This window comes from Podarcis bocagei, assembly GCF_964188305.1.
Source record: "Podarcis bocagei genome assembly, chromosome: 10".
Taxonomy (NCBI): Eukaryota; Metazoa; Chordata; class Lepidosauria; order Squamata; family Lacertidae; genus Podarcis; species Podarcis bocagei.
The window spans coordinates 31,262,458-31,406,636 of record NC_138135.1 but is presented as its reverse complement, the minus strand read 5'-3'; the positions used below and the strand labels follow the sequence as shown (position 1 = coordinate 31,406,636).

Sequence of the window (144,179 nt, the reverse complement as noted above, 5' to 3'; positions counted from 1 at the left end):
GGATTCCAGATTTAAATGTTAATACATCTCCTTACTAAGCAGAGGTGAGGTTATTCAGCTTTGATGCCTGATGTTATCCAGAGCTCACCAATCTCTAATTGGCCCAGAGCTTCAGTGCGGTGGATATTTTAGCTTGTTACCGAAGTGGGACTTCAGAGGTTTAAAAAATTGACAGAACCAGTAACACACACTCTCTCTCCAGCTCTCTTCCTTCCTCTCCCTTGCTACTTGATGCCTGCTTGAGACATATGCCTTAACTGTGATTGTTCCAGTTTTATGTCAGCTTAGAAGCCACCTGGCTGGAACTCAAACACGAATGTTCAGAAACTGAGTAACGAAAGAATGTCTGTTTTCACAATTTACTGCTTATGTATTACAATATTCTTCAACGTTTCCAAAGGTTGCTCTGCAACCCCCACTATTCCCACCCTGCTTAGCCAATGATCAGGGGGGATGGGAGTTATAGTTCAACCCCATCTGGCAACCCAAGAACACTGATGTAGCATTATCAGTATGCATGGCACCTTGTGAAGTTCCCAAAGACAGGTCCTTGACTCAAGGAGTTTGAAAGAAAAATAGCAATTTAGCCTGGCATATTTTCCTGCAGTGTTTTGAATTCCAGCATGTAGTTAAACTGTGGAACTCACTCCCACAGGAGGCAGTGACTGCCACCAGTTTGGGTGGCTTAAAAAAAAGATTTGTACAAGTCCATGAGGATAATGCTGCCAATGGCTAGTAGTCATGATGGCTATGCTCTGTCTCCACCTTTGGAGGCAGTGATGTTTCTGAATATTGGTTGCTGGAAACCCCAGGAGGGGAGCGGGCTCTCGTGCTCAGATCCTGCTTGCTGGCTTCTGACAGGCATCTGGTTGGCCACTGAGAGGACAGGGTGCTGGACTAGATGGGCCATTGGCCTGATCCAGCAGCCTCTTCTGATTTTCTGATGGGGGATAGCCAACAACACGTCCGAGAAACATCAGCAGAATCTGGGCTACTTGTTGAGGAACAAGGTCTCAGGCCATGGCTTTTATTTAGTCTTTCTCATTGCCACTACACCAGGCTGTTTAACAACAACAACAACAACAACAACAACAACAACAACAACAACAACAACAACAACAACAACATTTTATTTATATCCTGCCCTCCCCAGCCAAAGCCGGGCTCAGAGCGGCTAACAACAATAAAAGTAATACAGTTACATACAATCACAATCAATTAATTGAAATGCATTCTAAAATCAGTTCATTCTAAAATCAATTCAAAATCAAATTAATGGCAACCATTGGGCTAGAGTTCTATGAGGAATACCAAAGGAGGGGGTCAGACTGTGCCTTGTCCAAAGGCCTGGTTGAGCAGCTCTGTCTTGCAGGCCCTGCGGAAAGATGTCAAGTCCCGCAGGGCCCTAGTCTCTTGTGACAGAGCGTTCCACCAGATCAGGGCCACGGCCGAAAAAGCCCTGGCTCTGGTTGAGGCCAGCCTAACCTCCCTGTGGCTTGGGATCTCCAAGAAGTTTTTATTTGAAGACCATAAGGTCCTCCTTGCGACATACCAGGAGAGGCGGTCCCGTAGGTACGAGGGTCCTAGGCCGTATAGGGCTTTAAAGGGTAAAACCAGCACCTTAAACCTGATCTTGTAGACCACCGGGAGCCAGTGCAGCTGGGATAGCACCGGGTGAATGTGATCCCGCAGTGAGGACCCCGTAAGGAGTCTTGCCGCTGCATTCTGCACCCGCTGAAGCAGGCTGCATGAGAAACATTCCTTCCACCATCATCTCCCCGCAAGACTGGACGTCAGACAAATTGAAGGATGGCATCCAGAATCAGGGCAACTCTCTGCCCTGATAAAATATCCCTAGCACTGGGCATTCCCTGCTGGTGCTGAAGCCAGCACTCTGACAACCTATTAAGTTCCTTTCAGAAGGGCATTGACTCAGGAGCACACGCAATTCTCCATCTCACTCCAGAAGCAGGAGTGACTGACAGCTCCTCTGATTGAAAGTGCGTCAAAGGCTGCTCAGCAACGGAGAGCAGGGAGCCACAGCACAGGAGCCAGGAGGGCTATCTGCCAACGGCTCCAGCTGAGATTCCACGAGAGGCTCAGTGGTGGTTATCTGATTGTGGGCAGCCCAGTCCCTTAGAAGGCTTCCCCACAGGAAACTGCGTGCTGAAGGGATGGACAGACAGTTTGCCTTTTCCATTTGGGCTGTCTAGTGAACGAGTACACATGTTATCTTTCTCTGTGATAGTCTTATCAAGGAGTGATTGAAAGCAAGGTGAACCTAACACATCAGGGTGATGGTCTCTGGCATGAGGGCTGATGCAATTAGAGAGTTTTCCTAAGGGCTCAGTTAGATTCCAATAAGATCTGGGCAGCTCATTCTGTCAGCCCTGCTGCAGATCCATGACAAGCTGGATAATGCACACAAGCCTATGTGCCTACACACACCTCCAAAATGCAAACATACATCCTATGCACAGATTATTCTTATTTCTTGCATTTGCAACCTGGCTGCCATTTGTTATGGAACCCAGAGTGGCCTATATATAACTCCCAGACAGTCTCCCATCCAAGCACTGACTGGACCTATAACAGTATATCTGTAAATAAAGCAAATATTACAAAAAGACTGTATAGGTCTGCAGTACTTTCTTCTCCAAAGCAAACCAAGCCTGGGTTAACCCTGCCCCTGGAACTTTTTGTGGATGAGGAACTGGAAAACACATGACACAAGTGGGGTGTTCATTGAGAATGCATCTTTTAAAGAGAGCACTCAAGCCATTTTATGTAATGTATACTGAATTTGTATGATTTGATGTTTCTAAGATTTGCTTTTAAATTGCTGTGCATGTGTATATTTCTGTTAAATATTAGATTTCCTGGCATCTTTTATGGCGTACCACTGCAGAAGCTTTGGCGAGGAGGTGATTTATAAATCGTTACAGTTGCAAAATAAGCAAAACGTTCACTAGGTAAGTTTTTCCAATCACTGCATCACCATACTAATAAAAGCTTTGTCTTCTGGTTTTCCGCTTCTTGCCTAGGTGATATAAAGGCACAGAGTGCCTTGTCAGAGAAAATGTTGGCAACTCTACCCTGTTCCTTCCAACGTACAAAGGGAAAATGGCTTGCCTAATAAATGAGCTATGTAATGATAGATGCTTTAAAAAAATTCAATTAATCAAAGTGATGTGATCTAAATTTATATTAAGCTGACTTTGGTTTAATTAAATTCTAATTACTTCTAAATTAACTCAAATTTGAATGCATTGGCTTTAAACTAATTCAAATAAACAGAATTTGAATCAATCTGCATTCATAGTTCAAACTGAACAGTGGCTGTAACTTGTATCTTACCTGCATTTTTTTATTTATTTGACTCCAAAAGCACCTATCAGCTACTTTAACCCACGTTTGGCCGCACAGATCCATTTTCTTCTAGACCTCATTGCCCCTCCTGGTTCAGGTGGAAGTTTTCATTCTGACCCGCTGCAGGTAGTGTGGGGACCCTGGCAGAGGAAAGGGTGTATCTGTCAATTAGGGGACTGTTTGCACAAAAAATGCATTAATTCATGAAAGTGGCGTATAAAATACATTCTATTGTAAGAAATGGCTTGTAAAAATGTGTATATCAAACATAATTATATATACACACAAAAGTGCATTAAAATTCATGCTGATGAATTTTCACAAGACCTTTCAAAGAAATGACAAAGCGACACAGAAATTTGGAAGACCAAACTTAAGAGTGGAAAAGCGAGAAATTGAAATGAAAATTGACAGATTTAGCAATCTCTACTTACGATCTATACAACTCTCCCCCCCCCCTTTTCCAGCATGCTCCAGTGGTGATTAGAAGGAGGGCTGAGAAGAAATGAGAAGCCTCTGCTCCTCCACCTCTTGCTTTCCTGAGTTTTCTGGACTGCTGTTCTTTTCTCTCCATCTGAACCTTCAACTTGCTTAGTTTGGTCTTGATGAATGGACCCTCGCTGGTAAAACTGAAATTATGTGATGTACCCTTCAACCTCCGGAAGAAAAGGAGAGATAGGATTTTGTTTCTTCAAGGCTGTCTGGCTCTCTCACACACACCACCTCCTGTCATCAGCTAATAGAATGAGTACCAGCTGCTTTTCTCAGATATCCTCTCAGGAAAGCTTGCTGGGCCTAGACAGCTCTTCTATGTACCTCCAAGAAGACAGGTTTTTTTTTGCCAGGCGTTTCTTCTCATCACAGTGGCAGGAGAAGCAGGACCTGGTGGAATTTTCCATCCCATTCAGGGTCTGAAGCCTCTCTGGAAACATTTTCTGTTGTATCCCTTTCTATAATCACTGCTATGTGGTGACTCTGGGTACTTCTGAATGTCCTTTTTACTGTGCATTCATGATTACTTGTGCTCAGACGTTATCGGGACAGTTGCATGTATAATTTGCACCTGCAAAAGTTTTAGGGCAGAGATGCTACTTCATTTCCCACAGTTACATGTCCTGCAACTTCCTGCTGAAATCCCCCCCCCTTTTTTGGCCATTTTTTGGCCACAAATGTTCCAGGAGGTGGCTATTTTTTCATGTCCCGCTTTTGTTGTTGTGCTATAGTACAAGAATCCCACGGCCAGTATGAAACCCTACATCTCTCCAGACTTTAGCTTGTTCCTCTCAGAAGCTTGGGCTTGTCTTCCCAGAGGACACAGCATTGCTTTCAGTAAGTAATGGAAAAGCCTGTTTTTGCACGACAGCCATCACATTGATGCCAAAGGTCAGAAACAAGAGTGGAAATCTGTAATTCTCATGGACCTTGTTGAAGTGTAAGCAACACAGATCCCTCCACTGGTCCATCTAGCTCAGGACTGTCTCCATTGACTGGCAACAACTCTTCAGGGTTTCAGACAGGAGACATTCCCACCTGGAGATGCCAAGGGTTGAAGCTGGGACCTTTCGTACACAAAGTGTTATATACTGAAGTTCTCACCCTGGGCCAGCAGGGGTATACTGTAGATAGTTTTCACTCAGGTCCACATATGCAAATAGGGGATTAAAAGTGACGTTCAGTGATTGGATAATTACAGAAAATGGTTACAGTTGCGTTGTAGTGGAGCTCTATATAAGCAGGCTGGCTGAACCCTTCAGTTCAGTTCTGTTCTGGCCTGTGAATAAACAAGAGCTGTTTGAAGAATCGCTGTGCTGTCTGATATATTCACCCACAACTTAACACAAATCACAGGCTCCTTCCATTGATCTATGGCCCTAACTATATCCACCATGGGGCTGATGATCAAACATCTTAGCTGTCAACTCTATATGCTCTGCACACCATAGTGCAGTTACCCACAAAGCATACAATGTCCTCTGTTTTCTCCCAAATGGGAACTATTTAGAGAAGATTGCAAAGGCCCCATCTTTCCTCCATGGACCAGGCACATTAAAAAGAAGCAATGTGCCACAGATGCTTTTCTCTTTCACAGATGGGGAATGCTCCTCTGGCATCAGAAAGTGCATCAAGATTCCTAAAGTGACACCGTTGAGCTTTCTGTAGAAGAGGACTGACTATTCCCTACATACCCAAACCAGACCAGCCGGTCCACAGGTGATGTTTTGAATGGAACAGTGGTGCCATCCAGTGGCTCGTTTGACTAAAGATTGACTAGAGAGGACAGGTAGGAGAGCTGCACCCTCAAGGTCTCCTGATGATATTTCAAAGGGCTCCCTGGTTGCGACAGAGACAGTGAAGAGTTTTGTGGCACCATAAAGACAAACAGATTTATTGTGGCATCAGGATAGGAGCAGTGGATTCCAGACAGATGCAGTGGGCACCAGTCCACAAAGACACATGCCACAATAAATCTTAGTTATTGCGTTGCCACAGGGCGCTTTATTATATTTAGCCACACACTGATCTGAGGGAGCAACAGCAGTTTTTGAATGATGTGCTGCACTAAATTGCCCGAGAAGTGAGCAATCTGCAGGCCATTCCCAAACAGCAGTCAGGAGAAGAAGACTATGCCATCAGATATCTCTTTCCCCACCAAATGATTAGAAGTACATAAAGTCCTCTGTAAAACGGGGAGCTGGAAATGTTAGGTGTCTTCAGCTAAGAATGGCACACAAGCAAAGCGAGGGTGAAATCCAGTTCACATAGGCAGGAAACCCAGCCAGATGGGTGGAGTAGAAATAATAAGTTGTTGTTGTTGTTTTACTTCTGCAACAGGGCTTCTCCTTCTCCCCATCAGCCCCCAATCTGCTCCCGAGGGTTCCCCAACCCTCTGGAGCAGATTTTGGGGCTTACAGGGGGCCTGGGAAGGGGAAGTCTCATTGCTAATTCTCCTTGTGCACTTAGCTATACTATCAAATCTTATGAACTGAGGCCAAAAAGGATTAAACGAATTCAAGGAACAACAATGATATCCCAGGCATCCAAACAAATGCCGAGTGTGATTTACAAGATCTAGGAATGAACAGCACGGAACTGATCACTTTGTGTTACCATATGTTTTGTAGTTGTTGGAAATGGGACATTGGGCTTAGGGTAAATTATTTGTATAAGCAGTAGGACTTCTGCTTTGCACAGTACAGAAGGTTTCATGAGCCAGCAAATCCGTGCATGGATATGGTCTCAAGATGGTCACATTTCTCTTCCCCTACCTTGGTTCCCCAACCTCAAATATATCACTGCTTAAAGTTTTCACAGTAATGCTTTTTGGCACTGAGAAGAGTCCTCCACCTCTCTCTTTCTCCCGTAAAACAACCATACTGTGAACTCTATTGCTCTGCCTCTTCTGTGTATGGCTATGCTGGAAAATATATAGGTTTCAATGGAGCAGTTCAAAAAGGATGAATCTGGATTTGGGCTGTGCATCAGCTGTGCTGTCTCAGAATCCCCGATGACCAACTGCAGGCAGACGGTGACTTGGTACCAGATGCACCAAGTGAGACTGGTAAATGAGTTTCCATAAAACTTGATTACCACACCAGGGTCTAATTGTACTAAATGAAGCTAAGTGGACACTGTTTATTTTAAAGCAGGCAAGAGTCCCACTGACTACTGTGCCTGATTTCAGGTCTCTGGTGAATGTATGAAAGGAAAAGAAATAAACTAGGTAAAGAGAAAGAATGAAAACCGAGCAGCTCACCTGCAGAGGTCTCCTAGGGCGCTGTGAGTTTAAGCTGAACTGAGACATTTTGCACTGCCGATAAGAAAAAGGGACCGCCTGCACCTTCACCTCCTAGCTCCATCACTGAGATGATTCTCAGGAGTATTGTTGGTCATCCTCCATCACAACATAAGAAGAGTCCTGGTGGGTCAGGCCAATGGGCCATCTGGTCCAGAATCCTGTTCTCACAGTGGCCAACCAGAGGCTTGTGGGAAGCCAGCAAGCAGGACCTGAGCCAAGAACATTCTCCCTTCCTGGGCTTTCCAGCAACTGGCATTCAGAAGCATCACTGCCTCCAATGGTGGAGACAGAACATAGCCATCATGGCAAGTAGCCATTGATTTGGTGAGGCTCATTTGACATCAACACAAAACATGGAATGCTCTTCCAACAGAGATTCAGCAGATGTGGTTTTTTTAATATTAACCTTTAAACATCTGCTGTAAACTTTTCCTATGCTGCCAGGTTTATGCAGATGAAGAAGACAACAGTTGGCTAATGCCCTGTGATTCGACATCATTACACGGTTTTGATTATGTGCATATCCACTTTGATTTTTTTTAATGAAATTGCAGCATACGGTGGTACGTCGGGTTAAGAACTTAATTTGTTCTGGAGGTCTGTTCTTAACCTGAAACTATTCTTAACCTGAGGGACCACTTTAGCTAATGGGGCCTCCTGCTGCCACCGCATGATTTCTGTTCTCATCCTGAAGCAAAGTTCTTAACCCGGGGTACTATTTCTGGGTTAGCGGAGTCTGTAATCCGAAGCGTCTGTAACCCGAGGTACCACTATACATACTTTTTTAAAAAGTTAGGCTAGCATAGAGCTTCTGTGCCTGCTTTCAGTGCCAGGGCTTATCCCCAGAATATATTAAATGAGTGCATGTGAGCATGTGCTGAGTGCCTTTCTCTCTCAACACTGAGCAGTAATAACATGGACTGTGGAGCTAAAGGGAGACACCCACTGGCCTCTGCTGCTGGCCCAGAGAATTAGGACCACCAGAGAGTTAGGACCACCAGAAGTTAGAACTTTCCAGGAAGAGCATAATGGCAAGGGGGAGACTAACCTGGCTGTGCCCAGAAGAGGAGCTTTGCTGGATCAGATCAATGGCTCATCTAGTCCAGCATCCTGTTCTCACAGTGGCCAACCAGATGTCTGTGGCAAACCCTCAAGTACAACCTGAGCACAAAAGCACTCTTCCCTCCTGCAGGAATGGCATAACCCTCCCATTTTTCTCCGATGAAAATAGGGACGTCCCATTCCATAATGATGATTTTACTATTTATACCCCACACATCTTATTGGGTTGCCCCAGCCACTCTGAGCAGCTTCCAACACACACACACACACACACACACACACACACACTGAAACAAACATTAAACATTTTTAAAAACTTCCCTGTACAGGATTCCCTTCAGACAGCTCCATACCCTCCAGCATTTCTCCAATGAAAATAGAGACATCCTAAGGAAAAGTGGGGCATTCTGGGATCAAACTGGAAACTGGGACAGCTACTCTAAATCAGGCACGTCCCTGGAAAATAGGGACACTTGGAGGGTTTGGAATGGGGCACTGCACTGCCCCCAGGGCAGTTATAAAGATAGAGGACAAGGTGTGTGACACACAGTTCTCTTTTCCAATGGGTCTGGTTAGGAACTCAGGAGGAAAAGCTGAGGGACACCACTGCCTTCCAACATATACTGCATTTATGCATATACTCTGCCCAATGGTATGGCCAGCTCTGATCAGAAGGTTGTCCAGAAAGGAATGCTGAAAAAGGTCCGTCCGCCCTGCAGCACATTGATCTTCAACTGGTGGATCAGGACCCATTACTGGGTCTCAGACTGACCTAAGATGGGCAGCAGTCTCACCATGCAAGTATAGGATAACAAAAGAAGAAGTGCATCTATAAGGGCTTGTCTGGAGTAAATGTGGGCCGAAGATCAGGAGACTGCAACTTTAGCAAACCAGCTGCTACACCGTACTGATACTCAGTAGTACACTGGCAACTGCCATAAGTCCTGCTCTCAAGAGGACTTCTGCCCTCAGCGCTCTCGTTTTTAGAAAAGAGGCACCCATTCTTCATATCTCTCAAATCATGACACAGCATTTCTTAGCCCTGCGCTCACTTGTTTTATTCCTCTGACAAGCGCTACACAAACAGTGGTGTCTGCAGCGCCTGCAAAGTGCCATTCTTCTGCTTAGCAACACACAAAGTCACAATCCTTCAGTGTGAAATCTTTCCAAGGGCCAGTTTGAAAAACATCAATATATAACGGGGAGGGTGGTGGTGGCTGACAAAGCCTGTTTATTTTTTATTTTTATCTATTTAGAGCATTCACACTTTGCTCTTCAGCTGAAAATGCTCCTTGAGTGGCTCACATGTGGTTAATGAAAACAAGTCAGTCCCTGCCCACAGGCTTACAATCTAAAAGACATGGCATGAAAGGAAAGAGGAATGGGGAGGGCAGAGGGGGAAGCAGAGCCAGGCACTGATTCTTAAAGTTCTCATCATGACCAAGTGGAATGGAAGCAGCTGAGGAAGTAGAGGAGTCAGGTGGAGCTGGTCTCTCAATAGAGCTGATGGAGTGAGCCCTATCTGCCTCCCATCTCTCCCAAATTGTAGGCGGCGGGAATGGCGACACTTAAGGAATTTGTGCTTGGGGCATAGGTCTTCTTCAGTGAAACAGACACCACAATGGAAAATGACGAGAGCAACTTGACTTTCCTCTCAGGTGAGAACTCCACATTTGTATCCAAAACTAGACAATAAACCTGCCCCTTGATCTCAGGAACTGCTATGCAAAATTTGAGTAAGATATCCTTATGTAGATTTGAGTAGATTTCCTTATGTAATCCTTTGCCCTGTGTGGATTCCAGCACCCACCGTTCTACCTCACAGGGTTGTTGTAAGGATTACTGATATAAGGTAGATGATCCTTCATACAAACATTTTTCATATTTATGTCAAATAGGGATGGGGAAGAAGTTTGTGTACCTACCTAATTTGCACTCCCTGAGACAATGTGTGAATCAGAATACAGCTACCCTACGAAATTAATTCTTCTCCATATTTTATGATGCAATTTAAACAAAACCAAATAATGAGTAACACAATGCATATATTAAGGGAAAGTGTGCATTAAAATGCACATAAATTAGTGAAAATAACATAAAGAAATGTATTAAATTTGGGGCAATGTACCATAAAATGTTGCTTAATTTTGATGAAAAGTGAGGATGCTTTAAAATAATAATTCTCAAACTATGCAGAAAATGTGGCAAACTGAATTTAAGACTGGGAAACTGAGAAACTGAAACTGATAGAGTCATATGCCAGATTAGGTGCTTTAGAGGACTGTCAGCTCACTGCAAAGGACACTTTATAATTCCTTGTGATGCTATAGTACTGTATATAAGGCATTTAATTGCTTCATTCTGGCCTATTTTGTGCTTCCACTTCTGATGTGCCTTTCCTCTCCTTCTCTTTCATTTTCCTCCTCCCTCCCTCGGTGGCCTCCTTGTCCCATTGTGACGCAGGCACAGGCACATGATGCCTTTTTGTGGCGGATTCGTGATTGTTCTCCTTGGTGTTTAATGTCAAATACCTGAGGCTATGGGAAAGCGCACACCTTCTCCACTGCTCATGCCCCGATTGCAAAGAGATGTGCAGAGGCGGGAGGAGATCTATATGCACAGCACTCGTTTCCATTTCGCAGGCGAGGAACCATCAAGGAATCACCCACCTCTAGCAGTTGGGTGAGGAGGCAGTCCTCTAACAATCTTGGAGCAAAAGCAGAACTGGTCTCAGGTGATATCCTATATATATTAGGAAATAATCCATTATGAATTGGGGGGGGGGGACACACACGTTTAAAAGTACTTTTCATAAAACAATAAGCCAGAGTCCTTTTTGTCGGGGATCATTCAGACGGAAATTCTCAGGTGTCAAAAAAGGTTATTCATGTATGCCACTACGGCGGCCCGTGTTTTGTTAGCCCCCAAATGGAAAACGAGCAAGGTCCCAACTAAAGAACAATGGCAACTTAAACTGATGGAATATGAGCAGCTTGCAGATCTAACTTATAGAATAAGAAAACAATAAGAACATTCATTTAAGGAAGATTGGAAAATGTTTGTTGAATGTATGAGGGGAAATTGTGTACACTTGAAAACGGTGGCAGCATTAAGATAAATTCAACAGTATAAATAAGTTTTGATGGATGTAATAATGGAATACTGAATGGTTTAGTTTGTATAAAATATGCAGGGATTTATGCTATGCAAAATGAACCATGGAAAGAGAAGAAGGGAAGTCATTGTTTAAGATTGTTTATATGTACATTCTAAATGGTAAAACAGAAAATTTAACTATATATATATATATATATATGAGAAATGCAGATGCTCTACCACTGAGCCACAGCCTTTCCCTGAGCTTTTACTCTTCCTGGAATTAAGGGCTCTCTCTCCCACAGTTGTGTAGTGATGGAGCCCTCCTCTTCTTAGCATCACATATACTTTCTACCCCTTTGCTGTAATTCCAGTTCTGTTCCCATTTCCTCCTCCTAGAAGGTCCCAGTGAACCTTTGCTTTGGTCTCATAACCTGCTGCTCACCCACACAAATAAATTTTAAACCCAGGCCTAGGCCCATTAACCTGTATTGAGTCATTCACAATGGGATGACTTTGAGCCAGTTACCAACACCCAGCCTAACACAGCTGAAAGCCATCACTGGCAATCTTTATTGGGGAGGGCCATAGCTCAGTGGTAGAGCACACGCTTTGAATGCACATTCAATCCCTGGCATCTCTAGGTAGGGTTGGGACTTCTGGCTGAAACCTGGAGAGCTGCTGCCAGTCCGTGCAGGCAGGAGTGAGCTAGATAGGTTAATAATCTGACACAGCACAAGGCAGCCGCCTATGTTTTGGCTTCAGCTAGCATCACTACCTTGACATATCTTCCAACATACTGCAAGTGAAAATATGTGCTTATGTGCTTTTTTAAAAGCATACTTTTAAGATCTGGTTACACAAACTAAAAATGAGCAACATCTACATGATACACCCACAACCAAACAATAAATGCTATAATAAAGGAAAGAATAGGTGTGCTTAAGTATCGTCCTGGTATTCGTTGTACTGCAGCATTATGGATAAAATACATGGTTCAATAAATTTGTTTGCCTGCTCTCTCTATATTAATTTTCAGCAGTAAGTTAATTTGCATAAAGTTGCATTATTCAAGATTCCTTCACACCGATTAGACATCAGTGGGAGAACTCTTTTTCATCCAATTTGCTGCTCTGCACATTTTAGCAGCCGCAAGTAGGCTTACAACAACTTCAAGCAGGATGTCATTAATCAAGCCCTTAAGATAACATAATGACACTAGTTGGGGATTTTGTGGTATTAAACAGCCAGTCATTTCATTAATCAATTTCAGAATTTCTGGCCAAAAAGTTTGCAAAATATTGGACAGTGCCAAAAAATTAGCAAAAGGTCTCCCCACATCACCTGTCACAATCATGTACTGACTGATAGCTCTGGCTTAACTTACGGGGAGTTAAGTACCATTGATGTGGAGTTTCTTTTTTCTCCCCCCCCCCTTTAACATCCTTATTTGAAGGATCACTTGCCTAAACTCCAACGCAAACGTTTCACATTAACCAACGACTTCACTGTGCCTGCTGTATTCTGCAAAAGCCTCTCCTGCGTTGATTAATCAAAAGGAAATAATACATCCTCCTTCATTTTAAGAGATACACTAGAAGGAAGATAATTGTCTTATAACAGCTTATCAGCAGTCCAGAGTGAACCTCCCCTGTTGCAATTTGCAATATAGCAGGCTGAGAAAAGTACCTTGAAACGCAAACTAATGTGTATGCTTTATTGAAGCTAGTGGGTTAGAATTAGGCAGTGCTTTTTTCAGGGGGAGGGGGACGCAGGGATATGAATACCCCTAAACATTTTGTACTTTTGTCCATTTACTGTATTTGTTTTCCCCGATTTGAACTATAAAATGGTGATTTTCTTGAGTCAAAATGAGAATACCCCTAATTTTTTTTTTTAGAAAAAAAGCACTGGAATTAGGTAGTAAGTAAACATGTGGTTAAGGGACGTGGGTGGCGCTGTGGGTTAAACCACAGAGCCTAGGACTTGCCAATCAGAAGGTTGGCGGTTTGAATCCCCGCAACGGGGTGAGCTCCCGTTGCTCAGTCCCAACTCCTGCCAACCTAGCAGTTCGAAAGTATGTCAAAGTGCAAGTCGATAAATAGGTACCGCTCCGGCGGGAAGGTAAACAGTGTTTCCGTGCGCTGCTCTGGTTCGCCAGAAGCACCAGAAGCGGCCAATAAAGCGAGATGAGTGCCACAACCCCAGAGTCGGTCACGACTGGACCTAATGGCCAGGGGTCCCTTTACCTTTACCTTTAAACATGTGGTTAAGATCAGGGGGGGGGGAGAGAAGATTAGGCTATAGGTCTAGGGTGGGAAACCCAAGGACCCCCAAATACTGTTGAACTACAACTCCCATCTTCCCTGCCCATTGATCCTGCTGGCTGATGATAATGGGAGTCAGAATCCAGCATCATCCGAAGGGTCACAGGTTCCCAATCTCTGGAATACATGGCTGTGTATGTATACTAGAGATAAGATGCATCATTCTGCTGCCCCTACTCATAGATTTACAGTGTATGTCCCTACTCAGAAGTAAATCCCATTGAATCCAATAGAATTCAGTGGGGCCTACTTCTTGTGCATAGACATGTGTTGCAGCATTTCTCAACTTGATGCCCTGCATATGTTTTCGATTCCCCATCATCCCCAGCCAGCATTGCCAACGGTCAGGGACGATGGGAGTTGTAGTCCACCAAGGATACCAGGTTGAGGAAGGCAGGTGTATAGGACTGTGCTGTTATTTCTAGAGATCAAAATCATGAAGCGGCAGTGTAATGGAAAGGCCGTTGTGATATTGAGGAGTTACTATTGTGTCCTGTTATTAATTTATTCAGTGACTATTTCTCCCATTCATTCCTTGTTATAAGGTTGTTTCAAGAAGGAGAAGGAGAAGGAGGAGAAGAAGAAGAGAGTTTGGATTTTATATCCTGCTTTATCACTACCCTAAGGAGTCTCAAAGTGGCTAACATTCTCCTTTCCCTTCCTGCCCCACAACAAACACTCTGTGAGGTGAGTGAGGCTGAGAGACTTCAGAGAAGTGTGACTGGCCCAAGGTCACCCAGCAGCTGCATGTGGAGGAGTGGAGACGCGAACCTGGTTCACCAGATTACGAGACTACTGCTCTTAACCACTACACCACACTGGCTATCAAGAAGCTTTCCCAGCAGCTTCAGAAACTGCTTAGCAACTGCTTGAAGTAAGGAGCGGTTTCAAGGCCAGCCACCAGCTGTGTTCTCTGGACCAGTGGCCATTTGCCTTATGCTTGGCAGATTGTCAAGGCCAGCAGGTCCACCTGCATTATCTGATGTATCTGACAAGTCCCAATTATGGGAGCACTTGTGAGTGCCTGGGAAAGATCTCAAAGTTACCACCTCCTAGTCACCAGACAACTCTTAGCAGAACTTCAGGGTCAGCCACCTGATGGAAGAGCCTGGTATCTAGTCACACATAGTTTTGGGGAGAACGTATGCTTATATTGTTAGGAAAACATTCTTTAAGAAACAGATAAAAGGTCCTGGGAGCTTTAAAGAGGGTTCCAGAATTTTCTTTAGTGTGTAGGAGTGGCACTCTAGGCTTGATGGGTGTCAGCTGCAGGTGCAAATAAAGGGAGGAAGTTGCAGGCTGCAATTTCCGCACAAGGAAAGCACATACACACATGTGCTGTCAGCACGCATGCCGACAGCAAGTTTGGAAGTAAGACAATGTGTGCTGCTGATACTGTGAGTTTTGCTGTGTCAGGATTGTCAATTACTGGACTGAGATTATACCGTGCTGGGGAGAGAAAGAAGGAATGTAGACTATGTTGTAAATAGCTTGTGTAAATAATAGTAACAGAAATGCTTGTGCAACCAGTCAAGGAATAAAGACGCTCTTGACTGTGAATTTGAGTTTGACTCCTGGTCTTGTCTCTGCCTCCGGGGAAAACTCTGCTACAAACAATAAGAAGTGGTTTTACCAAGGTGCCACCACACAAGCAGAAAGCGCAGCAGAAGTGTGTGGGTGGTAACCTCTAATATATATAATGCCTTACGGTATATAAGAGGTGGGCAAACTTTGCTCAGTGAACCTCAGCATAAACTGAGGAAGATGCTATGTGCCAGACAACACAGGATCTTGCCTGCTCCCATTCTGTGGTGTTCCTGGTGATGGAAGGGGCATATCCCTGGGGAACCTCTCCATAGACAAAGACTGCAATGTGTGCTGTGGTTTGCCCTAGAAGTTCATCTGCTGCTGCTGGGGGTTCCCAGTGACTGAAAGGATGTAAGATGACAGCCTGCACTCTTTTTCTTTGCCCTTTGTTCCTTGTTCTCTCATTCAGCCTGTAAATAAAATCTTCTTAATAAGGAGCAAACCTGGTGTGCTTTTACCATGTCTAAATAGAAAATGAACCTATCTATCATCTGTCTATCTATCATCTATCTATCTATCTATCTATCTATCTATCTATCATCTATCTATCTATCATCTATCTATCTATCTATCTATCTATCATCTATCTATCTATCTATCTATCATCTATCTATCTATCATCTATCATCTATCTATCATCTCTCTATCTCTATATGCCACTCATATGACTAGGTTGCTATTAATAGTAATAACATCGTTAATTTGAGACATTTAAAAAAATCTTCTTAAAAAGCAAAATAGGCACAGTGATTCATGTGAGGCAATAGGTATTAAAAACAGTGACTATCTCTGACAAATAAGGACTAATAAATGAGCAATGGGGAAGCTGTGGTCCTACAGATGTCATTGGGCTCCAACTCCTACCACCCTTGACAATTAGCCTTGCTGGTTGGCACAGATGACAGCTGGAGGTCTTGGGGTGTGGGCACAGGTTCCCCACCCTTGTAATAGAGTACGTGTCCTGGCCTAGTGTCCTGGACTGACTGGGTGCAGAGGAGTGGTGGGAGGCACCAACTGGGGAACCCTCAAGGGAAGACATTTCAGAGCCAGGGGACTGGTGGTGGGACAATGGTGAGTGGTCAGAGGGAGAAGAAGGAGCACACTGGGAGGAGGAGGAGGTGTCAGAAGCTGAAAAGGCAACAGGGTTAGTGATCAGGAAGGGGCTGGGCAGAGAGCAGTCCAGAACCAGAGGCAGAAGCGGAAGCAGAAGAGGAGGGGTCCAGGAAGCAGAGATGAGGCAGGCTGCTGAAAAATCCAGGGTGTCTCCTCCTCCTGCTGTGACCAGCTCTCCTCTCCGCTGGTCTCCCCAAACATGAAGAGGAAAAAGGAGGAAGAAGCAAAGACAGGCAAGGCAGAGAAGTTTCAGGTTGCTTGGGAAGGACCTGGGGGAGGAGGAGACTTAGGGAGCTGTGGGAAGGGGGGACTTTCAGTCCTCACAACTGCCTCATTGGGGCAAGACTTACTGGAAAGAGTTGCTGTGCTCACTAGGCCTGAGCTGTTTTGTTTCTCTGAACAGAGAGTTCGCTTCAGTGGCACCTTGTGAGTTATTGCTGACCTGGCGCTGACTCTCGCCTTGACACCTAGCCTTCAGCTCCTTCAAGACTAAGAAATTCTGGGTAAACTCAGGGAATCTTACACAGCTATGTTGTATATGACAAGCAGCAGCCTTTTGGAAAGGAGCACTCATTTATTTGCAAAGGATCCCAGAAGGAAAGTCTGTGTACCAAGTATAATCGGGGACAGGTCCCAGGGTAAGGTGCAGACAACAGCTGTTGCTAAGATGTCCTGGGATGGATCACCTGAGAAACAGCTGGTTTCTCATTCCCTTTCTCATTTCCCTTCATTTTCCTCCCCGCTGCCCTTTTCTGTCTCCCTGTGCACATGAATCCCAGAACATCATCTTCCTCCTCTAAATGAAGCAGATGTCCCTGCTGGGAGAGGACTTTTTTTTTTTGAGAAGGTCTCACATAATCAGATTCCTCACCTCCCAGGCTGCTTCTATTCTGGTTGTGGAGCAGCTGTAGCTGTCGCAGAGGCACAAGCCTGGCCAGGCAAGAGATGCTGAGCCAGTATTGGGTATTCTGGTCGCAGCAGCGTGCAAAATCCCATTATGGTTTTACTACGGTGAGTTTAAATATACTGAACCCTTCGTTGCTCCAGCTGCCCCTGCCAGCCGCCTCTGTAATTCACCCCAACAGGTTTTCAATCTCTAAGCAATTCTGTGGTCTGGCTGCAAAAGTGAGTGAGGGGGTAGCAGGGAGGGAGGGGTAGCCGGCAGGCAGCCTCCGAGTGGTGCAGGAAGAGAACAGTGAGGCCCTTTTGCCTGCAGTAAAGATGTATGAGCCCATCTTCAACACAGGCAGGCCTTGATGGCTGCAGATGGAGCCCTTGGATACACAGCTCTGCTAGAAACACCGAGAGAAAGTGATGGATGAGCAGTCCAGCAGAGGAACACAACCAAATTCTTCCCAGAGCATGAAGCTGGAGTGTGTGACCTCCCTGGGAGGTTGGGGGAGGGGAGGTTATTGTTTTCGTTTTGCTATTTCTCCTCTGTAAACCACCCTGTGACCTTTGGTGGAAGGGCAGTACAGTCGTACCCCGGAAGTCGAACAGAATCCGTTCCGGAAGTCCGTTTGACTTCCAAAATGTTTGGAAACCAAGGCATGGTTTCCAGTTGGCTGCAGGAAGGTCCTGCAGCCAATTAGAAGCCGTGGAACCCATGTCAGACATTCGGGTTCCAAAGAACGTTTGCAAACTGGAACACTCACTTCTGAGTGTTTGGGAGCCAAAACGTTTGACTTGCAAGGCGTTCAACTTCCGAGGTACGACTGTATATAAATGTAATTAATCACCATCATTATAATCATCTATGGCTATACAAATGGACTGAGAGACTGAGGCCCTCTTAAGCAGATTTTGAGGTCAAGATCTACTCTATAAACCCATTTCTATCTCAGTTTAGCAGTGTCATGTTTTATTTAGAAGTCTTTAACTGTTTTTTTAAAGAGTTTAAACTGTTTAAACTGTTTCATTCATTATTTTATTTATTTCACAAAATTTGTACACGGCCTTTTCTCTCTCTCTTTTTTTTTTTTTGAAAAAAAGCCTCAAAGCAGTTTTAAGAAGTTTTAATTGTATTCTGTCATGGGTGTGGGATATGTGTGGATGTTGTCTGGGAGGAAGAAAGATCTGTTTTTCTCAGACAAAGTGTTACTCAAGAGGTATCAGAAGAAAATGTTTCGAAGATGATGAATGACTATTATAGATTGATAAAAGCGGATTTACTCTACTCAACTATTTTGAGGACAGGTAATGTATAAAAGCCATAACAGAAATTGGTAATTAAGCAGGTGATGTGTAGGGAGAAAAGGTGAATGTACTTTGAAATGATAGTTGGAAAAGTTATTTTATCGGTAGCAGCAAAGGAGGGAGGAAAATAGAGGGGACATATGGAGGCAGGAGTCAGCTCTTAAATTTGTATTAAATTTGTATTAATTTGTTGACAATTTGTTAAAAATTATGGAAAATCAATAAAAATAATTGGCAGGAAAATGATAATTGGCAGGGATATAAATCTAACAATAAAACGATTTCTTCTCTGAGGAAATTTGGGGCATTGTAGTTTGGTAAGGGTACTGTGTGTTGTATCCAGCTAATTGTTACTCAGAGAAGACCCACTGAAATTAACAGGCTAAAATTAGACATGACTGTTATTTCAAGTGGGTTCTGCTCTGCGTAGGTCTAGAATTGGATACAATCCATCTTCTGAAATCCTCCACAACTCACGTGACCCGTGTGAGATTGTGGACCCAGAAAAATGCTTTTCTGGGGCTAGATCTCAGTCAGAAAGGCATCCAAAATAGCCACCATACGCTTGTGGGGGTAATGGGATGTCCCGGTTTTTCTGAGGCAGTTGATAGGTATGAGTAAATGAAATTATGGTTGTCTATAGGGGTGTGAATGACTTCATAAGCTCCTCTTTGTGGGGCCTTGGAATACCTTCTGAATAATATATTTGTGAATCGTGGGTGAATGTTTAAACTCCCTCATGCACCCTGATCTTGACTGATGACTCAGATAAAAATCAGATCAGTTCAGGATGTATTAAATACATGGATGTGTTTAGCGCATGTCAAGATTGCCCCTGGTTTCTGTGCCTTCCAGATTCCTTGCCTGACCTTGAGCAAGTAACTTAGCTTCCTGGGCACACACAACACAGATTCCATCCTATTGAAATCAATAGGTCTTTTGTACTAACACCCCCCCCCAGTGCCTGCTAGCCTCAGCAAAATTTTACATAGTGCCTTATATCCAAGAATGCGAAAGTGATTGGAATTCATAAATGCAACCTCACAACACCGTATTTTCCTCCTGGTTTGACGCATGGAGAAAAATGAAGCATAGATGAGCAGGAAGATTTAGTTGCAGCTTGCATATGAGGCCTGAGGCCACCTGAGGGATAGAACCTAATCATAACTGAAGGGCTTGTTTGCTTCTTAACTATTAACTTCCTCCCTAACAAAGAAAGCCCTAGATATAAACAGAGAGGTTGTTTAGAAATTCAGGAAATATGGCTATAGGTAGGCAGTTGCTTTTTCCTACAAGCTGGGAAGCAAAAATGTGGGAGAAACGGGAAGAGGGATCGATGAGATTTATCATGATGGCTGCTGGTTTTTGGAGAAGGGAGAAGCTCAAGGATAAAACACAGGCTTTTTCTACAGAAGGTGCCAGTTTCAATCTCCAGCATCCAGGGAGAGCTAGGAAAGAATCCTGTTTGAAATCGTGGAAATCTGCTGCCAGTCAGTGTAAGAAACAATATTGTTAGGCTATATTAACATTTATTTCTATGATTCCCCCCAAAAGGCCCAAAAGGCAGCTCATGAAAGGGTACACACAAATACAAAATACATGCAAATACAAAAAGCACTTACAAAAATGTAAGACAATGAAACATTAATATTTCAAGAAAAACTAAAAATCACATACATTCATGTTCCAGGCAAAAGGAAAAGTGCTTTCCCCGGGGGGGGGGGGGGAAATCCCAGAGAGAACTGCAGCAGATCCTTAGGGGGCAGCGCCTTCTTAGAAAGGTCCCAGGCAGCATGTTGGGACAGGACAGGTGGAAAAACTTGCCCCTTGGCAGTTCGACTAGATTAATGCTAAGGAAGATGCCCAGTGGTCTGACTGTGCATAAGGCAGAGCTTTCTGTGCACCTACTTATTTTGATTATGTGACCATCACATGATACTTGAAAAGAGATTAACATGTGGAATATGGGCGAGACCTCCTTGGTTTCGGTATTGCCTTTGTAGAACTCAGGAAAGAGGAGGATGGGGACAATACTAGAATTCGTTGGCCCCGCCTCTCGTTGACTTTGTCTCCACCTACCATTCACCTCCTTGCTTTCTGCCCCATCAGTCCTGATTGGCGCTGGTTGGGGATGCTGTAGGTCTGGATTTCCTGGAAGCCTCAATTTCAAGTGATACAGAGTGGGCAGGAGAATCACACAACCCCAGGAGTGGGATTGGATGTCCCCCCGACCCCACTGTAGTTCCCCCTTTTGACACCTAAAAAGCACATATGACTCTATGGTAATTGGGGCTTCACATAGGCAGTAAACTATCTTCCTCCTTCTTCCAAAGCAACATCTCACATCCATCTTTGGATACATGCTTCTTCAAGTTCTCTCCATCGTTCTCAGTTGTTTGCATGCACATAAACCCTGCTGTTAGTTCATCCACCCATCACATAGGTGGCCATCCCTTTGGTCTTTTAAAATTGTAGGGTCTCGCCTACCAATCCTAAATTTAGTTGCCTTGTTGTCATGCAAGTAATTCCTGTCCTAATCAGATAGTTAGGCTTATACTGCAAATGTCAGATTATGATGGGCTGTTTGGGGGACCGCTGGCAGAGTGGGAAGAGAGCTGTGGGAGAGCGAGAACGGTGAGAGACAGTGGCTAAGGTTTCATGAAGAAAAGACTCAACTTTCCCATTGTTGGCTGGTGGCTGAAAGCCAGTGGTTGTGGATCTGTCTTAATTTGACTTGAAACTGTGAGATGGAGCTCATAAAAATAACATATCCCACAGCAACAGAGCTGTGCTTTGGCAAGCTGCAGCCCAAATTAAGTCAGCAAGTTCTGACAATCATCATCTTACTCTGACCAGATTTTGACATTCACATGGATGCGCACATTACCCAAACCAACGCACTCAAATTGCAAGAAGGGAGATTCCAACTCAACTTTAGGGATAACTTTCTGAAGTAAGAGCTGTTCCTCAGAAGATGGTGGGACTCTCCTTCACTGGAGATTTTTCAACAGATGGCCAACTGTCAGAGATAAAAAAAGTTTTGTGATTCCTGCATCATAGGGGCTTGGACCAGATGAGTCTTGAGGACCCTTCTAACACTAAAGTTAACACTATGATATATAGGAGAGGGAAATATTAGCACTTCAGCCTTGTATATCAGTCCACATAAGTTACTAGCCTGCAAAGCATTTTTAAAAAAATATTATTTATTTGCCATCTGTCAGTTGCAGGGCAGAGAACTCCATTCTTCTGCAGCAGCCTGCTACCTTTCTATACTGGGTGTGGTGCAGGGACTGCAAGGCATCCCATGTGCTCAACTGCAAGCAGCTTCTTCTTGCCTGTGGCAATCAGGCTAGTGCTTAAATACAAGGCCGAGTTATTATTTGTATAAGCGTTTGGAATTTGCAAGATGATTTGGAGCATTTTGAACCCACAGGACCCCCCCCCCCAAAAAAAAGTGGCTTACAAAGACAAGGAGTAAGACAGCCTTTGGCCTCAGGCTTACAATCTAAAAGACATGACACAACAGGGAAAAGAGATGGAGAGGGGAAAGGAAGAAAAACAAGCCCAGGTACCAGTTCTAACCATTTTAGGTCTTATAATGACCAGCTGAGATAAAACCAGTTCTGGCAGCCTGACAGTTGAAGAAAAGGTGAAGGAAACTGGATTCTCAGCAGAGGTGATGAAATTGCCCTGCTTCCCTTCTTGATAGTCCTTTATCTTTGCAAACAGCCTGTTCTCAGTTTACAGAATGAGGACTAAGAAAGAGGGCAAGGGCAAGCATGCGCAGAAGGTCATCAGTGGCAGAGATGAGACTCAGCTCTAGGGCTCCCCCATCTATTGTGCTATTCTGACTACTAGGGATAACGTTTGTAGGGCTACCCGACATGAGCTCCCACTGGCACTGATAAGTCTTTGCCTCCCACCCCATCACAGAAAGGAGGCAGCCCTGTTCACAACCTGAAGAAACAGGGTGGCAAAGTCGAGAGGCATTTTGACCAACCCCTGGTCATGCCTCAGTATTGATGTCCCATACAACCACTTGGCTACCTTTGATGGAAAAAAATGTGGGCAGGCAAACAAATATTACCTACACCATTCTGTGCAGGCTCCTATGAATGCCTTCTGGAAAAGGGGTTGATCCTATCAGCTCCCGCTGGCTACAAAAAAGGACGGCTCTGAGCAGGGCTGCTTGGGGCTGGCAGCAAGGTAATGCTGCAGGGCTAGAGCAAAGCAAACAAGCCCATGAAATATGCAGAACAGATCAGATTTCTCACTCTTCCAACAACAGACTTCACAGCTGACAAGACAGACTGGATTCGCCTGTTTATTAGACCAGATGCGGGGAAGGGAGTGAATCGGGAAATGTGCTGGGCATGCACCTTCTCCGAAAGAACTTTGTAGGATATTTAACAGGGGGTCATGGCAATGGCTTATTGCTTTAGAACTATCGAGAAATATAGAAATATATTAGTAGGATCAAAGCAGTTCCAAGCCATGGTGGCTGTGCTAGGCTTGCAATCTCTCTCTCTCTCTCTCTCTCTCTCTCTCTCTCTCTCTCTCTCTCTGTGTGTGTGTGTGTGTGTGTGTGTCTGACGACATGATCCATTGGAGGCAGATGATTAATGCGGAGGCCCTTGCATTCCCCATTGAGTTCAGTGTTCCAAATGCTGCAGAACCGAGCACTCAAAGAATAGACCTGGGGGTGGTCCCCCTCTCCTGCTCTGCCAGGCTTCTGAGGAAAAGGAGCCCCGCCGACACCAGACAAATCACTATAATCTTTGCTTCCCATTCCTTCCACTTGGGGAAAGCTATGTTTCTCTCCTATTTAAGTAATAGCCATCTGTTGGGAAAGCTTCCAGCTTGGATAAAGACGACAGGTAAGCTGCAGGTGCCAAGGTGTTTTGACTCAGATTTAGCAGCGCGCTTTGGGGTGGGAGAGGGAAGTGGGTGATTTCTCCCCCCACCTTTAAGTACCTCCCTTGAGCTCTGCTGCCATGACAAAAAGATGGAACCCTTAGCACCTTAACCACATGACCAGCACTGACAAGCGACAAGGTTGCAGCTGGCACTGACTGCCAGGTTTTTGCACAAGCACTATAAGAAAACGATGCAGCAGAAAGCTGGGTGCCTTTGGCAGGTGCTGTGGCTCAGTGAGTAAGCACCCATTTTCTATGGTGAAGATTCTTAGCTGAATCCCTGGCATCTCCACTTAAAAGGACACAGGACCACAGGGATGGGGCTCACCCCTCTCAAAAAAATCCTCTTTTTTTGGGGGGGGGAGACTGCCTTGGCCCCAAGGAGTTGGCACGCCTGGTTCTGCTTCAGGCATCAAAATGTCTTGTTAGATAAAGGCAACATTTCTTTTGCTACCTCAAAACCCAATTCATTTTCTCATTCCCCACATGACCCTGGGGAAAGGCACGAGGAAACTTCCTCATTCACCCTTGTAATCTGTTCTTTCAAGAACGCTGATTCTCCCTGGACAAATCTTCCACCAATTATTTGGTGGTGGCGAGCAAGTGGGCAGGGAGATGGGCATGTTTAGGGAGCCAGCCGCTGACCGAAAAAGCCCGGCGAGATGCAGAGGGAGGTTTGAACGCTGACTCCAGGCCGTCAAGAACCGGGCTGCATCTGACAACGCTTGGTAACAGCAATAAATATTCATATCGCTGATTAGACATAATTGGCACCGAAATCAGCCCTCCTTTGCCCGGCTCAAGCATCCTGTGTGAGTGGCATGAGCAGCGGGGAAATGTCAGTCATCAGGTTTTCTTTGTCGAGGAGGCAGCCCAAGCTGTGTCTGGCCATGGACAGTGGCGCCATTGGGGCAGGACTTTGGAGCACAAGTCCACACTCCCCCTGGGCAGAATGAGCAGGAGGACCTTCCCTCCACTTTGCTCACTTGCCACAGTCGGAAGCAAGTGGAATGATGCACGTTTCTGTTCCCACCCATTTCTGACAAGAAAGTCCAGATTCTAATTTTAGACTCCACATGCAGGCAAAACATTTGCTTTCCAAGTACAGTATGTGCTTGCAGGACAGCTTCTGTGCCTGCTCTGCTCTGGGGCAGATTGCAGCTTGGTCAAAATGGGATATATCTCAGATGATTTGCAATGTACTCATAGGGCTCTGCCTGTCAATATTTTCACACCCTCTCTATGCTCAGATGCTGCATTGAATTGGTGGGATGAAAGTCAGGTGAGAAGCACAGCCCTACCACATCACCTGCGGCCTGGGCTGGCCACTCTACCCTGCTGTCTCAGTCCTGTCCCCTCACCTTGAGGTTTGGTTAATGTCCCTGGAGAACAAGCTCCTCTTTTTCACTGTCCTTGAAACATCAGCAGACACTTGTGGCATGAAGAGGAGTGTCATTGCCCTTCCCAGGCAAGGAAGACACACATCTAATAGTTAACTCTTCACTGGCAAGAGAAACACTTACAGCAGCTTCCATCGTGCACAATTGCTTCTAGCCTCTAGGCAGCTGTTCATGGGTCTTGGCCCTATGGAGCAGTTGCAGCAACAGAGAGGCTCCTCTCCTCTTCCAGCTTATATACCCTCCATCCTGAGACTTCTCCTGCAGGGAAGTTGTCACTGCTCTGCTCTTTTCAACTCCTTCCTGGTTCTAGGAGAGAGTGGGACAGAGGAAGGGGGAGAATCTACTGACCCATCCCTCGCCTGACCCATCCCTCCTTCCTCTGCCTTGGACCGCCCTGGCTCCTCCTTCATCCCTGCCTTCTGTCTTGCGGGTGGTGTGACACCCCACAAATCACTGGTCCCTCTCTTGGGTCATTGCGTATCAAGACCCCGCAACCACCCTGTTCCCTAAGGTGCAAATAACTAGACAACATGTGGCAAGAGAGTGTGGGGCCAAGTGCCACTTGGCCAGTTGGCACCGCGCCCAGGGGAACGCTCTTTGATGTTGGCCAATTTGGTGGCATGGGGAAGATCTGGTGGCACTCTTGGCCAATTTGGTGGCACGGGGAAGATCTGGCCTGCAATAGGCCAGTTCACAGAGAAGGCCCAGGGCCTGCCTACAAAACTGCCCACCTGAGGAGTGAATGGACCTTCCCTGGTCCCCTGCCTCCACCACATACTCGTCAAGGAGGAGTTCAAGGAGCTGCAGTAGTAGAGATGCACAGATTTGGGGGGGGGGGGTCTGTCCCCATGCACGGTCTCTTCCCTTTACTCCTGTGTGGGACAGGCCCCATTCATCATCATCAAATGGGGGAGGATATATTGGAAATGACACATGCAAGATTAGACTGTGGCACATCGCTGTCACAGTTGCTTAGAGCGGGGCTGCGGTTGTGCTCATTAGACTCAGGCCAAGTGGGAGCACAAGGCTGGGGCCACAGCAATGGTGACACAGCCCAAAAAGGATGGATTTTTTATCAATCTGTCCAAAAGCATTTGCTAAATGGAAGCCTGGCTGAGGAAGGCTGATTCCCATGCTCAACTGCGGAGAGGAGAAGAGGGGCGAGGGGGTGGTCTATGGACTTTCCAAGTAACCATGTCTGAGCCCACCATGGACATCTCCTGGAAAGGCTGGGTAGGATGTGTGACCACAGGGATGTGTACAACCTGTGTACACTCATATCATAATTCACATGCAGCATTCTGTGAGTGCACAGCCTGAGTACAGAATAGCTGAACTGCACAAATGAACCCTTGCACATGTGTATAGATAGCTTGCACCTATGTTCAGTGGGAGCATGGGAGCAACCCTCCTGTTTTGTCAGGCATCCATGGGCTGTCTCTGCAAATCACAGAATTATCGAATTGTACTGTTTGAAGGAACCCCTAGGGTCATTTAGCCAACCCCTTGCATTGCAGGAATCTCAGCTGATTGCTGATGCTGTACCAGGCACAACCCACAGGCAGCAACTAGTAGAACTGACTGCCTAGTCTGAGAGGATGCCAAAGCTGCCCTCCCTTCTCTGGGCTTCCACAAACTGGCCAGCCCTGCAGGGATACCCTGTCCAGGCTTCCCTTTCCCCAAAACATCGAGATCAAAAAAGCCACTCCCACTCCCAACTCTATCCCTGCCCTGAGAGGGTGGGACTGATGTGGGCTCAACCCACTCAGGGGAGTCAGTATGCCTCTGAGCACCAGAGGGGAGAGAAACAGAGCAGGAAGTGGGGGGTTCTGGCCTCCACCACCACCCCCCGCCCCAGGTACACAAAGATTCAATTTTACATCGACAGCCTGAGCTAGAGTTGAGCTGAAATGTCTCTGAATATATTTTTCTGAGATTTCTGGCAGGAAGACAGATCAGGAGCATGGATGTTTCAGGGATCTGTGGTCTGAAGGAAAGCCAGTCCACCATCTCCTGGAAAGATGCATTCAGGCTAGGTCTCAGCCTTTTCATGGTGTTTCCTTTTTTTAAAAAAAATTTTTTTATTGTGTTTCTTTCCATAGGTTAACAGATTAGTTTACATAGCAACATGCAGGAAACATTTTTTTATATGTATATAAAGAAGAGTAAGAAAAGAAAAGAAAAACAGAAGTCAAACATCAACAATTCACTTTCTTTTGGACCTCCTCACATCCTCTCGACATTGCATTCATTATTCTAGCCAGTTCAGCAATTTGTTATCTTGTTTCAAATCTTATTATACCTTTGAGTTTATTATGTTACCAACTTCAGAAGTTTGTAATTTAGTTTCCATACTTTTAATAAACATAATATTTTGTTTCTAATTTGTCTCATTTTTCCGTCATTATTTACTTTATCATTTACTTAAATAAATTGCAGAAGCATAACGTTTCTTAGTCGTGCAAAATCTTAACATTCAAACAACTTATAGTGTTTTTGCAAATAGTCCTTAAATTTTTTCCAGTCCTCCTCCATTGTTTCTTCGCTCAGATCTCGGATTCTGCCAGTCATTTCTGCCAACTCCATGTAGTCCATCAGCTGCGTCTGCCAGTCCTCCAGTGTGGGTAAATCTGGTGTTTTCCAGAACTTTGCCATAAGGATCCTTGCTGCTGTGGTTGCATACATAAACAAAGTTCTATCCTTCTTTAACACCTTCCGGTCCACCATGCCCAGGAGAAAGGCCTCTGGTTTCTTAGAAAAGGTATATTTGAATACCTTTTTCAGCTCATTATGTATCATTTCCCAGAAGGCCTTTACTTTCGGGCAGGTCCACCAGAGGTGAAAGAATGTCCCTTCTGCCTCCTTACATTTCCAGCACTTATTATCAGAAAGATGATATATTTTAGCCAACTTGACTGGGGTCATGTACCACCGGTATACCATTTTCATAATGTTCTCTTTCAAGGCACTACATGCCGTGAATTTCATACCGGTGTTCCATAACCTTTCCCAGTCCTCAGACATAATGTTGTGTCCTACATCCTGTGCCCATTTTATCATAGCAGATTTAACTGTCTCATCCTGTGTGTTCCATTGAAGCAGCAAGTCATACATCCTCGAAAGTACCTTAGTCTTTGGTTCTAATAACTCCGTCTCCAGTTTCGATTTCTCCAACTGAAAACCCACTTTTTTATCCATTTTAAATACCTCTTGAATTTGAGCATAATGTAACCAATCTCGCACCTTACCTTTTAGTTTATCCTGGCTTTGGAGCTTCCAATTATCTCCAACTCTTTCAATCAATTCCCAATATTTTGGCCAATAGGCCTCCATATTGGGCCTTTTTTTAGAAATCTTGGCTTCCACTGGTGATAACCACCTCGGGGTCTTACTTTCTAGTAAGTCCTTGTACTTCATCCAGACGGCAAAAATTGATTTTCTGACAATATGGTTTTTAAACAGTTTGTGAACCTTCGCCTTGTCATACCACAAGTATGCATGCCAACCATACACATTATCAAACCCTTCCAGATCTAGGACATTGGTGTTTTCCAACAGAAACCAATCCTTCAGCCAGCAGAAGGCTGCAGCTTCGTAGTACAACCTTAAATCCGGCAGGGCAAACCCCCCTCTTTCTTTTGAGTCAGTTAGTATTTTAAATTTTATTCGGGGCTTTTTGCCCTGCCAGACAAACTTAGAGATGTCCTTCTGCCATTTTCCAAAACACTCCATTCTGTCCACGACCTGAAGGGTTTGAAATAAAAATAACATTTTTGGCAAAACACACATCTTTATAGCTGCGATTCGGCCTGACAAGGTAAGTTTCAATCTTGACCAAATATCCAAGTCTTTTTTAATTTCCAACCAACATTTTTCATAATTATCTTTGAAAAGGTTTAAGTTTTTAGTGGACAAGGATACCCCCAGGTATTTCACTTTTTTAACCACACTTAACTCTGTCTCTTTCTGGTACCCCTCTATCTCTGTAGGTGTCAGATTTTTGACCAAAACCTTAGTTTTTTGTTTGTTTAGCTTAAATCCCGCCACCCGACTGAACTCCAAGATAAGTTCCAAAACTCTTTTTGTGCTAGATTCTGGCTCCTGTACTGTCAAGACTAAGTCGTCTGCGAAAGCTTTCAGTTTGTATTGTTTCGCTCCGACCACTATACCTTGCACCAACTGGTCCTCCCTAATCATATTCAGCAATACCTCCAGAACCGAGATAAATAACAGAGGGGATAGAGGGCACCCCTGTCGTGTCCCTTTTTCAATTTGGAGTTCCTCCGATACCACATTGTTCACTATCAGCTTAGCTTTTTGCTCTGAATAAATTGCTTCTAGTCCATTTTCAAACCCCCGTCCCACTCCCATCCCTTTCAAGTTTTTCTTCATAAACATCCAAGAAATGTTGTCAAATGCTTTCTCCGCATCAATGAAGATTAAAGCTGCCCTTGTGTTTCTAATTCGCAACAGCTCCAATATATCAATAATGTTCCTAGTATTGTCCGACATATGTCTACCAGGGAGAAAGCCTGCTTGGTCCTTGTGAATTACTTCATTTAATACTTTTTTAAGTCTATTCGCTAAAATGTCTGCAAATATTTTGTAATCCACATTCAGGAGTGAGATGGGACGGTAATTCTTAAGCTGGGTCTTTTCCCTTTCTGATTTGGGTATCAATGTGATGAATGCTTCTTTCCACGTTTCCGGTGCCCTCTTCCCCTCCACAATCTGATTGCAAACCTCCAACAACGGTTGTATCAAGAAGTCTTTCAAAGTCTTATAATATTTGGAGGTGAGTCCATCCGGGCCTGGAGATTTGCCAAGTTGCATATTTTGAATGGCATCTTCAATTTCCTGTTGAGTTATTTTGCTGTTGAGAATTGATCTTTTATCTTGACTTATTTTAGGTAGTCCATTTGTCCTCAAAAATTGGTCTATTTCCGATTCTTTCTGAGGCCCCTGTGCATAAAGCTCTTTGAAATATCTGTGGAAGCACTTTCTTATTTCTTCTGGTTTCTGAACTATTTTACCTTGAATCTCCAAGTTTGTAACCGTATTTAACTTCTGTCTTTTTTTCAACTGCCAAGCTAACAACTTTCCACATTTGTTTGCTGATTCAAACGATCTCTGCTTCATTTGTTTAATTTTCCATTCAATCTCTTGATTAATCAATTTCGAATATTGTGCTTGATGGAATTTGATCTCTCTTAACACCTCTTTTGACTTTGGTTTGGTTCTCAGCTTTTTCTCTCCTTCACTTATTTTCTCTAGAATTTTTTCCTTTTTCCCATTCCAAAATTTTCTCTTTATTGTATTCTGTTGTATCAGAAACCCTCTCATTACAGCTTTACTTGCATCCCAGATTATTCTTTTCTCCACCGTAGTGTTCAAATTTATTTCAAAATAGTCCTTAAGCATTTTTTGGGCCTTCTTAACAATCTCTTGATCTCTTAACAAGGTGTCATTCATCCTCCATCTGAAGGATCCAGTTGGGATAAGTCTCAATTCCATTTTCAAGGCGTTATGGTCGGAGCAGGTTTTTGGGCAGATTTCCACTTTTCTTGTTTTAGGTGCCAGCCCTCTAGATATCCAAATTTGGTCAATTCGTGTCCATGACAGATGGGCCTCGGAAAAGAAGGTTCCTTCTTTGACCAAGGGGTTCTTTGTCCTCCAAATGTCAATCAAGTCCATATTGTCTGTCATTTCAAAAAACGTTTTAGGAAGTCTGCCGTCTGTTGTTAGGTTTTGATTTTGGGATTTGTCCATATTTGTGGAAACCACCCCATTCATATCTCCCATCACGATGATATTAGAATAGTCCAGAAAATCCAGCATTGTCTCATGCAGCTTCTTGTAGAATTCTGATTTTCCATCATTTGGCGCATAGATTCCTAATATCAAGATCTTCTCCCCTTGTGTTTGAATTTCAATTGCAAGAATTCTTCCATGGTCATCCTTAAATAAAAATTTTGGTGACAGGTTCTCCTTTGCATATATTACAACGCCTCTTTTTTTGACTTTGTCTGATGAGATAAATTCTTGGCCTAGTCTTTTGTTAATTAATACTTTCCTGTGGAGCCTAGTCACATGTGTTTCTTGGAGGCATATTACGTCCAGTTGTTCTTTTTTTAGGATATGAAATATCCTTCTTCTTTTTTCCGGAGAATTCCCGCCATTTATATTCCAACTAAGTAGCTGCAGAGACATCCTGTTCTGATTTAAGTGTTCTTAAGATGAGGTGCCTTCCTTTTGCTCAGGTCCCGAGGGTACAGGTGTTAACCCGCCACCAGGCGGTATTGTTGGTAAAGATGGAAGCCAATCTGTTCCTTTTTGAAGATCTTCTCCGTGGTCGTGAAGGAACTTTTGGTTGTCTTCAGGTGTTCTAATTTTAACCTTCCTTTCTTTGTAAGTAAAAGATAGTCCTTGTGGAAACTCCCACCTATAGGGAATTGCGTTTTGTCTCAGCAATTTTGCTAATTCTGTGTAGTTGGCTCTGAGATCCAACAGCTGTCTTGGGATATCTCTGTAGATTTCCACCCTTTTGTCTTGTATTTCAATTGCTTTTTTGAAGTGAAGGCCTAGGATCTTGTCTCTCTCTTCCTTTGATCTTAGAATTATCAAACAGTCCCTGGATCTGTCTTTCCTTACCAATCTTCCCAGTCTATATGCAGAGACAATCTTGAAGTCTGTGTCTTCCGTTATACCCCAGAACTTTGAAAATTCTTGTGTCAAATATCCAATCAGATCTCCTTGCTCAAGTTCTGGGATGCCTCTCAATTTGATGTTACTCTCGCGGTTTTTCAGTTCCACCATTGACAGATAGATTTGTTGTTCACCCACCTGTTTATGCAGAGGCTTGACTTCTCCTTTTATTTCTTCAACTTCTTTTTGTAAAGCTCCCACTTTCTGAATTGCTTCTCCAGCTAATTCCCTGTTTTCCGCTGTAGCTCCTTGCAAGTTCTCTATTGCTTGGGTGTGCTGGGAGACTTGTTCAGTCAATTTTTGAATCGAGGAGGTCGCTTTATCTATTTTCAAAGACTGGTCGTCCACTTTCTGGTTTAAACTTGATAGTTGCTCCAATATTTGTTTTAATAATGTATCTGACCCACCTGCTGCCATATCTTCTTCAGTGGACTTCTCGGTTATTTCCCCTTCCCTCTGAGACACCAGTACAGCTGGAACCGACGATCGGCGTCCTTGGGTCAGTGTTGTTTGTACAAATTGTGTTGGTTTTCTTTCTTTTTCTTTTTCCTTAGCCTCTTTAGATTCCTTAGCTTTAGATGCTCTTGTTCTCCCTGCACCACTCATCACACATCTGTCAATGTTCAAGGTCAGATTGTCTGTTGTTCCATGGGAGAGACAAATTCAGAAGTAAACAACCAGAGAAGTGGAATTCAAAACAAAAGTCAGTTCCCAGGATTTTATAATCCGAAAGCCCTGTAGGGGGAGTGCCACCAAGTTTCAAAGACAAAGAAGGAAGTAATCCGCCATTAAAGTTCCTTATTTCAAATCAGTAAATCCAATAGTCCATCAGTCCCTTCAGAAACTCAAAGTTTCCCAAAGCACCTTTTATAGTTCAACAAAGTTTCACAAATGGTGCTTGCAACGGTATCCCATCCAAATCTCTCCTGCTCAAATGTAACAATTAAGCTCCAGCAAAATTTTTGCAACTGTTTCCGCAGTTTGACACAGTCTCCCTCTCTGGCAGCCCGACGATCTGGCTCCTTAAAGATACAGCCCGAAGAAGAAAAGAAACAGGAGGAAAGTCCCTGTTTACTACTTCTTTTAGTCAATGTCCATTTCCACCTTCAATTTAAAAGAACGAACAGGTCTAAAAGCACGAAAAGTTAAAGCTTCCCACAGTCCCGTTTCAAGCGCTTTCCGCTTTTTAAAACTTTGCTTTGATCTTGTCAGCAATGATCTTGTCAGCAATACTCTGGTTTCTCTTCAGATCGTATAAATCTTTCGCCTTTTCATGGTGTTTCCACACCTAATGCCCGCCTCTCCCTCCTGTTTGATGCTCTGCTCCTTGACAGCTATGGAAAGCTCTGGGTTATCCAGTCCAACCTGTGGATATCTGTACCAAACACCCAACTCATCCAACACCCAGGTCCCTCTGAATATGATTAATTTGGTTTGCAGCTTGCCCAAATCTGGTGGACAGTCCTAGTATGGACAAAAGCGCCTGGGACTTTGGAGTTCACAGAAATTGAGGTGGGGCCATCGCATCCCGTGGCTATCTTCATTTGAACATTTTGCGGATGTCTGCACAAGGCCATCTGCAGTTGTGGCAAACTTGCTAAGATCACTGTTTGCTAGATCTCATGAAAGGCAGCTTAACTCCCCTGCAAGGGAAACGAAGTTACATCGGCCAAACTAGGTGCATCAGCACTGAGATTTTACAGGCAGGACATGAGCAATTTCTCTAGGAGCTCAAGTATCACAAGGTTTGTTAATTAATTGCTAGTTGGCCCCTGCACCACAAGAAGAGATGCCAAAATTAGAACAGTGAAAGAATAAAATGTAAACCTATTTCACAGCCTTAATGCAAAGCACTGCAGCAGTAAACATCTTTAATATTTTTTTGCCTTCAGCAAGCATTTAGGTATCTAATCTGAATGAATGCGAAACATTAAAATGATCTGCCTCGGTTTGCCTGGATTTACTTTTCATTATAGTTCAAGTGGCAAGCACAGGTGGGGAAAAGAGCAAGGGCAATGTGTGGGGGTTACATTTTCTTCTCCTGAATTTATAGAGAGCAGGATTTTTTTCTAAAATCAGGGCTCTGTGCTGTTGTCTCACAGGAATGTAGAAAGCTGCTTTACACTGAGTTAGAGTCTATCTAGCTCAGCACTGTCCACACTGACTGGCAGCAACCCTCCAGGATTTCAGACAGTGGATCTTTCCCAGACCTCCCTGGAGAGGTCAGAGGTCCCTTGGGGTCCCTTCCACTCCACAACTCCATGATTCCTGCATGCAAAACAGATGCTCCACCACTGATCTACATACATTTCGCTTGCATGCATTCTGCAGAGCCCAACAAGTGATGATGTGGAATTTAATTTCCTTGGCATTTGTTTTTTGAACACAGGTTTCTAGCCCTCATGGTTGTGAATTATTTCTGAAACCGTGCATGTAGGCTCAGCAACGAAAGAGGATCTGAAATGGGACTTTCAATAATTAGGACCTCTGTATGTGTGTGTTTCCTCCTGCCTCTCACCATGCCTACCCAACTCAGGCCTCCTTCTGCCATTCTGGTCCTTAGCGAAATGATAAACAAGAGCCAAGTAGATCACTTTGGTTTTCAGCTGGTGGGTCACATGCTAGTTTGTGGTTGCAACACATGGAATAGGAGTTAACCCATAGTTAGCTGGCGACAGCTAGTTTGGATTAGCACAAAACCTGGCTTGAAACTGCATTTGGAATCAGGATCCACAATTCTGCAATTGGGATGCAGAGTTACATCTGGAGCCCAAGGCTGCTGACTTTCTCTCTACTTCCCCTTCCCTGCTGCCCGCCAAACCCCACAACAGCCCCATTTCTTCATAATATGTTTTCTGCATCCTGTCCTGCACGTCTTTCTAAACTCAACTGAACAAAATCCTTGGCTGGCCTCCCAGTTTCAATCTCCTCCGCTGGCAAATGATTTCTTGAAGCCCTTTAAAATGTATTATCTTTCAAAAGAGGAGCTGATAAACAGAGGTGGGAGGGGGAAGGTGCAGGCGGGACAAAGCGGGAGCCTGACATATCCCTCTGCTTTATGCCCATTGCCTCCTGGCTTTTTATGAAGATATATCGACCTTTATTATGAAAATAAATTACCAGCTGCACTCAGAAGTCCTTGATGCAGGGGGTGGGTGGCGGAGAGAGAGCCCCAAATGACAGCCTTCGTTTTCTGTCTCCAAGCATGCTTGCGTTCCCAAGCAGGGACGGAAACACGCTAGCTGGCCAGCAATCCATCAAATTTACTATCCGACAGGGGATTCGTATATATATTCGTATATGTGCAGACGGGAAGGTGTACACAGGCGGTGAGGCAGTGGGAATGAATGGGCTGCTACAAGTCTCAACGCAGGGAACCAATAGTGATGTCTGATGGGGAAAATGTTAACTGCAGTGTGTGTGTGAGAGAGAGAAAGAGCGGGGAGGGAACAGGTCCCTATTGGCTTCATAGGACCTATTCTTGATGCCATGGAACCAGGGAGGGGAAAATCTCACCTTTTCATTTTCTCTCCATTTCTTATTATTCCAATATTCAGTTTTCTACATTTCTTCATTGTGTGTGTGTTGGAATCCTCATGAAAACCATCAGCATTCTAGTGCAAATGTCTCCATATACACCCATTTTTCCCTGTATGGCGTTTTGCCTCATATGCACATTTTTGAAAGCAAATTCCCTGATACAATGTATTTGTGTAATAATTCCATACAGAATGGTCACCTCACTTCAAGAGGGATGTTATAGAGCTGTAAAAGGTTCTGAAAAAGGCAAACAGCATGATGAAGGGGCTGGAGCAACTCCCCTATGAGAAAAGGTTCCTACATTTGGAGTTTTTCAGTTAGGAAACAGGGTGAGTTTGGGGGTGGGGCATAATAGAGGCATATAGAATTATGCAGTGCTATTTTTCTAGAACATCTCCAATGAACGCCTCCCTCGTTCTCTTAGACTGGCAATGGTGCCCACCCGAGAGATGCCAGAACTGAGTTGGAAAAAAGCCCTGGAATTATGCCTGGTGTGGAGAAAATGGAAAGGCCTCTCTTGTTATGGTGGAACTTGGGACCACCATTCAGGGCGGAAAAAAAAGTACTTTTTTACATAGTGCATAAGTAACTATGGAGTTCATTCCCTCAAGATGTTACTGTCACCAGCTTGGATGGCTTTAAAAGGGGATTAGAAAAATTTGTGGATGATAGGACCACTATTTGTGGATGATAGGACTACTATCCAGCTACTAATCATGATGGATATATTCTGCACCCACCGTTGGAGGCAGTATTCTCCTGGATGCCGGTGGCTTGGAATCACAAATGGAGAGAGTGCTGTTGTGCTCAGGTCCAGCTTTTGGCCATTCTGAGAACAGGATGCTAGACTAGACAGGACTTTGGCTTGATCTAGCAGGACATGGGTGGCTCTGTGGTTTAACCCTAGGACTTGCTGGTCAGAAGGTCAGTGGTTCAAATCCCCATGACAGGGTGAGCTCCCGTTGCTCGGTCCCTGCTCTTGCCAACCTAGCAGTTCGAAAGCACGTCAAAGTTCAAGTAGATAAGTAGGTACCACTCCAGCGGGAAGGTAAACAGTGTTTCCGTGCGCTGCTCTGGTTTGCCAGAAGCGGCTTAGTCATGCTGGCCACATGACCTGGAAGCTGTCCGCCGGCTTCCTCGGCCAATAAAGTGAGATGAGCGCCGCAACCCCAGAGTCGTCTGCAACTGGACCTAATGGTCAGGGGTCCCTTTACCTTTACCTTTTAGCAGGACTTTGGCTTGATCTAGCAGGGGTTTTCAAACTCCGGGAGGCAGTGGAAGGCAGGAGTGCCTGGCGTGCTCTGGTCCATTGGGTCACAAAAGGTTGGACATGACTAAATGACTAAACAACAACAAAGCGGGGCATTTCTTATGCTCTTAAAGGGGTGCCACCTAGAGGGGCCGGGCTGCCCAATGTTTTCAAAGATGGCCCACCCATTCCAAATCCAGTGGTGATCCTCAAAAGGATGCACCCCAGCATGTCCCTTGGAAGGCGCTCTCCCCCAGGGAAATGCCAGCACAAAGCATCTTCATCCTGGCACATCTCTTTCATGAAGGTAAGGTGGCTGGGAGTCAAAGTGACGGGCCGCGTCAGCCTGGCCAGGTTGAGAGGGTGGTGCATATGTGATGTCATACATGCACAATGCCCCTTCCCCATATCGGGGGCAATTTGGCACATCTGTGTTCTTACGGTGGAGAAGGACTAAACTGACTGATATGCTGCTTGATGTGCTGTCATTAAATGCATAGGGATGCTCTGGGCTTGTTGCCATTTGGGTGGGTCTGTCTCATTTTCAAAATTAAGCCTTGCTCAGGGAGGACAACAAAAAAACAACAGGAACCGGATTTCATATTGGCTGGAATGAACTCTGGAGGTGGCTTCTTCTGGGCAAGAGCAAAGAAATGAAACAAACCCCCTACAACTCTCTGGGCCCTAAGAATAGATTATCTTTTTGCCGTCTCTAGCAAATACCTTGAGCAAATAGTGCGCCCAAACTCTCCAAAGCGCTTCTGATTCAGAGCCAACCAAAGCGACTGGCAAATTCAACCTTCAATATACATTCTGCAGGTTCATTTCCAGCGGAGTAAAATGCTCTTTCCCCTCCCTCCTGCTAATGCCGCATCTGAAACCCACTGGGATTTCTATTGGGGTGGAGGGCTTCATTCTCTCGATGGGTTGGAGTTGGGGGGGGGGAGACCCATGGCACGCAGAAGCCAGCAAAATCAATCAATAAGATCCTCGGCGCATTGGCGTCATTAGAGGAAAGAAAGACCTGCGCAATGCCGTCATTAGAGGAAAACCTCTGTGTTCTTCTCCCAGGTCTGCACGTGCCTTGACTCTAAGATACAGTCTCTCTCTCGCTCTGCCTATTGGAATTAATTCAACTGCCCTGTTGCATTGGCAAAAGAAAAAGAGGAGGGGAAAGTAGATGAACTGGCGCGCAGCCTTCGCGCTGCAGATTTCCTTGTGGACAGAGCCCCCTTCAGGAGAAGAGGTGAGAAATGAGAGCGGAGATTGCAGATGGAAAGGACAAGGAAGGTAAACAAGGAAGGCCAGTGAATGGAAAAGGGCACTGGATGCCAACAGGGGAAAGAGCCAAGGAGAGGGAGGGAGAGGGGATGGAGAGAGGTCAGGGTAGCCTCTGTGCCTTGCACTCTGCAGTTGACGCAGTGGCTTGCCCCCCTGGCTACTGCTGCATCATGGACCTTATCCTCACCAGGACTGTATGCTGCTCCCCACTTCTGCAAGAAAACCACATCAAAATTCTGCACCCAGGGGAATTAAATGCCATGTTACAATGCCCCCCCACACCCCGATTTCTCCACCAATTATAAACTATGGAAATGGAATAGCTTTGCACAATTTCTTAACTTGGCTCTCCATTCTGCAGAGAAGAACGAGGCAGGCCAGGGCAGCTTATTCCAGCAACTGTTTGGCATGACCTTCTGAACCTCTTGCAAGCCGGTGGTTGCAATCCTAAGAGCTAGGAACTTGCTCTTTTTTCAAAACGAAAGGAGGACTTATCAGGATACCGGGGTCCGAGTCCTCTATCACGTGGTGCTGTGGAAGTGCACCAGGTGGTGGTGGATTCAGAGCTGAGTGCTCCGATCATTCATTTGTACTTTTGTTTTGGAAAAAGAAAGCGGCTCAAGTCTAACAGTCCTTCCACTGCACAGCTTTGCAATAGCCTTCTGAGATCTGGGAAGTAACATTCCAGTTTTGCAGAGGGCTAAGAGTCCAACTAGACACAGGGCTCATCCTCACTTTTGTCTGTCCTGTGATTCCTAGGCACGGGTTCAAGAGGTTTTTCCTCTTGTCCCACTGCTTTCCCCAAGAAAACCTGCAATTCACTGCTGAATTGGAACAAACACCAGTCAGGTTACCTGTGGATTGATGCTTGTTCTGATTCAGCAGCAAATTGTGGGTTTTCCCGGAGAAAGAAGAGAGCGAGAAGGAAAACCTATCAGACCCTAGAAATCATGGGACAAACAGAAGAACTCGCAGGACAAAGGGAAGTGTGGATGGACAAAGTTCTTGTGTGGCTTAAAAAAAAACCAACAACTAGCTGACCCCAAGCAAGATTAAGACCATGGTTTGGTGGTGTGCTTTAACCATTTGCCCCTGCTGAGGTCTCAGTCATAACCAACCTTCCCCCACACCTGTTATTTGCAACTTGCTCAATGTCTTCCAGTAGCGGAGGTGGGGTTTGAAATGAAAAGCTAAACTAAATGCACTGGGGGACATTGTCTGCATCTTTCAGTGGCATCAAAGTATTTCAGAACCAGGTAGGTGGTGACCTAGAAAGCTGCTGTAACAGCTCTCTGGGTTTTCAGATACAGGGCTTTTCCACTCTTTCCGGGAGATGCCAGAAATTGAACTCAGGACCTTCTGCATGCAAAGCATGTGTCCTACCACTCAGCTACAGCTCCTTTCCCAGTAGACATGACTTATGTAGCTGGGATTCATTACTCTGTATCTGGGCAAGTTGCTTGTTCACTGTGCAACTTTTCTTATGAGATTGCAGCCAATTGGATGCCATTTTGAATCAAAGACGGCGGACTGAGCCTCTTCAAAACTGCACTGATTTGAACCATTGGCTTCAAAACTGCGCCGATGTTTTGGTTTCTTCGAATTCCCCAGCTAGAAGGCTGCGTGTATCAAAAGGGAAAAAGGAAAGAAGACTACAAATACACAGCACTCCTACTGCTTCTGTTTGGCGTTGATAACACAAAACAAAAACGGAGCAGAAGAGGCTGCAATGTTTTTTCACATTTTTATTTATAAAGAAAAGTTGTCATTTCTCCATCTGTTTAACCCTGTGTGTGTGTGTAGAAAACTGCACCCTTACTCGGTGTATGTGTACATGTGTAAGTACATCTGGCATATATATTTTTACATTTGCTTGAATTTTATTTATTTATTGCCACTCTGTGGCAATTCATTATTACTTCTATTTATAATTTACATAGCACTTTCAGTGCACAAAGTGCTCTACACAGTACTATTTCATAAGAATCCAGGGCAGCAGGTGCCCTTATACCCATTTTACAGATGAGAATCTGAGGGTGAATGAGAGCAATTTGTCTGCTCCTCCTGTTATGGGTGAGGCAGAACTTGAATGCATGCCTCCCAGACCAAAGCCCCAATGTCTCAATCGATCAGCCCAGTAGCTCTCCCAAAAGGCCAATATAAAATGACAAGACACGTACAACCCACCCCTATGCTGGGGCAGGCAGCTAGAACACAGGAACCACCAACTCCCTACTTGACCTTTTAGAGCCAGATTCTGCCTGGGTGGTTCTGATTCTGCCTGGGCGGTTCTGTCCTGAAAAGACAAAGTTCAAAAGAACCATACGGCAAGCTCAGTAGACTGAAAACATAGATGGACTTACTCTGGACAAGCAACACCACCCCATTGTATTGCCTCTCACCAGATGAATTTTATCCTTCATCTTATTATTCCAAATGAGTGTTTTCATTACATACTGCAGAACTCAATTACCCGGAAGGCCATGGAATGACAAGTGAGACAGGAATCCACGTCCACAAGACTTTCCTGATATATAAGTGGCAGCTGTGCTGGTTAGTTTAAGAAAAGGTTGCTCCTTTCCATGATTCTCCTCGACCCAGATCATTGAGCAATGAATATCAGCATCCAATCCCTGCTCAATGCGATGCAAGGACCTGCTATCTGTTCAGGCAAATGAGCTACAGTCTCAAGTCATGTTAGATTTTTACTCCAGGAGTGAGAAAACGAGACCCTCCATCAGCCTGTCAGTCATTTTCCTTCCTTGGACAGGAAGCTGGAGGTGTTTTTGAGTTCCTTTGCAGGAAGGACTTCATGGAAGCCAATTTTTTTTTCTTGAGGTTGAAACATTAGCAAGATGGAGGCTGGGGAGCTCATTTCTTGCTGGCGATCTTTTTCTTACGAGCAGCGACCAGATCATAGAAGGGGTCTTGTGTGATGCTGGTTCTGGAATAAAAAAGAGGGGGTGGAAATGGGAGATATTCAAGGCTCGGCCGCCAGCAAAATGTTGATCACCTTCACAGGAACCAGGAGGACATTATTAATTTATTTAGAAAATAATATGTAGCACTTAATATTTTTTAGAAAGGGGGGGAGATCCTCTAAGCAGCTTATAAGATATTGCAAATACACAGTTAAAAATCGTGAATACATCATAAAAACCTTTCAGTCAAGAACAATGCTATTGGCAGGACAATAAACAGGACAAGGCTCCTAGGCATCTGCTATGGGGAAATAGTCAAATGAGGCCATGAGAAATTCATAAGAAGGTAAGAAGATGTCTCATATCAAGTCAGACCACTGGTCCATCTAGCTCAGTATTGTCTACACTGACTGGCAGCAGCTCTCCAGGGCTTCAGGCAGGGAACATTCCTAGCTCTGCCTGGAGATGCTGGGGATTGAACCTGGAGCCTTCTATGTGTGAAGCTGATGTTCTGCCTATGAACTATGGCCCAGCCCCTGTCTTCCATGTTCAGAGTGGGGGTGATATGCCACTGGGAATGCACAAGATGGAAGGGCAGATGCCTTCATGCCCTGCTTAGGGGCTTCCTAGAGGCATCTGGTTAGCCACTGTAGGAAGCAGGATGCTGTTCATAGGAGAATCAAAGCCACCTGGTGATCAGCACAAAACTTTAAGGGACAAAGTAGAAGGAAAGGCAGGATGTTGTGGCTGATAGAATGGAGCAAAAGGCTCACTCCTTCCCAGGGCTAGCAAAGATATCAGTACTGAAAGTGGGCTACATGGTTTTTAACCAATGTACCTATGCTGCATTGGCCTTTAAAACCCCAAAAGGTATGGTACCAGGTTAATTCAGTATGTGTCTATGTGTCTACACCTGACTGGTCTTGCCACCTTTTATAACTAAAAACTGGCAGTCTCGTTATTTTGTTTTAGAAAGATCCTGAACCAAACTGTGAATGAGGTGGATCATAGATGCGTGTTCCTCGCTTGGTGACTGCAGCACCGAAAGATGAATCAGCATCATAGATCAAATGGCACAGACGGACCATTTGCATCAGTTCAAAACACTGTGCTTTGCAGTGGAGACAGTCCACACATTCTGCCATGAATTACTTATGAGCTAATGGGAGATTAGAAATCAAATGAGGCCATGTAGGTGCACAGATCTGTGAGGGTTCGTGGGTGCACCACCCGTCAGGACCACACTGGGCTCTCGATTGTCGCACTGGTGGGAAACTATGGCGTGCCTTATCCCTGAGTATTTCTCCCCTCCAATTTCCCCTCCTGTGCCCACTGTTCTCATAGCACCACCATGCTGCCACATCACCCTGACAGCCTTCCTTCTCACCGTATTGCGTCAATCCATAGGTCACGCTCCTCCGCCGAGGGTGCAGAGATCTTGTAAGACTGGTGTTTGCCTTCAACCACCTTCCCGTCTCCGTCCATCTTGCAGGCTTTGATTTTCTGCCCCTTGCTGTTTGTATTAAAGAGCTCAAAGCAATTCTAAGGACAGAAAATGGAAGGGAATCAAGAGACTGGAAATCAACAAAGCTACAAGATCCAGCATGCGGCAAGCCTCTGTTTCTGCTGTGCTTTAGGTCAAAGCTGCAAAGGCACCCCCCTTCAGATTTTCACATATACAATAATGCTGAAATTCTATGTGATCCCGTGGCAACGACACTGCGCTGTGAAGGACTTGGGATTTATTTCCTTTTTCTGAGAAGAACTGGCTGCTTGACCTTGGGGAAACACTTCGCATTGCATTCCTCAACTGTGTACTTAGACTGAAATTTATCTAGAGAAGGATGGCTTTGCAACAGAGAATGCCATTTTATTTACTCGGTTTATTGACTTGCGGGATTTGAACTTTGCCAATTCTGGCGTGAGCTGACCCGATCCATGTCCCCTGGGCAAATTTGTGGATCGGAACATAGCCATTCATCTGATCTTGCACATCTCCATATCAAAATTTATTTTTTCAAGGCACGTTGGAGAGAAAATACATACAGAAATGCATATATTCACATGCATATTCTAATGCATACTGTATGTGGGGCTGCCATTGGGTCTGGTTAGGATGCCCTAGCTGGTGCAGAATGAGGCATCTTGACTGCTGATGGGGCATCTTGTTGAAAATGTATGACGCCATTAATAAAGCACCTTCACTGGCTGTGCATCTACTACCAAACCAGGTCAAAGGTCTGTGTATTAATTTACAAAGCCAAGAACAACTTAGGTTCATGGTACTTTAGGAACTGCCTGAACCCTTATATTCCAGCTCAATCACTGAGATCATCTGCAGGAGCATTGCTAGTCTTTCACCAAGTCGGTGCAGCTCATTTGACAACAACAAAAAATAGCCTTTAGTGCCATTGGCCCAGTACTGTGAAATACTCTGCCAAGAGAGATTCCACCAGGGCTTTCCGTCTCAACTTTTGAAAGTCTGCAGGCTATTAAGAATATGTCTTTCCACAAGAGTTTGCTGTTTTCTGATTTTAACCTTTTCGTATGGTTTTCACTGTATGGTTTTATGTACTGTTATGTAAACTATTATTGTACTATTATTTTTTTCAACAAATAGTGGTATGTAAATATTTTTTGTATACATAATGTATTTTTGAGAGAAAATGCAAACTTTGATTTGGAGTCATCCAAGCCAGTGTGACAAAAACCACGAGTATGAAGCCAGCACAGGCAAGAAATGGAGCCCATCTCTCATCAGGGATGAGAGGAACTGCAGGGCAACATCTGGAGAGCTACCAAGGCTGGCTTAATGTGTAATGTGCAGCTTTGTCTCTTTTTTAAAAAAAGAATAGTTACAGGTAGGTGGGGCGTGAAAAACACCCCATTGCATCTTGGGAAATGAAGGTATAAATTTTGTCTTTCCGTGTGCCAATAACCCCTTGCATCCGTAATCTTTCCTTCAAAGAATTTCATTTGTCAAACATTTTGTAACAAAAGAGCTACGAATAACTTGAGTACAACAAATCCTCTTTCTGACTTCATAAAAGAAAAAGTGGGGATGTAGATGTACGTTGTTACAGATTAGAGAAGCGGTTCCCAAAGTGTGGTCTGTAGACCATCGGTGGTCCATGAGCTTCCTTCAGGTGGCCTAGGGAAGTAACTCTGCAAAGAGGCACAGCTACATGTGTGTGAAGAGCAGTGTGTGTTTGTGTGAAGAATTGTGAGTGTGGTGGCTGCTCCGTCATTCTTAGAACTCAATGGCTCTCCTGGAAGGTGAGTGGGGCAGACTGGAATTTGATAGGATGGGGGGAAAGCTCTGCCTTCCTCAGCGGAATGAAGTCATGGCTGGTGACAAGACAAGGGGAGGTCTCAAGAAAGGGAAAGAAGTATTAAAATATTAATACTGATTTTTAATTCTATGTTTATTGCTTCTTTGAGCTCTTGTTGTGTTTCACTAAAATTCCATTAAAATACTTCAGCATCTATCATATTACAATTTCTAAGCAACATGTGGGAGAATAATTAAGCCAAGACCCTCGGCAATTTTCAAGTGGTCCAGGGCAAGAAAAAGCTTGGGAACCATTGCATTAGAACACAGCAACATAGGAAGCTTAAATCAAGCCAGACCACTGACCCATCTACTCAGCATTGCCCACACTGGTTGAGGGTGGTACTCCAGGTTTTCAGACAGGAATCCCGAGCTCTACTTTGAGATGCTCAGAAATGAATCTGGGACCTTCTGCATGGAAAGCAGCTGCTCCACCACTAAACTGCAGTCCTTTGTGGGGCACTTAGATGGACCCTTATAGCAGTTACTCCTGGGTAGCCCAATCCTGTGCATTTTTACTTGTGAGTACTATAAGGATTATTACTAAGTTAGTGCATATAATAAGATTACATTCGGCAGCCTTACTGTCAGCTTTCTAATGAAAAGCAACTTGCAGACTAGGAATCTCTTTGCGCTCATAGGCAGCTGCCCACTTGAAGGGCATTTTGATTCCTGTATCCTTGGGCAAGGACCACCAACCCGGGCTGCTCTGTGTCCCAAAGAGATGCAGAAAGTTGGGTGATTTGGCAGCAGCTTTGTAGAACTGCCTGACTGCTTTTGCCTTCTATGGTGTTTTTCCTGGTGTGGCACCATGTAGCTTTTGTAAGATCCTGTCAGAAGAATTCTAACTCCCACCTCCCATCTCTCAAGTACACTCCTAGTTAAGCTATCAAGTAATCTGCTGAATGCATGCACTCCAATCTCAGGGAGAAGCTATTGGCAGAAATCGTCCGTTTTGATCTGGCACCCGTTTCCCCCTCCTCAGTGTAACTTTCAGATGAGATCTCCTTGACAGACACCGCTAAGGGGTGGGCTCCCTCAAGATCTTGATTAGCCGAGACACCAGTAACAAAGCGCTGCTACTCAATGTTCTTTTTAAAGACAGGTGTATTGCTCCCGCTGCTATCCATCTCGGAAGGTACTGACATGCAAAAGTAATTGGAGGGTTTCAGGTGCCTCTTTCAATGTACCATGATGCTCCAAAATGAGCTTTTGAGAACCCCAAGGGTTCTGCTCACCTTCCCTCTTGGTGCATTTTCATACATGTTAAGCATTCTACAAAATGCACTTGGTTTTCCCCGGTAATTTGTGGAGGAAACAAATGGTGTGTAGAAGCAAGAGGGGCAGATGCTAAAGGAAGGGGTTTTTGCTGGTCAAGTTCTTAAGGATACCCCAGTCCACTTCTCTGAAATTTTCACTTTCTTTATTCGAAAAACCCTAATCTGGTTGCGATGGGCCAGGACTCAACTTCCCCTACTGAACAGCAGCCTGAAGGGAGAGAAGGTGGAGTGGTTCCACCTGCAGCTAGTCAGCCTTCAAGGACACAGAGGAGAACCAGGCAGCTTCAGCCTTCTTAAACAGGACTTTGGGCAGCAGTCAGATGCTGGAAACAATGTCTGTGGTTCCCAGCCCTACCTTGCTGCTTCCATTTGGACCTTTCACTTCATGACCGCTTGCATTCTGTGACCTCTGGATTATCTGACAATTTGGATTGCTGTTTGCCTGAGCCTCAGAATGGACAGGACTTCGCATGCGGATTTGACTTTGAGGCAAGTGTATCAGTCTCACCTCCTACCTGATTCCACCCATTTCTGCACCCTGTTGCTTGGCAATGGGAGTTGGAGAGGAGCTATGACACTGGTACCCTCCAGGTGTTTTGGACTGCAACTTCTATAGTCCCTGGTGATTGGTCATGCTGGCTGGGGCTGATGGGAGCTGTAGTCCAAAATGTATAGAGGGCACCAGGTTGGGGAAGGCTGTCCTAGTCCTTTATGGAGTGGGTTGGGAGGGAAGAGAATTACACCAGTTACTCAGCAAGCAGCAAGTTGTCTCCCACTTTATGGTGTTCTGAATGCCAACGCACATGTATGATTGAAAAGCACATGGTCCTTAATTCATTACTTTTTTTAAAAAAAAAGACCCCACAAAGTTTTAGAGATGAAAATTATTTACAATGCATGCTGACTCAGGAGTAAATCCCACTGTATTTAATGAGCCTTACTCTTGGCTAAGTTGGTACAGGCTTGCTGCATAACATACGTATTGGATGACTTGGATTTTGGTGTTCCATGGAAATTTACGATGGATCTTTTGATGTAAGCAAAGGTGGAGGTGGAGGAAAAGAAGAGGAGGGAAGCTAGACTACCAAATCTAATTCTATCCACTTCCTTGCCATTGGGAATTCCAAGAACTATCCTCAACAAGGCTGTTGTTTTTGAACTTCAAAAGTATTGGAACTTGGGTGTGGATGAAGGTGAAGCCAGAGCAGAGGCTGGGGGAATCTAGTGCATCACAGGAGAGTCAGATGGAACCTGGTTGGTCATGCAGTGAAGCTTGGCGGAACCTGTGTTTTGCTGGCTTTACAGACACCAATTAGTAGTAACATATTTTCACTGGGTCTTGTTAATGAAGTATCATTATGTGCCCAATATGGTATCATCCACGCACAAGACAGAGAGATCAGCAAACCCAGAGGAACCCCAAAGTCTGTAGAACTACAAAGTAAATATAGGTGAAAGAATCCTCAGTGGGGGAAAGAAACAGCTCACTAAGGACCGAGCAATGCTCAGTTAGCATGGCAGGTTGACTGACGGTTGAAGTAGAAAAGCAAATGGAAAATCTGGGAGGGGGGACCACTTGATGTCTGGAGTCCTAAACAAGAGCTATCCACATGAAACACAAAGAGAAGAGTTGGAAATCTAATATTTGTGGGATACACGTAGGATGTGTAGGTATGTAAGGTATGTATTACATGTAATGTAATGTTCTGGATGGTTTTATGTTTACTTTTTGTTATCTGAAGTATAATAAAGGGTTTTTGTTTTGTTTGTTTTTTAAAAAAGAGCTATCCACAAGACATTTTATTGTGGACTCTGCTTGGACCATCTAGTTTACAACCAAAGAACCAGAAGTAGAGGCCTTGTTGGTCTGGAGTTTCAAGCTACAGCAAATCTACTGAACTGGGGAAGAAAAAATATTTGTTGTGTCTAAGGAAAGGATGATAACCACTGGTCACAGTTAGTAGCAGTGACTTACTCGTTTCTTCGGGTCATCTACTTTTCGAACAGATAGATTTTCCAGTGGAATAATCCCCAGCGGCTCCTTGTCCTGGAAAAAAATTCAAATCAGAGATGAGTTACCTTCCCAATGTGCAGGCAGTACCTAGGAAGTTAGTGCTAGCAGCTGCCCGCTGACCCTGGGCTGGCGAACAAGGTTGGCATTATGACCAAGGAGACCAGGGTTTGAATCCCTACTCAGCCATGAAGCCCACTGGGTGATCTTGGGCCAGTCACTCACCATCAGCCTAACCTGCCTCACAAGGTTCTTGTGAGGATTAAATTGGGAGAACCAAGTATACTACCTTGAAGACCAAGGTGGTATATAATTATAATAAATAAAAGAGCACCCTGTTCTATGTATGTTTTTATCACCATATTTCTATCCCCCTATTCATACAAGAAGTTCAGGTTGTCATACATGGTTCCCCCTCTATCTTTTATTTCCTCACAGCAACCCTGTGAGGCTGGTTGGACTGAGAGACATTGACTGGTCCAGGTTATTTGAACCCTGATCTCCCAGGTCCCGGACCAGTACTCTAACCCCTGCACCACACTAAAATGTCCCTCACATTCTCTGAGGATACATCTTTCAGATAAAGTTTGCGGGGTTTTTTAATGGAAGGGACACAACTCTTACCGTGGTGTATTCAAAATAGTACAGGCAGTTATCCGTCAGAATGAACCAACGGCGCTTCCAAGTCTTCACTCTGCCTCCTAGTGCAAAAGGAATTAAAAACACACACAATGCATGCTTAAGACTGGGTTAATCTTTAAGCTATGTTTGCTATAGCTTGAGTTAGTTTAGAATTATCTTAGAAGGCTTAGGTTGCACATACACCAAACATTTAAAGCACATTCTCTTCAAAGAATGCCAGAAACTAGTATATTCTTCACAGAGCTAGAATTCCAAGCAAATTTAACAATTCTTTTTGGCAGTGTGGGCAAGATGCACTTTAAATTTCCTCTAAATGTATGGTGTGCATGCAATCTTAGTGTTCTCTGAGAACACATCAGAACAATATAGCAGATTGCAGGCAAATGGCAGAAAAGCAATGACCATGTTTCCTAGGGGTGGTAAAACATTGACTGTTCATGGTCACAACATGCGTGGCTAACCTTATTCTGGATCTTTGGCTGTGCACACAACACACATTTAAAGCATACCTCTTCCCTTCCCTCCAAATACCCCTCAGAGAGCCACAATTTTCAGCAAACTACAATTCCCAGGATTCTGTATGGAGGGGGGGAGAGGAAATGTGTTTTTGATGCATGGCATGTATGCAGCCTTTGTGTTGCTGGAATGGATCCTTGCACCCACATCTGTGTTCTGAGCATCTTCCGAAAGGGCCATTTCTCCAGCAACACAGGTACCGTTTCCTTCCTGCCCCAAGAATCCAGGCCAAGAACCAAGCCGGATAAGGGCAGAGGAGATCATTTATTTCATCCAGGCTCAAGACAGCCTGTGCATTGAAAGAAGGGAATCTCTAGGGAATACAGAGCAGAACTGAACACCAGGGGTCACTGCTACCCCACCACAAGACAAGGATGTCTGGCTGGCAGCTTGCTGCAGTCCTGAGCTTATGAGGAAAGGCTCTGCTGGTTTTCCTTCCGAGAGACTGAGGCGGGTGGGGAGGGCTAACCTGGGGTAGAGGGGCGGCAGCAAGATTTTCAGCAAAATACAAACATGTTACCTAGTTTAAGGAGCCAGCCTTCCTGGCTGGGGTTGAAGAAAGTATGGGTGAGGTCGTTCCCATCGTCCTCTGGGATGGAGAATGGTTCGTTCTTGATGCTGTCAAACAAACTCTGCCTCAGGAAAAGGAGAAAGAGGAAAATATTGAAGGGGAATGCCACACATCTCACCACAGGGACACAGGAGGTTGGTGCCTTCTAGGATTGTGTGGTATTAGTAATGGTGATTCAACGCAGCAGTTGTCCAGCATCACGGGCAGAGATCGTTCCCACCACCCGATCCCTCAAACTGAGCACTGAGGAGCCTTTTAGCTGAGCTATGGTTCCTCCCTCAACCCTTTCCCTTTCCTCCTGCCCACCTGCTGTGTGTTTAATCACTTATTTCCTTTCACAGGGAGATATCCTGTGTGGGTCATACTCAGAGTAGACCCTCTGAAACCAATGAAGTCTCCTTCTGACTTAGTAAAATACTGGCCAAAGTGTTTTCCTTTTTGTTTTTATATAACTGGAATAGTGCCATTTTTCCACACAAAAGTTAATAGGCCATGAATGAAATAAGGAATGAAAATGTTCATATGCACATAAGCAACGCAGGGACACTAACTGATAAGGCGCGATTAAGAGAGACCAAGGGGCAATTAAGAGGCTGTTCGCCAGGAATCCTGTGCTCAGTAGGAATCAAGAGGTGAAACTGCCCCCAGGATGCTTTTAATTAAAGGCACAGGAGCCCCAAAGAGCACATGGGACTGGATGGCACTGCAAATGCGTTTCCAATTTAAAAACAGCCACAAATCTGGTGTAAAAAATAGACTGTAGGTCAACCTATAATTAATGACTGGCATGGAATGATTTGTTAAACATGCGAAAAGTGAGAGGGCAAAGGATGATACTTTCAGAGAAAAGGACCAGTGTAGAAGCAACCCAGATTTCAGCAGTTTCCACAGTACCCAATGCTTCCTACCTCAAACCCATTTCCTCCTCTCATCACTCTTCTCTCCCTTTCAAGCATAATGAACTTGATTCTTGGTCTCCAAATAGAATAAAAAACATCTCTTTCATTTCATTTCCATAAGCTATTCTATACTCAGCAAGTGGGTTTCCTTTAAATGGTTTCTTTCTTTATTTTCAAAATTGGAGGACCATAAAGTCCCAGCTATGCACATCTGACTCATTCACAAGGGGATTTTCTCATTTCTTGTCCAGTAAAATAGTGACACTGGGACTACTGGAACATGCTGTCACACATTATGTAATGTCACTGCAACTTCCTCCAGACTGCCAGCAGCAGGAAATCCAATCTTTTCATATGAAGGGCACTTCAGTGGTTGCTATATAAAATCAGAGTAGCCCCCTGAGTGGTGTTTCAGAATAATTTTTGATAGGTAGGCTATGTTGAAATTGGAAGAAATTGCAAAATTCCTGCAGAAATTGTCCAGGGCTGTGTAGCATTAGTTAATAAAGGACACTGTGAGAAGCCTCCCCTGACTGTGTGAGCCACACTTTGACAAAAGCAAATCCTGCTTAGAATATGGTCTCTCTTGCCCTGTAATCATACACCTCCAATGTTTCCAATGGTAAGGACATTTTGTGTGTGTGTGTGTGTGTGTGTGTAAGTGTGTAAGAGCAGCATTTTCTGGTAAACCTCCCAAGTCTTCAAAAGTCAAACACAGATGAAAAAAGGACACTAATTTCACTGAAATGTAAGAAAGTTTTAGAGAGCTGGGTGCAGGCAGGCAGGCAGGGGTATGTGGGTGCACGTGCGGGCGTGCACACACACACACACACACACAAACACACATCCTGCAACAAAATGATGTGGTATATCCTGACCCTTAGAAAAGTTTAGGACCCAAGGCTTACAGTGCTTTTCTTTTTCTATAATTTTCTATTTGATTTTATAATAATAATAATAATTTATTATTTTTACCCTGCCCATCTGGCTGAGTTTCCCCAGCCACTTTGGGCGGCTTCCAATCAAGTGTTAAAAACAATGCAGCATTAAATATTAAAAACTTCCCTAAACAGGGCTGCCTTCGGATGTCTTTTAAAGGTAAGGTATCTACTTATATCCTTCACATCTGAAGTGAGGGCGTTCTACAGGGCGGGTGCCACTGCCGAGAAGGCCCTCTGTCTGGTTCCCTGCAACCTCACTTCTCGCAATGAGGGAACCGTCAGAAGTAATAATAATAATAAACAAATAAGAATACAAATGTGCACCCCACCCCCAATACCATTCCACTGTAACTATCCAACCTCCCAAAAATTCAACAGCTCTTGCGATGGTTTGACCCCTTTCCATTTTACAGTACAAATTATACAAACACCTTCCTTAAAATCATTTCTCCCGCATATTCCTCATCTTACCTTAATAGCACATGTTAATTTATCATTAATAGCTATACCCTGCCCGCACCTCTTTATACCAGTCTTCCATTTTATATTCACCTTGTCCCTTCCTAGCTCTTATAGTGCTTTTCAAGTCTCCTAGAGGGGAGAGAAGTTTTAGGAGGGAGCAACATGTTTTCCTGTCCTTCCCCCCCCCCCCAAAAAAAACCCTTATCTGTTGCACTGTCCAGCACTATAGAGCTTAGAATTGGGGCTGGCAGCTAGCCCTGACTCTTTTTAAAACAAGGATAATGTTATACAAACAAATATACCACGTTTTCTTATGTCATTTGTATATCACAAAAATAGCATAATAAATGTGGGGACAAATCTACAACATATGTTTCATTATTAGTGCTCAATGTACATGAGATTAACCCCACCCAATGGACTAGACTGTGGTCTAAACCTCCCTTTAAATCCCTATCAATGAAAAGGAAAGAACTCACTATGAAACTCACTTACAGATGGTACCTAACACCACGGAAATACGCCCAGGAACCTCACCAAAATGCTGGAGAGGATGCACTTCCACAGGCACATCCCTCCACATGTGGTGGGAATGCCCCAAAATCCAACTCTTCTGGACAGCAATCATACAAGAAATATGCAAAATAACTAAACAGAAGTCACCCCAGAACTGGCCCTACTAAACATCTTCCAAGATAATAACGCCCACTGACACCATAAAGAGCTCATAACCCACCTACTCTCAGCAGCCAGAAACATCATAGCTAGCTCTGACTTTGAGTATTTTATATCTATATAGTGGGTGAGAGGGTGAGTGGCATTTTGGAGAGTGGGAAAGGAGAAATGTGTTCTTTGTCCTCTCCTTTTTCCTGCAGCCTTGCTTTATAGTGCAGGGAGGAGAATGTAACCTCTTCTTGGCACACAACACTCCCACAAACTCTGATTCTCCCTCCATCATACACTTGCTATATGTTATTAGAAACTTGCGTAGCCCAACCCTTCCTTTTCCCCTGCTCCAGTTTCCTTCCCCTTCCTCCTCGGTTGATGTGTTGGCATTATGTCTGCATTAGAAGGTCACAGGTCCTTGTCATGCCATTTTTGATATTTCCCTTTTCTCTTAAATTTTGATACATCTTCAAACCTAGGGAATCCCCCAGCCTTGCACCATTGCCACCTCATTTTGGGGATGGTCCATTCCTGTTTTAAACTGGCAGGCATTGGGTCACCCAAATTTGTTACTGGATCAATGGCTGTATATAGCCATTCGACATAGCATTCTACTAAGGCAAAGGGTATATAGGTAATAGTTAACACATATTATGTGCCTGTGAAAATAATCACATGCAATCAGATAAATAACTCCCATCAACATTTCCCCGGGAGAATGGGCTGAGTCAGTGTCAGTACTGCAGAAAACCTGAGCTCATTAAGGGCTTCACTAAGTAGAGGAAGCTAATATTTCTAGTGGAGAGGGAAGAATGATTCATGACATCCTCTGAAGCTTTGGAAGAATTTGCCACACCTGGGAAATTGATGGGCTATCGACTACGAATTAGTATTGCTCCCTTTCTGTACAGGTCTATTAATTGTCTGCTGGAGAGCTCATTATTACGAGGTGCTTTGAGAACCGCCTGCTGTAGAGTGGAGTCTGGCACAGGAGGAGGAGAATGATAGACACACAATTATTTTGGAGTCTCTGATGAGTTTTCAAACTGCATGTGTTGGCATTTGGGGCATGTCCTCTGGCATAATCCCTTTCTCCTCTCATGGCGGAGGGTGTCATTAGTACGCTGGTGGCACTGTGGGTTAAACCACAGAGCCTAGCACTTGCTGATCAGAAGGTCGGCGGTTCGAATCCCTGTGACGGGGTGACCTCCCATTGCTCGGTCCCTGCTCCTGCCAACCTGAAATCCTGCGGAGAAAACCAGTGTGTTTGTGTGTGTGTGTGGAATAGATGACAACTCTAGGTATACATATTTTTTTCTGCTATCATTTTTCACCCAAAATCATAACTAGTTTGTCCAAGATTTTTATTCCGCCTTTCTTATTTGGATTTCCCACAGTTCAGTTTCTTCATCTATTTTATAAAATTTATACATTGCTTGTTGTAAGAAAGTGGTTTATAACAAGGCAGTTCCTGTCTACCCTTCCTCCTTTGCTTCTCACTGCAATGCACCTTTCAATCCCAAAGAAATATTTGCATCTCTCAGGCCCTTTCCAGAATGGACAGAGGCTAATTTGGCTGCTGGTGTCACTAGGTCACTGCCAAATATCTACTGCCTGGCCTCACTTACAATACCACTAGTGAGAGAACCCAACTTCTGAGAAGAGAGAAGCGAAAACTCTGAAGTCATTGTTCCTGAGGATTTCTGGGTAATATGGCCAGAACTAGATGGCACAGGTGAATATGTGGGCTCTTCAACCATTCTTGAAGATCTCTCTTTCCACTTCCAACTAGCAGGAAAAGCAGAGAGAAGCACAGAGCTCTCTTACCCGCAGAAGTGGTTCCTGAAGGTCCCCTCCATCATTGATGCCTCTGTTCATGGACACAAACCTCTCAAAGGGAGGTTTGTCATTGACGTTGGGGTTGTGCAGGCTGGTGTTCAGCATTATGACGGAGAAAGAGAGGATATAGCAGGTGTCTGCCAAAGAAAGGAAACAAGCGAGTGAGTGGTGTGCCTAAAGCCTATGATTTCTAGGAAGCTCGAAGAATAGGCATTGTGGCAAGCTTCAAAGAGAATCTTTAGATTGGGTAGATGCAGTTGAATACGACAGACTTGCTTCCTAAGCTCAGTGTTCATATTCAGTTGCCGTTATCTATGATTATCCTGAAATAGGAGGCAGTGATAGCTATCAATTTGGATGGCTTTAAAAGAGGGTCCATCAGATTCATGAAGGATAAGGCTATCGGTGATTTCCCACAGGCAAATGGTTGGCCTCTGTGGGAGCAGAATGATGGACTAGATGGGCTACAGGCCAGCTCTTGCATTTTTATGTACACATAGTAGTAAGAAAAAGAACACATTTATGGAAATTTGACTCTTGCAAAAAACTGGAGGGGTAAGAATTTTTTTTCAAATCCTCCAGGAAGAAATCCAAACTGGCCTTATTTAGCTTTACAAGGTAACCAAGGATTTTTAATTTTTCCTTGATTTTTCTTTTTCTTTTAAAGCCCCATGCTTTTCACAGCAGCACAGGGCTCTCTCCACAGCTTCCTGCCTGGCCCACTTCCTAGAATGTCTTCAGAGACATTGTGTTGTGTTGCATCACTGCAAAGGGACTGTGGTTCTACTGAGAAGTGACGTGAGGCTCTATCCACGCCTTCCGACTAGCCTCATTACCTGGCAGAACCAAGCAGCCCCCTCCCCAAATCTCTATAGAACTTTCTCCCACTCTACCCCAAGAAAGCACCTAAAAATTGCACCTTATTTTCATGGCCAGGAGGGTATATTTTTAGGAAACTCCAGGGGGATTTCAGCCCAGCCTTAATAGAAATACCCACAGTTGGAGCATGGGAGTAGCTGAAGGAAGGGGAAAGATGGCCAGCAGTGGGGGGACTGGGGTGCTAGCTTGTGGAAGCATGGGGTCAGTGTGTGGTTCGGCAGAGGGGTTAAGACAAACAAAATTTCAGGGGAGAGCCCCCCCCCCCGGGAGAGCCCCCCCCCAAAGCTAGGGAAGAAGAGCTCAACCAGAGCAGCCCGGTGGTTACTAGGGCTACCCTTTGATTCATTTTGACAAAATCCTGCATAAATGTTTCCCGGCATCAGGCGTAGCCAATGAGGCACCCTTCTGATGTTATGGACAGTCCCATCAGCCTCAGCCAGCATGGCCAATGGAGAGGCATGATGGGAGTTGGAGCCCATCATCTGGAGGGCACCACATTGACAACTTCCATCTCACAGCCTTCCTCTCAGCTACCTGTTGACTGGAAAACTCCTGGGTTGCACTGACAATACCGGTTGGCAAAGGCCTCCATCATACGGTCAATCTTCTGTGCCTCCCCAGGCAACCGGAAGCTCCACAGGAACTGTCTGGGAATGAGAAACCAAACCATCAGAGTCTGCTAATTGGCATAAGGATGGGAAAGTCTTTTACTGAAACTGGTATCAATCCTGGAAATCTTGAATTCTCTTAACAACTGGCTGGAGGTTACTGAATTGAAGAAAGTATTACTATTCATTCCATTTGATCCTATTTGATTAGACTACATATCTTCCTACAAAAAGTTGAAACTCTTGAGGGCCAGTTTACTAGAAGCCAACATGGAGTCTCTTTATGGAATTTTAATGACAGATTGTCTCATGTGATGCTGTACATGGGTAATTCATGGGTTCTTCACATCTATGGAAAGTGCATTTGACCACTACTTGCCACACAGCATGAATTACATAAATGTGGAATCATCTTTTGTGCTGGAGCAGGATCTATGCAACTTGTTCTATGTCTCTTTGTATGTATCATCTTATTCAAATTCCACGTAATGAATGACTCAAAATGTATTTCATTCTTAATGACTATTTTCTTGAAAAGTTCTTGCTTTGGTTTTTAGGTGAAAGCAAAGGGTATACAATAAGGTGATTGGCTGATTTTGGAGCAGGAAATTCATCATGTGTTCAGCGGCTCTAAGTCAATATTGTATCAGTTCCTCCTCCTCACTGCTCCCTTCTCAGGAATTATCTCAAAGCAGCTCTGCTCCAAGATGTCTTCTCCACAAGCAAGACCCACCTAATGTTGACAAATAAGCATTTGGAGAAAACGTCAAAGTGCAAAAGGGAAGCTATCTCCCCCAACAAATTGTCACCAAGAGCAGATTCTCAGTCAGCTAGATAATCCGGTATTAGGGATCTGGGGAAACAGTAGATTTTCCAGTACCAGTTTTAGCTCATTTGATGTGAGATGAAGTCGTTACCAGTTAGTTCAAAGAGCAACAAGAACCGGAATGTATAGCTTCAACAAAGCCCTATAACAATCACATGGGGAGGAGATGGAATTCCCTGTCAAACCATGAGCCTCTGGTTCATCATCTTCTTCTTTGTTTCAGCTCTCCATGAGTTAAAGGGTGGCTGCATGAATTGAAAACCCAGACTTTCCAAGTTCAACTATTCTGGCTCAGCAGCACCTGGATTTTTTTTATCTGAAAGGGTGTCCATCATGAAGTGTCAAGAGGGAGACACAGCACCTGTCCGCAAATCAGCATAGGATACTGCAGGCAGGAATGTGTGAAAATGTCCATTTCAGCTTCTCTCTGTCAATCATTTCCCCAATCTTAAGTTTAGTTCTCCACGTCTAAACATCGGTTTGCAGGCTGTTGCTTCTTTGTTTAAAAGTTTCCTCATGAAAATTCATCAGCATCTTAGGGCAAATTGTTCTGAATAGACACATTTTTGTATGAAATTTCCCCCCATAAAATGCATGTTTGTACACTATTTTCACTCGTATATGCAACTGCATGTGCATTTTACTCTAGTATATGCAATTTTGTACATCATACTAAGTTGGAAAACAGCACTGTAAAAGTCAGAGAGGTGCAAATCTTGAAGGAAGGTTGTGTTTCAGTATGCATGTTGTTTCAGAAATGGTGTATTAGGTAAGTTCACCTTTAAATACAAATGGAATTGAATTTCTCCATCTGTAAGTGTTTAATGCTTTGCTTAGAGCATACCTTAATGCTTGTACAAGGTTGAGATTGGCAAACTGGTGACATTCTACAAAGGCCTGCAGAATCTGGAGGTTCAGTGGATCCCTGGTAGAAGAAAAATAACAGTGTGAGATGGGGAGAAAGCAAAGAGGAAGGTTATTCACCCCTAACTTGTTTATTCAACATGCATTCTGATTTGCTTTCACAAAGCCTATGAGGAGGTTAGACTATGCCCAGTCTTTACTGAGTATTTGTTCTGATTTGTTTGCAGAGTGGTTATACCACAATGGACATTCATCCTGATTTGTGGGGTGTTAAGACATTTTCTCATTAACAATTTGTTCATCCCACACTTTTCAAACATTTTCCCATCACTCAACTAACTGCAAAATATATATTGTGGATTTGTTGCACTGCCTCTGACAGTGGAAGGCACACACAATCATCATGGCTAGAAGCTTGTTCCGAAGGCGTATGAGGCTCAAGAGAGAAATACTATCTTATAGTCCTTGGTAATGGTAAAGGTAAAAGTAAAGGTAAAGGTATAGGACCCCTGGATGGTTAAGTCCAGTCAAAGGCGACTATGGAGTTGCAATGCTCATCTTGCTCTCAGGCCAAGGGAGCCAGCGTTTGCCCACAGCTTTCTGGGTCATGTGGCCAGCAAGACTAAACAGCTTTTGGCACAATGGAACACCCTGACGGAAACCAGAGAGCAAGAAAACGCCATTTACTTTCCTGCCACAGTGGTACTTATTTATCTACTTGCACTGGCATGCTTTCAAACTGCTAGGTTGGCAGGAGCTGGGACAGAGCAACAGGAGCTCACCCAACCTTCTGATCAGCAAGCCCAAGAGGCTCAGTGGTTTAGATCACAGTGCCACTTGGATAGAGTAACAGCCTGGGAACTGTCAGTACACTGCCTTGTATTTCAGAATGGAAGAAAGGTGGATATAAATATAAGAAAAGAACATTTCTAAATTTTGAAGTATTATGAAAATAATGAAATATTTCTCTACTTGAAATTGTTTTCCACCATTAATATTTATTTATTGCAGTGGGAGAATTGATTTCAGGTGTATGGGGAAAAGAGAGAGAAAGAAAGAGTATTCACCTTTCTCCCAAGTAATCTCCAATGGCTGTCTTGTTGAGGCCTTCTCCTTTGTAAAGGAATTTGGCAATTTCTTCTACATTTGATGACAGTATTTTGTGTTCAATCAGATACTGGATGCCCTGTTTGTGAAAAGCAGACTCGATTATCATGAAGGAGTCAATAATAGTAATAATACACATTTATATACTGCTTATATGCAAAAATGTATACTTTACCTGCCTGGCACCAGCTCTCTAAAATTCTCTTTGCCCATGCAACACCCTTCTTGCACTTTCATTTTGTTAAATTCATTCAGCTGTTTCCGATTTATCACTGTGTTTATACTCCTTACACTGGATACTTTATTGGAATTAAATATAGGTGCTGTGCTTTATATTTATATTTTTATAGTGACTCTTATATGATGAAGGAAGGATGGTAATTTGTTCTGGACATCATTCTCTAGTCAAATACTGTAAACAGGTTCTGCTGGTTTGTAGTCGCAGTTCTTCAAAACCTGCAAAACCTAGGTGATCAGCGATGCCAACAGGGCAAAAGAAAAGAGCCTCAACCCTAATCAACATTCCTTACCTGCCTCCAGAATAATTTCAACCGTATTTTAGTGCCACAGTTATCAGAAGCAGTTAACCCTACCATGGTAGCATATAATATGCCCACTATTGGAATGGTCCACTTCCAAGTGCTGAAGCTCATCAGGACAGCTCCCTTATCCATGCCCAAAAGTACAGTGCTACCTCGGGTTACAGATGCTTCAGGTTACAGACTCCGCTAACCCAGAAATAGTACCTCGGGTTAAGAACTTTGCTTCAGGATGAGAACAGAAATCGAGCCGCAGTGACACAGCAGCAGTGGGAGGCCCCATTAGCTAAAGTGGTACCTCAGGTTAAGAATGGTTTCAGGTTAAGAACAGACCTCCAGAATGAATTAAGTTCTTAACCCGAGGTACCACTATAGAGTCCAAAAACTGAAGGTTTTGTGTTAATCCATTACAGACACACAGAGCATAAAACCCAATTCATTAGGATAGCACAAAACCCAATTCATTAGGATAGCACAAAACCCAATTTATTACGATCAGCTGGAAGGCATATATTAGTATGCTGGCATGGTTCCCTAATTTCCTCAAAGCTAACAGGTCACAAACAACAGTCAAACTTGAAAGCCTCATTATTGCCTCATTCATTTTGAGGAGCAAGGAAGTCCCATTGTTTACTGTGGAGCTCTAGCAGTTAACATCGCTGCTTTCAAAGGACTAGGGCTGCACTTCCTGACATTTCCCATCCACTACACCGCAGAGATGCCTTTCCCCACCAGTGTATCTGCTGCTCTGCTGAGGCTTAGCTACTGCTTAATTGTGGAGCTTCTGCTCCTGACTGCAGCACTGACAGTAAGAGTAGAGTAATTAAGTTGGGAGTATTTTGAAAGGAACGGTTTGGCAGGGAGTGCAGTGAAGACTGGGTTCGGGCTGATAGACTGCACAGATGTAATTAGGCCAAAGAAAGAGAGATAAGAGCAGACACAACTTCAATTCTCTTCAGTCCAGCCAAGGTGAGTTCTGGGCTTGGGCCTCATCGACTTTCCTTGCAGGTCTCTCTCTTGCTGGGCTAAATGAGGGCTTGTTGTAGAAAGATGGCGCAAGACCAAGAGCTGAAAGATCTTCTGGTTAAGAGGGCTGCAAATACTTTTATTGTTGTTTTTGGTTTTCTTTCTAAAGTAGATGCTGCATGAACCACCCAGAGGAGGGAGACACTCCAGGTCTCTTTTTAATGTTCCCATCTTCTTTTTAAGGTGACATTTATTTAGGTTGCATTTCTAGCTCACCTTTTTCTCAAAAGAGCTCAAGGTGGTATACATGGCTCTACGTCTCCTCATTAATCCTCACAACAACCCTGTGAGGTAGTGAAAGGCCCAAGATCACCAGGGAGCTGAATGGCCAAGTGAGGATTTGAACCCTGGTCTTCCAGGTCCCAGTCTGGCTCTCTAACCACTATGCTACACTGCCTCTCCATTTTTGGCCGTTGCAACATTGGTTGGGGTTGGACTATAAGGGAGGTGATAGTGCTCTGGGCATCCTTAGAACATTTCCATTCAATTCCAGAGAGAAGAGTTGAGGATGGTGTCATATATTCCTGGTGAATAAGAATTCTTACAATAGTTCTGTTCTGCCTCTTGTTGCTGATTTTTCAGTCCTTCCTAATAGTTCCTCTTCATTCTGCATCTCTATCGAGCATTCATTCTAATTGTTTTGCAGGGAGGTCAGAGATCACGTTGCATCAAACAAATGCCATTTGTCCCTGTGCGTTTTCCTGTCTCTTTCCTTATCGCAAATGACATTTTGATTATTTTGGAAGTGGGTTTATTGCACAAGAGCTCTAAATTGAGTTTAGCTATATTCAGATCCCGCTTGAATATAGTGACAGTCTGTTCCATCTCTGCCTCCCGACACCAACAGCATGTCTGCCTCCTGGGGAGAATTGTGGGGTTTCAATGGATCATTGCCACACTCCAACCAACCTGGACTGGTGCTGCACTGAATACCCAGGTGAGAAAAGCTGGGCAAAGTCATTAGTCCAGGTGTCTGAGATTTACACTGGATCAGCCACCTCACCCACCATCAAATTGTGGATGAGAGTTGTTTTATTGTGGACTGAGCTTGCATTAAGCAACAGCACCACCAGACGGAAAGGCAGGCCACAATGTGTAGAAGACATGGAGCTAGCCGGAGCAATGGTCTGACTCAGTGAAAGGGACTTCCTTTGTTCTTGGACTCCACCTTTTCTGCTGTCAAGATTGTGACAGACTCCAAGTAGCCACAACATCTAAGAGCCATGATTGTGAGATGCCTACTCTGTTGGGGTCGTCTCCTATTGAAAACTGTCTGCGTTGCCTTCATTATCAATTTCTGAAATGTCATATATCTTTTAGCTTAACTGCTGGCCATCTTTGGAGAAGTTAGGCTTAACTGAATATATATCCAAAAAGTTCTCCGAGCACTTGGACATTTGCTTATGTGATTAAGAATCACATGGCGGTGAAGGGTGGGGCTGCATCCACTGAATTAAGGCCACTGTTGTGTCTCCACACATGGACCTGTCTATCCAGATCACAGCAGCATTGTAGGTACATACAGCAATCTCCTCTCAACAAATGTGACTCCCTCCCCGCAAAATGCTTGTAGGCAGTAGGAACTGAGGATGCGACAGCCCCACCTTCCTTCCAGGTGATTGTAAAGTCACGTGAGAGGACATCTGAATATGATTTAGGAACTGCACTGATGAGTCTTCTGCAGGCCTGTGCCTACTCTGTTCTTTAAAAACAAAAGCTTTACAACCTTAGGGACTAGAAACTTGCTTCTTTTTAAACGAAAACTCCAGATCTTGAATTTTTGCATGTAATAGTCAATCTCCACTTATACAGTACAAATACACATAGACCTGACCTTAGTAGGGTCCATGTTAAATTTCTTCCGTCCAACGCACATTTCTTTATCCCTCTGGACCAGCTTGCTGCAAAAACCAAGATGAGATTTGATTAAATATGGAACAGATTGAAGAAGAGCAGCCTATGACTTTTAGACTTTTCCTCCTGGGTGCTTGCTGGCTTCCTAGCAAAATAATCCAAATCTCCTCAATTCTGGCTTGGTCAGGAGATGCTCCACCATTTTGCCAATTTGTTTTGGCACTGAACCCATTTATGGCTCACCTTCCTCCAGCCTGAGCCAGACCGCAGGGTCAAATTAAACATGATGTAGGATCATGGCTTATGGTAGCTTGGTGGGCATTTGTGTGTATACTTGAATTAGGGGAACCACCCATAGGGAAAGGGTTAGGCACCCTCCACTGTTTCTCTGCTCCCAGTTCTTTCCTCCTCCTACAGCTTTTCATCCAAAGGTGTGGGGTGGGGGAGACCATCAGGTTACTGTTACATGTTTTCGCATGTGACATGTAATTTGGCCCATTCTGAACAATAATTAATACACATCACAGCATTGGCTACCCCCACCAAGGTTACAGTGTGTAGCTTTTCAACAGGGCCAACATATTAAAATGCACATTTGAACGGTTCATCCCTTTGAATGGACAGCTTCCCCATTCACCTAACAACAACTATTATTATTATTTATGTGCCACCCATCTTACTGGGGACTCCGCTGTAAGCTGCAAATGTTTTAAGTGTGTTTTAAGTGCAATATACAATGTGACACTAGATGGTGAAATTTCCTTATGGAAAATTCAATGTGTTTTATTTTTTTTAAGTGCTTTTTAAAAAATCATTTTCAGAACTTTTTTTATATGTCTGTAGATTCCACCTGGGTTGCCCCAGCCAGTCTTGACAGCTCCCAGCAAAAAATAGTAAAAGCACAATATAACATCACACACTAAAAACATCCCTGAACAGGGATGCCTTCAGATGTCTTTAAAAATGTATTTCCCTTAAGATGGGCCATTCAAGAGTCATCCACTCAAGCCCTGGCACTTTACTGAGACTTGGAGTCATGGCATTTCAACCTCATTGACTTGGATGTAAATGAGCAGTAGCTAACATTGCAAGGGTCTGCTAACCATGTTCTGCTCTAAAGTGTTCTTCAACCTTGGGTTCCCACATGTTGTTGGACTACAGTTCCCATAACCTTCAGCCACTTGGACCAGAAATGATGGGGTCCAACAACATCTGGGGACTCAGTGTTGAAGAACATTGTTCTAAAGACTAGCATGTACCAGTATATCACTTTTATTGTTTGCCCCATGCAAGACGGCATAATTATCTCACATCAGGCTTTCCAAGAATTTGCTATGAATATTAGGGATATATAGATTCATTTTAATGCCTTTGCACACCTTTTTTAAAATTCTTATTGTAGCATCTTGGGTGCTCCTGAACCTGGTTAGACATTTCCAGTGTAAATCATCTATATTTTTGTATATACTGTACACAGTCTTCTATGCCAACTTTCATAATAGTATATGTTTAAAACATGGGCTAGATTTATTTGCACAGGATAGATTTATTCTTTAGTTTCATGCTTTTTGTTTATTTTCTTAAACGCAGCCCCCTTTTTGCTTTGTTTTTAGTTGGCAATTTTTCTGGCAGTGCCACAACTACACTTATAGCACATTCTTAGACTCACAGAGACATATGGTGCTGATAACAGATTCAGAGGAAACCTAGCTGATCAGCTGCTAAAGATACTACGGTTGATATTTTCTGTTTATGATGTAATGGAGTAAAGATTATATGAAATGCTATTTCAGAGTGATACACAGTTCAAAGCAGTTCAGGCTCACAGCCCAAAATACAGTGGGAGTCAAAAGTAGGGGGCTCAACCCTGACTTAGAGGTTAGGTATCTTATTTTGGAAATTAAAGAAAATCTGTTTATTGGGAGATGCTGAGAAATAAACATGGTTCACAGATCATCGCTGGGAATATTGGTGAAAGGAATACGCCATGGTTTAATAATGTTTAACTTGGTTCCTTTCTTTGTCACCTGAAACACATGAGCCCATCATCATTATTTTTTCAAATATAAAGAAATTTGTACAGTAGATTAGGTTCTCTTTCAGAAGAACACAAAGAGAGAACATCGTACACCTGGTATTCAGACAACATGGGTTAGTTATCAGCTAACCAGGAAATATAGGGTCTCCCATAAAGCTATAAACACTTAACGTGGTCGTGACCACCACTCCCATCATCCCTGATCATTGATCATTCTAACTAAGGCTTATGGGAGCTGGAGTCCTACATATCTAGAGAGCCAGAAGATTCCCATCCCTCCTCCTTGTGGAACATCCCTGGCTCCTCACCTTGTTTGTGTTTGCTGGAAACGATCTATCTCTTCAAACATTTCTGCAATCTCATCTTTTAGCCTCTATAAATGAGAGAAAAGAGAGAGAATGAGGGGAGGGGAGGGGTGAGAGAAGAAAGAACAGCACACAGAATAGTTATTCACTACAGAAGTCTGACGTGTGAAAAGGAAGTAAAGACCAGTTACGCTTAGTTACTAAAATAGACTTGGGGCTTGTTCCAGTCACTTCGCTCCCATCTGAAGGGAACCCATACCGCTGGTTTGTTTTTAAAGTCAGCTGTCCATCAAGTAGTCAAAACATTTAGTAGTTTCTCCAGAAACTGTTTGCTGTGGATTCAGCCCTGGTAACTGCTGTACAATCTTTATCCTTGAGGCAGTCATTAGGGGGAGGTTGCTGTGGTTATTCCCATTTTACAGATGAATAACATCTGCAGAAGGAGATTGAGACCACATTCACACCATACTTTTTAAGCACTTGTAGCTTCAGCCAAAGAATTCTGGGAGCTAGAGTTTGTTGTGGGTGCTGAGAGTTGTTCGGAGACCCCCTATTCCCTTCACAGAGCTACAATTCCCAGAGCTCCCTGTAAGGAAATGACTGACTGTTAAACTATTTTTTTGTCCCTTTGGAGTAGCATTGTATCTATGGGGTTTTGTCCTTCCAGGCTATGGCTTATATTTTTTTTATTCTTCATTTTCTTTCTTTTTGTTATGTTTGCACTTTTTTTTGGTAGCAAATCAATAAAAATTATAAAGCAAATCAAAAATATAATTGATTTGGTAGCAAGTCAATAATTTTTTTTTTAAGATACATTGCAAGCCAGAGACTGAATAGAGATGGTTGGTCACAAGTCTTCTAGCAACAAGGCTGGGACTCTTTCCCTGGGGCTGCATCCGTGATTATGATGAATGTGTGTTTTGGGAAGAAAGGTGTGGTCTTGGCCTTGGGGGAAGGGCCTTAGCCAGGGCCAGCCCAAGACATTTTGGCACCTGAAGCGAACCACCAAATGCTGCCCCCACTCTGGCCAGAGAAGAAGGGGTGAGTGAAGGAACAAAGAGGGAAGAAAGTGTTGGATGTTCTGTTGCATATGGCCGAGCTGTAATGGATCTCCTCCGAAGGTGATTAATGACCTAACCCTTTAATGAGGCTTCAGGCATGTTCCCTCATTATGCAGAGTATACAAACAGCTGAAGGAGCTGGAAATATGTGCTACATCGCTACGTTTATTTCTAACTACGCAGGACAGAAAAGAATATGCATCTGCTCTCTGTGAGAGTCAGTGAGCAACTGGAACAAAAAAAACAGGAAACCAGTAACATCAACATCCGTCTCCTGTCTCCCGTGAGACTTCCAACAGTCTGGAATGTCAACAGAGTCTTGTGACTCCAAAAACTGCACAGTGGCATAAACAGAAACCTAACAGAAAGCTCTACATTGGGATCTGCTGCCCCCGTGGATCCTGCCGTCTGAGGTGGTTGCTTCACCTGGCCTCATGGGTGGGCCTGCCCTGGCCATAGCTCAGTGGCAGAGCCCATGCTTTACATGTAAAAGGTCCTAGATTCAATTTCCACCATCTTCAGGTACAGTTGGAAAAGACTCATGTCTAAAATGCTAGAGGGTCACTACCAAGCAGCATCAACAATAATGAGCTACATGGACCAATGGTGGTCTGTCATAGAATAAGGAAGCTTCTTGTGTTTGGAGCCTTCCCAGCGATAGTCATAATTCTGGCAATGCTGCAGCCACTGCCAACCTGAAGACGATGTTGGTCTACAGTTCATATCATCCCATTCCATTCACCATGCAGGCTGGGGCTGATGGGAATTGTAGTTTAACACCAGGTTGAGGAAGACTTGGCCTAACTGCCCTTGGGGTGGTGCCCACCTGGATGTCTGCCAGCAGCTCTTCCTTATGCTTTTTGATAGTCTGTAGCTCAGCTTCCTCGGTTTCATTTAAATCTGATGTGCCTGAAAGAAAAATAATCTTTTTTTACTCCCACCCGAGATTGCTCTGAATGTCAAGAATATGATCCAGAAGAGAACATGGCCATTTTTTGACCTGCACATTTTCAAGCTGCTCGTCTTCTGAACAACTCAGCATACAAGGTTCTCTTGGAAACACACAAACCCATTTTATCCTAATAACTTCTCTATGGGGTAGAATCAGCAGTCGACCCAAGACCATTGAGTGAGCTTCACGGCTTAGTGGGGATTTCAACCCAGGTCTCACCACTCCTTGCCTGATACGGACATTTAGACCACCTACATTTTCTCAGAGATGGTCCTTCAGGTACTGTTCCCACAAAAGGTAAAGCTAAAGGTAAAGGACCCCTGACAGTTAAGTCCAGTCGCAGACGACTCTGGGATTGCGGCGCTCATCTCGCTTTACAGGCCAAGGGAGCCGGCGTTTGTCTGCAGACAGTTTTTCCGGGTCATGTGGCCAGCATGACTAAGCCACTTCTGGTGCAACAGAACACCGAAAGCAGAGCAGCGCACGGAAATGCTCTTTACCTTCCCACCGGAACGGTACCTATTTATCTACTTGCACTGGCGTGCTTTCGAACTGCTAGGTTGGCAGGAGCAGGGACCGAGCAATGGGAGCTCACCCCATCGTGGGGATTCAAACCGCCGACCTTCTGATCAGCAAGCCCAAGAGGCACAGTGGTTTAAACCACAGCACCACCCGCATCCCCCGCTGTTCCCACAAACTGTTCCTTAAAGTCTTAAAAGCGGTTTGGGGACTTGAAAGTATCCTGCGTTCTTAAACTATGGAGTTTGCTACACAAGATAGTGTGATGGTCATGAACTTGGGTAGCTTTAAAAGAGGGATTAGGCCAATCCATGGAGTATCAGGCAATCAGTATCTACAAACCATGATAGAAACATCCCTACCAGTATCAGAGGTGGTTGCTGGGGAACACAAGTGGGAAGAATGTATGGTGCTCATGTCCGGCTTGTAGACATCCCACAGGTATCTTGGTTGGTAATTGAGAAAACAGCATGCTGGACTAGTTGGGTCTTTGATTTGATCCAGCAGGGCCCATGTTATGGTTTATGAGGTAAATACAAGCCAAAAAGACTAAAAACACACATAGGGATTGTTGCCCTAAAATTCTCCCCATGACCCTCTCTCCAAACTACTAGAAGTATCGCTCCCAAAATATTACCAAGTCCATAATTTCCTTCCAAAGCATCCTGGAGTGGGAAGAATCCAAATCAGATAAATATTTTGCTGAAATTAGCAAACAATTACAAATTCACACCCAGTGCAAAAGCATTCCAGATCCTAACATTTACATTAGATCTTTGGTGGAAATGCCCCTTGACTGGGCTTGCATACCCTGACTCCCATTTTTAAGGAGCGGTGGTGGCAGCTAAGGTGTCTGGTGGTTTTTAAAGGGGCAGAGGAGGCCTTGCTATTTATCAACCAGTGGCTACACATAGATGTTACTCTAGGTTGTAGGTAGTTCCTCTTTTATTCTTAGGAAACTGGGTGGGTGATGTCAGAGATGAGAAAACCACAGAATGATTCACTACAGACCAAGAAGAAGAAGAAGTAGCGGTCTGGGGGCCAGCAGCTCCATAGTTAAATAAAGATTACTCAGAGCACTCAGCAAGATTCTGACAATAAATGGGAAGCTGTTGCAGTAGCTGAAAATAAATGTCAGCAGCATCAAGATTCTCTTTCTCGGAAGGCTGCAGCGTTTGTAAAAATGGAATTGGGTATTCAGACTGGACTTTGAATTCAACAGTTTTCAGAAATCACAATATTTATTTTCCTTGTGGGAATCAGGAATAGCTGCACCATTAGATAGACTGAGGTACCCCTCTTTTCAGATGACAGATTTGGGGGTAACTGTTAAACTGCAGCAAATGCTAACTTCTTTAGATGATGATAGCAAAAAAAAAAAAAAAAAAAGATTATAAAAGGACTCCTCCAGGCAACTTATTTATTGAGCATGCATAAATAAATAAATAGTCCAGTAGCACCTTAGAGACCAACTAAGTTTGTTCTGGGTATAAGCTTTCATGTGTATGCACACTTCTTCAGATACACTGAAACAGAAGAGATATTGGATTCTTGTCTCATTACATATGCTAAAGCTATTTTTGGTCATCTGCATACTATCCCTTGCTTTTTCATGTATGACTAATTGCAGTCGTTAACAGTCGTCAACAGGTTTACCATGCCCATTGAGTCAATCACTCATCTCCCACCACCCTTCTGAGAAAAACGCCACCCCACCCTCCCACTAATATAAGGGTCTGGTGACTTCTGTTTCAGTGTATCTGAAGAAATGTGCGTGCACATAAAAGCTTATACCCAGAACAAACTTGTTTGTTTGTTTGTTTGTTTGTTTGTTTGTTTGTTTGTTTCGACTGCATCAGACCAACACAGCTACCTACCTGTATTTATTGAGCCTTTATCCTGACTTGCTTGCACAAAGCTTAGGCAAAAGTATTGTCTCCAGTCTTTAATGAGCATTTATTCCAATTTGTTTGCAGGGTGGTTATGTGAGTTACTGTGCGTTGTGTATGCATCTTCCCATTCGTCTTTTGTTCATCCTTTGCTTTTCAATGCTATCACTTTTCAAACAGCCAAAAGCTCACTTCTGTCTTAAAGTGGATTTGTTGCACTAGGGCAACAGAGCCCTTTAATTGTGCAAAACCTGATGTCCTGGTGTCCTCTTGAATCCCTCTGCAAAGTAATGCAAGTATGGAGGCATCCAATATCATGATACATTTTAAACCACGTTGGAGTCCTCTTTCGATTTATTTTTCAAGCTATACCTGCTTTAATGACATTGAAAACATACTTCACATGTTGTACCTAACAGGAACTGGTATTTTGATTAAGATGCAGGGCTGCTCTTGGAAATGGGGAACAGTCATTGCTTCTTTATTCCACAATCCTAGAGGACTAATCTGATACCTGTAATACCTGGCAGGGACATATTCAGTTTGCAAACCCCATATTGGAACTGACCCATGGCTACAACATCCAGCCTAATTTTTGTACCTTTTTGCTTTATTATTTTCCCTCCTTCTCCTGTTTTAGGTAACACCCTGCCTGCTGAAGAATTCTAGAGAGTCTGAAAGCTCACCTCAATTTCATGACATTTTGGTTGGTCCTAACAAAGGTTTATGCCCAGCCTTGCATTTTGGAGTCCCCCCCCCCCCTTATGGACTGACTTTGGCTCCTTATGCTTTTCACACATTGTGGTGGAATCTACACACATATAAAAACCATTCTGAAAATGCTTTTTAAAAAATAATAATAATAAAAATACATTGAATTTTCCATAAATTCAATGGCCACCGCCATTTAGTGTCTCATTGTATACTGCACTTAAAACACACTTAAAATGTTTCATTTGCAACTGTATAGCTGAGTCCTGTGTTTTCTTTCCAAACACAGCCACTAGTCTGTGGTAAACCATTCTTTTATTTTTATCTTATTTTCTCATGTCTGGACAAAAAAGGGAAGTCCCACCCATTTTGTCCTGGAAACTCTTTATCTATGCTACAGTGCGTGTGCAATACCATTGCTAAATATATGGTCAGAAAAGGGGAAGCAATGACCTAGATTTTGAGGTGTAGAGGTAGGAACGAGGAGCCTAGTCATGCATGTTCCTTATTATGTGGGTTTGACCCACTCAAGTAAGGTCCCACCCTCATACATTCCTGGTTATTACAATTTGACTGCATTCGGGGACCAGTCACACAACTATGTGCACAGTTTCCACTTTAACTAACACCATTGGTCACATTGTAGTGCGATAAACATAAGCTGAGTTTCCGTTGTGCTCCGGGGGTGAGGCCATCACATCACCTTCGCACTGCTGGGATGGACAGGAAGGAGGGAGGCATGGAACAAGAGGGAGACAGACTAAAATTGCAGAGTTTTGAAAAATTAAAAAATAAAGTGCGAGACTGGCTCCATTATTATCAAATAATGGAGGTATATAATGTGGATAAAAAAAATAGGCTTCCAAGTGGAAAAATCAAAATTGGAAACAGAATTGTTAGATTCTAAAGTTAAGAATTTGTCAAGAATGTATAACTTGCTGTTGAAATGGAACACACAAGATGAAATGGTGAAATCTGCTATGATTAAATGGGCACAAGATGTTGGGTATAACATTATGATGGCTGACTGGGAAAAGTTATGGACCACAGGTATGAAGTTTACGGCATGTAATGCCTTAAAAGAGAATTTAATGAAAATGATCTATAGGTGGTACATAACACCAGTTATTTAAATATACCTTCTTGAAGAAACCAGAGGCCTTCCTCCTGGTCATCATCGGCCAGTTGGTGCCAAAGAAGGATAGAACTTTCTTTATGTACGCTACGACAGCAGCAAGAATACTCATCGCAAAGCACTGGAAGACACAAGATCTACCTACCAGGGAAGAATGGCAGATGAAGCTGATGGACTACATGGAACTGGCGGAAATGACCGGCAGAATCCGAGACCAGGGAGAAGAGTTGGTGGAAGAAGATTGGAAAAAAATTAAAGTATACTTACAGAAATATTGTAAAATTAATGAATGTTAGAAGGATACTAGAAAGAAGATATATGGCTTTAGTAGAAATGTTATTGAGAATTAAGTAAGAATGGATTGATTATGGGTAAAGGTGTAAAATTTAAGGCTAAATTGTGTTAAGATAAATTATGGAACTAAATCTGAGAAAGAGGGAAAGGATTTGCTGAAATAGATAATTGAACTAGAATACAAAAAGGGAGGTGTGAGGAAGTCAAGGAAATAAGCAAATGAAAGTTAAGGACATGAAAACATTGGCCTTTTTTTCTTTTTTCTTTTTTTATGTTTTTTCTTTTTAAATGTTTTTGTTTTTTCTTTCTTAATGAGTTGATGTATTGTAACTGTTGTTCTTTACTGTATTTTTACTTTTTTATTTACTTTTGAAGTTTTGTAACTGTTTATTGTTTGTTTTTCTTTTTTCTGTATTTGTTAAACCCTAATAATTTTTTTTTTAAAAAAGGAAGGAGGCATGTAGCCATCAGAAGTTCTTCATAGAGACCTTGAAGGATACAGCAGCTCTGTGTGGTTAACCCATCACCTGGAGGTATGCAGCACTTCTGCAAAGTTAGATGCTCATCCTCAGATGAGCAAGGTGAATAATGAGAGCCAACAAGCTGTCTCCAACCTGGTGCCTTCCAGAAGGAATCCAGCTTCCATCATCCCTGACCATGGGCCATGCATTGTGAAGGGTACCCGGTTAGGGTTAGTGTATTAAACTAGAACTTGGGAGAGTTTAAATCCCCAGTTATGTGTGAAATTCACTGCATGACCTTGGGCTAGTCAGATGAAAGGACCTCACAGGGCTGTTGTGAGGATAATATGAGGGGCTTATGCAGCGTTATTTTTCTAGGAAAAGAGGTGTCGGAACTCACCTGCACTAAATATTTTGTACAGCCTGATCCTATATTTGTTTGCTCAGCTTTTAGTCCCACATATTCAGTGGGGCTTACTTCTTAAAAAGAGAGCATGGGAAGTCCCACTGATTTCAATGGCCCACACACTTGCTAGACAGAACAGAGGATTCATTCCTAGCATACAATCCAGGTTACATGTGCATAAGTCCAAATGAAAGCAAAAGACTTCATTGATTAAATGGATGCTGAGGTCTTGTTAATTGCAAAAAGACTTCAGAAGTAAGTCCTACTGAGTTCAGTGGGGTTCAGGTCCAGTGGTGAGTGGGTATAGGATTGCTGTCCCAAACATTATTGTAGGACAGAGGTGAGGAACTACGGCCTTCCAGTTGTTGTCAAACTACAACTCCCATCATCCTTTACAACTGGCAATGTTGGCTGGGGTTGATGGGAGTTGGAGTCCAAAAACACATAGAGGACCACAGGTTTCCTATTACTGTTATAAGCACTTAACTTGGAAGTGCCATCGTCCCTGGCCACAGATTCCTCACTCCTGTTCTAGGGCACAAGGGAAACTATCCATGGAACTGGCAAAGCCAAATTGTACCAGCCTCTGGACTCTAGCTGTGAAACAGAAAAGTAAAGAGCATAGGAAGCTGCCTTATACCAAGTCCACCTAGTTCAATGCTGTCTGCACCAACTGGCATCCCTCCAGGGTTTCAGACAAGAATGATCCGGCAGACTACTGAAGCACCTGATAGCAGGAAAAATAGGCAGCAGTGTAGATGGTTAAAACTGGATAAATAGAAGGTGGAACATTGCATCAGTACCTTGATGTGCCCAAGTTGGTGGGATTTTCCACAGCCAATGCAAGAAGAAACATTTAAGAAGCTGGCTGTGGCTGAGTATTTTTCCACCTTTCGAAATCTCCCTTGTGTTTTGTCAAAGCGCCCTTGGACACAGAACGTGCCCTGCTGGGTACTTTCAACTTCCTACTTCAGAGATATTCTTTCTGCAAATTCCTCTTTGAGAGGCGTTCTGCAGAGCCGTCTGCTCAGTGAGGGTAAGTGGCATGTTTCTGAAGATATCCAGAGCACCAAGCTTTTCACAGATGGCATTTTGATCTGAGGAGACCAGAACCAGAGGCTGTAGGAAGCTCTGGAAACATTCAAAGACATGGGGCTAAAATTAAATAGAGTTCTCAAATGAGAGCCCAAGAGATAGCAATTAAAAGATCAAGATAACCAAGCTGCTCCTGGGAGGCCTGAGGCTTGTTCCAGCGGATGAAGGCGTTCCAGGATTCTTTGTGAACTGGTGAACTTCCGAAGGAAATTGATTCCAAATACAGCAGCTCAATGTTGCTATGCAGAGGCTGCAATCCTATACAGCAGAGTAGAAACCCCATAGATCCCCAGTTGTGGTCAAACCGTGCCTTCCATCAACCCTGGGGAGGTGGATTGAGACACTTCAAGCAGCAGCAGCAGTGCTGGGTAGGGGTCCAGGTTGGCACTAGCCAAGGACCTCTCAGTAGCATCATGGTGGGGGCTCACTGGTGTGTGGCATATACAAGAACAAAAGGAGAATCCTTGTGGATCAGCCCCAAAGTCCATCTGATTTAACATCCTGCTTCCAACAGTGACAAAAAACCATGCTTACTTGGGCTTAGCAGAGGTGGAGTCCCACAATATTTGTACCATTGCTCTGCAGTAGCTCAGTTGGTAGAGACTGAGACCCTTCATCTCAGGGTGAGGGTTTCAAGCCCCATCTTGGGCAAAAGATTCCTGCATTGCAGGGGGTTGGACTAGACAATTCTTGTGGTCCCTTCCAACTCTATGATTCTATGATACACCAAGGAGTCAAACCTGTTTTTTATTTAATAGGAAATGAAGCTCAGGAGCAATTATGTGGAATACCTGGTCATCTCCATATATTCCACAGACCAACCAGGGTATCAACAGTCATGCTAACTTTTAACTCGAGAATGGTACTCATGAAACCATCAAGGTGCATCAACCTAAAGGGGAGGATAGTTTAGCCATGTGTCCTACCATGTAGAGGACAGACTTCTATCTGAAGGTCTACCTGGTTTCCATAGCCAGGTTTAGAGACAAAGAACCCTATGAATGAAAAACAGGGGCCATGAAGTTGCACATCAACAGTTAGCACCCGGACAACAGACTGAGCAGGCTGACACACAGGTCATTCAATCACAGTCCTCCTCACTATGGTGGGATGTATTGTATTTCTATTTATATCATGACACTTGTTTCTAAATTTGTAGCTATATACATATTAGGACATGCACATTCTATGCAAATCTGCATCCACTTTTGGCACAACTTCTTCCCTGGGGGTAGACTATCTCAACTGTCCACCGCCCTTGAGGAGAAAGAGTGACTTGACCATTTAAAATGTGTTAATAAAAATTCCCCACCCTCCTGAGACCTCAGTCTTCCTCCCCAGTTGAAAATAAACACATATTTTCCATTTAACCACCATGGTTAGCAGCTGTTGAGATACATCTTCTTCGTGAAGTCATCTAACTCCCTTTTAAAGCCTTGAAGCTAGTAGTCACCATAATTCCTGGCAATGAATTGCATAAATTAGTTAGGTGTTGCATGAAGAACTACCTTTGTTTTTTAATCTATCCTGAATCAATCTCACCGAAAGACTCCGAGTTCAGTGTTATGAATTAGGATGAATAAAGCTGCATTCCTAAATACACTTACCTTGCAGTAAATCCCATTGTATCCACTGGAATTTACCTCTGGGTAGACATGCCTAGGACTGCACTGCTAACCCCTCCTTTTCCACTCTCTCTGCACTTCTGTAGCTGGCAGTTTTCTAAATGGCTCTGGACACCAACTGTTTACACAAACATCCTCTTGATTTCCTGCTCTGAGTCACCTGATTCAATTACCGTATTTTAATGGGATTGTTTTATTGAATATTTTAATTACGGTTGTTTACATCTTAATGGGATTCTTTTATTGTGCATTTTAATTATGGTGCGTTATTAATTATAATGTGTTCTAACCATGTTGCATGATTGGGATTTTTTCCTGTTTTGATAGTATGTGGCACATAAAAAATGAACCATCACCACAACCACTGGAACAATGCAATATGCTTTAACCTTACCCAATCAGGGTGTCCCAATTGGGGGGGGGCAGATGTGAAAGTAGGCAGGTTTCTTGCACCTTTAATAGTTGTGTAGATGGACTAGGGGCCCACCAGCTCTATACTTGTAAAATGGCATCATACCATTCTAAGCTTCTTCCCCAAAGAATCCTGGGGATTGTTGCTTGCTAAGGATGCTGAGAGCTGCCAGGAGACCTCTCCCCCCCCCCCACAGAGCTGCAATTCCCAGAGTTCCATTTGAAAGAGAGATTGATAGTTGAACCATGTGGAAAGGCACATGTACATTACTCTAGTCTAGCTAAGTTTAATGTATCCCTTTTCATTTATTGATGATACTTTGGAAGGCAACTTATGGACCTAGATCTTGGTCAGATAGTGGATAAAGTGATATTTTTTAAAAATCAAATTTATTATAACAAAATCTAGAGGAGGGGGGGAGAGAGAGAAGGAGTCAGAGGAGTCTCCCAAAGATAAATCTTCCTTGAAAAACAAGACTTGGCTTCCCACTCTTTTAGTTGGGAACCAGTAATTGGCCAGTTCCTGATTACCTCTTCTAACATGGAGCTTCCAAGGGTCTTCTTAGATTTGGAGGGAAGTGGGTGGCAGCTTTCCTGTTACCCAGACCTAAGACAGCATCCCATCTGGAAGCCACCATGACTACCCTATGTACAGCAAAAGAGAACATGGGGCCTTGCGAGGGGAAGGATCACAGTTGGCCTACTTCCACAAGGAGACAAATCTCCCCCCATCCATCTAGCTGTGATTAGCTATAGATGCTTTGGGATGGTTGGGAAGAGGGGAAAGTAGGCACATGTTCCTTGCTCATTTTTCAGAAGGCCCTGAGGATCTTGTCACGGACCCTTGTCTGTCTTGGTGAACTTTCTCCACTTCCAACATTCCAGCCGTTAGGATACAATTTATTTGTGATATGTGATAGCAAAGGCAGGTGTCAACTGTCTGCCTGGTCCACGTCCAAGAGGTAGGAATCTAAAACAGAAGCCAAGCTAAATGTTTATGTATCCCTGACAGAATGATGGGTAATGAATTGTAGAAATAAATTTTATATATTGAGAGAGCACCTTTCCCAAACTCTGACAGGTGGAGGCTAGTCCATTAGGGCAAATGGGGCGCTGCCCCACCAACCTTGATCTGCCCTCATGCCAACTGCTAGTCCAAGGGATGGTACTTCCTGTCAGCATTCTCCTCCTTAGGCCTCAGTGTTGCCTTAGTAGGGGGAAGGATGGAGCACAAAACTAGAATTAATTGGCTCTGTCTGTCATTGGCTTTGGCTCCACCTACTCTCGCTCCCAAACCTCCCAACTTTTCCCAGTGCAAAACTGAGACATGTGTATTCTGGGACACAGTCCTGTGTGAGTCACTTGACCTGCATCTCACTGTTGCCCCGAAAAAGAGTTTATTTGGGGATGAGATCTCATGTGCCCCTGAAAAAACTCTTTTGGGTGGGAGCAAGAGGAGCACCGAAAATGGCCGCCGAGATTATGGGCTCCTTCCTTCTGCCCTACTAGGCCCAATGGGCACCAGCCACCTCAGTGCCTAAGAGTTGCCACAGTTTGAAGACCCACATGGTTTATTTCCCTTGCCTACACCCCAAAAGAGGTTTTTGTTTGTGTTCCACCTTAAGTGATAAATTCCTCATTGCCTAAGCCGCTCCCGTAAAACTTAATAGTCTTCAAGAAAAAAACACTTAAAATAAATCAACAGTCAGTAAAAACAGACTAACGTCACAAAATCTAAATAACAACATGCTCTAAGAATTTATCACCTGGATAAAAAGGTAGCTAAAAGCACACCTACATGTTTTTGAAACAATGATAAGGTACAGCTGACATATGCCGAAAGAGCTGGGTTCACCATGGAGAGGCTCTGAGCCCCCTGGAGAGAGTTAAAACATGGCGACTGAGGTGGGATGCCACCAGCCCAGTGGCTTCCTTCACCCTCACCACTGCCCCATTCTGCCTCTCTGGGCTCTGGCAACTGGTGGGGATGCCACAGTTGGGAGAGAAGCAGAGTGTCCCCTCAGCTTACATGCCACAATTGCAGAAAGTTTTCAAGTAAAATAATTAATAGGAAAGCAGATTCGGTTGGATCCAGTACTACTCAGAACAGATCCATTGAAATTAATGAACATAAGAATCTTAGGTCTATTATTTTCAACAGGTCTACTCCTGAGTTGGACTAACGTTTTTAGTAAACTGTTTTGAGGATTTTTTTTCCAATCAAGGGGTATAAATTTTAATAAAGAAATAGATAGATACAATCCAACAGGTCTATGGTGAGTAGGGATTGAGGGGAAATTTGATTCAATATTCATTTAAAACCTAATCTATCAAATCTGCACTTTCTGAAGCAACACGTGAACCATAACGCAGCTATCCTTCCGAATGCGCACTTATCTGAAGTTTGCAAGGCAGCTCTCCAACCAAACAAGGTTTGCAAAAATGCACATTTTGGGGGAACATGTGGATGACAAGGAATAAATTAGTCAAAACAACATACAAAATGCATTATATGAGAGGAAAATGCTTGCATATATAATGTGTTTAAGAGAAATCTTGCTGGTGGATTTTTGTGAGGATTCTTTTTCCTTTTTTTTTTTTGCAAATTGCTGCAAAAATGGAGAACTGAATTTAAGTCTGGGAAAATGAGAAACTGAGAAAACTGAAATGGGCAGAGGCTTCCTAGCTGAATACAACCCCTACTTCAGATGGTATCCAACTAAGTTTTACTCAGATTAGACACACTAAAATTAATGGACCTAACATAACCATGTTTATTTATTTCAACGGGTCTACTATGAGTAACCCTTACTTGAATACCACCCTTCATTTCCTGCCTTCAGCAAACCCTTTCTGCCCTATACACTTGACTGTCCCAAATTTTCCTATTGTTTCTCAGATGCAATGGAGGATACAATGGAGAATGCAATGGAGGTCTCAAAACTCCCATGTAAAGACCATTGACACGAACAGCATTTTCACACATAGGGATCCACAATTGGGGAGCAATGGAACAGTCCCCACCCTGCCCCAGATAAATCATGAAACCCAGATTCCCGACATTAGTTGTGTGTGTTTTTTTAATTAAAATAAGTTTTTACCAATTGTAGAACCTGAGGTTTGAGGCAAAACGTACAGGCAATATTAGCCACACACCCTTCCCTGGAAAACTAACCTGATCGCTCCTTTCAGTGTTTTTCTTCTGCCTCCCCAGGAAAAATCCTGCGGGCACCTCTGCTTGCCCAGTTTGGATCTCCCCTTCTTCCAGTCTTTCCCCTTAACCAAACGTACTTCTCTAGGTCATTTGGCACACATCCTTTCCCTTCACCCCCAAGGTGCTGGGTCTGCTCAACCCAATCTGAAAGTTATGCAGAAAGGTCAGCAAACTGGGGAAGCTCATCCACAATCTGAGCCAGAATAGGTGTACTTGTAAGCACACTTCAAAGAATATGAAAGCTTTCCTTTGGATGGCATAAAATAAAAAGCACAGGGTGAAATCTGGCTGTCTCCCAACAACATCTTTGTGGACCAACAACACTGGAATGCTGAGATATAGGAGAAGGTGGACACCCTTCCAATCCCACATCCAGCAACCAAGGAAATTGGTGGCACTTGAATCTTGAGTCAACACTGGCCACAGGGCAGCTTCCTCCACTGCACCTCCACAAGCTAGTTTAGGGGCACACCAGACAGGCTGTGTGGCACAGGTAGCTCTGTCGTCCAATGCTCTTGCTGCCACTCCCAGCATCCACTGCCTGAAGCAGCCACCTCCTTCTCCCTAATGGTACAGCCGGCCCTGGTATCCCTCCATTCACACATAGCCATAAAGCATCAAACGCAGAAAGGACACATGAGCCAGACCTCTTTCAGTCACAGGTGGCTTTGGGAGGGTGGAAGTAAAAGAAATAAATCATTCAGACCAGACTGGCAAACCTCAACTTCTTGCCCAAGAGATCCCTGTTGTCTCATTTCTTTTCAATAACTGGTTTAGGCTGGCGGTGATCCTATGAGGCAGACCCTTCTGGATCCCCACAGCATGTATAACTTGGAGGCAGAATAAAGACATGGCCCCCATTTTCTAAAGAGTTGACTTACTGGTGGGACGTGCATCCATTCTGAAGCCGGGCTGAGAAGACAGTCCTCCCAACTCTGATACAGCTGTGTGGGTTTCTCTTCCCTTTGTGCTTCTTCGGAATTAAAGTGACTACAGAGGAACAGTAACAAAAATGTAGGGAGCAGCCCAGGAGGACTGCACTCATCTGTGACTCCGCCCCCTTTCTTTCTCTCTGGTTCCTCCTCCTTGTGGGTTCAGATTGACAGAGGAAGCCATGTGGTCCTGGTTCAGAAACGAGTGCAAATGCTCTTTGGTTGTTTCCTGAAAGAAAAGCCACAGTGTTGCTGCTATGAGCAGCCGTTCTGTTCTTGTTGAAAAGGGTCTTGAGCTGCAGATGTGCAATGCAACAGTTTGCAAGGTGTTTACAGACAAAATGTCACTCCTGCTGAGGAAAATGGGATTTTGTGGCCAGAGCTGTCATGCAGTCTAGGACTGAACACGTCTGTGATGGCTGTTTTACCCCGCATGCTCTGGGAAGGAAAAGGGAACTTGGAAGTGCAAAAAGGATTTGCTTATTAAGAGGATGAGTTGGTGCTGCAAATGTATCCCCATCTGTTTTTTAGTCCTCAGGCTCTGCGCAGCAAATCAGCCGAGTAAATAAAAAGGAGGGAAGTTTTTCAGTTCTTTGCATCCTGGATCTCTGGGCTTGTTCACACGAGGTTTTAATGTGGGTTTGAAGCTGAACAGAATCTTCCTCGTTCAAGTGGAAGCCCACACTTTCTCCCCAATTAAGTTGGATTTCCCCCATCTATGGTTAATCTGATAAGGGAAGAAAATCCAATAAAAATGGCAAGGTACCCAGTTGTGGGTGCAATAAAGCGCATTGTGTGGGTGGGAGGCAGGGGTTCATGTGTGTGGTGATGTTTCGCTGGGTGCTGTCTACTGCCACACTTCATACTTCCGTTTGCTCCTTGCCTGAGCACACCTGAACTATCTTGTTTTCATCAGCAGAAAGAAAAGGATGCAGTTGACAGTCTCCCTGTTTCCAGCAGTAGTTGCTGAAGGCACATACATGGTAATTTTATTCTATTTTTATTTTAAAGCTGTTTTGTATAGAACTGCTCTTGCACAAAACAGCAATATGGATATAGATATTAAAAGGCCTTTCAGGAAGAATCAGCAGCTGCAGGAGGTGTGAAATAAAAAGGGAAAGGGAAAGGGAAAGGAACAAACTAATTTATTCCCTCACCCCAAAATTGATCTCCTCATCTTTCCTTAGCCATATGTATATATGTGTGAAACATACTGTATATTTTCTACTCTACCTCAGCTTCTGATCTGGGTATTACAGGTACCCATTGCCGTTCTGTACCCTGGCATTCTGGCACAGTGCTTGCCCAGATGCAACATGCTCATGTTTGTTTATATTTATTTTATTTTTTTGGAAAATGCTGTATGTTTATTTTTTAAAATCATGTAAAGCCAGAACATGGAAAAACACAACTGTATTTATTTATTTTAAATGGCCATTCTGCTGCCCACCATGAAACAGGCTTGAAATGTTTGCTTTGTCTGAAGTTACTTGTTGCACAATTCCATGGACAAAACATGTTTAAGTGCACCTGTGTAACTTGTTCTAAACTCTTTTTAAAATTGTATTTTACTGTGTTTGTTTGTTTGTTTGTTTGTTTCATTTGTACCCAACTTTTCCTCCAAGAAGCTCAAGATGAAGTAGATACAGTGGTACCTCGGGTTAAGAACTTAATTCGTTCTGGAGGTCCGTTCTTAACCTGAAACTGTTCTTAACCTGAAGCACCACTTTAGCTAATGGGGCCTCCTGCTGCCGCCGCGCCGCCAGAGCACAATTTCTGTTCTCATCCTGAAACAAAGTTCTTAACCCGAGGTACTATTTCTGGGTTAGCGGAGTCTGTAACCTGAAGCGTCTGTAACCTGAGGTACCACTGTAGTCCTGTCTGCCTGATTTTATCCTCACAACAACCCTATGAAGTAGGTAAGGCTGAGAGGCAGTGACTGGCCCAAGGTCACCCAATGAGCTTCATGGGATTTGAACCCTGGTTTCCAGGTCCTAGTCTGACATTCTAATCACCATGCCACACATGATCTCCAGGGGCTTATGGTGAAGGACAGGTCAATAATAACAACAACAACAACAACAACAACGTGCAAACATAAATAAGCACACCACAGTGCACCTCACGTTTCCAGAACTACTGGAGGTGGGGAAGTAGTAATGGAGAGGAGATGACAACAGCACACTTTACAAATACATCCCATAAAGTGCTGCCCATGGTTTAGACAGAAAACTTTGAGATAGATTTGGGAGGCATAAAATTAGAAGTGCTCATGCATGGGGGAAAGTGAACCAAAGTGCATATGGAAAAAGAGACCCAAGGATGCATTCATGCCCCAATGTGCACACAGTCTCTGTTTCCCAGTCTTGCCCATTAAAGACAATATGCATAACTCACTTCTGCTTCTTCAACAAAGCAGGAAGCTCTGGGGAATTGAGAGTGTGTGCAAAGCACAAAGATCCTAACCTGACACTGTTCTGACTTCTGTATAGGCAACTACCAGTGGCGTAGCGTGGGGGGTGCAGGGGGGGCCAGCTGCACCGGGCGCAACATCTGGGGGTTAGGGTTAGGGGGCGCAAATCCACGGGTTAGGGGGCGCAAATCCACAGGTTAGGGGGCGCAAATCCACGGGTTAGGGGGCGCAAATTACTTGCCTTGCCCCGGGTGCTGACAACCCACGCTACGCCACTGGCAACTACCATGCAATTGCAATACAAATTGTGGTCTGTTGCCTCAATATTATCCATAGTGGCCCCAGTTTGGAGCCATAATGCAATCGGATTCTTTGTAGGATTTGTGTAGTTTATGCCTTTCCCCTTAATCTCACTCCAACAACTTTGGGGCAAAAGCATAAAAAAGCTCAACAACTTCAATCCTAAAATAAAAAAGGTTAACAACTTTGGTCTGCCCTTTGGTCGGCCCTCACTGCCCTTCACTTCATCAAATCTGGCCCTCTTTGAAAAAAGTTTGGACACTGGTCTGTGGGAATGAAATGATGTGTTGAGGCATATTTTCATCATTTGGGAAGCCTCTCTGATCATGAGTGGAGACTGAAGGCAGGCCATGAGCACTGAAGTCCTGTCTTTCCTATCACATTTGTTTCCTCTGGGTCACAAGGCACAGCCAAGCGGCGTCAGCATGTCAATAATTCCTCTTCCACTTCCTTTTAGCATCTTCTTCCTCAAACAGCAAGGCTGAGAAATAGAAAACGCACCACCCTTTCTCCACTTGCTTCTTATGTACAGGACAGAGAACCCTGGGCAACAGCGCCCCTGGCTGGACAGAGAAGAAGGTAAGAAAACTGAAGGCTTTGTGCTGGTCATCAGGCAATGGCTTTTTAAAAAAGAAATCTGCCATTCGATGTGGATGATCAAGTGAAGATCACGTATTTGCTGTCTGCACCAATAGGTTCATGACAGACAAAGTTGCAAAATTCACGGTTGCAGCCCCAAAACTGAGAACGATCATCAAAGACAATATGGTGGACTGTAAAGTCTGATTGGCAATGTAATATAGAAACTCATTTGTGTAGGTCTGCTCTTCCAAGTATATTAGCAGGATTTTAATTGCATTTGTAATGTAACAAATACCATGGATAATATGAACTGATATACAATATAGATTATGGAATAATATGCAGTTATAAATGTTGAGAACAAGACCCACGGAGGGGGTGGAGGGAAGTCGGGAGATTCAGAGTAATCATTATATATGGATATGCATTTGGTTTGTTATAATTTTGTATTTGTAAAATCAAATAAAAATGGTTTTTTTTTTACAAAAGGAAAAATGAGAAACTGAGAGAAACTGAAATTTGCACAAGAATGTATTAATTTGCAAATTTTGTCCATCCTTGATACACAGTAGCTTGTAATGAGACCACTATGTCCCAAATCTGAAATGACCAAATTGCACCACTATGGGTGATACCCCATGACAGCAGAGTGGGGGAAAATTTGCAGAGGAGAGATCTTGAAAGTGCTCTGGAAGAAAGTCCTGCAGAAAGAAGAGATGGCGATGGAATGGGAAGACATATTGATGGTAATTTAGCAATTATCTTTTGAGTTGTGTAATCACTGTTGTCACAATCCCTTCTTCTGAAAGCCTGAGAATACTGTAGGAAGCCATGCCAGCCTCATAGCATCTAAGGACATGATCCAGTTGCCCCTCCACAGGAGCTAAATTACCTCACTATGGTTCAGTAGCTGACACATGACAGATCACTAAGGTGCCGCACTGCTCCCCATTGTTTCGTAATGACTTGGTACAAGCAATGGCAGTAATTAACTGTGTGCTTGTTAGCGGAGCAGAGTGGCAACTAATGAAAGCTGTAATTTGTCAAGTGATAGCTGCAATGATCACATGGACAATTCACCCTTCATTAAAACACACTAATCTGCTTTTAAAGGGGCACACAGTGAGTGGGAACACACTCTCTTCTTGGGCCACATTACTTATAAGAACACAAGAGGCTGCTGGATCAGGCCAGTGGCCCATATGGTCCAGCATCCTGTTCTCACAGTGGCCACTGAGATGCTTGTGGGAAACCCTCCAGCAGGACACAATCACAAGAGCCCCCCTCCTGTGGTTTCCTGTGCGTCAAAGAATAGACATAAACTGAGTGATTGAAAGATTTATGGCTCAATTATAAGAGGCCCCTTTTCTTTTGGGAGATGTTGATTTCATCCTCCAGGTGATCTCTTTAATGAGCATCCATTCAGACTTGCTTGCTTACACAAAGCTTAGACAGTGTTTGGTCTTTATTGAGCCTTAGGTCTAACGGCAGAAAGTTGATTTCGTCGATTGCACTCGGATGACAGAGCGCTTTAATCCACTTTAATTGCACAAACCTAAATTTCCGGTATGCTCTTGAATCCCTCCGGCAAAATATCGGAGGCAACCTGAAACTTTGTCAGTGTCTTATTAAATATGGAAACCCTTCATTCCCCATTGAAAGAAAGCAGCTTCTCTCTTTCTTCACCAGGGGGTTGGAAAGAGCTACAGCATGAGCCCAATCCATTCCTCACCCAGATATCTTCTCCTAAACTAGGAATGCTACGAAAGAGAAGAGGCTCCCCTTCTGTGCTTCTCCCATCCCTCCATCTGCTCTTCTGGATGTTTGGAAGCTACACAAGTAGCTTCCCCTACAGGTCCAAAGCCTGGAGTCACAGAGTGTGATGAGAGGAAATGGCTAGCCATATGGGGCAAGCAAAGATAGAAAATATCTCTTGAAATAGCATGCTTGCACATGCCCCTCCCTGGCTGCCTGGTGGGGGGAAGGGACCAGTGGGCGGGTTGAGAAACAGCCTCTCTTCCCTTTCCTTCCTAACCCACAATCTGCTGTTCAATTCGGCTTCCGTTTTGACATAACTGCCGGAGGCTTTCCGCCATCATCGCTTGCGAGCCGTTAGATTTGACCGGGGGACTCAACGGAACTCCATAAGTCCGCTAGGCCACAGCCATGCAAGCCATCAAGTGTGTGGTGGTTGGAGATGGGTATGTACCATTTGCTTGAGGGGACAGGGGAGAGTGAGGGAAGGCGTGCCTCTTCCTTGGAGTAGATCCTTCCTTGCTCCGAGGCCCCAGAGCTGACAGCTTCTCTCTGTGTGTCTTTCAGAGAGGCCATGCAAGCACAGGAAGGAACTGTGACTTGCTTCAAGAGGAATCAAGGGTGGGGGAAGAGCACGCCTTAGGCCCGGAGTGGGCGACTTGTGGCCCTGTCAGATATCGTGGGGCTCCAGCTAGTGTGAGCAATGGTCTATCAGTCCCAGCTAGAATGGCCAGTGGTCAGGGATGACGGGAGTCCAGCAACATCTTAGAGGGCCACAGGTTTCCCACCCCCATTTCAATATGTTGCATAAGAAGAAGGTGCTTTTTGATAAATTCTGACTTGGATACAGTGTGTTTTATTTCTGTGTTGCATTTTATGGTGTTGCTTGTGGGGTTGAGGACAGATTGCAGAAGGTTATTGTCCACTTCCAAATGGTCCGAGGCTACTTTCTGTGGGAATGATTGGAGAACTTCCCTGGTCTTTCTGACAGCATATCCAGAAACAGTTGTATTCTGTGGGTTGGTGGGTTTGAAGGGTGAGACCTCAGAGTCATCTCTGAAATGAATTGCAAGTGAAGATGTGGCCCTTGTATTGGCAACCCTGCATTTAGGCCATGCTTTCTCTGCATTATACCTACATGCACCACACACACATTGCTTTCTGAATCCTTCCCTGGGATCTTTCCCTGCTGTGCTGAGGAGTTTGATTAATCTGAAACACCCTTGGAAGAAGAGCCACAGCTCAGTGGTCAAATATCTGCTTTGCAACTCCAGGTATGGTTGGGAATGTCCCCTTCCTGAAACCCTGGAGCGTCACAGCCAGTCAGTGTAGACAAGGTTGAGCTAGATTGACCAACCGTCTACATTCCATTAGGCTTGTTCACACATTACACCAATCTGCCTCAACACACGTACAACGAGTGCTTGTGTGAAAATGTATAGCTCTTGATTTGTGCAGCTTAGGTTATCGGGTACATAGAATGGGCACTTATTGAATGTTACATGTGGATCACTGTATGAGTGTACAGCTCAATTATTTATGTACACAGGTTGTACATGCAGGTTGAATGCAGCATATGGACACCCGTAAAGGTTCTCAAGAGAGAATATGCATGTGACCATCCACAGGCAAAAGCTTACATGGGAAAGCGGAGGCCTTTGCACCGTGGCAGTCTATGGCACTAAGAGTTTCTATTGTGTATAAGGCACCTATGTGACCCTTAAAGGTGTAACCAGAATAATCACCTCCTGGTGTTGCTAACGATCAGCAATTGGGCCAGCAGCTGGAGGGGCAAGGGCTAAATGTGGGCCTCTGGGGGAATACCACCTGGCCCAACAGTTTCCAAGTGAGGGACTTCCGGTCGGTGCCAGCGCTTAATGGCGGTCCTAGCTCCGAGCTCCGGAGAAGGACTGCTTCGCAAGTTCGGGTCTTACCCGCTACGGCAAGCGGGGGACCCCTAAAATCCCAGGCGCTGAAGCCTGAGAACAAGGAGACTCGGTGGGCACCTTCGCGCCCCCCGGTACCGTGAAAGAGCCTTTTTAAAGGCTACGGATCGACATCGGGAGTGAGCGCGGTGCTGAGAGTCGCTACCCAGCCTGCGAAGTGAAGCCGCGTCGCCATAAGCGGAGAGCGCCGATTCCTTCCTGAAAAGAAATTCGGACTGATTCCCCGTGAGTAAGAACTGAAAAATAACCGGGACTTTTTCAATTTTAAAAATTGGGCTAAAAACGGGGGAGATTTAAACAAAGGAAGTCTGCCTCCCCCCGACCGCATGAAAGTGAAAGCAACGGAGCTCTAAACCTGCATCCGTTTAAATCCGTCCTTTGATCAGCTAAACCGGACATTTAAACCTTTGATCTCCCCTCTAGCAAGCAGGGCAGAGGGGAGGCGAATTTGACCATTAACTGCATGACTTATTTGGAGGAAAAAAACCTCTGCTGTCTCATTTGTTCGAAAGTACGAAACGGTCTGCCTTTTTAGTACACTGAACTGACTTTTCCCTGTGAAGTGGTACTTTGATACAAAGTTTCCACACTGCCTGACTATTGCATATTATAAGAAGAAACAGTATAAATTGGGCAACTGTGGCAATTTGAAGTTACAAGTATTTAGTAGCATTGACTTTGACTGTGTTAATCTCCCTTTTTCTTACTTTTTGGATTGTCTCCTTTGTTTTGGTACTTGGAAATTTCGCTCTATGGCCATTTTGATTTGCTCCCTCTAGAGGATAAAGTAAAGTTTGGCACGGCTTAAGACAGTGGAATTTTCCAAGGGAGAACAAATCCCGTGGGAATTGACCTTGACATGAGTGGCCCACAAGAAGAGATAGTCACAAGAGCCAAGATCAAGCAACAACAGCAACAACAACAGTTGCAGCTGCAACAGGCAAAGAAAAGAGGCTCAATCTCAGGCGCAACAGCCGGATCAGCAGGAACAACAGGTCAAGACAAAGGAGCAGCCGTTTCTATGGAAGCTGTGACAGAGGCCCTGCTCAAGATAAACCAAACCCTGGAGTCTTTGACAAAACAGACTTCAGAGAACACACAAAAATTAACAGAAATATCAGCAAGATTAAACCAGAATACAGAATCTATAAATAGATTGGTAGAGGAGAACGCCACCACGCGCCAAATTGCCGAGGAGGCCAAAGCCACTGCCGGAGAGACACAGGAGAAGCTAGAGCCGCTTGCCAAGAAGGTCTATGAGCATGATGCAACTTTGGCCTTGTGGGAGTTACAGAGGAAAGAGAGAAATTTAAAATTAAGACTGATTCCGGAGAACGAAAGAGACAGCCTTGTGGAATACTTGACACGGGAGTTTGCGGATTGGTGGGACCTTGAGGAAGACGAATTTAAAATTACGACTGCCTTCAGATTGGGTAAAAAGCAAGATAGAAAGACACCGAGAGACTGCTTGATTACACTCAGATCCAAGGAGGAAAGAGACAAAATATTAGGATTACACTTTGAAAAGGCCCTGCAAATTGGAAATTCAGCTGTACAGATCTTTAAAGATATCCCAAAATACATTTTGGATTTAAGAAACTTTTACAAGGACTTGGTTCTCTTGCTAAAGAAGAACACTATTCGATTTAGGTGGGAGTTCCCACAAGGACTGTCATTTGACTTCAAGGCAAAGAAAGTGAAAATAAAGACAATTCAAGATAAAGACAAATTTTTGGCAAGATACCAGGAGGATTTACAGAAGGGGACTGTGGACGTACTTGCAGAACAGAGGAGAGCACTGGACATCCTGAATCTCTCGTTTGGACAAAAACCACCACCATCAGAAGAAGAGCAACAACTTGGAGCTGTTGGAGGAGCCTTAAGAAAATAACAAGATGGCTCTGCAATTCCTTAGTTGGAATTGTAATGGGCTCAATGGGCCTTTGAAGAGAAGACAAGTATTTCATATATTGAATAAAGAACAATTGGACTTGATATGCTTACAAGAAACTCACATAACCAGAGCCCACAGGAGATTACTTTCAAATAAAAGGCTAGGACAAGAATTTATTTCATCAGACAAAGTTAAGAAGAGAGGAGTTGTAATATATGTGAAGGAGAAATGGGCTCCAAAAATGATATTCAAAGATGAACAAGGGAGATATCTGGCTGTGGAGATACAAGTACAAGGAGAAAAATTCTTAGTTGTTGGAATTTATGCACCAAATGAAGGCAAATCTGACTTCTTTAAGAGACTTCACGAAACTTTGACGGACTATTTGGATTACAATATGATAATTATGGGAGACATGAATGGCGTGGTCTCCACTAATATGGACAAGGCACAAAGACTAACAGTCACTAAAGAAGGGAGACTCCCTAAGACTTTTTTCGAAATGACAGAAAACATGGACTTGATAGACATCTGGAGAACAAGGAACCCTCTGGAGAGAGAGGGAACCTTTTTCTCCCAAGCAATGATGACCTGGACCAGAATTGACCAAATCTGGGTTACTAGTGGACTGGCTCCAAAGATTAAGAAAGTGGAAATCTGCCCAAAAACTTGCTCCGACCATAACGCCGTGAAGATGGAGATGAAACTCACAATAACTGGTCAATTTAGATGGAGAATGAATGACACCCTCTTCCGAGATAAGGAGATTCTCACGAAGGCCCAAAAGACCCTAAAAGACTATTTTGAAATAAATTTGAGGACCGACGTGGAGAAAAGAGTGATCTGGGATGCAAGTAAAGCGGTTATGAGAGGATTTTTGATTCAACAAAATTCAATAAAGAGGAAAAAACAAAATGAGAAAAAAGAGAAGATCTTGGAAATGATAAAGGAAGGAGAGAGGAAATTAAGAACAAAACCAAAGTCTCAGGACATTTTAAGAGAGATCAAGTTATATCAAACTCAATATATGGAATTGATGAACCAAGAGATTGAATGGAAGATAAAGCAAATGAAGCAAAAAACTTTTGAATCAGCAAATAAATGTGGTAAACTTTTGGCATGGCAATTGAAGAAAAGGCAGAAACTAAATACAGTTACAAGCCTAGAGGTGGATGGAAAGAACATATCTAAACCCAATGAAATCAGAAATTGCTTTTTAAGTTATTTCAAAAAACTCTACACTCAAGGCCCGCAAAATGAAGAAGATATAGACAAATTCCTTGGAAGATATGGACTACAAAACATCTCTCAGCAAAGTAAGATGGACTTGAACCAGAGAATCTCAGAACAAGAGATAGAGGCTGCCATTCAGAATATGCAACTGGGTAAATCTCCGGGACCAGATGGACTGACTTCTAGATACTACAAATCGCTGAAGGAATGGTTGATTCAACCATTAAGAGAAGTTTGTAATGAGATCCTTGAAGGAAAAAGGGCACCTGAATCGTGGAAAGAGGCATATATTTCACTCATACCAAAGTCAGAGACTGAAAAGACCCAACTCAAGAACTACCGCCCAATATCATTGCTCAATGTGGATTACAAAATTTTTGCAGACATTTTGGCAAAAAGACTCAAAAGAGTTTTGATGGAGATGATTCATAGGGACCAAGCAGGCTTTCTCCCTAAAAGACACCTGGCAGACAATGTAAGGAATGTTATAGACATTCTGGAAAAGCTAGAGGTGAATATAAACACTAAAGCAGTATTGATCTTTGTGGACGCGGAGAAAGCCTTCGACAATATTTCTTGGAGTTTTATGAAGAAGAACCTTCATAGGATGGGGGTAGGCCGGGGTTTTGAGAATGGTATGGCTGCAATATACTCTGAACAAAAAGCCAAACTGATTGTAAATAATGTTGTGACTGAGGAGCTTAAGATAGAAAAAGGAACACGACAGGGGTGCCCGATTTCCCCATTACTCTTTATTTCAGTTCTGGAGGTGTTGCTGAATATGATAAGAAATGACCAGCAGGTTAAAGGTGTGCAGGTCGGAGCTAAACATTACAAGTTAAGAGCGTTCGCAGATGACTTAGTATTGACTTTGCAAGAGCCAAACACTAGCACGAAAAAGGTATTAGAAATAATACAACAGTTTGGCCAGGTAGCTGGATTTAAGTTGAACAAGCTAAAAACCAAAGTTTTAGGGAAAAACCTAACAGATATGGAAAAGGAGAAATTTCAAGAGGAAACAGGTTTGACTGTGGTCAAGAAGGTCAAATATCTAGGGGTTTATCTAACATCCAAGAATCAGAATTTGTATAAGGACAATTATGAAAAATGTTGGTCAGAAATTAAAAAAGATTTAGAAATATGGTCAAATTTGAAACTGTCAATGCTAGGCCGAATTGCAGTAATTAAAATGAATGTATTGCCTAGAATGCTATTTTTGTTTCAGACCTTGCAGATTATTGATAAGATGGAATGTTTTAAGAGGTGGCACAAAGATATTTCGAAATTTGTCTGGCAGGGCAAAAAGCCCCGAATTAAATTTAAAATATTGACAGATGCTAAAGAAAGAGGGGGCTTTGCCCTGCCGGACCTAAAATTGTATTATGAGGCAGCAGCTTTTTGCTGGCTCAAAGAATGGATGCTCCTCGAGAATACAGACATCTTGGATCTGGAAGGTTTCAATAACGCTTTTGGTTGGCATGCATATCTTTGGTATGATAAAGTTAACAGTGTCTTCAAAAATCACATTGTCAGAAAAGCATTGTTTAATGTTTGGATAAGATATAAAGATTTATTGGAAAACAAAACCCCTAGATGGGTGTCACCAGTGGAGGCTAATGCAGTGAAAAAACTCAATATGGAGGTCGGATGGCCGAAGTATTGGGAAATTTTAGAACAGGATGGAGATAAGTTCAAATTACAAAGTCAGGAGAAATTGAAGCATAAAGTGGAAAATTGGTTCCAATATCGTCAAATAATGGAATTTTTTAAACAGGACAGGAAAGTCGGCTTCCAGGTGGAAAAATCAAAATTAGAAACCGAATTGTTAGAACCCAATACTAAGAATTTATCTAGAATGTACAATTTGTTGTTGAAATGGAACACACAGGATGAAACAGTTAAATCGGCTATGATTAAGTGGGCTCAGGATGTTGGACATAACATTATGTCAGCTGACTGGGAATGGTTATGGAACACCGGTATAAAATTTACGGCATGTAATGCCTTAAAGGAAAACATTATGAAAATGGTATACAGGTGGTACATGACCCCAGTCAAGCTGGCAAAAATCTATCATTTGCCCGATAACAAATGTTGGAAGTGTAAAGAGACTGAAGGTACTTTTTATCACCTTTGGTGGACATGCCCGAAGATTAAGGCCTTCTGGGAAATGATCTATAATGAAATGAAAAAGGTGCTTAAATGTACCTTTTCCAAAAAACCAGAGGCCTTCCTCTTGGGCATTGTCGGCCAATTGGTGACAAAGAAAGATAGAGCTTTTTTCATGTATGCCACAACAGCAGCAAGAATACTCATCGCAAAGTATTGGAAGACACAGGACCTACCCACTTTGGAAGAATGGCAGATGAAAGTGATGGACTACATGACATTGGCCGAGATGACAGGCAGAATCCGTGACCAACGAAAAGAGACGGTAGAAGAAGAATGGAGAAAATTTAAAAGCTATCTTAAGGACTACTATAAACTTAATGAATGTTAAAATGTCGTAGTTTCCAGAAACAAAGGGGTACAGGGACATAAGGTCAGAGTGCAAGAGAGGACTAAGATGATAGAGATTGGAAAGTAATAACTGGGAGTTGCTAGTTGAATTATGGACATTGGGATGCAGAGAGGGGGGGTATGGGGAAGTCCTAGAAAGGAGGTTTATGAAAATATGTTTGAAACTATACGTGTATGTTTGTCATTTTTAATGTTTGTCTGTTTCTCTCAAAAATGTTGAAAAACCAATAAAAATTTTATAAAAAAAAAAACACAGTTTCCAAGTGAGAGGTGAAAACATGGGGAGCCAGATGGATTGTGGGCTTCCCACCATGCAACAGAAGACATGTGCAGGTGGAGTTAGGCCTTTGGCACATCTCTTCCTTTTTCTAAGTACTTCCCCAGTAAAACTAGTTGCTGATTGGAGAGAGCCAGAGTCAGAAGCCACCATGATGGATGGTGGGGTGAGAAATGAGCAGTACTAAACGAGAGCATCTTTTACTGCACCAGTTTGTAAAAGGTTCAGCTCAGGAAAGTGCTTGCAGTACAAAGACTTCTTTATTGGGCAGCATCTTCACCTCCTTTCTGCTTATGTGGTCTGGGTGACTCAAAAACATATTATTTTCCACAAACAGAAGCTAGCTCCATGCAAGCTTTCAACTTCTCTATGTCTGAGGTTTGCAGCCCGATCCTACGCATGTTTTCTTAGATGAAAGCCCAACTCAGTTTAGGAATGTACAAATCTGTCAGGTTCTGGTTTCCCATTTTTTGCAATCTTAAATTCACTTCTCCACATTTCCACATCATTTAAAAAAATTGCACAAGGAACTTATAATCAACATTTTAATGAGAATTTCTCCTAACACACACATTTTTGAAGGCAATTTCTGCTAATGCACACATTTTTGGGAGGGTGTCAGTTTCCCCTAATGCAACACATTTTTGCATGTTATTTTCTAATGAACACATTTTTATACATGCTTTGCCCCAGAATATGCATTTTGGTGCACATTAATTGGCTGGAGAACTACAATGCAAAATTCAGAGAAGTGTGAATTTTGAAAGATGCCTAGGTTTTCATTCACACATTGTTTTGGAAAGTCCCAATTTGATAGATTTCCCTTTAAAAGCAAACTCAGTCCCATTTCTCCCCCATCCCTCCACTTCCTTGGACTGCAGCTTTAGTTTCTTGCATCTTGGATAGGATCTGTGCACGTATACACGTATCTGCTAAGTAGCACTATGGACAGTTAGGGAGGAGGAGAGAAGATTGAAGAGAAGTTTCGAATGCAACATCAAGAGAGTGGCACATATTGCAATGCCAGGAGTTTTGGATAAGGTTGTCACCTGGGCCAGCAGCAGACAAAGATACTTTCCCACTCCCTGCCCTTTACTAGTCCCTTCCTCTTAAAAATACCCCAAAGAGGAAGTCTGTAAGCTCTCTTTCTCACATATGCATGCAAATTTTAGAAAACAGAAAGCACTGTTCTCTTGAGCAGTTCAGTAGGGCAAGTACGTGTATGAACTAGATTACATATTCAATCTCCAACTAAAAAGATCTGGCAGATGCACCAGGTAGTGGGGGCTGAGGGGTCTTCAGGCTCTCCCAAATTTTCAAGGAGGGGGCTGCCCCCTCCCAAATCCTGTGTCCCTACTCTGCCTCCTCCTCCCCACCCAATGTCGTGTGGGCAGCATGAGGCCAGGCACAGAGTCCTATTCTATCCTACTCTGCAAAAACAACTTCCCATTTTGGCCATTGTTGAGAGCTCACCTGAGCTTCATTGGGTTCAGGTTGTAGTTTAGATTACAATCCTATACCCACTTACCTGTGAGAAAGACCCGTTGAACTCAATGACACTTGTTTCAGAGTAGACACATATAGGATCGCCCTGTTAAAATCTTGTATGAACCATGTCACCATCCTATGTGATGTCCTGCTCTATATACCTTCTTTTAGAGAGGCACAATCTGTAAATATGTAGAGCAGGGTATTTTCAGTGGTGGCACCCACAATGTCACAGAATATCCCCAGGCACACCCACTAATCTTTTTCACTGCTCGAGATTTGTAGCAGATTGAAACCCCACTCCACCAACCCCTTTCCCATTTATAACGCCCCCCCAAAACCTATCCAATTATCCCAGCTTTTAAATTATTGATAGTTTTAAAAATCATTTAAATTATTTTTATTTTACTATTGCTGTGTATTTCAACTGGTTTGAAAACATACCAGTTGCTCTGAGTTGTTGTTGTTGCTGTTGTTAAATGGGAAGGTGAATTTAATGAATGAATATATGAATGAAAGTGACACCCTTTCTTGCATTCCTTCCGGCTTTTCATTACCTTGGGATTAGAAGGGGCCCTTGGAGGGAGGCTCCCCCTTTCCCTACTGTCTGTACTTCCTGCTTTGCTTCATTAGCAGGCATATTACTGCAGAAACTGGAATAATATGTGCCATGTGCTTCTTTCCCCTTTTCTACAGAGCTGTGGGTAAAACCTGCCTCCTGATCAGCTACACCACAAATGCCTTCCCAGGAGAATACATCCCTACCGTGTGAGTATGGTGCAGCTCAGAGGCAAAGGATCTGTAGGCTGTGGACCTTGAGCTTTCGAAGAATTGAGATAAAGCTTATTTTTGTTTCTCCACCAAGTCTTTGGCCTGTAGAGAGAAAATAAGAAGGTAGCAAGTCCCCACAGCTCATGTAAATGCAGTATCTGTGGGAATGTTGTGGATAGTAGGAGATGATATATTGATTAAATATTATCTTTCATCACTCACGCTAGTGAGCTAATAGCAGCACACCTTCCCTTGTACATAGCAGGAAGCCAATTGGTAGATTCATTAGAATCTCTTGAGTTAAGCAATCCGGTCTAGCTTGTCCAGATTGGATTTGTTCCTGGTAAATTCCCCTTTATTCCCTCTTAAAAACAATAAAGATAAAACATCTTCTTTTAAAAGTAATGAGAAGTGTACTTACATTCAGTTCACAATCTGATCCTGAAGGCAGGCTTTAGCTTGTAGTCACAGATACAGAGAAAGGTGTGGATTCCTCTTGTGAGCCCATGTGCTGCTGGCTGAGAGCCAGCAGACAGCAAAAAGCATCAAGAGCATCAAAAGAAGGAGAAGTGAAGATGGCTGCATGACTAGCCCCTTTATGGGGTCTCCCAGGGTCACACCTGTCTACCTGGTCACATGAAGGGGGAGGAAGCTCCAGACCAGGTGTGACAGGAAGTCCTCCTGGCTGGAGTAACATCCCCCTGTGTGTCCACTCTGGGCAAACAGGCAATGTTGTATTTGACTGCCTTTTTTGATGTTACACCCCACAGTATCACAGTAATTGCATTCCTTTAGGTCAGTGGTTCTCAACCTGTGGGTCCCCAGATGTTGTTGGACTACAACTCCCATCATTCCTAGCCAGCATGACCAGTGGGTCAGGGATGGTGAGAGTTGTAGTCCAATAACATCTGGGGACCCACAGGTTGAGAACCACCGCTTTAGGTGAGAACTAACGGCAGAGCAGTATGTGTGCATATTTGGGATCTGCCTAATAGTCAAGGTCATTATTAGTTAGCCAGAGGCCACCCATTGTACAAACCCTGCTCCCCCTACACATTGTTGTTGTTTAGTCGTGTCCAACTCTTTGTGACCCCATGGACAAGAGCATGCCAGGCACTCCTGTCTTCCACTGCCTCCCACAGTTTGGTCAAACTTATGTTAGTAGCTTCGAGAACACACACTGAAAACATCCCATCCAGCCTTCTGCACAACACATGACCAAAAGGAAGTATATTGCTACATATATTTGTAATATAACTCGGTCTATTTCAACTGAAAATTGTGAACCACCTTTTTCTCAAGTGGAGGACTAGGACACTACCAGGTGGGCAGGCCATTTCTTTTTAATAGACAGGACTGCAGTATTGATGGCAGACCACTTTATTTAATCACAGGGCTTCACTATCCATACCTCAGTAAAGGGTAGGACACTCTGGAGAACTATCCAATAATATCCGAACCTCCAGGGATGTGCAGCAGCATTGTTTAATTTATATGTAAATAATAGTATTACTGCTCTATCCAGTGTTACTTATAGTCCAGCGTAGAGAGGCTAGTTTCTCTTCTGCTGTATGTTATTTTCTCAGTATTGGAACGTGTGTTTTCGAAATGTGCTTTTTCTGCTATGTTATTATGAAATGGTTTTTATTTTTGTTATTCCATGAAATGGTTGTCATGCTGTTGTTTTGCTATGCTATTATGAAAATGTTTTTGTAGTGTGTTTCATATGCATCCCTGTTTCTTTGTTGTGAGCCACTTTGAGCATGATTTCTTTGTGAGAAAGCAGTATACAAAGCATGAATGCAATGGTGATATAGTTCTTGTATCCTCCTCACAAGTGAGATTAAGGAGGAGAATATGGGATTTTTGTTGTTGTAAATTTTAATCACTATTAATTAGGATAAAACACACTTCATGATGGTTGGGAAAGCTCAGAGGCCGCATAATGTGTTGCTGACTACAACTCTCTGGCCATTGGTCATGCTGCCCGGGGCTGATGGGTGTTGGGGTCCACAATATCTGGAGGGCACCATCTTGAGGTAGCCTTGGGCTGGAGGGACATGGTAACATTCTCAAGCTGTTCAGACTATAGCTGGGAGTCAATTGCTTCATTTGTGTATTGGTTTAGTGTAGAGAAGGGGTTTGGAAGCTCAGGCTTCCAAGACTTCTCTATCTTGGCCTTTGGGAGACTCCCTGGGTTACACCCCTTCTCCTTGTGTGTTTTCGCCTGACTGGTATGTGTCCTTGAACCCTGATAATTCAGAAACGTGTGTGTAGAAATTAGCTAGCTGTGCAAAGGTAACATTGTCATGTATTGCTCCACCCACTTTTGTCTCTGGCCCCGCCCATCACTGGCATATTGCCCTCTGACTGAAAAAGGTTTCGTTTAGGCTTAGTATACATGCAGGGAGTTACTTATATGGGAGATGGTTAAAGCTTTGACACATAAACACCCCTCCATTCTGAAGTGGTGGAGCCCGGAATTTTACCACTTGAGTCAGAACAGGCAGAGTAGTTGAGAGATACTTTTGAGTCACCCTAGGTGCTATTGTTGCCTGCTGGAATGTAAAAAAGCTCTCTTTGCAGGTTGAAATTCAACTGATTTCCAAGGCAGAAGCTGTAGTGCTTTATCCCTTATAAAAGCACAATACTTCAACTTGATCCAGATCGTGATCATGTAAAAATTAACCAATTATTAATTTCAAAAAGCAAAAAGCAGGCCACTGTTGTGATGCACAGGCATGCTGTGATATCACTGCAAAGATTACATGTTGGAATGACATGTCACGTGTCCCCTAAGTAGCAACCATAGAAAGTTAAGAGGTTTATAGAGGGCTGTAGTTATATTTTCTCCCAATGTGCGTTAAAAGAGAGGTGGAGGAGCGAAACTTTCCTGCCATTAACTTCCTTAAATTGACTTATTTAGGATCTGTCATGTGGCTGGGGAGGCCCAGCCAGATGGGCGGGGTATAAATAAATTATTATTATTATTATTATTAAAACCTATGAGGTTGCATTTGTCAGGAAGCCAGAACAAGAGCTATATTGCCTCTCTCCCTTAAACGAAAAAGAATAGTAACAGGAAACACCCGACTCCAACCAGATACAATAAATTTCTGTGCCACCTAATGTCTAAGCTATATCATGACAGTTTGCACACATTCTCCCATGCCCAATTTTAAGCAATTCCCCACCCCCCTCGCCACAGCCACCCCATAAACCCATTCCCACTGGAGAGGCTTTCTGTGGGACACATGTGACTGGGTGAAGAAGGGGTAGGCTGAGATGTGTTCGTCCTGTGAATTTTCTAAATTTGTCTTAAAATGGGCAAAGATCCTCCCCTTTGAAACAGCTCATGTTACTGTAGCTGGAAGCAGTGTCCGGGTAGAAACTGGCAAAAGCTCGACTTTGCCAAAAACAACAACAACTGAACAACTTTTGTGTCCGGATTTCCACTTTTTGAAATATGGCAACCCTGTTAACTGTAAGCTTTAAGGAACTGACACCTCCTTTTTTTACAGATTTGATAACTACTCTGCCAATGTAATGGTTGATAGCAAACCTGTAAACCTGGGGTTGTGGGATACGGCTGGCCAGGAGGACTATGACCGCTTGAGACCTCTCTCCTATCCTCAGACAGTGAGTTCCTCTTGTTTTCTCATATGCATTTTCTCTGCAGTTTTGGACACAGTTATCCATGCTCTGGTGACCTCCCTATAGCTGGACTACAGCAATGCACCGTGTGTGGGGCTGCCCTTTGAGACAATCTGGAGGCTGCACCTAGTGTTGAAGGCAACTGATAGGCTGCTAAGTGCAGCAGCTCAATGGGACCATGGATCCCTGGTCCCAAAAGCACTGCACTGGCTGCCAGTCAGCTACCCGAGCCATAAGTGGCCCAGGGCACAAGCACCTAAAAGAGCAACTTTCCCAGCGTCAACCGCTTCAGACTCTATGCTTTACCACCTTATTGATGATTGACCTGTGTGAAGGTCTTCCCAGTGGCCACTCAACACTGGAAGTGGACCACTCAACACTGCTTCTGCCTCTAAAGAACAAATCACAGAACCAAAAAATAATAGAACGTTTTATTACGTTTATTCTGCAAAATCAAGCTATATTTTTCAGCACTGGTGTAGGCTTTGGCTTATGTTTTCCTTTTAGGTACTTGCCTTTTTCCCCCCTTTCTCACAGATACAAAGGAGACCAGGGCTTTTCTAACTTAAATAGAAAAACAAAAGCGAGTACAGTGGTACCTTGGGTTACATACGCTTCAGGTTACATACACTTCAGGTTACAGACTCCGCTAACCCAGAAATAGTACCTTGGGTTAAGAACTTTGCTTCAGGATGAGAACAGAAATCATGCTCCTGCGGCGTGGCGGCAGCAGGAGCCCCCATTAGCTAAAGAGGTACTTCAGGTTAAGAACAATTTCAGGTTAAGAACCGACCTCCGGAACGAATTGAGTACTTAACCCGAGGTACCACTGTATTTAAAGCAGCTGTGGCTTCTCTGCGTGAAAAATTGCAATAGGCCAAAATCACTTCTTCTTCCTGTCATAGACTAAGATGAACTGTCAGGTAAAGCCTGAAATGGAGCAAAGAAGTTAAAACTCTGTGTCATGTGTGGGAAACATTTTGCCATCTGGATGCTGCTGAACTACAGCTCCCATTATCCCTGGCCATTGGTCAGGCTTGCTGGGGCTGATGGGAGTTGGAGTCCAGCAGCATCAGGACTTAGAACAGATAGACCTTCAAACAAAATTGCGGTCCTCTGTAATGTAGAACAGATGCCCACCTGCCTGTATGTGGGATGGTGACAAGAATCAAAGGTAACTAATAAAGGTTATCCTAGGGTGTCAGAAGGAACCCGTCCCGCCCTACACTCTTCTTCAGTTTCTAGGCTAGGCTCTCTTTCACTAATTCATGAAATAGCACTAGTAAGTTTGTGGTTTGTTCTGTCGCTCAAACAGTTTAGTATGCCAATGCAATCTTCCTTCTCTAACGTGTAGCGTGTTATTTGTGCTGTTTATTTATTTCAATGAAACAGATAATGAACTCGCTTATGAAAATCAATGGAACCCCAAAAAAAATGCTTAATCAGATCATGCTCTAATTTTTTCAGTCTAATGAAAGAACACTGGAGTGTGCTAATATTCATTTTGTTTTTGTTTTTAAATAATTTTTATTACATTTTTCTAAATTACATTTCAAAATATTCATTTAAACAACCATAAACAATGACTTCCTGCCTCTCCTTCCATGGTTCATTTTGGATACCATACATCCCTGAATATTTTAAATGAACAATCCATTCAGCAATCCATTGTTACATCCATCAAAACTTATTTACACTGTTGAATTTATCTTAAATAAACACAATTTTCACCAATATAGCCAGTAAACATTTTCCAGTCTTCTTTAAATGTGCATTCTTCTTGTTCACTTATTCTATAAGTTAAGTCTGCAAGCTGTGCATATTCCATCAGTTTAAGTTGCCATTCATCTTTGGTTCTAATATTCATTTTGGATTGGTTTCCCTGATTATATTTATTTAGTTTGATCTGCATGGTTTAATGCACAGTTTGCAGGGTTGTTGTTGCTTTCACCCTGTCACTTTATAACTGTCTAATGTGGAAATAGGGATGCGGGTGGCGCTGTGGGTAAAACCTCAGCGCCTAGGGCTTGCCGATCGCATGGTCGGCGGTTCGAATCCCTGCGGCGGGGTGAGCTCCCGTCTTTCGGTCCCAGCTCCTGCCCACCTAGCAGTTCGAAAGCACCCCTAAGTGCAAGTAGATAAATAGGTACCGCTTTCTAGCGGGAAGGTAAACAGCGTTTCCGTGTGCTGCACTGGTGCTGGCTCGCCAGAGTAGCTTCGTCACCCTGGCCACGTGACCCGGAAGTGTCTCCGGACAGCGCTGGCCCCCGGCCTCTTAAGTGAGATGGGTGCACAACCCTAGAGTCGGACACGACTGGCCTGTATGGGCAGGGGTACCTTTACCTTTCATGTGGAAATAATGATAGTGTCCCATGTTACAGGGTGGTTGTTAAGGATTGCTGTGATGAAGTATGTGAGATGCTTTGAGTACTTGGGCAAAGCACTATATAAATATTTGGTGTGTTTTGTGTTTTGCTACATGAGACAGCACCAACCCTCAGTGTGACTTTTAAAGTGTCCATTTTTATTTTATGCCCACAGGACGTCTTCCTCATCTGCTTCTCTCTAGTCAGCCCTGCATCTTATGAGAATGTCCGTGCTAAGGTGAGATCATCCTGGTGTTTATGCAGCGGAGGAAGGAGGCACAGGGCACATGAGAAATTGATCATACTTGGTCTCTGCAGAGTGGGAAATGTGGATGCTTTCGGCAGGGACTGGCTGGACGAAAAGGAGTAGTGGGAGGCACCAGCCAGGGAACCCCCAAGGGAAACCCCAGAGGAGAAAGTCTGAGAGCCAGGGGATTGGTGGTGGGACACCGAGGAGAGGTCAGAGCGAGAAAATTGGGTGGAGGTGATGGATGCTGAAGGGGCAACAGCAGTGGTGTCACAATGGGGGGCAGGGGGCGGAGCACCCCGGGTTCCATGTCTACAGGGGTGACAAGAAGTCACCCTGCAGGGGCTCACTATGGCACGAGCAGCCATCGCACCACCGCAGCCGCATGTGGAGGATCCTCTGTTCGCAGCTACAGCCGCGAGCAGAGGATCTCAGCGCTGGCGGCAAACCACTAAGTACAGCACATGTGCAGCGTCACATGTATGCGCTGTACGTAGCGCTGCCGCACATGTGCTGTATAACGGTTTGCTGCTGCCGCCGCTCCAGTACCATACGGACAGTTCCAGGACCCTCTGCTTGTGGCTGCAGCGGCAAACAGAGGACCCTCCATTCGCGGCTGTAGCGACAATGGAGGGATCCCGGCACCGTCCGTACGGCGCTGGAGCAGTGCCGGCGGCAAACCGCTATACAGCACATGTGTGGCATCACTACATACGACGCATGTATCGAACGTAGCGACGCCCGCCCCGGGCGTCACTACACCTTTCTCTGCTCCTGAGCAACCGGTCTTGGTGAGCAGGAAGAGCCTGTGACAGGGAGTAGTTCAGACTATGAGGCTGAACAGAGGAGGTCAAGAGACTGCTGAAGAATCCAGGAAGTCTCCCTCTCCTGCTGTGACCAGCTCCCCTCTCCCCTGGTCTCCAATAACTCGGAAATTCTACTTTTAGAAGACATCTGAAGGCAGCCCTGTTTATGGAAGCTTTTAATGTTTGATGTATGACAGTATTTTAATATTTTTTTGGAAGCCGCCCAGAGTGGCTGGGGAAGCCCAGCCAGATGGGCAGGGTATAAATAATAAATTATTATTATTATTATTAAAGTAACAAGAAGAGCAGAACAAAGATCAGGGGTGCACAGATGCAGTTTGAGACTGCTTGGGAAACATCTGGGAGAGGAAGAGCCTTAGAAAGGGTGGGAGGCAGGGACCTGGCAACTGTTCCATAGGAACAAGACCTACTGGGGAGTGCTGCTGAGACCACCAGGCTGAGTTGCATGTTCCTTGAATAAAGAGTGAACTTCATTGACAACAGAGCAGGGGCGGAGGAAGGGGGTGCAGTGGGGGTGGACCACCCCAGGTGTCTTCGCTGAGGGGGTGACATTTGGCGCGCTGCCCACCTGTGACTCCCAAGCCTACCCTGAGCCGTTAGCGGAAGGGGGAGCTGCGCCGCTTTGCCGGCGGCATTCCCCCCCTTTCCCCTTCATTTTGACAGTTCGGGGGAGGCTTGGGAGTCATGGGTGGGTGTCGTGCCAATTGTCCACCACCAGCAGCTCGCTCCGCCCCTGTGGGTGGCTCACTCTGCCCCCAGCTGCAGGGTGTGTACGCCACTCCATGCACCCGAGTGGCTATTCCGCACCTGGGAGGGCACCCTCCATGCCCCGCCCCCTCAAGAGCACGCCCCGCCCTCCTCAGAAGCATGTCCACCCTGGGCAGTGCAGGCATATGCTCTGCTGCTGCAGCAGAGCTCTGCTTCCTTTATTGCTGATCTGCCTCTGACTCCAGCCCTTTGATCCCTTGCAACTGACAAAGAGGCTAGGGCTTAGTCCCGGGGTCCATTGAAATGCCAAGGCCTAGGTTTTGAAAGACTGCCTCCTTTCCTTTGTACCATCATGAGTGTTAAGATCCACTATGAAGATCAGCTTGTACCATCATTGTTAAGAACAAAATGAATCCCAGAGGCACCAAGTGATGCTGCCAGAAATCTGCCAAGGCAAGGGACCAGTGTTGCTTCCACTTCCTCCTCCCCACCTGTGCTGTCGCTTCTGCTTTCTCCTCTGTCCACACCTCCCCACTGTTTCTCTTCCTTTCTGTGGGTGGCTTCCTCCCACACACCTGCCTGTAGAAAATGGACTTCAACAGGATGGAGGAGTGGGAGGATACAAAAGTGGAACTGGGGCTGCCTGTGACAAATGGGTAGAGGCCAGCAGCATGATGAATGGAAGGTGTGGGCATCACGCAAACCTGGAGCTGGCCCTAGGCAAAGAAATATGTGATACAAGAGTTCCATGTTGAAACCTCCTGGTTATTGACTGATTATGCTTCAGAAACAGTTGTGGAGAAGTCTGGGTTTCATCAGAGCAGCAGCATTGGGGAGGCGATGCTTAACTGTTTCCTCCTATGCCACTTTTCCAGTTTAAATTTACTCCCCGCCCACATCCCAAAGATACTATTTGCTGGATCTGGTGTGTGTGTATTTGTGTATGTGTGTGTGTGTGTAAATATAAATGCCTGTATTTATTTCCCCACTATTACCAGCATAGGGGTGAAATATAGATCAGGAAAAGGATACAGGAGAAAAGATCAAACTCCTCATCTCCAGCACACATATCAAAATCAGAGCCCCTGGGCTGCTTTAAAGTTAGATTTTTCTTAAAAGATGACCCTATTATGAATAGTGATGGTGTGAATCAGCCCTTGCCAAGCTGGTGCCCTCCAAATGTTTTGTACTGCAACTCCCAAACATCTGGAAGGCTCCACCTTGGCAAAGGTGGTAATATTAGATTTGTCTTGATCCAGCAAGACAATTATTATTGTCTGTAAAGTGTTTGCTAGATAGACTACAATGATACAAAATGTAGCCCAGTTTCTTTCTTTCTATTGTTTCTCGCCTCACTCTTCCCACTTCAAATCTTGAACTTTCTTCTAGTGGTTCCCTGAAGTCCGACATCACTGCCCTAGCACTCCCATGATCCTCGTGGGCACAAAGCTGGATCTCCGAGATGACAAGGACACCATAGAGAAGCTCAAAGAGAAGAAGTTGGCACCCATTACCTACCCACAAGGCCTTGCGCTGGCCAAGGAAATTGGTATGTGAGGGTGAGGTGGTGGGAGGAGATGCCCCAATTCAAACTGGGGCTGTTAAAATTGTGGAAACCAGAATAAGAACATGTTGGGTCAGGGGGGTGACCCATCTAGTCACAGAGGCCAACCAGATGCCTATTGGAAGCTCGCAGTCAGGACATCAGTGTAACAAGACTCGACACTTCCAATTCTGGAAGGATCTGTCCATTTCAGGTCTCTACTTTTCTCATTTTCCCAGCCTTAAATTCAGTTTGAAATTTCCATTTGAAATTTCCAGCTGATTCCCCACTTACATGGGGCATACGTTCCAGATATCCGCACACATAAGTGAAATTTCCAGAAGTGGGGAGTACCCCCTTAACACCCTATAAATGCCCTCCCTGCTGCTCACTCTCCAATCCATAACAAAAGCAGTGTATCAAAAAAATCCCACAACTAGAATCGAAGCTCTAGGACTGCCAGGAGGCTGGAGGACATGTGGGAAACTGGTGGCTGCTGCTGCACTACCCTGCATGTCAGCCGTTGGGCGGAGAGGCTGAGCAGCATAAACAAAGCCCTGCTATGCCTCTGGTGTCTTTGGGGCTTCCTCCGCCCTCACCCACGTCATCTTTGGGTTCTGGGGTGGGTCTCTGTCTCTCCCGCCATTTCCTGGTTGGAATTTAATTATTTCATTATTTCCTGTCACTGAGCATGTGCGCAGTTGTGTGCAAGTCAATCACACATAAGTGGGTGGATGCCTGTATTCATTTTCACAAATATTCCTCAGCATTTCAGTGTGAATTTCTCCTTGTGAACACACTTTTGGTATGCCCTTTTAACGAATGCGCAAATGGCCCCGTCAAAAGTGGGGGGGCCTCTCTGCCTGATTCTGTGCATGCTCCTCCCTATGCATCAATGCTGCCCTCCAGTTCTCATATCTATATTGCAGCAGAGCCATTTTTCTACCATTGCACAAACTGCATTGGGTGAATTGGTGCTTATGCTACTCCTCTAGGACACTGCCTGCTTGAACCATCTTAGAATGATGCACACTGCATTTGCTAGCAGAGGTTACAATGGAGCCCATTCGCAGAGGAGATTGCTTGTGAAGGAAGGCTGCAGCCTTTTTGCCTCAGATGCCAAGACGATGCCAATCTTAGAAGAGTCCCACCTGATGCCTGCTTATTTTCTCGCCAACATCCTTCCTGTGCAGGATGACCTCACTATCAGTAGTTCATCTGACTGCTTTTGCCTTAACTGTGAGCATTGGAGATGCTTTTCAGACTTCCTCCTCCTCCTCTCCACTCCCTGGCCTTTTCTGTCCGGAACTGGTCTTCAAAAGTTCTGTCAGTTGAAACACTGTTCAGCCACAACTTCCTTTTCCTGCCGTGTGGTCTGGCGCTAACCAGCAAAGGGTAACATGCTGCACTCGCTCATTCTCAAGGCCCCTTTCTCTCATTGTACAAGCAACCCCGTTCTTTCCTACGTAGGTGAATTCATCTTTCCTTTCCACCGCAGCTCCAAGACCTAAGTGGTTGGGCATTTGGGGATACGTAGGTTGAGCAAGAGCCTAATTTGTTCAGGACTTGGCAAATTAATATGATGAATTAGGTTCCTAGGGCACCCAAGAGACAACAAGTTTAAAACAGTGAATAAATAAAGGAAGCATATAGACAAATGCAGAAAATGAAAGCAAATGAATAAAGCACCAGACTGTTTAAACAAATGGTGAAATCTATTTGCTGTGTGTTACAGCAGTTCTGCAGATGGAGCAGCACTTGGTGGTCAAAGTCCAGTGCCCATCAGCTCATTACACACCCCATGACCAGCCAAAGAACAAGAAGATGGCAGCATCAAAGAGGCCTGGTGTTAAGCTGAGACAGACATCTTGGGGCCCACTAGAGCCTACATGGTCACTGCAGCTTCCTTTTTTCTTATTTTTAAAAACATATTATCACCAGGGAGCAACCAAGCCAGGCACATTCGCAGCTGCAGATGCTCATTTATTATGTTTCACTTATTAGAATCAAAGGTCCGTACAGTTAAAGCTATGGTTTTCCCAGTAGTGATGTATGGAAGTGAGAGCTGGACCATAAAGAAGGCTGATCGCCGAAGAATTGATACTTTTGAATTATGGTGCTGGAGGAGACTCTTGAGAGTCCCATGGACTGCAAAAAGATCCAACCTATCCATTCTGAAGGAAATCAGCCCTGAGTGCTCACTGGAAGGACAGATCGTGAAGCTGAGGCTCCAATACTTTGGCCACTCATGAGAAGAAGACTCCCTGGAAAAGACCCTGATGTTGGGAAAGATGGAGGGCACAAGGAGAAGGGGACGACAGACGATGAGATGGTTGGACAGTGTTCTCGAAGCTACCAGCATGAGTTTGGGCAAACTGTGGGAGGCAGTGGAAGACAGAAGTGCCTGGCGTGCTCTGGTCCATGGGGTCACGAAGAGTTGGACATGACTAAACAACAACAACAATTGTAGAGTTGGAAGGAATCCTGAGGTCCAACCCCCTGCAATGCAGGAATCCTGTCCACAGCCTTTCCTGAGTGGGCTCAAACCACCAATCTTCTGGTTAACAATGAGACGCACTCATCTATTACTATTTTCTGTCACCTATAGTATTTATCACCAAATCAATGTGTTTGCGTGTTCAGACCCAGAAACCTCCCCCCTAAATAAATTCACACTTGACTCAAATTTTGGTTTTGGTTTTTGGCAGAATTTAGGCCACAACTTTACTGATTACAGAAAGTGACTGGTTGCATATGCTCTGGTTCGACTAGCTCCCTGCCATGCAAGTAGCGCTGACCCAGGGCACCAGCATAGGTCAGCCAAGGGTGAACACCTGCATATGCGGAAAGCCGGGAATGGGCTAACTCCGCCACCCAAATGTCCCCTGGACTCAGGCGCGGGCACAACCCCCTCTCAGGGGTTGACTAAACCATCGAGTCCCTGGATTCCTTTAATGGAATACCCTTCACCCTTCTCCCATCCCTATCGCCTGAACCAGATCCTATCCGCAACCGTACAAGATGTGACAATTTGCTACGCAGCAGGCAAAACCCAAATGGCAACAGCAAATCAGCCAAGTGGGGAAAATTCCTGCTGTGTCCCTGTCCCAATGACAGATGACACACGATGGCATAGCAAGGTCAAGCGCAAAGCCCTAAAGGTAGGGAGAGGTGGGTGGGTGTTCCGAATGCACGTGCCGAAAGAGGAAGCTCTGGGTCACGTGCATGGGCATAAATAGGTCCCTCAAACCGTTTGGACTGTGTTCCATTGGCCAGATTGCATCCAGCTTCGAGAGATCTACCAATAGGGTGCTGTGGCTGTCCAAATGTACCCACCCACAACACAGGGTGTCGGTTGTCCAGGTCTCACTGCAATACGTGCCCTCTTTAAAGGAGGACCTGATTTAGCATCAGGGCAGCAGAAGCAAGTTCCCATTTTGTCCCTGTAGTCATGATGATGCTGTGATTGATTTGAGTTTAAAATCCACCCCTTCCTCAGAATGTTGCCCCCTTTTTTGTACTCACAGATGCAGTGAAGTACCTCGAATGCTCAGCACTGACTCAGCGCGGCCTGAAAACAGTGTTTGATGAGGCGATTCGGGCGGTTCTCTGCCCACAACCCACAAAGACAAAGAAAAGGGGGTGCAGCATCCTTTAAGGGTAAGTAAATAAGTACCGGCAAAGGCCTTCCTCTGTCTTGGCCCTCACTGCCAGACGAAGAGCTCAAATGTCCAGTTTGGTTTCTGCCAAGGACTTTGAAGCTTAAATCAGAATGGTACATAAATAAGGCATGGTGACAAGGTGCAGCAGGTGTACCAGAGGACCAGATATGTGGCCAGGTGGAAGCTAAGACATTGATTCAATGAGCGACACTTTTTGGAAGAATGGGACAGGTCACAACACTTAGTGTGGCAAATGGACGGAGTCCTGAGACTGGGCAAGCAAGCAGGCAGTTCTCTGAGTGTGTTGAGCTTGAAGAGTCTGTTCATGCCAGCGCCAGCATCCGGAGAAGTGGAACTGATTCTGGCTCAAGATCTGATTCACTCTTAGCGGCTTACCACTGTGTCCAGTCCTACCTAAGCTGCCGCCCCCTCCACCAATTCCTGAACCACTTTTATCTTAACAGAGGTTGTGGGAAAGAGACCTGAAGATGACAGATAATGAGACTGTGGCTGAGAAGGAAAACCGTAAAACAGAATCATTCTGTGACTTGCTGTTAATTCCCTTATACAGATTGGGAATTCAGAGATACCTCACCATGGATGGGAGAGCAAATAGGAACCAACTCCCTGTTATATTGGTTCAGATGTAATAAACAGAAACAAGGAAATGTGCAGCAAATGAAATCAAGAGACCAATTGTTAAAATATGGGGAAAGTATGGATAATGTTTTTGGCCCTGGAAATTTCCTCTGAAGTATGGGCTTTCAGAAAATGAAAGAAAAACAAGACTATTCTGCCTGGATTAGAGAGGACATAACCAGATTCAAAGACACTATATTTCAGGGGGTTATGGTCTCATAAAGTCAATTAGCAGAAAAGCAAGTCAATCTCCATCTGCCGATTTTTGCAGTATCTGCCAATAAGGAGCTATACTGAAAATATTACAAGAGCAGTCGATATAGAAAAGGATCCCATGTTATTTGAGAAAATTAGTTTCTGGAAAAGAAAAAATGTTTGCTGTCTAAAAGGTATAAAATTTTAGTAGTCCCAAGCGATCACAAAATCAGTATTGCAAAACAGAATTGGGAGAGTTCGCTACGACTATCTCAGAGGTACAGAGGAATTATGTGTACAGGCCCTTGTAAGATAGGTAACAGATGCAGTGCTTCCCCCCCTAGGTGGTATTCAAGGGCACGCAGTACCGACACATCTCTTTTTTGTTGTTAAAAATGTGGCATTTACTGTAACAACTTCATGGTGAGTACCGGCAGCTATTTTTCTAGGGGGAAGTACTGCATAGATGTAAATTCAAAGGAGAAATTAACAAAGCAACACCTAGGCAGAATTATACCCCAATTAATATACCAAATATATTCCTAGCTGTGTCACACATGTATTCAAAGTGTAGGAGAAGAAAGGAACTTTCGCTCACATCTGGTGGGACTGCAGCCTGGTTAATGAATACTGGCAAACAACAATTCAAAGCCTAAGAGATATCACAAGCTTAGAATTTCAATTAAACCCTCTGACAATATTTGGGGGACATGTTAAAAACCAATTAGGGAGAGACTATATAACTATAATTAGTTACACATATGCTAGCTGACTTTGCTAGCAAAAGCTTGGAGAACATCCTGTGTCCTGACAGCTGATCAATGGAAGATCTGGAACAGTATGGTCATGGATTAAATTGCTGGTTGCAAACTGTTATGGAAAGGGGAAATACAGACTTTTTAAAGAACTCAGATGTCTTTTATTCAGCAATGGAATCAAAATAGACCAGATGAACGAGTGACTGCAGATTTTCTAAGCATGAGATGAATTTCTGATGCTATATGATGCTATACACACATATGTGTGTGTATAGGATAGAAATAAGGTTTGTAAATCTTACTATATGCACCCTAACTTCCCCCAGAGAATCCTGGGAACTGTAGTTTTGTTAAGGGTGATGGGAATTGTAGCTCTGTGAGGTGGTGGTAAACTACCACTATCAGGATTCCTTGGGGGAGTTGTTTGCTTTAAACGTACTTTAAAATTTCATTTATTCAGCCTGTAGGTCCACCCATTTACCGGTCATGTGAAGGGGCTCTACTTTAATTAAAATTCAGGGGCAGCCCCACTTTCCCCTCACATATTCACTGAATGCATAAGGGAGGAATGAGTGATTTCCCCACTTACACATTTGGTAAGAAAGTCAAGAAAATTTGGATGGACACTCAACCGAATATGAGAGGAGAGCTTGCTGAAAATAGATGTTGCCTGATACTATCCAAACAGGAGTTCCTACTGCTGCTTGGGCATCTAACACAATTATAAACTGCTCTCTTGACTCAGCTTTAGTCAGCAGCAGCCAGGCTGATGGTATCATCTGTACTCTCGCTCTCCTTCCCCCAAGACCAGTCTTTAATGAGTGGCTCTAGTTACCCTCAACAACAAAGGACAGAGGAGCTGCAAGAAGAAAGGGTTGCCGGGAGTCCAAGAGAAGTCCCAGTGAACCAGCCCACCATTGCTCTTTCTTTCCTCATTTTTTTGTTTGTTAGAGCTGTGGGCAGGTGTCCAGCAAGCAAACACCATGAATGGGAAAGGACTCTCCATTGACCATAAGTCTCCAGCACACTTTCCCCAAAGGAAACCTGACCTTATAAAGGATGCTGTACTGCCACATGGAAGTCTCACTTGCAGATGGCGCAGACTGACTCTTTTTATTTGCCTTCTAGATTCCAGACCCAGCTCCCTTACCCACTGAAATTGCTCCTTTCTCTGGACTTTGCTGATTGGAAAGAGACTGAAGACTGGATTCCTCTCATGTATCTCCCGAAGTGATGCCAGTGAAGAGTTTTGAGATTTTTTTTGGGGGGGGGGATGCTTCCACACTAGTTATTTAGTCTGGAATTGCCTCCTGGAATTCCTCCCTTGTTAGGAAGCCTCCCCATTACACCATATTTAGTCTGCTGTGTTCTGTTGTTTTCCTGATTCATTGGCCTGTAGTTTTCACCCGCAACCTGATCTATGGCTATTGTTTAAAAAAAAGTTTAGTGCAATTGTAGCACCAGTCTCTTCAGTGTGGACAGGAAAAGCGCTATTAAGGGGTTTCAAGGCTTCTGTACTTTCCAGTTCCTCTTTGAAGGTTTATTCTGTTTTATTGCTTCCTGTTGATCTTGGCTAAAGGATCTTTGGTTAACAGAGTGTACTTTGCACTGTTAATAGCCTTTCTAAATTGCTCCAATGACAGTTTCTCTCCCTCTGGATGGGAGAGGAGCTTCTAATTACTGCTTTCATCTCACTATACCTTTATTTACTTATTTTAATGGTGAGATAGCATCATAAAAGTGCTATTTCACCATTAACCAAAGAAAAGGGGGGGGGGAGATAAGAGAAAATATGTACTTAACATCTTTCCTCCCCCCTACCACAATTCCCTGTGGGAAGAGAAACTGACCCTGGGGCAATTTAGAAATACCATTCAGCATTTTCAACTTATACCAACATGAAATAGTAAAACAGAAGGCTTTTGAATAGCATTGGAAAGGACCTTTGCTGAATGGACCTTTCTTCTGAGTAATTAATGGATGATCTCGACCCTTGTATTGCTGGAGAATACCGCGCTTTGTAAAGTTTCTTGTGTGGTAACTCTGTTTTAATTCCACTTCTAGCCAATTGTATAAAAGCAGTGCTTCAGCTGTGCTAAAGGGCTCTTGTGTGCAAGTGCCCTTGTTCTCTGAAAATTCCCCATATAACCTCTCTGTCCCTGATCACAGCATCGCAAACAAGGCTCAATAAAGGCTCAATAAATATCTCTGCCACTCTTCTTCTGCTACCCTTGTCTTGTGCTGGTTCTAAAGATCTATGATAAAGAGACGGGTATTCAGGGCTGGGCCTCTCTGATGACGACATGTCTGCTACTTAGCTAAGAAGCTGTAACTCACGCATTGCATCTCCTTTTGCAAAGCATCATGACAACTCTGACCTACATCAAATCCTCATCCTGGGACCTTGGGGATGTTCTGAGGGATTTTTGACCAGTTATGGAGTGCAAGCTAAAGGAGATGTGTCATAGATAAGTCAGGGCCATGGCCACTTTCCCCTCAAAAGGCATAGCTCCAGTCCTTGGCTTAAGCCAGTCAGGTGCCCAAGTTCCTTGATACAGGGAAGAAAGACTCACTTCATCATTGGATGGTCTGTCCCATGTTGCTGGGTCGTCTCTGTATGTAGGTCATAGCTGTCAACCTTCCCTTTTTTGTGGGAAATTCCCTTATTCCATTTCCCGCTGTTTCCCGCTGCTATCCTGGATTGCTAGATATCCCGTAGACTGTCCCTGGGACAGGTGAGGCTGCTGATCCCTTATTTTCAAGGCTGCTGATCTCTTATTTTCAAATCTGAAAGTTGACAGCTATGATGTAGGTGAGCAACTCAAGATTTCCTCCCGGAGATGCTACCTTCCTTCCCTCGCCTTCATGATCCTGACATACCAGGATCTGGGAAGGGTGGGTTGTTGTGGGCTTCCTCCCTCTTCCCATTGGTTAGTTCCTTTCCCCTTCTGCCCCCACTTGCATGACTGGTTGCAGTCCTCCAATCCTTCTCTCCTCATTCAGGAACCTTTTGAAAGGACTTCTGGGATTCCAGCATTCTGTCACCTCTAGTCCAGCCATGCAAACTCATGATCGGGTCGGCTGAGCTGTGGGGTCACAAGTGGTATGACCCCAGACAGGAGGCAATGGCAAGAAAGCAGCCTGCAAGAGCCACTTGGACATTTAACAGGCCAGAAGAAGGGATGTGAGGAAGACTCAGTCAGGTTTATTTCTGTGATGTAAGGCCACATTCACACCATATATTTAAAGCACTATGATACCACTTCAAATAGTGATATAGCTTCACCCAAAGAATTATGGGAGCTAGTTAAGGGTGCTGGGAGTTGTTAGGAGACCCTTATTCCCCCTCACAAAGCTATAATTCGCAGGGTTCTGCATGAAGAGGGAATGATTGTTCAGCCACTCTGTGTATCGTACCTCTGTGAGGGGTCTCCTAACAATTCTCAGCACCCTTAACAAACTAAGTTCCCATAATTCTTTGGGAGAAGGCATAGCTGTTTAAAGTGGTATCATAGTGCTTTAAACGTATGGTGTGCATGTGGCCTAAGATGCCCTCCAGACATTTTGGACTATAATTCCCATCAGCCCCATGCCACAAGATTGTTCTAACAAATGGGCAAATATGCTCCAAGGCACTTGCTTCAGGCAGAGTCTCACACACAGGAAATCTTCCTAATGGTGCCATATGTAACATTATTTTCTGGGTCCTGTAAACCATCTCCTACGGGGTTTGGCAATCAGCATTAGTCAGACCCCCAGGCCTGCTGAGATTCTAGCTTGTCTGAGTCCAGACGTAATATGTCAAGTTCCTGACCTAAACTGTGTTGCCATGGCTTCATGTTGCAAAAGAAGAATCTAAGGCTTCGGTAAACTTCTGCCGAGGACCTTTCTAGGTCCATGTTTTTATCTTAGTGTGTGATGGCGTTTTGAGACATGTTGGTGGGTAGAATGTTCTTCTCAGAAGCATATCTTTGGCCCCTGGATCTAAAATAACTCGTGCAACTCTTTTGTATTCAGGTTGTTTGGGTGGGAAGGGGTTGGGGAACTACTTCCTTGTAGGTTCCCAGGAAATAAGTACTGAAATGACTCCTTGCTCTCAAGATCTATACTGAGCTTTATAAAGGGGCGCAAAAATAAAATAGTACATGTGCAGGCAGGCATTGGGCTTGTTAGATCCACTTTTTGAAACAGCAGCACTAATAGCAGCCCACAGTGGCTGGGGAAACCCAGCCAGATGGGTGGAGTATAAATATATTATTATTATTATTATTATTATTATTGTCAGGGGTTTAGGAGCAGAGGCACGGGCAAGGGAGGAGACAGAGAGCGAAGGGGAGGAGGCAGAAGAAAAGATGAGTGATGACGACGACCCGAGATCTCCCAGTCTTTCCAGTGAATCAGAGGATTCACAGAAAGGAGCACCAGTGGCCAGGGCAAGGGGGGAGTCTAGGGGGGCACCCCAGGAAGATAGAGCCAGAGGGGACTCAGGGGGGAGCAGCTGGAAATCGGGACCAGCGTCACCGCCAGGAAGCAGGGAAGAGAAAGGGAGCCAGGGGGGAAGCGCTGGCAGCTCACCACAGGAGGGAGGGCATGAGTCAGGAGTGGCCACGCCTCCATCGGGGAGCGAAGAAACGGTTAAGAGGAAAGTGGAAGGTTGGGCGCGCGCGCCAAGTTCAAATGCAGAGGAAGGCGGCGCAGTAAGCAGCCCCGAAAGGGAACCAGGTCCTAAAGCCCGGCGCAAGGAGGCAGGAGGGTCCGGGTCAGCGTCAGAAGAATCCCGGAAGGAAGAAGCCCCGGGGGGTAGAGGGACCCAGAGGAGGACAGTCAGGCAGAAAAGGTGGAGCAAGGCTAGGATATTAAGTTGGTGCACACGGGGCGGAGACTCAGACGGAGCTTCGCCGATCTAGCTACTAGACGTAGAGTTTGCGCGCAGCAGCGTGAGAATGGAAACTGTAATTCAATAAAGACTTTTACTTAATGATCGCTGGCTAGCGTGATCCTCTGTGAGCTAGGATCTTCAAGCAGCTCTGACAGTAAGCTCCGTCTCTCCATTGTGGGCATCTACAGCCTCGAGGAGGGGAGAGAAACAGGTGCCTACTAGCGAGCTCACGAACGGCAGACGACATGACGGCTGAGCAGCAGATAGAGGACCTCAGAAAAGCAGTGGCACAACTGAACGCCGAGGTTCTCGCATCCAGGAAGAGAGAGGAGGAGGCAGCTGCCGCCTGCAGGGATCTCCAGGTCAGGTTAGACGTGCTGACAAAGCAGACACCCCGGCAGGAGGGAATTGGGTTGGCGAGACGGACAGGCAGGCTAGTCTCTCACTTCGATGGGAACCTGCAACAGTATCCCAACTTTAGAGCCGACGTACTGTGCGCACTGCAACTGCTGCATAAAGACTTTAGAGATGAACAAGAGAGAGTGGGGTTCATCATGTCCCATCTGCATGGGGATGCGAAAGCATGGCTACGCAATTTATGGAGAGATAAGGATCCGGCGCTCCAGAATGCGGATGCCTTTATTAAAGCGATGGATGGGTGCTTTTTATCAAGTATTGACGTGGATCTTGCACGGAAGGAGGTGCATGGGCTGAGACAAGGGAGGGCCAGCGTCAGGCAGTATCATGCCCGCTTTTTCGCCTTGGTCAGTGCCCTGGAATGGGACAGAGATTCAGCTCCGGTAAGAGACCTCTTTTGGGAGGGGCTGCACAACTCGATTAAAGATGAGATCGCGAGGGGGGAGAGACCCCGAACCACCCAGGAGGTCGTTCAGAGGGCACTGGCAGTGGGGGTGAGGCTGGAAGGACGTCCGTGGAGCAGGGAAGAAGGGCGTGGAGGGCGCGAACCAGCCGGGGGCCTCTCCTTCCTTCCCAGAGAAGCAGCGCGGGCGCAATCCACGCCTCCGCCAGGAGGAGGAGCCGAACCTATGGAGGTTGGAGGTGCAAGGGCTCAGTCAGCAACCAGAGCCCTAGCACCGGCAGCAGTGAAAGCGAAGCCTCCTAGAGGGAACAGGAAGTGTTACGTCTGTGAGGAACCAGGGCATATGGCAAAAGAGTGTCCCCAGAGGCCCCACAAGCTCACTGCAGCCTCGGCAATGGTGACTGCAGCAACGCAGCAAGCAGGACCACAGCAGGGAAACGACGCAGTCTGGCTGGAGGAAGAGGCACTGGGGCCCAGCCAGACGTGTTAGTGACGCAGTCCCCAGAGATTTTACAGCCCGTGAACCCCCTCCCGCCCAAACCAGTAGTGAGGCTCACAGCATCTCTCCAGCTGCCCAATGGAATCACCATAGACGTGCCAATCACCATCGACTCAGGCAGCAATGCGGACTTTATAGGACAGGACTTTGTCGACAGGCACGCTGTGCAGTTGCTGCCGGCCACACTGCCCCTGCAGGTTGTCACGGTGGATGGCAGGGAGCTGCTCGGGGGGCAAGTGGTGAAGCAGACGCCACCAATGGTGATGCGACTTGGGAATCACAGAGAAATCATCAGCTTCAACGTCACTCAACTATCTGACACGCCCGTTGTATTGGGCATGAGTTGGCTGGACAAGCACAGCCCAACGATGGCTTGGTACCAGAGGCAGCTGACCTTCGGCTCTTCCTTTTGTGCTGAACACTGCATAGTGCCCAGGCAGGAAGGAGAGGAAGAGGAGTCACAGCTGCTGCTAGGCACGCTGCAAGCGATTCCCCACAAGTACGCTGAATTTTTGGAAGTTTTCTGCGAGAAGGAGGCAGACAGGCTACCCCCTCACAGACCATATGACTGCAAAATTGACCTGCTGCCGGGGGCGGCGCTGCCTAAAGGGAAACTGTATTCCATGTCAGAGGACGAACTGCAAGAACTCAAGGAGTTCATTGATCATAATTTGCAGCGCGGCTTCATCCGGGAGTCCAAGGCAGTGGGGGGCAGTCCCGTATTCTTTGTTAAGAAGCGGGACACGCCCCAAAAGAGACTCGTAGTGGATTACAGGATTTTGAACAGTGTGACTAGGCCATCGGACTTCCCCATGCCCCGAATTGACGACCTCCTCGCGAAGGTACGGAAGGGCAGAGTGTTCACCAAGTTGGACCTGCGGGGGGCGTACAACCTCATTCGCATGCGGGAGGGTGATGAGTGGAAGACAGCCATGTTCACGCCCCTGGGGACCTACGAATATAGAGTTATGCCTTTTGGATTGCAAAATGGCTCCCACGTTTTTCAAGCATTTATGCATCACGTGTTGGCGGGACTGCTCTACAAGACGTGCGTCTGTTTCTTAGATGACATCCTGATCTTTTCGGAGTCGCAGCAGGAGCATGACAAGCACGTCAAGGAAGTGCTGAGCAGGCTAAAGCAACATAGGCTCTACGCCAAGCTGGAGAAGTGCCAATTTGACGTGACGGAGGTGGATTTTCTGGGCTACAAGCTGTCTGACAAGGGGCTCGCCATGGACAGCGCCAAGGTTCGAGCGGTGTTGGATTGGAAGAGCCCGCGCAACCGGAAGGAGGTCCAACGGTTTGTCGGCTTTGCGAACTTCTATCGCAAGTTTATCAAGGGCTTCGCGATGCAGACGGCGGCCATCACTGACACGCTTAGCTCCAAGAAAAAGAAGTTCATTTGGACAGAGCAGGCGGAGCAGTCCTTTCAGGCACTCAAGCGTCTCTTCGCGTCGGAAGAGCAGCTGCTTCATGTCAACCCCAGCAAGCCGATGAGGGTGGAGACAGACGCTTCGGACAGAGCCGTGGGGGCGGTCCTGCTGCAGAAAGACCCGCAGGGGGTGTGGCGACCGGGAGCGTTTTACTCCAGGAAGCTCAGCAAGTCCGAGCAGAACTACACCATATGGGACAGGGAGTTGCTGGCAATTCATGCAGCGTTCAAGGCGTGGAGGCACTTTCTGATCGGTGCCAAGCACACGGTGCAGGTTTGCACGGACCACAAGAATCTAGAGCACTGGCGCACGGCACAGTTCCTGAACCAGAGGCAGATACGTTGGGCTGAGTTCTTTGCGAACTTCGACTTCCGAATAGAGTATGTCCCGGGGGACACCAACATCATGGCAGACGCTCTCTCCCGTAAGCCACAGTATCTGGAGGACGCAACACCAGCGGCCGCCATGCACATCTTCGCACCGACAGTGTGGGCGTGCGCCGCGGCGACCGTGGACCTAGAGGCAGTACGGCGAGCGTTGCAGGGGGACTCCTTCGCACAAGCAAAGATGGCAGAGGTGCAAAGGGGCAAGGCAGCGGCCGACGGTTTCCAGCTAAGAGATGGATTGCTCATCCGTAAAGGGGCCATCTACGTGCCGGGAGACGAACTTCGAGCCAAGGTGCTGCAGCAGCTGCACGACGCGCCCACGGCCGGGCACTTTGGCAAGGAGAAGACGGTGGAATTAGTAGCCAGGGATTTCTGGTGGCCTGGAATGAGAGGGGAGGTCGCAGACTACGTGGCGAGGTGTGACACCTGCCAGAGGGCCAAACCAGTGCACAAACCGCCGGCCGGACTGTTGGAGCCGCTGCAAACTCCGGTAGAACCTTGGGAAAGGGTGGCCCTGGACTTTGTCACGGATCTGCCCAGCTCAAGGGGCAAGACGGCAGTGCTGGTGGTGGTGGACCTGTTTTCCAAGATGGCGCATTTCATTCCGTGTGCTAAGGTGGCCACGGCGGAGCAAACCGCCAAACTGTTCATAGACCACGTGTTCAAGGTTCACGGTCTGCCACGGTCTATTCTGTCCGACCGCGGGCGGCAGTTCATCTCGAACTTCTGGCAGAAGCTGATGGGCTTCCTGAACGTCAAGATCAACCTGGCGTCGGCGAGACACCCGCAGACCAACGGGCAAGCGGAGCGGGTCAATGCCATCATGCAGCAGTACCTGAGATGTTATGCAAATCAACAGCCTGCGACGTGGGTGGATTACCTGCCGCTTGCAGAGTTCGCCTACAACAACACGAAGCACGTATCCACGGGGGTCACGCCGTTCTTCGCCAACAACGGGAGGCACCCCAGAACCTTCCCGGGACTGGAAAGAATGGGGGAGGGGGAGCCGCAGACAGCAGATGCGTTCGCGTCGGAGCTGCAGGAAGTCCACGATCAGCTGAGGCGCCACCTGGAGCTGGCCAAGCACGCATACAAGGTACAAGCAGACAAGCACAGAAGGGTTGGAGAAGAGCTCCACGTGGGAGACTGGGTTTGGTTAGCGGCCCACGCAGTGCCGGCCAGGTCGTTGGCCAAGAAGAAACTAGGGCATAAACAACTGGGGCCCTACCAAGTCGAAGAGCAGGTCAACCCGGTAGCTTTCAGACTGGCACTTCCGGAGGGTTCCAGAATGCATCCGGTATTCCACAGATCGGTGCTCACTCCCTACAAGGCACCGCACAGGTTCCAGGAACCCGGAACGGCGCCGAGTCCGGCCAGAGACAGAACAGGACACGCGGGAGCGGCACAGAAGGAACGCATCAACGAAGTCACGGAGATTTTGGACTCCAGATGGGGGGAAGAGGGGGTAGAATACTTTCTCGCCAAGGAGGGCACCCCGGCCAGTGCGAACAGCTGGGTGCCGGGATACACCTTAGACGAACCTCTGCTCAAAGACGAGTTTCATGCCCTCTTCCCACATAGACCTATGCCAGCAGACTTTTTCGACGACTGGCTTTTCACACCCACGCTTTCGGCCAGCACGTTCCGGGGGTTCGACTCGGACGAGGAACCAACGCGAGACGTCCGTTCCCCGGAGGGGTCACCCTCGGGATCTGTCTCAGAACCCTCGTATTGGTGGGACGATAGACCAGAGGAGCAGTTCCGCAGAAAGTGGCTGGACTGCTCAGGACGAGCAACGCCGCCAGGAGGAAGTGAGGGAGAGACGGACATGGACATTTTCGGGGACGACCCTGGTTTCGAGCACGGCGGCACAGAGATGGAAGCGGAGGTGACCGTCGTCGACGAGAGCAGGGAGGAAGTCCCGGAAGAGTTCAGATGGAGGCCCGCCACGGGAAGCGACCGATATCCGACGTTCGTCCCTTTGCAACAGCAGCCCCCAGCTCCAGCACCGGAAGGAGGGGAGGGGGGACTGGGGGGCTTCGAGGGGGGGATGGATGTCAGGGGTTTAGGAGCAGAGGCACGGGCAAGGGAGGAGACAGAGAGCGAAGGGGAGGAGGCAGAAGAAAAGATGAGTGATGACGACGACCCGAGATCTCCCAGTCTTTCCAGTGAATCAGAGGATTCACAGAAAGGAGCACCAGTGGCCAGGGCAAGGGGGGAGTCTAGGGGGGCACCCCAGGAAGATAGAGCCAGAGGGGACTCAGGGGGGAGCAGCTGGAAATCGGGACCAGCGTCACCGCCAGGAAGCAGGGAAGAGAAAGGGAGCCAGGGGGGAAGCGCTGGCAGCTCACCACAGGAGGGAGGGCATGAGTCAGGAGTGGCCACGCCTCCATCGGGGAGCGAAGAAACGGTTAAGAGGAAAGTGGAAGGTTGGGCGCGCGCGCCAAGTTCAAATGCAGAGGAAGGCGGCGCAGTAAGCAGCCCCGAAAGGGAACCAGGTCCTAAAGCCCGGCGCAAGGAGGCAGGAGGGTCCGGGTCAGCGTCAGAAGAATCCCGGAAGGAAGAAGCCCCGGGGGGTAGAGGGACCCAGAGGAGGACAGTCAGGCGGAAAAGGTGGAGCAAGGCTAGGATATTAAGTTGGTGCACACGGGGCGGAGACTCAGACGGAGCTTCGCCGATCTAGCTACTAGACGTAGAGTTTGCGCGCAGCAGCGTGAGAATGGAAACTGTAATTCAATAAAGACTTTTACTTAATGATCGCTGGCTAGCGTGATCCTCTGTGAGCTAGGATCTTCAAGCAGCTCTGACAATTATTATTATTATTATTATTATTATTAACTGTAGCGGCATGTAAATTAAAGACACAGGGCACAGCCAGACGAAGAACAGATGACTCATACCGAGTCAGACAATTGCAGACCTACCAACTGTCCCATTTGAAGTGGGACATCCCGGATCACAGAAGCCAATCCCAGCTTTCCTTTCAATCAAGCACCAGAAACTCTATGTTGCGGCTGTATGCCGGTGCTGCATAAAGACCTCCCATCAGCTGCTCTTGCTTATCTGACCTGCCACTCAAGTTACCCCGTGATCCAGAGGTGTATGTGTGTAAGCAGGATGGTTGGTAACAACTTTTGTGGGATGGTAATTACGATGATAATTTTTACTTATATGCCAGACCGCTTTACATCAGCACCTTGGCTTCTCTCACCTCCATGAGAAATGGTGCCAAAGGGCATAAATGAGGAGAGGCTGCATCAGCCCGTCACAATAAAGATCAGTGCCTTCTAGGATGGCAATTACATAATATGCAAGGAGATTGGAGACACTCTGGACTTGGGCCGGGGGGGGAGAGAGAGAGAGATCTCTGTTGCTCCTTCATCTTCCCAGAGTCCTCAAAGATCCCCACAAGGAACTGTGCATGGCTCCACTTACGTTCCATCGCATACGCACACACTAATTCGCACACGCGGAGCAGCGGATGGGGCTGGAAAGCTGGAAAGAGAGAGAAGGCGACGGAATGAGTCACCCATCAAGACTAATAGCCTACGGGTTGCTAAAATAAAACAGATGAGAGCTGTCCCTGTGGTGCAATAGAATTGGCAGCTGCTGGCACCTGTATTACTGACTCATTACAAGGGCTCTGGGAGCACTGTGGTGGAATGGACCAGGAGAGGAGAGGGGCTGGATGTGATCCCTGGTTACAGGATGCATTTGAGAACATCTCCCCCCAAGCACTCAGCTCAGCATGTGAGGGGTTTTTTTCCCAGGAGTCCCACTTGCTTTGTTGCCCATCTGCTACCCCATGAGATTTTTTACCCATCGATAACAAGGTTCAGAGCAACAGAAATGACCGAGGAGAACCACACGCACACTGGGAGAGAAGAGCTGTAGATGAAAAGCAGCTTCTAGCTCTCGATAATTCTGTGCAAGGGATCTCTACCACACATTTTATTTTGGAGATTAACAGGAGCAATGGGCTTAAAGCCAGTTCTCTGGCATTACTAGCTGTGAATCAGCTGTAGCCAAAAAAAATATAAAAAAATAAATGCATTCAATAAGATGGTGCTGTGGTTGCTGTGAACTCAACAACCCCGTAAGAGAATGCCTGTAATGCAGGAGTGGGGGACATGCTTTGCCTGCAAATGACCTCACCAGTTCAAGTTCAGGTATTTCCAGGTAGGGTTGGGGAAACCACATTGCTTGAAGCCTTGGGGAATGGCTGCCAGCCAATATGTTTCATTTACTTATTTGGAGCATTTATGCCCCCACCTTAACCAAAATTTTCAAAGCGGCCTACAATATACGTAAAATACAATTTTGTAAAAAGCACAAGACAGTACTGAGATGGATGGACCAGCAGTCTGGCTCAGGAGAAAGCAGTTCCTGATATTGAGAAGAACCGCATATTACCTATTCTTTATTTCTGAAAAATAATAAAATAGTGCACCATGAAACTTTGGTTTCCTAGGTGCTCACAATGTAAATTAGCAGCAACAGAAATGCATCTCAAAAATAGAAAGTGAAGTGAAAATAGCAGCAGCAAATCCAATTTTTAAAAGCAGCAAAAACAAAAATGAATTCCTATGATCGTTGTTTATATGTTCTCCCCCAACAACAAACTTCTCTGTGTACTATAACATAGTAATATGACATATACCTGGGTGTGAGAATGGACAGTGAGAGGACATGCCATTACAGGAGGCACCACAACCCAAAAGGCCCTGTCCCTGCTTCCTACACACCTAACTTCAGAAAACAGGAGCTTCCTTAGCAGGGCTTCATATGAAGTTCTTAATAATTGGATCAGTGGTCCTTCAGGTCCCTGGTCACCAATGTTATAAGGCTTTAGAGGTCTCCCCAGCACTTTAAATTTTGTCCAGAAGCAAAGTGGTAGCATTGAGTGAAGCTTTTCCAATAACGATAATGAATATTGTCTACCAACAGTCCTGTTACAGTGACTTGACAATTTACATTTGTTAAGCAGATTAGAGGCTAATAGCCCAGGATGCTTTCCTTAGAAGGAGCTTATCATTAGGAAGAAGTTGGAAATATTTCAATGGGAGAGGCCACCAGAACCTGGAAACTGACCTGCAGTTTTGAACTGTGACTTGGCTGAAAAATTGCATTGAAAACATTGCTAATATTAAGAATTCACCCTCCATTTTAGCAGTGGTTTCGATGCAAACTGCTTGATATGGAAGCAAGGTTCACTCCGCCAGCCCATCAGCTGATGAGCAGGGCAGAGTGTGACTTGTTCCAGCAGATGAATGATTGGGAGCTGGCTTTAAAATCCAAATGGTTCCTTTGCAGCCACATCAGTACCTGCCCCACACCATATGTTACATGATGACAGGTATGGGGAAAGAGGGTGTGGTTTAAGGGAAATGGCCTGGTGGCCCAAATTCAGCCTGTAGACTGGAGACTTCCCACCCCTGCTTTTTACAAATTTGTAGGGTGGCCACAACTGGAAAACTGTGGTTGTTGTCCTCAAAAAAAAAAAAAAAAAAAGGCTATTGTAGAAGGTAAAAAGTTTCACAAAGGGGAAACCAAAACAATCAAGGGGATGGAGCAACTCCTTCCAAGGAAAAGTTACATGAGGTGCTTTTTAGTTTAGAAAAAAGACAAGATGGGGGTGATCCATCCCATCCATCCATTTATTCAATGTACCACTCTTCATCCATAGATCTCAGTCAGGGCAGTTCACAACATGATGATACAATCAAAGTGTATACATTTATGCATAGAACGGAGAAAATGCATAATTTTTAAGCCCCAAGGTTCTCCAGTGAAGTTGAATATTAGGAGTTATGGAACAGACAAGAAGAATTACTTCTTCACACATGTTTAAACTACGAAACTTCCTCTCGCAAGAAGTGGTGATGGCCTCCAACCTGGATGGCTTTAAAATGTGATTAGACAAATTAATGGAGGATAAAGCTATCAATGGGTGCTGTTAGTCGTGAATCATGATAGCCATTCTCTCCAGTATCGGAGGCAAATACCAGCTGCTTGGGAGCAACAGCGGTAGAATATTATTGCTCATGGATTCTGCTTATGGGCATCCCACAGGCCTCTGGCTGGTCACTATGAGAGCAGTATGCTGTACCAGATAGTTATAGACTGTTTATTTATATGCTACATTTTCCACAGATACAGTTGTGCTCAAAGCACAATAGTGCAATAACCATGGCACGGAAGAAAAATTGCAATCCCCAATAATCCAGCAGTTCACTGGTGGATGCAAGTCAAAACTGCGAGCAAAATGCTTACTGGTAAGTCAATTAGCAATATCCCAAAGGAGCCCCAAAGCTGATGACGTTAGCAAAGGGATCAGCAGTGTTGTGCCAACAGGTGGACATGCACCCGCAGAGACCTTCCCTGGCAGCCATAGGATCCTTTCCCCAGCCCCTCCCCCAGCTGAAAGGAGTCTTGAAAGAAGCATTTCATTTCATTTATATCAAGGACTTGATTCGAGAATAGGCTTCTAAGCGGTTTACAAAATATAAAGGACCTGTTACACACAGGGGCAGAGGAAGGGGGTGCGGTGGGTGCAGGCCACCCTGGGTGTCACCACTGAGGGGGGTGACAAAATGCCGGGCGGCACTCACTGGGAGAGATGTGGTGGCTTGGGCGCACTGCCCAAACGGTCCACCTGCTGTAGGGCGGCTGAGTGAGAGGAGGCAGGCAGACTCTGGAAGCCCTATGGTGCACCCTGCCCCTATAGGCAGCTTGTCCCGCCCCTGGGCACGCCGCCCCAGGTGCCCGAGTGGCTTCCTCCACCGCTGGTTGCACAAACATTAAAATGTAACTATCCGTAATTAATATGCACAACAAAGCCATCCCATCAGAACATGAAACTATGAGCATCCATAATTAAGACACACAATGAGACAATCTCATTGAAACATTAAAATATAAGTATCCAGAATTAAAATATGCAATACAGCAATCCCACACAGCAATTGCACAATAGGTTGTGGTGTGTGCTTGCTTGCCATGTGTGTGTGTGTGTGTGCAAGTTTCTCCAGTTTGTGGAGGAGTTTGCAGGTCTCAAAAGGTTGAGCCCCCCTGCATTAGCACCTGCTAGATCAGGGCCATTGGCCCATTTACTCTAGCATCCTGTTGCCAAACTGGCCCACCAGTGGGAAATCCTCACGCAGGACCCAAACACAACAGCAGTCTCCCCTCCTGCAGTCTCCAGCAAGTGGCATTGAGAAGCATTATTGCCTCTGACTGGAGGCAGAATGATGGCTAGTAGCCATTGATAGCCTTATCTTCCCCAAATTGTCTATTTCTCTTTTAAAGCCATCCACGTTAGTGGTCATCACTGCCATTTGTGGGAGCGAGTTCCATTGTTTAACTAGATGCTGCATGAAGAAGTGCTTTTATCTGTTCTGACTCTATCTGAGAACCAGTGTGGTGTTGTGGTTAAGAGTGGTGGACTCATAATCTGGTGAACCGGGTTCGATTCCCCACTCCTCCACATGCAACTGCTGGGTGACCTTGGGCTAGTCACACTTCTCTGAAGTCTCTCAGCCTCACTCACCTCACAGAGTGTTTGTTGTGGGGGAGAAGGGAAAGGATATTGTTAGCCACTTTGAGACTCCTTAAGGGGAGTGAAAGGTGGGATATCAAGTCCAAACTCTTTCCAACATTCTGTTTCATTGGATCTCCATGACCTCTCCCCACTTTCTCCATGCCATGCTTGCCTTTTCTCTAAAAAAAGTTCCAAATGCCACAACCTTTGCTCACAGGGAAGTCTCGCCTCCCTGTCTCCCCAAATTTCTCTCCCTTTCTTGTCCCATTTGCAATATCTGAACAACCTGGTTGCCGTTTTTAAGTCCCAGTCTGCAAGCACCCCAAATCTCCAGCGATCTCTCATCCTTTGCACCCATCTTTCACTGCCAAGCCCAGCTGGTGCTGCATCCAGAAGCTGGGAATCTCTAACAATATAAACTGGCAAAATTTACAGCTGCATTCTGAACTAATGGCAGTTTGGGGACAGTCATCAAAGACAGCGCTGTGTGCTACCTAAAGCAGCTCTTGACCCATTACATTTCATTCCTGTGATTTTCCATCTCTCAGTGGGGAAAGGAATGGCACAATCCTCTCCAGCTTGTTAAGAATACGAGACATTGTTAGTTTTACCCAAATAACAAAGTGCTATTGCAAAAGTATTGAGATGTGATGGCAATGGAGGCCAGACAAGAAGAAAGAAGCAGAAAACGTACTATTCATGTGGAACTGCACCCCCAGCCAGGCATCTGAACTTGGCCCTCAAAATTCCACTTAGAAGGGCGAGAAGAGGCAGCTTAATAGGCTCCTAGCAGCTAAGTGATGGGGGAATGTGTCTCATAATTGCACTCAGCAAGCTCACTTGAGCGAAAGAGGCAGGGAAGGGATCAGGAGGACACCTTCAGAGTGCGGAAGAGGAAAAATGACAGGAGAGGGGGTAGAAAAAAATGTGAGACCAAGAGAAAGGTATATAAAATTGTGCAGAAGTTTCTGAAGCTGAATGTTGGAAGATTCAGGACCGCCAAAAGAAAGTGCTTCTTCACATCGCTATGAAATAAGTTAAACTATCAGAGAGGTGGTGGCAGCCACCAATGGCTCTTCGTCTGGAATGGGTCGCCTGTGAATGGTGTGGATGCAGGATTTTAACACAACACATAATTCACCAGTGGAATTTGCTGCCAGAAGATGTTTTGAGGACTGCCAGATTAGTTCCACTGGCTTTCAAAGCAGCTTAGGTAGATTTGCGGAACAGATTTAACAATTGCTGTTAGCCACACCAAAGCAACATTGATGTTGAGCAACAGCTGAAGAGATGAAGAAACTAAGATTTGGGATGGCCATCACCTCCATGCTCTTCTTGTGAATTTCCAGAGGCATCTGGTTGGTCTATGCTACAGAATGCTGGACAAGATGGAACTTGGTCTGATCAAGCAAGGCAATGAAAGTATATCCTTATGGAATGAAAAGGTCTGGGGAGCATCTTAAAAATCAAATGTATATTAATTCTAGCCATATATTTTTAAATTTTTAAATCTGATTATGAAGATCGACATAGCATCTGTTTTGCATGAAGAAGGTCCCTGGCATCTTGAGGTAAGACTGGGGGAGAACTTTTCCTGAAGCCCTGGGCAGCCACTGTTAGTCAGTGTAGACATTACCAAGCTTGATGGCTCAGTGTAAGGCAGATTCCTCAGGGCAGTTAGCTCAGCTGGTTAAAGTGTGGTGCTGATAATGCCAAGGTTGTGGGTTCGAACCCCATATGGGCCAGCTGCGTATACCTGCACAGCAGGGAGTTGGACTAGATGATCCTCAGGGTCCCTTCAGACTCTACAATTCTATGATTCTATGAACACTTTTGTTCAAGCAAGTAACAAGTTTCTAAGGTGAAGATTCCAGTCACAGATGCCAAAAAATGCAAAGGGTTTAAATTTAAGTGCCCCTTGTAGAAATGGTCCCGGGCTCAGCCATTCATAAACAAGTTACATAACACCAAATTATTAAAAGCCAAGCTACACTTCTGAATTAACGAGCATGGGAAGATGGTTTATGGAGGCAGCGATGTCGGAGCAGGTGAACATCTCTACCAGCCAAAAAAAAAAGTCTGCAAAACTTCAAAGAAGCCAGAGAGAGGGAGAATGATGGGATGCGTATGAAATCCTGCATTTCCATGAATGTTCCGCTCTGCCTCCCGTTCGACTACACTCCAGGAGCCTGCGAGATCTTTTCTCCCCACATCTCTCTCTCTCTCTTTCTTTCCCCTCTCTCATTCCTGCGCTTACTCTCCTCTGTCACCATCTGTCACAACTGCGTTCTCACACCCCCTCATTTCCCCCTTTTTTCTCCCGTCTCATTTTCTCCCTCCCTCCCTCCATCCTTCCCCCCCCTCTCTCTCCCCTTATGCTCTTTCTCTCCATCATAATCACTATGTCACTCCCCCTCATTCCTTCCTCATTCTCTCTCTCTCTCAATCTTTCTCTCTCAACCATTCATTCTCTCTCTTCCTCCCTCATCCTCGCCCCACACCTCCTCCCCTGTCGCTCCCCTCGGAACCTCTTCCGATTGGCTGGTGGCACCGTTCCCGGGAGTAATTGACACACCGCTTGATCTACCTAACCCTGCGAGAGACAACAAGCGCCCCCCCCCCCACTTCAGCAGAAGGAGAGCTAGAGGGGCGGGGGGACCGTCCGGCTGGGCTCCACTCAGCAAACGCTGCAAGACTGACTGCCTTCTTACCTGCAGCAGCCCTGGAGAGACCAGGTGCAAAAGTATCAGCAGCAACGGCAGGGAAGCAGATGTAGGAGCGCAGGGGCCTGAGCAGGGATGCCACCTCTCCAGCAGAAGCAGAAGGAAGGGGAGATAATCAGGTATCTCAAAGGAAGTGGGGGGGGGGGAGAGATGTTAAAAAGCATTACGGATTCTGGATTTATACCAACTCGGGAATTGAAATATTTTTTGTCTTTCCCCCTCCCCAAGAGGAATTAACAAGAATACTAAACATCGTCCTGGAGAGTGAAGGCAGATATCCATTATTTTGATACGTGAGTATTGGGCAAACTTGCCTCCTGCTTCTGCTTATATTCCCGCAAATTCTGTTGCATGCAAAAGTTTTCTTTTGATACCTGTATCATTGAAGCTCCCTGCTGTGTTGCACCCCTCCCCCTCCCCCAGATCTCCAGGGGATATGCAGGTTTTAAAAAAATATTTGTCTATTGAGTCCAAGTAGGAAGGGAAGACAAGCGACAGGATCTAACAGGCTGGGCGGCAGAGCTGCCTATCTTCAGATTCACTGGCTTGTGTTCTCCTGCTGGGTCTGTCCAGGGCACCCACCTGTTGTCTTCCATTTCACACTTTGGTTGCCGTTTGCAATTTGCAGCTGTTTGTTCCAGAACAAACTTTTGTGGAGTTGTTGCAGAGTAATTGGGATGAAGATTGCAGTCTTGGGTTGTAAATCTTTTGGAGCAGAAAGAGACAAGCTGTACTCAGTGGCATGACATGGGTTTGCTTGGGACTGGGGCTCCTTGACACTCCTGTAAACATTAAGAGGGAAATGTGCAACAAGTAGTACACACACACACATAGAATTCTGGATGTGGTAATGATAGCATGCAGATTTGAAATATGGGTCATTTTAGATGAGGTCCTCATAAGGAAAGTTTCTACATCTGCAGGCACACGAGACTCTTTATGAAATCTTTGGTTCTGTTTGGAGGTTGTTTTTGCCATGTTGGTTTTTAAAAATAACTCAAACTGATTACTAGGCAGGTAGAAGTCTTTGTGATCCCCTCTCCCATCCTCAGTGCAAGACAATTTTGAACAAACCTATTTCTCCATATGAGTAAAAGGCAACATGGTCTCCTTTCAGGAGAGATGGCATTCGTACTTGCAGGATCCTGTCCTGTCCTCCTATCCTCTTTGTTGCTAGATTGACAAAATGATAAAGAGAGCTTTCATTTCTGAAAGACTGATTGACATGTTGAACCGATGCACAAAATGGAGCCAATAACTGGACATGTAGGGAATTTATGAATGTGCATATCTGAAGCAACTATTGCCAAAACAAGACTGAGGTTCTTTTGGATTAGACACTGCACATATGTAATTTACTGTCCCGAAGACCTTACAGAATAAAGGTGAGTCTGGACTAGTGAGTTAACACACACATCTTGTCGGCATCATTTTGGAATTTTCATCGGCTGACTTTTTTTGCACAATAAAATGCACAGTCATTTCTAGATCCTGAATTGGGATCCAAATGTCTTTCCTTGAGGCTGTGCTTCTGTTTGTAGGATCTTGCCTTTTCCTAGCACCCAAGCAATAGTATTTTTTCTGAGGGGGTAACTTCAACTCCCTCCCCCAGTTTAGTCCAACCTATTCCAGTTAGGGGGGCTGTCTAGAGCAGTGTTTCCCAACCGGTGTTCCGCGGCACACGAGTGTGCCGTGAGACGTTGCCTCGTGTGCCGCGAGATGCCTGGAGGGAGGCGGGCGAGTCGGGCGGCGAGAGGCGGGGCGGCGGCGGCGAGGAGAGGCCGCGCCTCCTGCTGCTGCCTGGCGCTCCTCCTCGCAGCCGGCAGTGCTGCCTGGGCGCCTCCGCGCGACTCTGCCTCGCTGGGTTTGGTCTCCCAGCAGAGACGGGTCACACGCGCACCTCCCTCCCTCCCTCAGCCTGCGCGGAGGGAGAGCCAGAGAGAGGCATCGCTCCTGCGCGGCGGGAGAGGGAGCAGCCGGAGCGATGCCCCAAACGAAGGCATGGGACCGGAGGGGAAATCCTCTCCGAGGAGGATTGAGCGCAGCTGAGAGAAGCCTTTCGAGGAGCTGCCGTGTCCCCTGGAAACCCCCTTCCCAGCTCTGCCTGCCTGCCTGCCCAAAGCTTGGAGGTTCCCCGGCAAGGGGGAGGGGAAAAACTTTCACTTTTGTGCGTCCCTCCCGGCGTGACGCTGCGCGCTGACGTCACGGGGCGGGGCTTTAATGGTGGTGTGCCGCGAGATTTTTTTTCAGTAAACAGGTGTGCCGTTGCCCAAAAACGTTTGGGAAACACTGGTCTAGAGTAATGGCTGTCTGAGGATCACCCACCAGTGATGGAGCATTGCCATGCCACCAGGAGTGGAGAGACCCAGCCCTCATCTTCCTCATCTTCTCACCATGTTGTTAGCTTGCAATTCCTAAACACAGATGCATTTGGGGGTTTATTTGTTTATTTAAGTGCCATATTGCTGGACCACTTGTCCAAGGTTGGCTTCACACTTCCACATCATGTCAGGGACACTTACCTGAAACACTTAAAACAAGTTATTCACACCGTGTTGAACCAAAGTTGGTACTCAAGCTTTGAGCAAATGGCCTCTGGAAATTCTGCACCAAATTTGTGGTAAGAGAAACTAGGAAAGACAGACCATTTCACAAAATTTCTCCATATGGGAGGAAGGGGAAGATAAATTATCCAACAGTTCCCCAGGGATGGGGCAGTAGAACAGTTTTGTTCTCCCCTGCCCCCCGCTTGGTTTCCCTCCCCACCTGGCCACCATTTTGCATCTTCCTCAGTGCCGCAGACCTAGCATCATTCCAGGGTGCTGTGCCAGATTGCGGGGATGGCAGCTGCCACAAAAAAGCTAAACTAAAACTAAAATTTCTGAATGGCGGCAAATATTCCGGAAAAATTCTGCAAAGTGGCCCTTTGGGGTTAAGTGGGAGGAAATATCAGAAATTTATCGAAAGAAATGTATTTGGCGAACCTTTCATTCACCTCTAGCTGGAGAATTCGTTTAGCCTTGTTTCTTTGTTTTTGTATTACTTATTACTTTTTAAAAAAAAAATGGTTAGAAGACCATGAAATATCAGGGTGAGCTTTCCGTCCACATTATTCTTCACCTACTTCCTTGCTTTAGCTTTCCCCACAGCACCCCCATTCCCAGTTGGACTTCCAGGGCTGTTCCTGGAACTCCTGAAAGTCTCTTTAGGTATGTGCTCCTAGATCTGCATGATCCAGCCCAAGATCCATTCCTTGAAATCTGGTTTCATTATCTACATTTCAGGGTCATCCCCACTTCTGTGACTGTGGAACTGCTCTCATAGCTAGAAAGGTCTCCTTTCTCATGTTTCACCAGTAGCTACATCCAGTTCAGCTGGTATAGAGAAGGACAAGGAATTTTCCTCCTTCAGTTCAGTATATGAAGAGCCCTGCTAGATCAGAACAATCTCCCGTCCAATCACCGTTCTCACAGTGGCCAGCCACATACATATTTTTCGTTCTATAGGACGCACCGGACCATAGGACGCACCTTGTTTTAGAGGGGGAGAACAAGAAAAAAAATTCTCCCCCTCTCTGTTCAGCACCCCTTCAGCTAAGCGGCAGGAGAAACAGAGCCCCTTCCATTTCTCCTCCCGCTTGGCTGAAGGGGCGCTGCGCAGCTCTCCCTCTCTGCTGAAGCCAGGAGAGTCTTGCTCTCCTGGCTTCAGCAAAAGGAGCCTGAAGCCTGCAGAGCACAGCAGGAACTCGCGCTGCGCTCCAAAGGCTTCAGGCGGCTATCCCTGAAGCCTGGAGAGCGAGAGGGGTCAGTGCGCACCGACCCCTCTCGCTCTCCAGGCTTCAGTGAAAGCAACGCGAAGCCTCCAGAGTACGGAGGGAGCACTCCTTCTGCGCTTCAGAGGCTTCACGTTGCTATCACTGAAGCCAAGGAGCCTGCATTCACTCCATAGGACGCACACACATTTCCCCTTAATTTTTGGAGGGGAAAAGGTGCATCCTATAGAGCGAAAAATGCTGTACTTCCTGGGAAACCCACAAGCAGACCTGAGCTCAGTAGCATTTTCCTGCTCGTGGTCCCCAGCAAGTGAAATTCAAGTGCAGACTCTCTCTAATACTGGAGGTGGTATACAGTGGTGCCTTGCAAGATGAAATTAATTCGTTCCGCGAGTTTTTTCGTCTAGCGAATTTTTTGTCTTGCGAAGCACGGTGTCGGAAAAGTTTTGGAAAAGCTTCAAAAATCACCAAAAACCTCAAAAAAGGCTACCACACCACGTTCTATGAGTTGCTCCTCGAAGTCAAGTCGCAACTGTATTAACGGTGTTAAGAAAAAGGAAACAAACTTGCAAAAAACGCAAGACGTTTTCGTCTTGCGAAGCAAGCCCATAGGGAAATTCGTCTTGCGAAGCAGCTCAAAAACCGCAAAACCCTTTCGTCTAGCGCGTTTTTCGTCTTGCGAGGCATTCGTCTTGCGGGGCACCACTGTATATTCATCCTGGCTAGTAGCAATTGATAGCATTATCACCAGTGCTTCCCCTCCCTAGAAAAATAGGTGCCGGTACTCATCACCATGAAGTTGTTGCAGTAAGTGCCACACTTTTTAACAACAAAAAAGAGAGGTGCCGGTACCGTGTACCCTTTTAGACCCCCTCAGAAAAGCACTGATTATTGCCCACTAATTTGACTTTTCAATTTTTAAAACTGCCCATGTCGGCAGCTATCACTACATCTTAAAGTAGCAAGTACTATAGTGGATGTCAGGAGCCAGAGACATGCGAGACATGCCTAGAAGTCAGCAATAAAAAACACAGTGTCAGTACACTTAACTCTTTATTCTGAGAAACCCAAACAGCTCAGACCTAGTGATTCCAATGAATAATAATAATAATAATAATAATAATAATAATAATAATAATAATAATATATTTATACCCCGCCCATCTGGTTGGGTTTCCGCAGCCACTCTGGGCGGATCCCAACAGAATATTAAAAACACAATAAAACATCAAACATTAAAAACTTCCCTAAACAGGGCTTCCTTCAGATGTCTTCTAAAAGTCGGATAGTTGTTTATTTCCTTGACATCTGATCAGATGGAGTTCCATAGGGCGGGTGCCACTATCAAGAAGGCCCCCCTGCCTGGTTCCCTGTAACCGCACTTCTCTCAGTGAGGGAACTGCCAGAAGGCCCTCAGCACTGGACCTCAGTGTCCAGGCAGAACGATGGGGGTGGAGATGCTCCTTCAGGTATACTGGGCCGAGGCCGTTTAGGGCTTTAAAGGTCAGCACCAACACTTTGAATTGTGCTCAGAAACGTACTGAGAGCCAGTGTCGGTCTTTCAGGATTTGTGTTATATGGTCTCAGCGGCCACTGTTCCCAGTAGGGCTTGCCGCAGTTGTAGGAACTGAAGGTCCTCATCTTTCCACCCACAATATTTTATTCAAGTTGGCACCCTTGTGCAGGCCACTTTGCCCCTGGCCCTGCCCACCACTGAATTGTAGCCCACCCACCCCCAAGGGAATGTGGCTCTTGGCTTGGAAAAAAATTTTTCTCCAATTCCTGGTCTATGTTAAAGCAGCTCCCTCACTTTACATTCCAAATTTGCCCAATTTTCATTCCCATTATAACTTACGACAGAATGCCATTCTGGAGCTTTATATGCAGATCTGGCATCAAATGAAGTCAAAAGGAAATCTAGTGAAGATGTAAAGGGGTAACCAGGACCACAAGGCATCTTGTTTTGCCCAAGCTAATTCTCACCTCTGCAGTGAAGCTCTCTGCCCACCCCAGGCCGTCTCATGGCAACAGCTTTGGCTTCCCATCCTCTGGCACTACCCATGCCTGCAAGAATAATACGTATTTGGTTGGGTGAAAACATCAGAAAGAAAATGATCATAAGGATAACAAGGGGAATTAGAAGCAGAAAAGAGCTCATTAGTCCTCCCTCTCATTAAACAATGAGTTCTGGGCTTTGTCTAACATAGTATCAAGAGACTGACGACGGGACTTCATTGGAAAATTAGTGATTTCACTGTGTATTACAATCATTTATTCAAATGACCTGGGAGGTGTAATCAGGCGTCTGGGGAAGGTGGCAGAGCTCTTAATGGAGGGTGAAACTGACACAGGAGTACTTGAGAGCCCTGTGGCAAATTCAGATAATAATAAGGGGTTTTGAATGCCCAAAGTTTGAATAATGAAGGGTCTCATAAAGGGTCTCTGGTACAGGGAAGTATTATATTTCTGGATTCTCGGCTTTACTTGATTCAATTTATTCTCTCAAAACAATTCATCTCCTGGATCTGCAGCACTTCCATCCAAGTAATATAATTGTAGAAATTCAGGCAGAAGGCCTGGTGGTTTGTTTCAATGGAGCACTGGATGCAGAAATGTCATCAAGAACATAAGGATGATATGTCGACACATTTAGAGGAGGGATTGGCGCTTATTAACAGGATGTTTGAGGAAGGTTCCCTGTTTCCAGGACTGGCCCTACCATTAGGCAGAATGGGAAAGCAGCTGGTTTTGAGTGACATGAAAGCATAGCAAATGGTTAGTTGATTTATTATTGTAGTACTTTTGCAGCAAAGGGATGGTAGAGGCACTTGTGGAATTTTCTGTCTTAGGTACCCAAATATCTTGACCAGCTTTGGGTAATATACACCTTGACTTTGGAGGCAGCAAAATGTATTGGGTTGCCTCTACCCATTGTTGAATCCCAGAAGCCAAGACTTAAGTCTGGAGCAAGTACTCATTGGGGAGAAAACCCCAGCAGAAATTTAACATTGCAATACAAGCATCTTCAGGATTTTCTGTAAGCATATGAGTGTCATTTTTCATGCAAAAGCCTGATAGGTCAATCAGCTGCTGTCCTTCCCCTTTTTCTGTCACAGAGACAAAGATTTTCCTAGGGTTCAGCAAGAAACATGGTTGATGCTCCTCTACATAGGAACAACCGCCGCTTTCTAAAGTTGACAAAAGTTTTAAATGAGGCCTGTGGACAACTGCATAGTGGACAACTATAGTCTACCTATAGATGCTCCTTGGATGATTACAGTTCAACAGAGAACTTAGCTTAACAGGGGCCTTTATTATATGATATAGTGAGCATAATGATTAATCCAGCCATGTGCCAGGGTGTCATAGTAACAGGCTAAAAGGTGCAGGTTAAATGACCTAGCAATAGATTGTTCAGTGAGAATACAGTAGCAGCAAATGCATGTCCAGCTGAAAGGGCTTCCTCCATTCAGAGACCAGTTCTTCAAGATCTCCTCCTTAAGGTATTTGCAGCTTTGGATTTGGGTTCACATTTTCAGTAAGAATCTTTGACAAGTCAAGTATGGAGGTTCATATCACTCTTTCATTAGACGTCTTTAGTCGCCAGGTGAAATGTTCCTCTTCACCCAGACCTTGGGCTGATTAATATTCTACAGCCTTTTAAATGTGTTTTGGGACAGGGGGGTTATTTTTTTCATTATGTTTTTGTTCTATTTATTTGTGCTTTTATCCTGTATTTGTTTCTTGTGGACTACCCTGAGATCTTCGAGTGAAGGGCGGTGTATAAATTTAATTGAATAATAATAATAATAATAATAATAATAATAATAATAATAATAAGTATTTTTAAAATGAACAGAAACTAAATATGCATTTCAGTCTGAGCCATTTGTAGAATGCACCATTATATATACAATATGGGTGTCAGTAACTTACGGTAATCTGACCAATTCATCAGTTTTTAGATCTCTCCCATTTTTTATAACGTTCCAATGGCCCAATCATTCCTAAGAACCAACTACACAGTGAGGATGGAGATGGTCTCACTTTTCTGAGCAGCCTTATGGTCACTGCATGCTTCCATTTCCTTTCCCATCCTTGGAAATTTCCCTGCTAGTTTTAGTTCTCGGCCTTGCCATGACTGGAGAACTGGGGGCACAAGCTAGCAGCCCCTGGGCCAAATCTCTTCCCTCCTGCCATTGTCAGTCTTTGAGGAAATACAGAAATGGCAACAAGAACTGGGACACTGATATTTGGCAGCAGGCCACTTGAGGCCACAGTGCAACTGCTTAACACTAGTCTCCAGCAAAACTATTTGTTTTATTCATTTATTTCATAAAATTTATATGCTGCTAGATTGAAAAAACACACAACAGAAAACAAACCCTCAATTCTCCCCCCCCCCTTGGGTGATAGCTTTGGTTTGTTTGCACAAATCTTTTTAAATGGGTTTATGTTTGAAGGCAGAATTTTCTTTAAAATTTTATTTTTATTGGTTTAGGCGATATAGATCTAAACACTGAAAGACAAAGCTTTGGCATGCACTCAGATAGGAGGCATTTGAGTCCCTCGTAAGACCCTTTAGGCATGATTCAGCCAAAGTTAAGTCTATGTAAGAAGCGGAAAACTGATAGGTGGAAGTTTACAGTCTGCTGACCATCAAAATCAAGGGGGACTTCTTAGTGCACCTTTCTGTACAAGAGGAGCACGAGCCACTCAGCTGTAAAATCTGGAATCTCCATTAACTTCTGTGCTCCTCTTCATGCCCCGGCAAAATGAATGGAGCTTGTAAAGTGGACTTTTCCCCCATTTCTCTCTCTGGTGCTACCTTTAGTGTGCTATAAGATGCATTACAAGCTCTTTCTCCCCTTCCCTGTTCTTCCCAAATGCAGACCCCTTCCGACTGATCCAGTGGGATAATCACCTCACTCTTCTGCCATGGACAATTTCAACTTCACCACCACACTGGCTTCCTGGGAAGAGAATTCAACAGCCAGCTGGGCAGCCCCTGTTTCTGGGAACCTATCCCAAGCTTCCAGGCTCGGCCTGGATGTCAGCGGTGTCCTCATCCCTCTGGTTTACCTCATTGTCTGCGTGGTGGGACTAGCCGGAAACTCCCTGGTCATCTATGTGGTTTTGTGCCATTCCGTGAGCGAATCGGTGACCAATGTCTACATCTTCAACTTGGCGCTGGCTGATGAGCTCTTCATGTTCGGCCTGCCCTTCTTGGCTGCACAAAACGCCTTATCCTACTGGCCTTTCGGTTCCTTCATGTGCCGGCTAGTGATGGCCGTGGATGCTATAAACCAGTTCACTAGTATTTTCTGCCTGACTGTGATGAGTGTGGACCGCTACCTGGCGGTAGTGCACCCGGTGAAATCGTCAAAATGGCGGACGGCACGTGTGGCCAAGGCGGTCAGTGCCACTGTTTGGGTGCTGTCTTCTGTGGTGGTGCTGCCTGTGGTCGTGTTTTCAGATGTCCCCCCGGGCATGAGCACATGCCACATCCAGTGGCCTGAGCCAGCTTCAGTCTGGAAAGCAGGTTTCATTGTCTACACAGCCACTCTTGGCTTCTTTGGGCCTCTGCTGGTCATCTGCCTATGTTACCTGCTTATTGTTGTCAAGGTTCGGTCGTCGGGCAGAAAGGTGAGAGCGCTGACAGCCAAGCGCAAGCGCTCCGAGCGGAGAGTCACGCGCATGGTGGTTGCCGTTGTTGCGGTCTTTGTCCTCTGCTGGCTACCTTTCTATGTGCTCAACATCATCAACGTCATCTGGACCTTGCCTGAGGAGCCATCTCTCTTTGGCATCTACTTCCTTGTCGTGGTCTTGCCCTATGCTAACAGCTGTGCCAACCCCATAATCTATGGCTTCCTCTCATACCGCTTCAAGCAGGGTTTCCGCAGGGCTCTCCTCAGACCCTCCCGCCGAGTGCAGAACCAAGAAATCGCAGCAGCAGCAACCACGGGTGGTAAGATGGAGGAAGAGGAAGAGGAAGACGACGAAATGGAGGCAGAAGCAAGTGAGGTCAGCAAGATTGCCCAAAACGGCAATGGCATGCAAGAGTGCGCCCCCATCAGTGGGGCAGGGGGGAGCAGTGAACAGAAGCCACTGCCAGAGGAGCCTGGGATCTCTGAGAAGCCTAGTGTTATGAACATTAGCTACTTATAGTGACTCTTTTTCTCTCTGAAACACCCTGGCAGTGACTCATTTGGAATAACAAACGGAAGGATCATTCATAATACAAGGGATTCCTAAAAAACAGAAAGCCTGAGAGGGATGTGGGCAGATAAATATCCGCTTTCAAACAGTAAAGCAAGGCCTAACAACCAGAGTGGCAGGTAGAGCAAAGGCTTCTGGGATTTGGGTTGGAAGTAATGTATTTCCTTGGCTGACATGATTGGTCAGCTGAGTAAGGTCAAGAATGTCTGTGTCCTCTCCAACATCTTACAGCTGAAAACAGGGATTCTCATGTTTATGATTCTCAGACCAAGGATTTCTGCTAAGAAGCAATCCCACCTTCATCCATGCATTATTGCACATCGCTGAAGATGTTCTGTGCTAATATACCCTGCATTAATAACTCGGCCCACCATAACAGTTTACTTAAAATAGGACTTTAATCTCACCCCAACTCTGATTGGACTTCTTGGAGCAGGAGCAGCCAATCTGCTGCCCTACAGATGTGACTGGATCCCAACTCCCATCAGCTCCAGCCAGCATGGACAATGATCAGGAATCATGGGAATTGTAGTCCAGTGACATCTGGAGGACACCACATTGGCTACCCTGGCTTAGAGAATAGCTATGACTCAACCCCATTTGGTAATGTTTATTACTGTTCTGATTCAATGGACATGGGAAAGTGGAAAGGGAAGAAACTTATGCACATGGGAAATGGGAGAAAAAGGAAGATATGGGGAAGGGCCTTAGTATTTGATTTTCATACAGAAGGTCCCGGGTTCAGTTTGCAGCATCTTCCAGGCAGGGCTGGGAATGGCCCATGCCTGGAACCCTGGGGAGCTGCTGGCAATCAGGGCAGGTACTAGTTACAGATAGGTAGCCGTGTTGGTCTGCCATAGTCAAAATAAAAAAATTCCTTCCAGTAGCACCTTAAAGACCAACTAAGTTAGTTCTTGGTATGAGCTTTCGTGTGCATGCACACTTCTTCAGGTATCTGAAGAAGTGTGCATGCACACGAAAGCTCATACCAAGAACTAACTTAGTTGGTCTTTGAGGGCAGGTACTGATCGAGATGGACCTCATGGTCTGACTCAGTATAAGGCACCTTCCCATGTGCTCCCACTAACAAAATGATGGGAGCGGGTGGCACTGTGGTCTAAACCACTGAGCCTCTTGGGCCTGCTGATCGAAAGGTTGGCGGTTTGAATCCGCACAACGGGGTGAGCTCCCATTGCTCTGTCCCAGCTCCTGCCGACCTAGCAGTTCAAAAGCACACCAGTGCAAGTAGATAAATAGGTACCGCTGCGGCAGGAAGGTAAATGGCATTTCTGTGTCCTCTGGTTTCCATCACAGTGTTCCATTGTGCCAGAAGTGGTTTAGTCATGCTGGTCACATGACCTGGGAAGCTGTCTGTGGACAAACGCTGGGTCCCTCTGCCTGAAAGCGAAATGAGTGCTGCAACCCCATAATTGCCTTTGACTGGACTTAACCATCCAGGGGTCCTTTACTAACAGGGGAATTTTACTAACAAAATGCTTTAAAAGCCATTCCAAAATCTCTTTTTGAAAAAAGGATCTGTTATTACTAAGGAAACATCCCAGAACATAGGCAGTATACCTGAAAAACAAGGTCTGTTGGACAAAAATGTAGGACAAGATTTAAGTCTTTGGAGAGTCAGTGCAATATAGTGGCCAAGAAGTGCAGTGTGATTGTATGCCTATTTACTGAGAAGTACACCCCACTATATTCAATGGAGCTTACTCCCAAGGGAGTATTCATAGGATTACAGCCTGAGTTATGGACCAGGAAGTCCCTGATTTAAATCTCATTTCCTCTCTGCTAGTATTGTCCCCATACCACCGACTGGAACACTGAGAACAGTCTCGGCACCCCATTCTGCCACACGGGTATCCTAACCTACCTTCCAAGGTTGTTGTAAGGATTACTGACTGAAGGAACCAGAGGTGCCGGCTTCTGAAGGAGAATGGCAGGGCTGATGTTGAATGTGGTGGCAGCACAGCTTCAATGGCTCCTCCTCCTCAACCCTCCTTCCCATCTACCAGAGGAGGAGGAGAAGGAGCCAGCCTCTAAAGCTGTGCCCTGCTTGGCTCCGCGCTTGACCTCCTCCACTGCTTTTGAACATGGGGGGAAGCCCTCACCCCCTCCCAAAAATATTGGGGGGAGGGCTCGGTCCCTGTGGGATGGCGCCCCTGTAAGGAATGTATGTGAAGTTCAATGAATGCTCTGAAATGCTCTCTTTTTTTAAAAAAAAAAGACTATAATTGTGATTATTCTCGCTGCAGCTTTGCTCTGTAACATATGGAGAGGCTATTAAGCACAGCCTTCCCTTCAGTGGAAGGGGTCTTGTTTCTGATGTGCCCTTGTGGGTGAGCAGGGAAGGTGGCAGGGGAAAAAAAGAGTTTGTTTTTATGAAATGCTGCCACTTATACCCACCCTTTCTGACAAGTAACCACTTCCTCAGGAAGCAAATACAATAAACTTTTTTCCCTCCAGAGGTATCGGCCTCCATTTCTCATTACTGCCTTTTACGTTTACAAAACTGTTGGAATTCTCCTAAATGTGGTGTCCCTAACTTTAGGATCTGTGGTGGTTTCTTGGTGGGAAAGGGCGCAGAGGAGAAATGTTTGGGGAATATTCACAACATAGCCATGATCGCTGCATAATGCTCCATTGCCAGAGGATCTCTCCATTGCTTCTGTATACCAGTTCCTGGGAATCACAAGCAGGGAAATAATAATAATAATAATAATAATAATAATAATAATAATAATAATAATAATAAAAAATTCCAATCTGTTACCTCTGAGGATGTGGACAGGCTGCTTGAACGAGTGAAATCAACCACCTGTCTCCTGGATCCTTGACCATCCTGGCTTATAAAAGCTAGCCGGGAATGACTGGGCGATGGGCTTCGTGGGGTGGTGAATGCTTCCCTCCGTGAGGGAGCCTTCCCAGACCTGCTGAAAGAGGTGGTTATTAAACCGCTTCTTAAAAAGCCATCTTTAGATGCAGCCACAATGGCCAACTATCGCCCAGTCTCAAATCTTCCATTCTTGGGCAAGGTGACTGAGCAAGTGGTTGCTGAACAACTCCAGGCACGCCTGGAAGAAGCGGACCATTTGGATCCCTTCCAATCGGGATTCAGGCCTCATCATGGGACTGAAACTGCCTTGGTCGCACTGGTTGATGATCTCCGGTGGGCTAGGGACAAAGGTGAGAGCTGTTTCCTAGTTCTCCTGGATCTCTCAGCGGCGTTTGATACCATCGACCGTAACATCCTTCTGGACCGTCTTGAGGGGCTGGGAGCTGGGGGCACTGTCATACAGTGGTTCTGCTCCTTCCTCCTGGGCCGTGTTCAGAAAGTGGTGGTGGGGGATGAGTGTTCAGACCCCTGGGCTCTCACTTGTGGGGTGCCTCAGGGTTCTGTCCTCTCCCCCATGCTTTTCAACATTTACATGCAGCCGCTGGGAGAGATCATCAGGAGGTTTGGGCTGGGTGTTCATCAGTATGCGGATGATACCCAGCTCTACCTCTCTTTTAAATCAGAACCAGTGAAGGCGGTGAAGGTCCTGTGTGAGTGTCTGGAGGCGGTTGGAGGATGGATGGCAGCTAACAGATTGAGGTTGAATCCTGACAAGACAGAAGTACTGTTTTGGGGGGACAGGAGGCGGGCAGGTGTGGAGGATTCCCTGGTCCTGAATGGGGTAACTGTGCCCCTGAAGGACCAGGTGAGCAGCCTGGGAGTAATTTTGGACTCACAGCTGTCCATGGAGGCACAGGTCAAATCTGTGTCCAGGGCAGCTGTTTACCAGCTCCATCTGGTACGTAGGTTGAGACCCTATCTGCCTGCAGAGTGTCTCGCCAGAGTGGTGCATGCTCTGGTTATCTCCCGCTTGGATTACTGCAATGCGCTCTACGTGGGGCTACCTTTGAAAGTGACTCGGAAACTACAACTAATCCAGAATGCGGCAGCTAGACTGGTGACTGGGGGCGGCTGCCGAGACCATATAACACCGGTCTTGAAAGACCTACATTGGCTCCCAGTACGTTTCTGAGCACAATTCAAAGTGTTGGTGCTGACCTTTAAAGCCCTAAACGGCCTCGGTCCAGTATACCTGAAGGAGCGTCTCCACCCCCATCGTTCTGCCCGGACGCTGAGGTCCAGCACCGAGGGCCTTCTGGCGGTTCCCTCATTGCGAGAAGCAAAGCTACAGGGAACCAGGCAGAGGGCCTTCTCGGTAGTGGCGCCCGTCCTGTGGAACGCCCTTCCAGCAGATGTCAAAGTGATAAACAACTACCTGACATTCAGAAGACATCTTAAGGCAGCCCTGTTCAGGGAAATTTTTAATGTGTGATATTTTGGTGTATTTTTGGTTTCTATGGAAGTGGCTGGGGAGGCCCAGCCAGATGGGCGGGGTATAAATAATAAATTATTATTATTATTATTATTATTATTATTATTATTATTATTATTATTATTATTAATTTATTTATTTATACCCCACCCATCTGGTTTGGTTTCCCCAGCCACTCTGGGCAGCTTCCAAAAAAATACTAAAATACTGTAATACATCAAACATTAAAAGCTTCCCTAAACAGGGCTGCCTTCAGATGTCTTCTAAAAGTCTGCTAGTTGACATCTGCTGGCAGGGCGTTCCACAGGGTGGGTGCCACTACCGAGAAGGCGCTCTGCCTGGTTCCCTGTAACTTGGCTTCTCACAGTGAGGGAACCGCCAGAAGTCCCTCAGTGCTGGACCTCAGTGTCCGGGTAGAACGATGGGGGTGGAGATGCTCCTTCAGACACCTGGGTCCTTCTTACACCTGGGTCCTTCTCGTTGGCTTCCCCCTGAGGCATCTGGGTGGCGATTGTGAAGATGGGGCTAGATGGGGCTTTGACCTGATCCAGCAGAGGTCTCCTGGTGTTCTGATGCTCACATTGCCATCTTCTCCCTCCCCAAGTAGCAGCCTTTGAAAGTTAATGGCAGTAAAAAAAAAAAACCGAACAGATTAAGAGAGCTTTGTGAAGACAGGCACACTTCAATGCTTCCAAGACCTCACCATTTGTCATCAACATTCCTTTCAGCCTCTTTAAATTTCTTGCAGCCGGGCTTTCTTCTTCTTCTTTGCTTGAGTAGGAATCCTTGAAATTAGTTTCCGTGTTGGTGCTAGGCAATATCTGGTGTCAACCCTTCTCCTCTTCGCCGAGCAGCTTCAACAAGTGCATTTATTTGAAAACAGCCATGTTTGGGAGCGTGTTCAATGAGGAATGAGAGCGGGTGGGTGGATGGGAGAACAAGTGGGCCCAAGTATGTTTCCTTCAGGTTTATTCTGCTTCCACAAGTGCTGGTATATGACTTTCCCTCACCCCCACGCCTTGAACTTTCCGATACACGGCCGTTGCTAAGATACACAGACCAACTTCAATCTGGAGTCCTGTGTGTGATCTTGGGCACTCTCCTCCAGAGGGAGCTTTCGGAAACAGAAAGAGGCGGGTAGGGAGGGGGGACAAAAGAGAAGGAAAGAACAGGAGGGAAAGGGTTTTGATATGCTGAGGGGGAAATGGATGGGTGGACAAGGGTGGACAGAGAAACCCTGCTCTTCAATACTACATCAATCCTTGGGTTTTCTTTTTTCCGAAAATGCCCCATTTGGGAACAGCCCGGGCGAAACTGTGAGAAATTATGTTAGCGTTTGTGCAGTTTTTCTTATATTTGAGTCAGAGCTGATATGTTAAAAGGAGGTGAGTGAGCACATTTCAAGCTATCAACACCTTAAACGACTTAAAGGTGAGGTATTACTCCTTAACAACCTGTAGCAAAGTCTATAGAGAGCTATAAAAGGGGTAGAATTTAGCATGTACCTATGTCTGAAGTCAGTGTCGGTGTTACTGACCCTCGAAACTACAATTGGCTTTGCTGCTGTGATGTCATTGAGGCATCGGACAGCTGATAGAGTACCAGGCAGCTGATAGAGAGAGTTTGAGAAAATGAGCTTTTGCTCATTTATATTGCAATACGTTCCACTGAACTCAGTGAGATTTACTTCTGAGTGTATATACATACATTCAGTCAGTATACTATCCAAGTATTGCCTACAGTATTACTGTGGGCTTTAAAATGCCATCCTGTTGGCACAAATTTTTTTGTGTGGTTCTGGAGCCTTGTAATGGACTCCAATTCCCATCAGCTGCAACCAACATGGATAGATTATGGGAGATGTAGTCCAACAATGTTGGTGTGTGTGTCACAGGTTCCCCTTCGTTGCTTTAACATCCTTTTAAGAGAAAACATAATTTTATTTTATTTGTAAACTGCTGCGAGGTTTTATTACAATCAAGGTACACAAATTTTGTTAAATTATACAAATAAAGAAATATTTGCTGTACAGTGGTACCTCTGGTTAAGAACTTAATTTGTTCCGGAGGTCCATTCTTAACCTGAAACTGTTCTTAACCTGAAGCACCACTTTAGCTAATGGGGCTTCCCGCTGCCGCCGTGCCGCTGCTGTACGATTTCTGTTCTCATCCTGAAGCCAAGTTCTTAACCTGAGGTGCTATATCTGGGTTAGTGGAGTTTGTAACCTGAAGCGTCTGTAACCTGAAGCATCTGTAACCTGAGTTACCACTGTACAGGGTTAAGACTCTGCAGAATGTATGAATGAGGATCTTGTCCTTGAAGACTAGTGCAAAATAACTTCAAGGGAGGTAACAGAGAGAGAAAGGAAGGACTTCATAGTATAGTGGTACCTCTAGTTGCGGATATGATCCATTCCGGGGTGCCATTCGCACCCCAAAAAGTCTGCAACTAGAGCAGTGCTTCTGCCCAAGCACAGAGCACAATAAAGCACTTCTGCATATGCACAAAGCACACAGAGTGCTTCTGCGCATGCACAAAATGCACAGAGCGCTTCTGCGCGTGCGCACAGCAAAACCTGGAAGTGTACACTTCCGGGTTTGCCGCGTTCACAACATGAACCTAGCGCAACACGAGGTATGACTGTACAAAACCAGAACAATTTGAACAGAAAGGCACTTACTTTAGACAGTCACACATTTGCCTTATTTGCTGAGGAGCAGGAAACATGCAAGAACAGGTCCTGTCATGCACAGTTACTTTGTTTAGAATGGTAAAGGTGCAAAGCACCATCTTCAGCACTAGCCCAATGGTGAGCAAGACATCAGGCTCTCAGGAGCAGTCTGGTAAGACACAGAATTATGGACCTTCTCCCCAGTTTAGGCAAGAATAAGTCATCTCTTCCTGTTTTGCTGTACCTGCACAATTTATACTCCAAATTGAGTCCAGATGGCTGTAATTGACATATGTGCTATTAAAACAACAGCTATCAGTGCCAACATGAACATGAAGGATTGGGGGAACCAAACCATTAAAACTTGACACTTCCTAAACGGAGAGATCATTTCTCCTCATTCCCCACTCACTGGCTGTTTCTTTAGAGATCTGCCTTTCAAGTGTTCATTAGCAAAACCTGTACTGCTTGCCAAGCCCATCAACTATCTTGAATTTCCATTCTTTGTTGATTTTGGAATATGAGTCTATATTTGGTTGGTCTCCGACACCCATACCATTGCACATCAAAAGTGGGTACAGGGGGGTTTTCTGAATTCATGATGTGCTGTTGATGTAGTATCCCTGTTTTTCAGACATCATGACAAATGCAT

General features: G+C 45.1%; 3 protein-coding genes and 1 long non-coding RNA gene across 4 annotated transcripts; 3 read left to right on the top strand and 1 right to left on the bottom strand.

Annotated features, from left to right (window-relative positions):
- Positions 1-40,046: 40,046 nt before the first annotated feature.
- CYTH4 (cytohesin 4) lies at positions 40,047-78,564 on the bottom strand. The gene is made up of 13 exons (XM_081211135.1): positions 78,420-78,564; positions 65,653-65,735; positions 63,769-63,833; positions 61,403-61,469; positions 57,964-58,082; positions 56,877-56,957; positions 55,133-55,245; positions 53,708-53,856; positions 48,862-48,973; positions 47,808-47,884; positions 47,148-47,219; positions 41,949-42,103; positions 40,047-40,584 (listed from the first exon to the last, which is right to left on the bottom strand). The coding sequence occupies exons 1-13, from the start codon at positions 78,436-78,438 to the stop codon at positions 40,512-40,514; spliced, it is 1,185 nt and encodes a 394-aa protein (XP_081067261.1). The 5' UTR covers positions 78,439-78,564; the 3' UTR covers positions 40,047-40,511.
- Positions 78,565-79,383: 819 nt separating this feature from the next.
- On the top strand, positions 79,384-82,505 carry LOC308596281. The gene is made up of 3 exons (XR_014012438.1): positions 79,384-79,453; positions 81,641-81,762; positions 82,335-82,505. It is a non-coding gene; the product is annotated as an uncharacterized lncRNA (long non-coding RNA).
- A 1,295-nt stretch (positions 82,506-83,800) lies between these two features.
- RAC2 (Rac family small GTPase 2) lies at positions 83,801-110,467 on the top strand. Its single transcript, XM_081211151.1, has 7 exons — positions 83,801-83,966; positions 93,575-93,646; positions 97,171-97,288; positions 99,845-99,907; positions 102,841-103,000; positions 106,522-106,654; positions 109,377-110,467. Exons 1-6 carry the CDS (start codon positions 83,932-83,934, stop codon positions 106,650-106,652), a joined length of 579 nt encoding a protein of 192 aa, XP_081067277.1. The 5' UTR covers positions 83,801-83,931; the 3' UTR covers positions 106,653-106,654; positions 109,377-110,467.
- A 15,448-nt stretch (positions 110,468-125,915) lies between these two features.
- Positions 125,916-138,740, top strand: SSTR3 (somatostatin receptor 3). The gene is made up of 4 exons (XM_081211130.1): positions 125,916-126,647; positions 126,757-126,821; positions 135,193-137,339; positions 137,541-138,740. Exon 3 carries the CDS (start codon positions 135,239-135,241, stop codon positions 136,466-136,468), a length of 1,230 nt encoding a protein of 409 aa, XP_081067256.1. The 5' UTR covers positions 125,916-126,647; positions 126,757-126,821; positions 135,193-135,238; the 3' UTR covers positions 136,469-137,339; positions 137,541-138,740.
- The last annotated feature ends 5,439 nt before the right edge of the window (positions 138,741-144,179 follow it).

Excerpts from the sequence above, each read along its gene's own strand:
- RAC2 (XM_081211151.1), top strand. The coding sequence starts at position 83,932 with ATGCAAGCCATCAAGTGTGTGGTGGTTGGAGATGG. Across the intron at positions 97,289-99,844 it reads CTCTCTCCTATCCTCAGACA|GACGTCTTCCTCATCTGCTT; the intron begins GTGAGTTCCTCT and ends TTATGCCCACAG. Across the intron at positions 103,001-106,521 it reads TGCGCTGGCCAAGGAAATTG|ATGCAGTGAAGTACCTCGAA; the intron begins GTATGTGAGGGT and ends TTGTACTCACAG.
- CYTH4 (XM_081211135.1), bottom strand. Across the intron at positions 53,857-55,132 it reads AGGAGTTTTCCAGTCAACAG|ACACCTGCTATATCCTCTCT; the intron begins GTAGCTGAGAGG and ends TTTCTTTGGCAG. Across the intron at positions 47,885-48,861 it reads AGGCTGGCTCCTTAAACTAG|GAGGCAGAGTGAAGACTTGG; the intron begins GTAACATGTTTG and ends CTTTTGCACTAG.
- SSTR3 (XM_081211130.1), top strand. The coding sequence starts at position 135,239 with ATGGACAATTTCAACTTCACCACCACACTGGCTTCCTGGGAAGAGAAT.